This window comes from Mastigoproctus giganteus, chromosome 4, assembly GCF_048544385.1.
Source record: "Mastigoproctus giganteus isolate SK-2022 chromosome 4, ASM4854438v1, whole genome shotgun sequence".
Taxonomy (NCBI): domain Eukaryota; kingdom Metazoa; phylum Arthropoda; class Arachnida; order Uropygi; family Thelyphonidae; genus Mastigoproctus; species Mastigoproctus giganteus.
Window position 1 is genome coordinate 110,967,874 of NC_143578.1, and position 144,179 is coordinate 111,112,052.

At 38.0% G+C, this 144,179-nt stretch overlaps 2 protein-coding genes across 2 annotated transcripts; both read left to right on the forward strand.

The window, feature by feature from the left end:
• The first annotated feature begins 3,933 nt into the window (after positions 1-3,933).
• On the forward strand, positions 3,934-119,370 carry NaCP60E (Na channel protein 60E). The gene is made up of 27 exons (XM_090371729.1): positions 3,934-3,968; positions 11,207-11,334; positions 22,459-22,539; positions 22,629-22,757; positions 23,744-23,850; positions 39,758-39,864; positions 43,470-43,618; positions 43,996-44,140; positions 46,542-46,676; positions 51,682-52,059; positions 52,523-52,607; positions 56,529-56,734; positions 58,890-59,060; positions 66,704-66,897; positions 69,411-69,636; positions 71,837-71,845; positions 71,884-72,091; positions 74,632-74,732; positions 76,716-76,813; positions 78,742-78,874; positions 80,809-80,982; positions 85,690-85,809; positions 89,570-89,833; positions 93,481-93,672; positions 104,874-105,028; positions 114,711-114,937; positions 118,426-119,370. Exons 1-27 carry the CDS (start codon positions 3,948-3,950, stop codon positions 119,367-119,369), a joined length of 4,887 nt encoding a protein of 1,628 aa, XP_090227855.1. The 5' UTR covers positions 3,934-3,947; the 3' UTR covers position 119,370.
• An 18,222-nt stretch (positions 119,371-137,592) lies between these two features.
• Oseg2 (intraflagellar transport protein Oseg2) lies at positions 137,593-142,884 on the forward strand. Its single transcript, XM_090371730.1, has one exon. The coding sequence runs from the start codon at positions 137,641-137,643 to the stop codon at positions 142,882-142,884; it is 5,244 nt and encodes a 1,747-aa protein (XP_090227856.1). The 5' UTR covers positions 137,593-137,640.
• The last annotated feature ends 1,295 nt before the right edge of the window (positions 142,885-144,179 follow it).

The window sequence follows — 144,179 nt, forward strand, 5'->3', positions numbered from 1 at the left end:
AATACATTCAAAAGCTACATCTAACGGGGAAACCCACATAGGCGCGAGATAAAATGCCCGATCACCAAGCACAACGACCGGAATTCACGCCTACCAACCAAAAGTAAAAAAAATAATAATCTGAAAATTGAATTCTGAAATTAGAACTATTTCCATCTATTGAGAGAAAAACAAACTAACACCAGAAAAATATAAACCGGTTTTTTTCCACCTCGTCGCAAAGGATTCTGGGTCGATTTTTTGTTCAAACCGTATCCCGATACTACTGACTTCCATATTTTGTTGTGGAAGCTGATAGTCTAAATAAATTTAAGGCTGAGCTGAACAGTCATTTGGAACGAATTGGATGTTTTTTTTTTGGCTGATGCTGCATAAGCTTGCTTTTTTGCATCGTTCTACCACCTTACAGAGCTGCACATTATGCAAATTATTCACGCTTATTAAAACGGATTGCGACCACATCGTTTCAGTTTTTTGACTTGCTCAGTGGGACAGCCACATCTCCAGTACTGACGATGGCAATCCATGTTCGTTTATATGATTCTTTGAGATGGCAGGCCTTTGGACAACTTGAAGCCGGACATTTGCAGGCGGAAGTGGCACATTAGCCTAATGTGTCACATTAGCCTAATGTGTCACGCAATATCGTCTTGGCACTATGGAAGCAGTTTGAGGAGACAAAGAACCATTACAAAAAGTGCTAGCCAAGTTCATCCGTCGACTACATCAACCAGAACAGATGGCGCCTCCGTAGCCAGGAGCAGCAGTGCGTAGCACACGCTTCTTCATTAGACCGGGGTTCGAGCCCGTGACCACAAAATATGGAGGATGCGGAACGGTCAAAGAATGACCACCGCCTATCCCCGGAGCAATATGGCCTTAGTTGCTAATGCTCCTAAAAACCAAATAACAAACAAACAAACCAGAACAGACTGCTATCTGGCTAACAGCAAGATGGGAACCTATGATGTCCTGTCATCAACTGTTCTTGAAGTTTATGTGGCCGCAGGTGGAAACATTTCCAACTGGACTGTGTTAAGAAGGCTCAAGTCAAGTGGCCTCTATGTGAGGAAGCCAGTGGTTTGTATCCCATTAACCCCAAAATGCTGCAGAGCTCATCGAAGCTGTTGCCATGAAAGTGTCACTTGGAGCCCTGACAAATGGGATATAGTGCTGTCGCTGATGAGTTCCATTGTAGCCTACAAACAGATTCTAGACGTTCCATCTGGAAACAACTAAGAATGCGGTATCATCCCCACCCCCCAACATCAGAGAAAGCGACGAGGTGGAGGCAGTGTCCTCGTATGGAGCAGAATAATGATCAACGGCCGCACTCCTTCATATTTTTGATAAGGGGTATCGTAACTGTACAGAGGTACCGAGAACATATCCTCAAACCCTATGCGCGACTTTTTAGGGGTGCAGTTGATCCAAGTTTTCTTTTCATGCACGACAACTCCACTGCACATAGAGCTCAAGTGACATAGCAATATCTTGAAACTAAAGATATCCAATTTTCGGACGCCCTTGGGTGTCGCATTGCATGCCGACAGCCAACTCCTCGAGGAGTCACTTGATGAGCTAAGGTCGTTTTCTGTGTATTCTGTTAATTTTGAAGAGCAGTGCAGTTTGTCCAGTTCATTCTTGAATTTATTTAAAACCACTTTCACAACAGATAGAACTTTTTCCAGCAAATGACAAACAGTCTCACCTTAAATTATTTGTTCAGACGAATTGTTTATTATGCAGTACCTTGTATTTGTAAACGTTAAACTTCAACTGCCATTTCTCAGCTTACCTGCCTAAGTTTTCTAGATTTTATTTTTGCAGCAGCATACCTTCATTACTGTCATTAACCACATGCCAACCTTTGTATCATCTCGAACTTAAACATTAAGCCTGATATGCTTTCACCCATATCATTAATAAGTATAAAATGCAACAATGGACTCAGCACTGAACTCTGTAGAACTACACTAAAGACAGTAGTCTAAGAACAGCAGTGCCCATTGATAACCTCTCTCTCTCTCTCTCTCTCCCACTGAACCATTCCTTTATCCATAGCAGTAACTTTCCCTTAATGCCACACTGCCTTAATTTGTACAGCAGTCCTTTGCGTGGAATAATGTAAAAAAAAGCCTTTCTATAATCTAAGTATATGATGTCACAATCATTTTTTTGTCTCCTGTGCCTTTGTTGAATCATCAAGAAAACAAGGAGAAGAATGATGATATCCAGCTCAGGACCCTGGGTGTGCCAAGCCCATACTCACCAGATTTGAGCCCCTGGAGTAATGTCCATTCCGATTGGTCACACAAGGTCGCTACTTAACAAATCCATGCTCTGGCGGCAGTATAACTTCATTCTTCTCTAAACGTCTGCATTACGTCTGACTCCATTATTTTTTATTTTTTTTATTATTTTTTTTTTTTTAGTCAAGCCTGCAGGTCTGTAATTACTAATGTTATCACCCTCTGATTCTCCTTTATGAATTTAGTAATACATTCGCACATATCTAGTCCATAGGGACCGTCCCTGAATCCAAGGGTACTTACTCTCTTCATGGCTAAAGGTTTGCTTCTCTTTTGCTCAAACTTCATAAGATCTAGTCTGCTGTTCCTCCCTAATGTTTTCTAGTAGTGGCCTCTGGTTCTTTTCCCACTGAGCAGTGAGAATATTCCTCCCTCATCATTGGCGTATCCAGAAATTATGTCTGCAAGGGGGGGAGGGCTCCTACGTTCCACATTAGTAGCTTTTACAAGCGTCAAACACCATACAGCCTGAAAAATGTGTCAAAAGTTTAAAATAAATCGTCAATACAAATATTTGTCGTATTTAGTAGTCACAGGCTTTAACCCCGGTCAAGGAACGCGTGCTATGCATTCTCGCTCTTGGCCACTCAGCTACGTCAGGCCTTAAATTAATATTTTATGAGTTATTAGAAAAATGTGTGAAAGTGGTACGGAATTTAAAAAGATGGACTTTTGGAAATTAGATTAGTCATGGAACGAATAGACACTATAATTGCGTTATATGACAAATTTATTTCAAATTGTTGTGGTACAGAGAAAAACAAATCTTATAGTCAAATCATTATGCTCAAAACAGACTACAGAACACTTAAAAGATTTGCTAAGCAGTTTACGTAATCTGCTAAACATAATGTGTTACGAAATATGTTAATGTTATATTTTTTAAAATTTCAAACTCTCCTTTCAAAAAAAAAAAAAAATTATCAAGTCTTGGGACATGCCAATGTACGATCCCCTAACGAGCTGAAACAAAGCGTATGCCGCCATCGAGGGGCCAGGTACGAAATGTTTCGTGTATTACCAAGAAAGCAACCTGTTTGTGTCGTGATGACGGGGCGTTTTCAGTCTCGAAGTAGCAACAGTTTAAAAGGACGAAGCGAAATGGTGTATGGCCAGTATGCAGACATCTGTATGATCAAGTATGCGGGCCTCCTGCAATCTTCTCGGCAAGCAGTTACACTTTTAATGATTCACGTGACTTCCGCCAAAAGAGAGAACCGGCGCTTCTCTTACGACTGCACGTGCTCGTAGGATTTACTGTCGGGCTCTAAATTTAGTTCTCATCACTTGGCAGCGGTGTCATTTAGTTCACGTCGGAAACTCATCGCGGGGGGTCGTCGTTGTTTACAGCGTCTCTGACCTCGTAGAGAAGCACCGTAGCTGTCGGGCGTGAATCGACAGTACGCACTCATGGATCACAAAAGCAACGGGCAGAATGAAATCGTACAGTTGCCCTCCGGAGTTCGCCTTCAACCCTTTACTAAAGAATCGTTGATTCAGAGTCAAGACAATCGCGTGACGCATTCTGTCAAGGATTACGCTTTTCTGCGGAAACTTTCACTACCAGAATGCGAAGTTCTGGATGTTGTTTGTGGTGCCTTGCCGGATCGGCTTGTTGGCATTCCTCTGGAAGAAATGGGGATCGGTACGGATAAGGTAAGAGATGGGAGAATTGCAGATGCTATAACCTTATTTTAGAATAATTTTATACTGCAGTAGGTGATGCTCAGACGTAACATTACGTACAGCCATAAAATATATATATACTTAAAACATATTCGAGTTTATAAAATTCTTTGGTTTTTAAATAATGCAGAAACCATGCTTGGGTTTCTCCATTCTATAGGGGCTAACTTAGAAGAATAAATATACTCAGTATCAGAAAAGTCGCATACCCTGATGGTGTAGAATGATTTTTTGCTCTATGGTCTACAAAAAGATAAAGATAAAAATTTATCAGAACACCAGAACAAAAGATCTTTAGTTAATATGAAAACCGGCATTCATCAATACGCAAAACTGTCCTTCCCCCCTCCAACTCACCGCTGGCAAGCAACGATGCAAGTCGTTATGTGTCTTGGCACTGAGGCAAAAAAAGTGCTAGTATCCTCTTGAGGAATCTCACTCCATGTCTGGATTAACTATTCCCTTAGGACCACTATGGTTAAGGGATACCGTTCTTTTATATAAGATGCCGTCCCAGCTTTCTTGAATAACACACAAATCAAGACACCTATCAGTAGGGCCATTGCGACCTTATGTGCTACCAGGAAGCAAAATCAAATTTGCCGCCCCAAAATATTTCGATTAAAAAAGAAAATAAGGCGAAATAATTATTAATTTAATTTAGTGAAAAAGAAGAGAATTACAACGTATCTCACATATAATATAATAAACAACAAACAAAAATAAAATGATACTGAAATTCCAGAAACAAACTAAATTACTAAATCACAGTAATTGTATTCTTTCACAATAATAAAATAAAAGGAAAATTATAATGTTAAAAAAATATACAAATCTATGTTTCCTTGTTTTAAGAGATGATTATTTATTAATTATTTCGTTTACGTGTTTCAAAAGATCATTTTCCATTGAAATTATTGAAAATTAGAGAGTCGTTGTTGACACATTGTCGATCGTAAATAATTTCGATTAATTTTAATTTTGAAAAACGCTGTTCAAGTGAGGCAACGGAAAAGTTAAAAAAAAAAAATTAGCGCCAGCAGTGGCATATGATGCAAGAAGGCAAGCTTATACAGCGCCAGCTAGAAAAAGAAAAAAAGGAAAATTCACCCCTCCATTCGCTCCAAAGGTTTGTCCAGTTCTTCCTTGAATTTATTTATGCTATGAAGTCCACAATGGCAGATGAAAGTTTGTTCCGGCATTCAACCACTCGCTGGCTAAAGGAAAATTTCTGCACATCTGTTCTGCGACTATCTTTCCTCAATTTGAATTTATGCCCCTCAAGTGCGTAATCTGAGCAAGACCAAGAATCCCATCAGCATTCAGCGTTCTCAAACCATTTAAAGCCTTAAACACCTCAATCAGATCATCTTGCAGGAGCCTAGTCTCCAGACGCTGCAATTTGCAGAACTTAAGCCTTTCTTGGGCACACCACACCTCATTTGCATAACTTCTTAATGCTACATTTGCAAAAGTATCTGTAAAATCGTTTTTAAAAATATATTATTGTAACACTTCAAATGGAGTAATATTGTCTTCAATATAAATTTGAAGTACTGTAGTCTATAAGTTCTTCAAATAATGCTAAACCATCAATATCGTACTCATTACGATCAATGTCACATTATTTAATATGTAAATCTTTGCAATGATTTAATAAATCATCTGACCGTTCTTTAATTCAGAAATATTATAAAATATTTCTACATGTTCTTTCGTATTTCTAAACCTTTCAGTTAACGAGAAAATTGTTGTGTCCGTAATTTGAAAGAAAAAAATTAATTTTGAAAATTTTCCGTGGATTCTTAATAGCTTCCTCTCTACGTTCATAATCGAAATGACGTCTTTTCAATCTTTTCCTTGCAGTGCTTATTTCTGGAAACGAAATAATGGTGAAATAGGTGGACAGAGTGAGAATGAGATTTTGAGGAAAGAACGTTAGTAAAAGAACTAAGAAGAAGACAAAATAACTTTATAAGACGTATTGAAAAGAAACAGCATGTGGGGAAGAGAGCTGTTGGGAGAAGGAGAATTGGAATGATTTTCCCTTACCACCCAATTGGTAAGGGAAAAGTAGAGAAGCATGGCGTCAATGAAGCTCTGAACCTGCTCGAAGGCACAGAACTTAAAGAAAAAGATTTTGTAACTTCCAAATATAAATATGAAACACCGATCCAGATAATAAGCAAATTAACGTGTCTGCAATTTCATATACTGTATTTATTTCAAATGAATTATTTGCCTGTCGTGTTGAATACTGGTAAACTGTGGGAGATTTGTTTGTTTTGTAATTTTATTTTAACTTTTTCTATTTCTGTAACCTGTAAGAATGCCTATATTCTCTTTAAACCTTTACTCTGTTCTCGTTTCCTTACCCCACATTCCGCATTCTGACTCATGTACCTCCCAGAAGAATCGGGTTCGTATGTATATTTATTCTTTCCTGTCAAATTCTCGAGAATTGTTGTATTAAATAAAATTCCTCCTTCGGACTAGGCTTGTGTATTCAAATTGACTACAGTAGTTACAACTTCATTAAAGGCTATATACAATTCTTTATTACATATATATACATGAAATGAAGTTAAAGATAATTATGCACATTATATGGTAAGATAACATAACATATATGGTACATTAAATGAACTGTTCGGTTATATTAATTGATATTCATATACATCATTTAGTTAGAACAAGGATACCTAACACTTAACATGAATCTCCATTATTACAGCTTCTCTAATGTATAACCATTTAGTGATCACACTCAATTCCTTATTCGACTTTCTTATACAATTTATTTTATAGCTGCACTAAAAGCAAACTTCCTCTGGCTTAGTTACCATAATACAATTGGAACCATCTTATATGCTAGTATTCACCTTAATTATCTCTTTGATTTAATCCGTCTAATATAGCTACCTTCCATCCGTTAATTCATATTTAATTTGGCTATCTCCTTCTATTTCTCTATTCATTACTATGTTCTAATAACAATACTCAACTCATCTACGTATACATATCTTAGAGTATATTAATCATATGACCTTCCTCTTTAATTTTCTTATTATCTCCCTGTAGTCCTTCCAATAATCTATAGTGTGCTGATTCTAACTTGGCACTTACTTCTATATTCTGGTGGGATGTTTTCGTAAGGGTCTTCTACTTCTTCCTCATTCAGGGCTGCTATCTTCCGCCATCCAGAGCTATTTCTTACTGCATCAAAGGCTGCTACTCTCTGCTTCTCAGGACTGCTGCTTTCTGCTCCCAGGACTGCTACTTTTTGCTTCCAGGGCTATTTATAGGATATTATCGCCTTCCTCAGTGGACTTAATCATCTTTGTATATCTTCTTCTTTCATTCTTACTGTTTTAACGGACTCCTTTTAACTACCCCTTACATGTTCATCCCTTTTCCTCACACCCTTACATTTCCCTTTAACTCACTTCGACTGTATGGTCCCTTACTTCAGTCTTCACCCCCGTTATTTATTGCTTACTCGGTAACGCTCCCTGTATCGCGTGGGTTGTATTTCAACAAGTGGCTGTGCCAAACTCCTTTCTCAGGCCACCCCACCTACTCTTATACTATTACTACGAACCTGCCAAGTTTCGTCACATGTTACATTAAGATTTACCCTAAGATTTATTTATAAGATTGATTTTTTTTCAATCTTACAAAACGATGGAAGTCGTGCTGGTCATCTGATTGCTTTAAACCAATCAGATGATATTAAAACCAATCGGATAGGTATGAGGAACAGCTGGTTGGATAGGTTTTAAGAGTAACATTAAGTTGCAGAATGGTAATCCTTTTGGCTATTAATTCGTGCTTAGCAACAGCACTAATTGGCTCAATTGCCTGAAGGCAAGATGTGCGAACAATCCGTTCCCTGTATGGAGATTTTCTTCCTTCTACGGGAAAGTTTCCCATAGAATGAAGAAATGTAATTTTTAAATTACATTTCAAAATGTAAATGTAATTACCATGGGGAATTCAAACTCAAACTCAAACTACTATATTAGGACCATCCATTATTTCTAATATATACACATATAGCAGACTCTCGATTTACCGGGATCGGATTAACCGGAACACTTCGAGACTCCAAATTGAAAAAAAAAAAAAAAATAATAATAATAAAATCAACCAAAAATCATAAAATTCAAGTAATAACTAGAATAGGTACAAACAGGTGTTTTGCAAGTCGTAAATAAGCGACAAGCGGCATTATAAGTCGTCATTGGAAGATTAATGTATCTATTATCTTGCAACCCACGCTGTCTTCACATCCGCCGCTCAAAAAAAAAAAAAAAAAAAAAAAGAGAGACCAAATGTTTAGTTTGCTTTAGTACGTTGCGTCGATTGTTGTATTCCGTTGCACCGCAAAAAGACAAATTTTGTTTCGTTATTTGTCAGTGATGTCGAAATTTTTTTATAGTATTTTTTTTTTTTTTTTTTTTTGTTTAGAAATCGCGAAAATGATGGGTAAACGCAAAAGAGTTGCGCTTTCAGTTAAACAAAAACTTAAAATTATTGAAAAGTTTGAAAACGTTGCATCCGTTAAATCTTTAATGATGAATCATTATAATATTGGTGACCAAACCATACGCGACATTGTAAAAAAATAAAGGGAAGCATCGTATTGGACACGCGAGTAGTATGACGTAAGTTTTTTCGTTTTTTATCTATCGCCATATTTTTTACGTAGGTTGCTGAACATTTTTCGATACAGTAAGTCCCCGACTTACGTAACTACGGATTTACATAAATTTTTTTTCACTCGATTTTTTTTTTTTTTTTTTTAGGGTTGTAAAATTTAAAACAAAAATAAAATAAAATAAGCAACGTAACGAGCAAAAAAATAGGAACGAAGAGAAGATTCTAACAATTTATTTACGGTATTTTTTTATGACTGAAGATTTCAGTGAAGGGGACACACATTTCACCTTAATTAATTTCACCTTTCACCTTAAAAATCCACAGAATTCCAGTTATCGGTATTTTTGCAAATGCAATAAGATCGAGTGTATGAAAATGGTCAAACATTAACAAGTATCGCGCTGAATTCAGATTTGTCAGTAATAATAATACTGTATAGTAGCAATATGTTATTAGTCGAGTTACGTAAAACTCGACGAAGTAAGAAGTCCTGGAACGTATCTCTTACGTATGTCGGTGAATTCTGTATTTTTGGATTAACCGGGATTTGTTTTTTACCATCTGACCCAGAAAATCGAGAATCTAATGTACATGTATTTTGTCTGTAAATTGCGTGTGTTCTCTGGTCGATTTACTTGTTTTGCTGGACAAAAAAAATCCCAGTTTCTGGGGAAAAAAAAACAAACAAACAAACCTTGCTATCTACGCCTGAGACCGATTATCTCAGCCACGGAATGAAAAAAACGGGATTAGAACTCGGGCCTTTTCGGTGACGATACCACTGTGCTACTGCGCAGACGCAAGGGGAATTTAAAAAAAAAAAAAATCGTTACACAGAAAAGTTCTCTATAAAGAAGTTCGTTAAATAGAGGTCCAACTTGTATATAGGCCTGACTTAGCCGAGTGGTCAAGGGCGCGATGCAGTAGCACACGCTCTTTGAGTGAACCGGGGTTCAAGCCCGTGACTACTAAATATGATTAACATTTGTATTGATTGATTTATTGTAAACTCCACTGACCTGGTGGCCGTGCCGGAGTATAAACAAGAACATTTTTTATATGTCAAAAATTTTTTTGACGCCCTCCTGAACTGCCTCTCGTAAACGACGCTTACCTCGCCTACCCACTTGCGGCTTGATTAGACCGGAGTTCGAGCCCGTCACCACCAAATACGGAGGCGGAAAGGTCAGGGAATGACCACCGCATATCCCGGAGCAATATAGCCTTAGTTGCTAATGCTCCTAAAAACCAAATAACAACAACAACAACCCACTTGCGGCGGCCCTGCCTATCAGGGAAACGATCCGATAACATTATTATTATTGCTTTTATATTATTTCTCCCTGATTGGGGTTTCCACCTCGTGACGGGTGCTGCAACCAAATACACAGGGTGTGTTACTGATGGTCCAGGAACTCTCTGACTATCCTACAGGTGTTCAGGATTGCGACTTTCTGGAGTTCCTTGTAGGTGTTCGCTGGGATACCTCTTGCTGCTAGGCTGTTACGTTGTAGAATCTTTGGAACCATACCGGTAGTTGACACGATGATCGGGATGGTCGATACTTCTTGCATACGCCACATCTCTTTGATCTCCCGTCTTAGTTTCGTGTACTTCCTGATTTTTCCCCATGGGTTTTCTGCAGGTTGCCAGTGTTGGGTACCGCTATGTCAATCAGATAGGTAGCCTTTTCCTTCTTGTCCACAAGAGTTATATCCGGTCTGTTGTGCGGGATTGTTTTATCCGTTATTATGGTGCGGTCCCAGTACAGCTTGTGTGTTTTAGGGTCTCTAGTACTGCCTGTGGTTTGTACTTGTAGTATGGTACACTTTCTTTGGTCAACTGGTATTTCCTCGCTAGCTTCTGGTGTATTATCCTTGCTACCTGGTGGTGTCGATGAGTGTACTCAGTCTGGGTGATCACCTTGCACCCCGCGGTGATGTGGTGGATCGTTTCTGAGGCCAGGTGGCATCGTTGACAGGTATCATCGGACACTCCGCGCTCCTTGGCGATGTATTTTCTATAACTTCTGGTGTTGATTACCTGGTCTTGGATGCCGAGCATGAATCCTTCAGTCTCGGGGAAGAGCGTCCCGCTCGTGAGCCATGCATTGGAAGCAGTTTTATCTATACAATACATGTCTTGTAGGATCCCAACACTGTCTCTATCATAAAATTTACGTTGATCCAGATACCGTCACCTTCAGCAAGGAGACCAAGCTGAAGATGTGTTGGATCCAACACCTCTGTACCTGATAATTCAGTCCACTAGCGAAAACCTCGTAGGAAAAATATCACGCTTCATCCAAAAGAGTTTAGGACTGGCAGGCTCCTTAAATCTTGAGGTAAGCTATGTATATTTTACTTCTTAGATGTTTTCAGCTGAACCATTCCGGTTGTAAATAAAGGGGAGAAAATATCATTTTGCTCTGCTTTAAAATATTTCGGTATATTATTTAATATGAGAATTTTGTTTCAGTCGCTTTTGTTATGAAAATTTCATAGGTGATAAGCTATTTTATTTTGCTTTATGCTGTTTTGTCACAGACGTTTTGCGTCCTGGCCCGCAGATCCTCCAGCTATTATCTGTACAGGTTTTCCTCTGATAAAGCATTTTTCGTGCTCACACCGTGGTCTAAGATTAGAAAGTTTGCTATTAAAGTGTGCAGTCACAGGTAAGTTTCAAATATGTGTAGTTCTATAAATTTCTTATTACCGAACATGTTTAACTGCGTTACATTTATTAAATTTATTTCTCTTCACAATGGCGTAAGTAAACAATAAATAACACGCTATTTATTGTTTCCTTATATTTTTAGCCAGTGGTTTCTAATAAAAACACCACGAGTTAACGGAAGAACTACAGAAAGAAAAAATCGCCTGCATAAATAAATGGCATATGCTGATTGTAGTCGTTTATGCGGAATTCGCTGTAACCTTAGAAATAATAAACTCCTTTGGGAAATAATTTGTGTGTAAATAAGACGATGTAAATAAAATACAGCTGAAAAGAAGGGGGGAGGGAGCGAAATAGTCGTTTATAATAACACAAGATCTGACTTTATCAAATGCAGAGAAATTTAGCTGAAGTTTTTGCACTTTTTCATTGAACTATCTTTGTGACTGGACGACGGACAGATGGTTTCGAGAGAGAGGCCATCTACCTCCTCCACCCAAGAGAGAGAGAGAGGTGCGCGCTGATGTGATATTTGAATAACGTGTGCACTGAGTCATGAATCACTTCTGACGATAGTACTCTTTTATAATTACTTTGATGTCAAGCCAAAGCAAAAATTTGAAAGAATCAATGTTACTAAAAAGGCAAATTAAGAATAACTGTTCATTTAAATCCGTGTGTGCAAGAACTAGAGCATTACGACTTGGGGGAAGTAAAATGTGCGTCACTGAACAGCAAACCTGTTACTACGACGTACAATTTCTGTCACGGTTAGGCCTTTTGACAGCAAGGATAAGGGGGTGATTATCCCGATGTATAAGGTAATGGTTAGACCACATGTTGAGTACTGCATACTGGTCTGGAAGCTTCATTTGAGGAAGGACGTGGATCTTTTGGAACGGGTGAAGAGAAAAGTAACGAGATTAGTGAGAAGGAATAAAGGGTGCTCTTACCAACAAAGGCTCTAGTTCTGCAAGCAACGTTTGGAAAGTAGTCACCTGCGAGAAGATCTGATTAAGATGCTTAGGGCTTCGAATGGATTGAGTTAGCTTAGTGCTAAAGAATTCTCCCTCTTGCTCAGACCACACGCAATTAGGGGGCGTAAATTCAAATTTAGGATAGTTACAGTTAGATGCGCCGAAGTTTGCCAGAGGGTGGTTGAAGAAGGCGTCGAAGTGGCAGTGTGAATAATTTAAGGAAGAACTAGACAAAGTGTTAGAGGGGATGGACTGGTTGAAATTGGGAATGTTTCCTTTTTTTTTATTTGGCAGGTTCTGTATAATCTCCTTTACTTGCATAATTTGCCACTACTATTGCTAAGGGCACGCCGAAAACTACGCCTTTTCGACAATGATTAAGTTGCTGATATTTATTTCCATTTAAATTAATGGACTTTCAAGAGACTGTGTGCGCTTTTCTCCTCATGTTGAGGTAAGTAGGACACAGAAAGCAATGTGGTAAATGCAATACTTAGTCAAATCAAGCTTAGACTTTTAAGGGGACAATTTTATAAATTATGCAGTAAAAATTTTATTACTCTTAAGTCTAAAAGATAATACTTCAGAATATCATAATTACTTACATAAACTAAATATGAATACTTTCAGTAGCGGATCGAGGGGGATCCTCCCCCCAAAAACAGAGTAGATTAAAAGAAATACTGCGTATTTTATGATATTAAGTTGTTCTATGGTAGCTGTTCGTGTTGTAATGGCTAATTAAAATTCGATCTTAATTTTTAATGATATGGGAGTGGATAAAATAATAGAAACACCTGATATGAAAATAGCAGTTTTGTAACGGCTGTATTTATGAACATGCAGTGATGATGTTTTTGTTGTTGTTTTTTGCAGGTAGTATTGTGAAGGAAAGATGATAAAAGCTGATGTTTTGTGGGGGGGGGGGATTTATGTGCGTTTTTTATTATTTAAATTCTTTTTATTTTACTTCCTATTCCAATATCCATTTTCTTCAACAATTTTATTTTTATACATACTTCCAACTCCCTTATTCTGTAAGTCTGATTTAATTAATTTTTTTGAACCTTTTTATGTCCCCCTTTTTGCGCCCTCCCACTTTACACCTGACTTCTTAATCTCTCAGAAGATTCTAGACTCTAGGGGGGCTCAATAATATAAGTATTCCTCCTCTGGACTGGCTGAAGTTCAAAATGACTGACAAACTCATATGTGCTAAATATAACAATATTTATTGCCACTATTTGCATGGTAATCAAACAACAACAGATAACTGAATACTTTATTCAGTGGGACCTTGTTAGACTGCTAGCAATTAACTGTGTACATATTTTTGTAATCAAAACTACCAATTCTAATACACCATTATATTTCTTCATGTACCTCAACATTGGTTCCAACAGGTCCAGGTATTTATTACATCTCAATCCACAAATCAGTATCCCTACTGCTTAACTGTCCAAGTAGGTCAATAGGTAACAATTAGCATATGAATAGACAAATATAAGTCATTATGTGTCCCCTTTCCAAAATTATTAAGTGATACACATACTTCAGTCAGAAATCTCTCTTTCAACTACAGATCAATCAGTCAACAATGATCAACCAAAATTAATTAATAATCTTCCCGTTTAACTAATGCACAATTCATTAATTAATGCTTGACACTCAATTAATGGTCTACTTGTTTAAACAATTACAATCACAATAAATTATACTCTCAATAAATCAAAATTCACTATAATTCAAAATTCAACACTAGTTAGTAATCTACTATCCATTTGTTAAACATTCTACCTCCAATCCTTTGTTACTTAATTAATCATTTCTTCCTAATCTACTATTATGTCAGAACTCCCCTACCAACCACAGATTAACTTACACTTTAATGCAGTACTCTTATTTCCTCTACTAATTTGAATTATCTATCTGACTCTCTCTCTATGTATTACAACTATACGTACGTATATATATATTTATGTTTAGCATTCTCCCCTAGATTTATAACGTTCCTCTAGAGTCCTTTCAATTACTAATTTAGGATTTTTCTGTACTTAACTAGCACTTGCTCAGTTTGCTGAGCATTTCTCCCTGCTCGATCCTCTCTCTCTGCTCTGAGCTGCCCTAACCCCATCTGCATATGAGGCGTAGTCTGGAAGGCGAATGGTTGTTCTTCCGTGGAATACAGCAATCTATCTGAGGTTTACTCTTCCGTGGGTACTGCACTGCTGAATTTAATAAAGGATTCTATCTCGCATCATCGGTCTGCGCTGCGTCCGTGCACTGCTTTTGCACTGAGATACCTTCAGGGGCGGCCGGTCTCTCATCACTACTCAGTTGAGTAATTTGCCTCCAGAACTCTCCTTGGGCGTTTCTCCTTTCTTTCTCCACAAACTGCATTAGCTTCTCTGACTGTTCTGTATTCAATGACTACTGCAATACTTCCATTCTTCTCCAAGGGAACATTCTCTCCAAGTCTAGAATTCCACAAAGTTCTCACAACAAAATTTTCCCACTACAACTACCACCTCCCCAGAACTGCAACCACCACCCAAATTCGACAACGACTCTCTCAGAATACCCCAGAAAAACTTCTCTCTCTGCTCTCTTCAAAATTCCCCCCTTTTCTCACTGACCTGCACATCATCTTGCCCTGTATTCCCATTTGTTTCTTTATTCTACCATGGGCGTGTCCTCCATCCTTTGTTGCCTGAACTTCCGACATCCAGAATTTTCTCGAACCTACTAGAAGGATGACCGGAAGTTCTAGAAGTTTCCGGATCTTCTTTGTGACCTCACATGCTCTTAATCGCCCCATGAAATTTTTAAGTGCATACTCCCATTCTCGAATTTTCTCCTCTATCGTGTGCTGTCTCTTTCCCCAAATGGGTTTCGTAACGGTCTATTGTTTGATTAAGGGTGGGGTGCTGCCTTTGTTCAGTATACATCAACTACGAACTGCTCCAGATCGGCGCTCTTATTGTTTCACGTGTTCGAAACGCTCCCCCCACGTTCCTATGTTAATCCTAATCTTGCTTAAAGGTAATAGGCGAAAAAAAAAACACAATTAAAGCTGGGAATTGCCTGAACTACCATATTGAAATCTATTATTTAGTTTTGACCTGATATATTTCTAAAGACAGACTGTTTTAAAATTTCTAATAATATTTCCAATATCGGTAAAACCATTATTAATAACAGTTGTAAGGACAGGTCCTTACAGTTTATTTAAGGCGATATAAAAAGCTACATGAAGAAAATGACCCATCTATCTGAATTCCAAAGAGATGAAATTGTTGGTGGTGTACGTTTAACAGGGGCATCGGTAACTAAAGCTGCTGATTTGTTTAATGTCTCTGGAACAGTGCCATACCTAGGTATGAGCGGATCGTTCAGTCGCCCGGGGCCCAGGAGTGTAGGGGACCCAAATTCCAATGACAGGAAGATAAAATATAGTAGGTGGGATATTTTAAATACTGTGAACTCTCTACCATGAACAAGATGGAAAGGAAAGATAAAAGCTGTTATATCAGTTATGGGATATTACAGCTGCATTAAAGGAAATCAACGAACAGGCTAAAGACAAAATTGCAATCTGAAATACAAGGTTTGTTAACAGAAATTACATCTAATAAATTAAAAATTTATCATAAGTGTAGTTTGGTATGAAATATTGAGTATTATAAATAAAGTAAGTAAAGCCATGCGAAGTAGTGAAATTGATATGAACACTGCAATTATATTGATAGAAGGTGCTCTTAGTCAAATAAACGAATTTAGAACATCAGAATTAAATTGTGTATGGATAAAGCACACATTGAAAATGGTTGGAAGTGCCATCAATGTTACCAGAAGTGCGAGTTTCTAGAAAAGAAGCGCGAGTTTACCTAATGAAACTTCAGATGAACGCTCTATTGATCTACCCAAAAGGTTTTAAAGAGAATTTTTTAATATAATGATCGATGTAGCTATGGTTAGCTTACAACAAAGATTTCATCAGACGAATGAAATATCCTCGGCTTTTCATCTTCTTCTAAAATCAGAAAACTTCATGAATTTATTTCAAAGTGCAGTAGAAACTGAATGTCAACACCTTGAAGGGATTCTCACTAGCGAAGACGGGAGCCGCGACATAGATGCCAAAGAGTTACCTCAGTAAATCCAATATTTGCAGCATGTTTTAAAAGTAAACATTTTTGGTTGCTTAGAATTATTGACATTTATTCAAGAAAAAAAAAACTTAGTTGAATTATATTCCAAAATCACCATTTCTTTTCAGATATTAATAATGTCAATTATGGTTGCGTCTGGAGAGAAGTTTTTCAAGACACAAAATGATCAAAACATATGAGCAACAATTCACCAAGAAAGAATAAATGGATTGGCCATTATGTCAATAGAACAAGATGTACTAAAAGATATAAAAACATCAGTGAAATTTAACTTTTAAGTTTATATAAACAATGTAAACTATTCGTTAAAAATTTAAATAAATATTTATGATTTGAATAATTTTTGGATATTTCCTTTACTTTTCAATTTTACGAATTCCATCTTTAATTTTTGCGGGGGGCGAAAGGCAGATGAGTATTTCGCCCGGGGCCGGCAGAAGTCCTGGTACAGCACTGATCTGGAGCAACTATGTCGAAAGTGATATCTTATACTGGGCTTTTTCTGATCATCCGTGTTATACAGGTGGTGAGCCTTTAACTATCAGTGTTACCTAAGATGCTTTGTGCATTGCCTAGGTTACCGGGCGGGTTTGATTATTAATCCATGTTAATGGATAATGTTCCAGAAAACGCCTGTATACTTAGGTGACTGTCTAGTGGTTCTATGACTGGACATTGACTTCGTATGTCCTAAAATTGCTCTCGACGTTGTGATAAGGGGAACTTGCAACTTGGGTCATACGTTGTGACTAACTCGTTCCAAAATCCTCTTATATAGTCAGATCTCGGAATGCCGCTAATAAATATTACGCTTCCTTTACGCTAGATCTTTTACTAAGGATAACGCGTAGCAAGAGAATAGGTCAGAGGCAAAGATGCTTAAACAAAATATAATTTATTCACTACTAAATTAACAAACAGGCTAGTTTCTTCGTGTGGTCCTCCGTTGGAACTTCTCGTTCTCTGGGATCCAATTCTCATCTTACAAGAGTATAGGTGTATGTGTATATACAAGTACTGTAACAAATCAATGTATAAAAATCTGAGTTTGAGGAAATACCTTAATACTAATAGATTTACTTTATATGTTACACTCTAATGAGTAAGGTATTGTATCAGTAGTATTAAATCAGTAAATGTTCCTAACGAGGAGGGATGCTTCTGTACTATAAAATTAGATTAAGAATATGTAGAACTTACCAGTAAACTCACTATATTGGTCAAACCGTAACTGATTCAATGTCTGTACCTCTCTCCCTACCACGTTCTTCTGGAAACTTCAGCAAAGAAGTCTTTGTGTAAGCGATACTTCAGGGAAAACAGAAGAATCGACTTCTTTAGTCTGTAGGGAAGATTCTTGTCATGAGAATCTTGTCAAGAGAATTCTTGTCAAGATTCAAGTCGATTAAAGAAGCTCCGATCGGTCAGGAGAAAAAGGGTTCCCCTAAGTTTCTCTATTAGTCTCCAACCAGTCAACAGCCACTGTCCTTTGTCACTCACCTGAATATATAGTCCCCCTCCCTATACCATCGCCAAGCTTCTATTGGCCAGGAGCTCATTTTAATGGGGGACTAATTCCCAGGGACTGGTATTTGTGGACTAAATACAACCAAAAATTAACTTCATCGATGAGAAAATGAATCTCATAACTAGGCTGGGTGAAAGTACCAAATATCCCAGCGGATAACCATTGGGCTTGGAAGTCTAATTTCCTGTATAGTGAACTGCTTGATGCAATCGAATTGCAGTCATAACGCTCAGATTACACTTTGAAATCTATTTTGAATTTACATTACTTGATCTTCTCCGAAGAAGACTTGGTCAACAGCTGATCGAGTAACGGTAACTCGCTGTGCTGTGACCCACTTAACAAAGATGGGACAGGTTTACAGATCCTGTCCTTCACCTAGAGAGCTAAAGAACATCGTTAGTTACGGTGCTGAGTTTCTCACTACACGTATTCGCAGGCCGGCCGCTAGTTAGTACACTTGACCGAACCTATTGGTAACTATTTAGGAGGCTTCCGGATCAGCTAGGGTATAATCTTGCTACCTCTACCCTGCAAGATAGTGACTGGAGTGAGCCCGAGTAGTGTGTATGCGGGAAGCATTGTCGAGGCCACGTTATGTCAAGGATCTGAGTATATTTTTACCATGTGTACGCCATATCCAATAAATTTCATTACTTCATACAGCATGTCCCACTTTTTCTTACTATTGAATACACCATGAATTGTCAAACTAATAGAGTAAGCTTATAAACCTCCCAAACACTTCCTAGTTCATTTCATAAATATACGTGGTCTCAATGGACATCTCAACGATGTCCATTTCCACTTGAAGTCTGCCAAACCCCATGTACTTTTTCTGACAGAATCTCAGTTATCGGTTGATTCAACTACTGCTCATCTCTGTTGCCCAAACTCTTTGCTGTATGATTCCTTTCACCTCAAAGGTGGTGCTTGTGCATATGTCCGTTCCGATATTCCCTGTCAGAGACTTGGTAATTTGGAATCTCCTCTTTTCGATCTTCTCTGGCTTAAAATCTCTCAATCTCATTGTGTCAAATTCATCTGTTGTCTCTACCATTCTCCTAACTCCACTAATCACTTGGAGCTGTTTGACTTGCTCTCTTTGCAACTTGACTTTCTCCAGTCCAACTTTCCTAACAGTGAGGTAATTTTCCTTGGTGGTTTTAATGTTCACAACTCCAGGTGGCTTCCGTTTTCTAGTCACACCGACCCAGCTGGTCGAGATGCTGAGGCTTTTGCAATTACTAATGATCTTGCACAGATCGCTCATTTACCTACAAGAATACCGGACAATCCTAACCATACAGCCAACACGGTTGATCTTTTTCTCACAAACAACCCTTCTAAGTACACGGTCGAAGTGAGTGGTCCTTTATCTCATGGCTATTCCCAACCTCGTGTTGTTTGGCATTACAAGAATGCAAAATGGGATTGCCTGCGAGATTTCTTTTCTTCTTTTCCTTGGTCGGATTACTGTTTCAGATCTTCTGATGTCAACATTTGCTCAGATCGTGTCAATGAAATTATTCTTGTAGGAATGGAATCCTTTATTCCACACTCCACTTTAAAATCTCATTCTTTATCTAAACCTTGGTTTTTGAATAAATGTGCTAAGGCGGTTCGAGAGAAGAACGTTGCATATCGTAATTGGCTTGTTTCTAATTCTTCAGTTTCATTTTCTGCCTACACCAAAGCTCGCAACAATTGTAAAGCAGTTATTAATCAGTCCAAACTATATTTTGAACAGGCCAACTTGCTTTTTGCCCTAATGGTAGCCGAGAATTCTGGTCTCTTGCCAAAGCTATTGGCCGCAACTTTTGCTCATCTCTGCTCCCACCTCTGTCAAAACCAGATGGTTCTGTTTTTACTTCAGCCAAGGATAAAGCTGACCTGCTAGCATCCCATTTTTCTTCCAACTCATGTATTAATGATCTTGGTAAAACACCTCCCACCATTTCCAGCACGCTCCATTCAGTGCCTCCTGTAGTCTTCAGTCAAAAGGATATCAGAAGGATTTTGACGAATCTTGATGCTAAAAAAGCTCCTGGTCCTAATGGTATTTCTCCACTTGTTCTCAAAACCTGTGCTCCTGAACTTACTTCTGTTCTTTGCCGCCTTTTTTCAGTTTCTTATTCCAAAGGTGTTTTTCCTTCTGCTTGGAAATTTGTTCATATATAGCCAGTTCCTAAAAATGGTGACAAATCCCTCCCATCCAATTATCGTTCGTATCATTGCAATTACTTCTACTCTTTCTAAAGTAATGGAGAAATGAATTAACCGCCAACTCTTAGACTACCTAGAAACCTTCTGTTTGATCAACGATCGCCAGTATGGATACCGTCAGTGTCGATCCATTGGCTTATGTTACCTATTTATGGACAAATTCAATGGAAAAGTTCGGTGAAACACAAGTAGTTGCTCTTGACATCTCAAAGGCTTTCGATCGTGTTTGGCATGAAGGTCTTCTAAACAAGCTTCCATCTCATGGTTTGCCAACTGTTTTCAGTAATTGGTTATCCAGTTTTCTCTCTGATCGCTCACTGAGGGTGATGGTAGATGGCTCTCTGTCTTCTAACTTCTACACTAATGCCAGTGGCCCCCAAGGTTCGGTTCTTTCCCCCACTCTTTTCCTCTTGTATATTAATGACCTTCTTCCATTGCCTGGAAATCCTATCCATAGTTTTGCCGATGATAGCACATTGCGTTCTACTTTCCATTTTGAAAAAAGCTTGCCCTGCTCAATCAGCTTCAACTTCTCGATTATCCGCTACCAGTTCCTTAAATGCCGATCTCCAGTGGGGCAAAGACAACTTAGTTGATTTGAATCCTTCTAAGAAACTCAGTCTTGTCTTATATCTCGCAAAAAGGATTCTTCTGCTCCTATTCTTATCTTTGGTGACACTCTGATTTGTAAGCAAGATGATATATCTCTTTTGGGGATTACCCTGACTTCTAATCTCTCTTGGCACAAGCACATTACAAATATTGCTTCCTCTGCATCTAAAAAACTTGGTTTTCTCTTTCCCTCTCGGCGTTACTTTTCTTCCAAATAGCTGTTCACTCTGTATAAATTGCAAATCCGCCCTACTATGGAATTTTGTTCCCACATCTGGGGCGGTAAAGGCAGCCTGGCTACTTCCTAGCGATGTGTGCGAACAACGTGAGGTCTCACCAGGGGCCCCTGCCGCCAATTGCCAGAACACCCAACAGAACCTAACGCAATGTCATAGACAACACTTTCTGGCATTTACAGTAGTTCTGTATTTCTCCACAGCGTACATATGGCGCAGATGTGAGAAATCACAGGTGGCGCCTGACCCTAACACTATGCACACTATGCCCCCAAAATCTCTCTAAAGCTTCTAGTTCCATTCGGAAGAGGGCATTTAGTATAATTAATGATTCATCTCTAACACAGTCTCTCCACTCGCTGTCTCATAGACGTACTGTTTCTGCTGCATGCCTCTTCTACAGATACTTCCATGGGCACTGTTCTTCTGAATGGGCTTCTAAGAAATTCCCCGCTCTCTCTCTTTCAAAACAGGCCGAACACGTGCCGCCAACATCCATTTACTGTCCAACTTCAAACTCACAGAACCAACTTTTCATCTTCCCTGTTTATTCATTCAACTGCCGTTTCCTGGAACAACCTTCCTTCATACGTATTTCCTGAAAATTACAGTCTACAGAAGTTCAAGTCCAATGTCAACAAATATCTTCTTTCGTGTTCTCAACCTCCAACCCAAGCACGGTACTAAGTACTATAGGTTCTAATATCTCTCGTGTTTGGGGTTTTCATAAAAAAAAAAAAAAAACAGCAGTGACGACTTGGCTAAGGTGAAAATTCAGTAATTTTCACAGATATCTGCATTCATCAAGTATGGAAAAATAAAATCTGATAGGAAGAATTGGGGCAGAAAATCGAAGCTGACGGAAAGGATTGATAATCGAAGCTGACACGGGAAAGGATTGTAGCCTAAAACATAAAACTACTGCGTCAAAGCAGAAGGCAGTAGTTCTGGACCCTTGTTCATAGCCCGTCTACTAGCATAAAAACTGACTTACTATAAGCATTGTAGTCGAAGCGTGAAGAGGTATTTAAACAAGCAACCTTATATTGAGCGTTACAAGTCCAGTATATACACTACTCTTCCCCATTCCACTGGCCTTGTGCCTTTCTCAGACGTATCCGCTCTGGTAGCGCTGATTTAAGAATCAATTCTCACGTTAAAGAAGTAATTTTTGTAAATTAAGTTTTAGATCTTAAAATAGATTATTCTGCTAAACCTTTAATTACTGTTTCCCAAAAAATATTTCGTTTTCTTCTTGTAATGACCCTTAACGCCATAATATTTTCTTGCCTTCAGCATACCACTTTAACTTTTATGTTAATGGTTATACTTCTAAATAATTCTTTAATTAAGTTCTGTTTCCGTTAACAGATTCTGCCATTATTTTGTGATGACTACAATACTTCTGAACTGTGTGTTTTTAGCCCTCACGAACCCCATTGAGGAAACAGAGTAAGTGTTAATGTCAACAGGTAAGCCAAGAATGAATTCAAAAATAGTAATAATTAAGAATGTCCTTCTGAAGCTATTTTCCATTGCAGATTTGTATTTCTGTCCATCTACACCACCGAAATGGTTATTAAGTCCATAGCAAAGGGATTTATTCTCAATAAATATGCGTATCTCAGAAATCCGTGGAACTGGCTAGATTGTATTGTGGTAGTATTAGGGCAAGTATCCCAGTTTTCTCTTTAATCATTTATTAATGTTTAGTGCAGAATTCAATATTAGCGTTATCACAGCGATAAAGCACCCATTGCTCTAGAGCCACTAATCAGAATTTTTAGTTTATTAGCTTTTTTTTTGTTTTGTAAGGTATAACGGTTAACATGTGTGGGTTGCGTGGTTTTTTTTTTTTCGCCTACTCCATCGAACAACGCCTTTTACCACTGTTTCGCGTGAGTAACCTTAAGGATATGTACAGTATTAAGAGAGCAGGTCCCAAACTACTGAAATTTACGGACCCCTTCAAAAAAATTTTGTGGGCCCTTATATATATATATATATATGTGTGTGTGTGTGTGTATTCGAAAAGGAAAATTCAGTTTCAAAATTCAGAAAGCAAAATTCAAAGTTTTATGTGTGAAACAACTCAACTTTATTCTTATTTTTATACAGATATATAATAATAAATTTATTTATCATTTGCTATACATCGAACGAATAATTTGAAATATGTATACAATTATATATACTATTGAAAATGAGTAATGTTCTAAAACCAGAATTCCTCGTGGTTCTATCAGATGTTTTAAGAAAATAAACACATATTACTTGATACCTTCTGAACGTTTCGGGGACCCAATTTGGGAAACGCTGTGTTAAGGAACTGGTTATGATAAAGTCTGCCTGATACGTCATCTTGTGGAAATAAAAAGAATTATAAACTTTCTCACCCTATACAATGAAGTAATATTGTCTTAAATGCAGTGTGTAAGTTTTTAATGACATTTATTGATAACCTTTGGATTTATGGATAATCTTTCATAAATGTTTAAATATTAAAACTATAACTTTTGCAGGAAAACTTAAATTATATAATGAATTCCTTTAGTAAGCGATTCATAATGAAAGGGGGTTATAATATCATATATTTAATTATAGTTGCCATTTTGTTTTTATCCTGACTTAATATTATACTCACTTTTATTTGTAGGTACGTTACTTTAGGGCTGCAAGCAGTTGGAGTATCAATTGGCAGTTTGGCTGGCCTTCGAACTTTTCGAGTTTTGAGAGCCTTGAAGACAGTTTCTATAACTCCAGGTAAAGAACAATTTTTGAAATTTCTCAAGGTTTGTTATTAAATAGTTATTATTAAAAACGGCAAATAGCGATCTGACGAGATTCCACATTAATTTTGGAACTGGTCAAAATTACATCTACAAAGTCAAGATGTAATTTTTTTATTTTTATTTTATTTTATTCCCCAGTTAGCGGGTTTCTGTAGAAGCCAGCTGTTTGGGAGAACTAAACTGCTCCTACATTCCTTTGTGAAAAGGATGGTTTATTATTATTTTTTAATTAAAATCAGTTCTGGGTATAGCCTCAATGAAAAATTGCCTATAAGGCCAAAGAGGTTGTGAGACCTGAAGAATTACATTAAATTGCGGCTGCGGGATCTAAAAAATAAATAAATAAACTAAACAATAAATATATAGAGAATACACATAATCAAATAATAATTATTATTACAATTTTAAACACAACCGAATCTAATTGCAAAATTTGACTCGAAGTTAGGTTTAGAAAGTCTCTTTTTGGAATCACCTGCTGGACCACTTTGGATTTGTTGAGAATTAATTTTGGATGGAGTCTTGTTAGAGTCGGGAAGAATGGCCGACTGTCTGTAATTGCGTTCTTAGCACATGCAGAGAGCGTGTATTTAGAGTCCAGTCAGATGATACGCCTCATGAAATACGACTTCCCTCTACGCCTCACTGGGGCCATATAGTGAAGGTGCAAAAGTGTTTACTGTCTGTGGAAAGTTGATTAAAGTCCACTGATAGAATATCATTTGATGTTCTCAAGTCTCTGAGTTCGCGAGTCTCGTAAAATAGAAAGTAGGTTCCCAGAACTTTTGAATTATTTTTGAAAGATATTTAGAAGAACGGTTATTGATATCCTGTGTCATATATGTCAAGAAACACAATATTCAGTTCCTCTTTATTTTTAGGGCATTTTGGATTCTATAGGCGATGAAGTAAATTGGTAGTTGTGGATCTATTTTTTATTGTTTTCTGAAGATAAATAGATGTGCGGCTGAAGCAGTGATGCGATGCGGATCGCTTTCACAAAAATTTTCAATAGATTGCAACCTAGTGAAATGGGTCAATAGAATTTTTAGGTACGTTAGTATATATGCAGTGTTTTGGTAAGGCGCCACTGGTGATTTCCCACATCTGCGCCATAGCACTCTTGTGATGTATACAGAACCTCTGAAAAGCCGCCATTTTTTTTTTTTTTTTTTCATTTATTTACACACCCAAATATTATGTACAATTTCAAGAAACATAAACAATAATCTATATACAATTTTATGTACATTTTCATTCTCATATATATAATTACCCTAGCATATATATATATATATATATATATATATATATATATATATATATATATATATATATATATATATATATATATATATATATATATATATATATATATATATATATATATATATATATATATATATATCGCCGTAGCCTAGTGGTCAGGCGCGCGGGTGCATAAGTACACGTGCCTTGAGTGACCGGGGTTCAAGCCCGTGACTACTGAATACGGTGCTGTTTCTAGTATTCTGTCTGTCTTGTGAACTCCTCTGACCGTTTGGTCGTCCCGGAGTATAAACAGAAAATTTATTTATTTATTTTATTTATATATATTTTGTTCACAATACAGTTGAGGAAACAGTACAAAACACGTGTGTGTGTGTGTCCTGGTATCAAGGGTGGCCCCTAGGCATAGCCCATCTCCACCTAGTGGATCTGTATTGGATGTAGAACCTCTGCAAAGGAGCAGCCAATACCTGTGCAGCTGCTGTCTGGTGCCTATCCCCAGGCGCGAGTAGCCAGGCCTGGGTTTTTTTTTTTTTCTTTTTTTTTTTTTTTTTAAACTTTTACATGCCAAAATGCACGAAATCCCGCACCAACCTCAGCAGTCCAAAACAATATGGCTTTAAACAGGGTTCTTCAACCACAGATGCAATTCTGGATCTTCTCAACAAAGCCACACAATGCACCAACAAGTATTTTTTAGTGATTGCAGTGGACTTTGCTGGGGCGTTCGACACCCTCTGGTGGCCGAGCGTCCTGGCAAGGCTCCGTGCTGCATCTTTGCCACAAAATCTTTATGACAGCCTAAAATCCTATCTCACGAACAGGGAAGTGCAGATCCTCACACCTTATGCTAGCCTCACCCGTCTTGTCCGCAGGGGCTGCCCCCAGGGATCGGTCTTGGGGCCACTCCTGTGAAACATTGTTCTAGATGACTTTCTCTGCAAGGACCTGGGCGATGTGGAGGCACAGGCCTTTGCTGATGATTTGGTCTTATCCACAGCAGCGGACTCACGAGCAAATCTGGAAAAGCAAGCAAACAAAGCACTGCAAACCCTACAGGAGGTATGAGGTATTGAGGGTCTAGCGGCTCCTGGGATTTCTCCCATCTCCGCGAATGTTCTATGTATCGGTGACAGTACCCTGTCAAAGCCAGAGATTTAGAAGTGTGTGGGTCATGAGTAGTGTTATATGTTGTGCCCATTGTTTCTCCGGCTTATTGGCCGCCAGGCCCCTAATGGGACCAGACGTTGCCCATACCTCGCCACGTGGAGGCTAGCCGGGTGTTACCATTGAGTCAATTGTACTCTGGCAGGTCCTGCCACTTACTTTCCTGGGATTTTAGTGGTTAGGACCTAAAATAAAATTGGAACGACCGCGGTTGATTTTAAATCACTTACATTAAAGCACTAATATGGGGTTTGACGCTGAAAGCCTGTTTCTAAAGTGCCTAAAAGGTTGGGCGAAAATTTTTGGTGTATTTTAAATTTGGACGTGTAGGGCTATACGCTGTGCAAGAAAAGTGCTGGGAGGGGAGAGTGAAGGCTGGGGGGTGAAATAGGAAGAAGAGGGTCGATAGGGTAGGTGACCCCCAATTTTTCAGTGAGGCATGCCCATGCCCCACCAGAGGGAAGAAATGGTGTGGCAGGGAAGAGAGGCGACAGCAAGCCGTCACCTCCCTCCCCTGCCGGGAGTGGGAGTAAAAGAATTGCACTGCACAAGAGAGTGCAGAGCATAGAGCCAATATGGCTCCGTTGAGGCAGCAACTTGGAGTTTCTCTATCTTCGTTGGTCTTCTCTGTCATTGATAGCCATATTTTTCCTCAGCTAGGAACACTGGTCAGGTCCATTGTTGGTCTGTTAGCTATGGCGTGGGCCAAAATAAACAATCTAAAAATAGCACCGGAAAAGACCAGTTCCGTTCTTCTTAGAGGAAAGCTTAAATTAAACCGGCCGCCACAAATCAAAATAGAAGGTACCACTGTCAGACTAACCAACCAGATAAAGTATCTAGGGATAATTATAGATAGCAATCTCTCATTTAAACCCCATCTAAATTACCTCAGGAAGAAAATACGCAAATATACAGGACTCATAATAAAAATAACGCGAAAGGACTGGGGACTAAACAAGAGGACCCTCTCCTTATATTATAAAGCCTTATTTATACCAGCAATTATCTACGGCTCACCTATATGGATGACGAAGACTAACACAGTAACAAATAGGAAAATATTAGAAACAATACAAAGGAACATACTACTCACCATCACCAGGGCAAGCAATACAACTAGTACGGCAGCGCTTCAGGTCATTGCTGGTGCACTGCCCTTTGACTTAGAGGTAGTACGAACTGGATTAATGTATTATTACAAAAAGGCAATACCAATCACAACTAACGGCTTAACCCTCAATGTTACCAATGATTGGAAGCAGGAGCAAAAAAGAATTGATGCACACCTAACTCACATTTGGCAGACAAGGTGGAATGAAACCACCAAAGGAGCCATAACCCACAAATTTCTTCCCCTTGTAACAAAAATGTACCCAAAAGCACCAGCATGGATATACCCGGGCCTCAACGCTACCTACTTATTAACAGGCCACGGCCCGTTCAGAGATAAACTAAACACAATGGGCATAATAGAAGACAGGAACTGTCCATGTGGAGAACCAGAGACTTGGAGTCACGTCATGCATGACTGCGACCACTATGAAGATATAAGAGCAAGACTTATTGTAAGAATTCAGTATAACCCAATCCACCAAGAGTCTCGACTATTGGACACTCAGGAAGAGTACACAGCACCAACTAACTTCGCAATACAATTATTCACAAGAAGGAAAACAATTATTTCAATGCAACCTGATCCTCGGGAGGATAATAACACCCAATAGATATATCAAAAACCAAATGTCATGGATGAAGTAAAAATAAAGGAGAGACACAGAAGAGTCAAAGCAAGAGCAAAAGAATAAAATCTCAGCATGAAGAAATAGACACGCCATTTGAAACTCAAGAGACCTGCGCAGGGCTACTCCTCCTGGGAGAGACCAAAGCAAGAATCCTGCGGCCAACCATCTCTGACTTGATACAAGCGCGCCACACCGAAGTTCCTGAAAATGATGAAAAATGGAATGACATCAGAACTAGAGTGCCATCTGGCTATCAAATCTCGCACCTGCGAGATTTCTTTAAAACCCTAATCCCTGGTGGGGGGGAGAGACACACGCTCCCTTCCCCCTCGCCAACCCTATTTCCCTCTGGTGAGGCATGGGCATGCCCACTGAAAAACGGGGGGTCACCTTCCCTGTCGACCCCTCTGCTTCCTATTTCACCCCCCAGCCTTTTGTCTCCCCACCCAAATCTGTCATCTCACACAGCGATTAGCCCTACATCAAAATTCTAAGCACACTAAAATTCTTGCCCGACCCAATTAGGCTTTATCAAGACCTTCAGCGTAAAACCCCAAACAGTGCTCCTAAAGCAAAACCCCAAACAGTGCTCCTAAAGCAAAACCCCAAATACGCAATAAAACATCCTCGCGACTATTTATTTTTCTAATTTTTATTTTATTTATTTTGGTCCTAGCCACTGAAATCCCAGGAAAGTAGGTGGCAGGACCTGCCAGAGTACTGTTTCAATCACTGGTAACACCCGGCTGGCCTCCTCGTGGCTGGTATTGGTAACGTCGGGCCCCACTAGGGGCCCGGCGGCTAACAGGCCGGATGAACAATGGGCACTACATAGTACATATCCCACACACTTTTAAATCTCTGGCTTGACCGATACAGAGAACATACGCGGAGATGGGAGAAATCCCAGGAACCGTTAGACCCTCAACATACCTAATACCCACTGGAGGTAGTGCAATACCAGTGGGAGCCCGCTATCCCGCTCACAGGCTGCCCAGGCCTGGGAGCCCGCAAAAAAAAAAAAAAAAAAAAAAAAAAAAGGCTGGAGCTTCAAAAACCCATTGAAGTCACACAGCCAAGACAAACATTTTTAAAGAGACCTGCAGTTATCAGGAGAATTATGTTATGTCAGTTATCCTATTAAGTTTAGCATTAACAAGGAAATAAACTGTTAACATTGATCACTATTTACATTACAGTGAGATTACCAGTCTCTCTGTTTGACAGTTCTAGCAACAGAATTTGAGAATTATTTCGTTTTTACAGCAACATAAGTCGTTACTTACCAATAGTTACATGTATTTCTGTTTTATACAATTGTAAAGACTGACCAGTAGTCTAACTGTTCAGGAAATATAGTCTCATTTAATTTCTTCCCCGGTAGAACCTGAGCTTTAGGCAGGAGAGGAAGTTCCCACCATGCATTAAAGCACTAGGGTTCTTGCAGAAGGTTTTTCTATACGTGTAGCATTACATCAGTCAGGGGTTTTTGTGTTCAATTGGCTTGATGGCATTTCAGATTATTGCAGGATTCATCCTATGGGGAGAAGATCTTATTTTATTTATTTATTTTTATTATTATTTTTTTTTTTCTTTTTTAAATAAGATTTCATGAGAGAGAAGCGTGTTGGGGTGCGCAGAAGTATGGGTATTCTTAACTGTACGTTAAGCAATTATTTACAATTCTTCGAGGTTGGCTTCCTAATAATTTAGGCCCGTTTATACACAAAGCTTCTTGGAATCCCATCCAGCATCACTTAGAGGAGAAAGGGGTCCACCTGTTATTTCCTGTTGCGTTGATGGCTATCTTCCGATATGTTCTTCCCAAAGTGAGTTAATCTGGATCATTATGACACCGCAGTAGAGTTTCTAGCCGCGAGTCTTTTCTTGAAAACTGCCGCAGAGAACTGTTGAAATGTAGTGAAGACATCAGAATTTTCGACGAGCAAATGTACATTATTTTCTGAGAGATTATTTATTTTACTCAGCAGTACCTGTCTTTCATTCGAATAATCGTTACATTCAAAGAGAACGTGCTGCCATGTCTCAGATGCTCCGCAGTGACAGAAAGGATCAGGCTCAAGGCTCCTTTCGAAGAGTTTAGCCCTGAGCGATCCGTGGCCAGTCATTAAATATGATGTAGTCATGCTAGGCACAAACCATTTTGAGACTGTGGGTAATGATGCGAATTCAACATTTGAAATGTATCTTCGTGTGACCTCACCGTGTTCACTTTCAGCCCATCTTTGCTGCCAAACAGCGGTGAGTTCCTTCCAGAGTCTTCGTTTTTCCTCTTTTATTCTGTTCGTAGGGTCTGTTACAATGTTAAAAATATTTACAGAAATTCCTTTTTTGAGATTGTAGATCATACCCCTGTAGGAGATATAAAGGTCCAGAGGCAGGGTTCCTGCTAGAACTTGTAGGGCATTATTCGACACCGTCCGAGGAGCTTGTAGAAGTGTGAGCAACACCGAACGCTGTAATGAAAGAAGTTTAGTCCTGGTCTTAGTTTTTGAGACCCTCCAGAACCAAACACCTGCTGCGTACGCAGCAATTGGTAGGAAGATAGTCTTATAGTATAAAGACAACGTCTTTTTGCTGAGGCCCCATTCTTTTCTGGAAATCCTTGCAATTCCAGCCGTGAAGTTTTTAATTTTCTCAGAAATTTTGGATACGTGAGTATGAAAGTTTAGTTTGTCATCGATTGTAAGTCCCAAGTACTTGGTGCTGGATACGTAGGGGATTTGTGAGCCATTTAAGATAACTCTGGGAGGTCTGCCATAATTGAATTGCTTTCGAAAAACCATGAAATTTGTTTTTGTAGGGGAAATTTTGAGCTTATTTAGATTGGCCCAGTTGGATAAATCATCCAATATTGTTTGGATCTTTTGTTCTAAGATTGTTCTTGACATTCCAGTAACGCCAACCGCAAAGTCGTCTGCATATGCAATTTTTTTGCAATCTCCATTTTTCTTTGTCAGCCATTGGTCTAAGACTGCATTCCAGAGGAGAGGCCCCAGGACTGAACCCTGCGGGCACCCTCGGGAAGCAGTCGTGCTGTAAGTCAGGTGTTTGGCACAAACCTTGATCTGTCTATCTTGAAAGTATGATCTCATAATTTGGTAGATATGATTATCACACATGGCTGTACGTAGCGACCCGAGGGCGCTCTCCCACCAGAGGGAGTCGAATGCGCCCTCGAAGTCCACGAACACCACCAAGACATACTTGCTGTGAGAATCCTGGATGTATTTCAGAAGAGAAATTATAGCATCTTCGGTCGAGTGACCCTTTTTGAATCCGTGTTGATGATCTGAGCATAATTGCTGGTCCGATAACATGCTTGCAATTCTGGGAGAAATTAATCTCTCAAAAAGTTTCCCTAAGTTAGCTAGGAGGGATATTGGTCTGTACGCCCTTGGGTTTGTTTTGACTTTTCCAGGTTTATATAAAATTTTCAGTAGAGCTAGTTTCCAGGGTTTGGGAAAAAGTCCTTCGAGGAAGCATTTATTGTACATATTCAGTAGTATATTGGGAAACAGTTTAAAAAATTTCACAATTACCAAATTCTCTATCAAGTCAATGCCAGGGCATTTTTTCTTATTGAGTTTAGCAGTAGCAGCTCCTAGTTCCACGAGAGTGAAAAGGCAAACATCGGTAGATCCAACATAATTCTGGTTTTTCCTCCTGATCTCTGCCTGTTCTGGAGTATCACAGTGAGGTAGATCCTTTGGAAACAAATTATCAACGATCGTTCCGACAGTAGAGTGCCAGTCTGTTGTTTCTAGGTTATTACTAATTACAGTCTGATAGATATCTCCACTTATCAGTTTATTCCTCATTATTTTATATATGATCCCCCAGGGGTTGGTATTCCCAACATCTTTGACCAAGTTTTGCCAGCAGGTCCTCTTACTTTCAGATATGGCTCGATGGAATAATTTTCTTTTCTCTCTATAACTGTTTTTCAGCCTTTCAACGTCCTCGTTAGAAAGATGTCTACTACGCTGATATAAGCGTCTGGCTTGTTGAGTTTGAAGCCTCAAAGCAGAAAGCTGAGCGTTCCACCATGGCACTGAAGGCTTTCTTATATGTTTCCTTTTACTTGAGTTTGACATAGCTATATATAGATGTTGCTGAACAGTGTCTACATATTCTGAAGCCGATAGTTGGTTTAATGCTTCTGCATCCTCCCCATTAAATACTGTACGCAGATAATCCTCGAATTTTTTCCAGTTGACTTTATCCGTACGGTATCTTCTTAAGTCATGGACAGTCAAGTCATTGTGTTGGGAGTTCTTTGATATGTTGAACGTGATAGCCCTGTGATCGCTGTTCACCAAGGAGGGTTTCATGTCCCAGTTTCCAATTTTGTCATCCATCCTTATGGAAGTAAGTGTGACGTCAATGTTTGATTCTCCGTTGGTAGTGGAGAAAGTAAATGGTTTATTTTGTACATTTTTAATACAAAGGCTGTGAGCCATAATTAAATTTTCAAATTGGGCTCCCCGAGGATCAGTGAAGCCACTGTTCCAGAACGTTGATTTGGCGTTCAGGTCCGCCGCCACCACCAAGTTATTATTTGCGAATTTATCACAGATCTTGTCCAGTAGGTGCAATGCTATATGCACATCTTCTGAGGGGGGACAGTATAGTGAAGTTAGGTAGAAAGAGATGGAACTAGAGGATACGAGGATACAGGTAGCATTCGCTGAGCATTCTCCTGTAATCGCAGTAATAACTAGTTCGTTATTAAACACAACAATTGCGGTTTTGGGTGGAGGATCACAAGTTGCTATGATTCTAGTGGAATTGGGGTAGCCCATGATTTTATGCGCCGTTCCACCTACTTGTGATGAATAATATGGTTCCTGTAGACAGACAATGTCATAATTATGTTCTATGGCTACGTTTCTGATCTCATCAGCTGCGGCTCGAGAGCGCTGTGCGTTTATCTGTAAAATTCTAATTGTGTCTGTATTTTGAGAGTAGCCAAAGTTATTTCTGCTTGTAGTTGTATTATCCATCAACGATACGCTTATTTGCTAGTTCCATCGCTTTTAAAAACTCGGGGCACTTTCCGTCCCTGACTGAGTGATTGGAGTCCTTGTTCTTGCGTTTACAGTTTATGCATTTTGGTGATTCTTCTCTGTTGGGGCACTCTGCGAAGATGTGACCCCCATTGGCACAGTGACTACATGACACAGTTTTATGAGAGCAATTTTGTGCAGAGTGCCCGTAGGCCAGGCACCTGAAACATTTGTTAACTACGGTGAATTTTCTGAATTTATGCGATGTAAAGCCTAAATATATTCGATTGTTTTGAAGTAAACAGTGGAGAAGTTGAGGATTGAATCCAATCACCCAGTTAGTAATACTGTTTCCAGAACCTGAGCTGAACCTAAATGTTGTACCCTCGTTTACCTCCTGTTGTGAGAAGGAATAATCTTTTAAATTTTTATGATACAGGTCGTCCAAGATATCTGCCTTACTATAATCTTTTGGAACTCCATAGATTAGAATTGTTGGGTTTGACATTTTTGGCTTTTCTATTGAAAGTCCTGCATTCTTGAGTGCAGGCAAGGTACAGATTTTGGTGGCATCATATGAGTTTGTAGTCTCTACTAACAAACCCTTGTTCCGGAGGAGTCTGATGTTCTTAACTTTCATTTCTTTATACTCGGTTTTGAGTGTGTTTGTCACCGCATTCCTAATGTCTTGACTGGACTGTATCACTGAGTTAGCAGTGGGTCTTAGGATTAGTATATTGCGTGGATCACCAGGTCGAGAAATCCAGGGGGTTTTGGCAGGCTCTGAATGGGCCACCATCTGTGGTTCATTTGACATTTCTGTTGATAGTTGTCTAGGCTTTTCGCCCCGTCTTCCGGAATTAACTTTCTCCAATGGATGGGATCGCTCAGGATCAAGTCGGCCCCAATTTGATTTTGCAGCCTCTGCAAAAGTCTTTTTCATCAACGATTGATTTCCTCCATGGGAACCTCCTGGGGAGAGTATATGTTGATCAAAAATATCTGCCCGACATTCTGTGCTGGTCGTCTTGGCCTTCAGCCTCTCATTATCTATTATTAGAGACATTGTTAGTGCCTCCATGTCAGCCCAAAGGCTGTGAATGAAGTTTGATGCAATTTTCGTAACCATACTGGTATCTGCTGACATAAAATCTCCGAGCGCCTTCTTTATTTTTATAACTGTGGCGTGTACAATAGTTGGATCCAAAGAAGCTCCAAGATCCAAGGTATCGGTGAAAGACGTGCTTTGAACCCCTGTTGTCTGGGAGGGGCTAATATTTTCAGTATTTTCTGGATTTGTTGGTTCAGTTTTGTCACCAACTGTGCCAGTATCTTTCTGTACTGTATTTTTAGACTTTGAATCTTCCGGATTAGTGTGTGCGTTTTGGTGTGAACTTCCATTTTCGTGGTCTGTTCGCTCTCCTTGAACAGAAACAGCTCCAGCGCGGCCGTGTTGATCAAGTTGGGTGAAATACACCTGGCTGTCACTGGCGTGCCGCCTTCTACTATGCTGCAGTGGGCTGGGCGACGCCAGGTGGGAGTCGAGCAGCAATTTCGGGGGGGGGGGAATACGGTACTGATTGGAAAGGGCTTACTTGTCCATTCGTCGGCTTTTTCCGACAGCAGTAAGCAGTGAATTTCGCGCGTGCTGCGCTTGATAATTTTTTCAGGCTTATCTGGGACAGACCTGAGCAGCTTTGGCAAATTTGGCATTTGCACTTCGAACATTTGATGTAGACTCCTTTGCAGTCTTTATTAACCTCTTTTTTGCATAATTTGCAGTTGTCTGTAATTTTCGGTCGAGTCTCCCCTTCCATAGAGAACGGTATGAATGAGAGTGGGAACTACGTACAGTATATCACCCGCGCACTCAACCTAATCCCGTTAGTCACTGCTGCAAAAACGAGGCTCTCCCCAAATGTGAAAGGGACCTCCTGCTGTACAGTGATTGCCGCAGGCAGGGAGGTGACACGGAGAGCGCGAGAGCGAGGGAAAACACTATTGGTCAGTTGTGCTGGTGTCCACTAACTGCCATCGTGCTATATAAGAAATGACAAGATATCGTCCATCTTGGAAAAATTCATTGTCGCAGGCCAAAAAAGGGAAAATTATAAAATACTTATCTTTGGCTGGAGCAACGCAGCTGAAATTTCATGCACCAGTAGACAGGCACTCACTGATGACCTCTGTATCACTTGAACGGTCGAGCATTCACTGTAATTCACATAAATCACCTTTAATTAGGAGCACGAAATGCACAAGCTATATAACTAGACGCCACCTTCTGAAAAGCCGCCAGAAAAAGCGTAGTGTGTTGTGTCGGTTCTGTCGTTATATTCTGGCTACTTGGCCGCAGAACCCCTAGTGGGACTTCATGTTGCCCGCCACCACCACTGACCGATGAGTCAAGCTGTCCTCAGTACTCTGGCTGCTCTTCGTCAAGGGACAGCCTGAGCCTCCAAAACGAAAAAAAAAAAAAAATAGTACGAAGAATGAAATTAAAGTGGGAACAAGTAGGAGGATGAGTAAAGAGATCGGAGGGGAGAAGTGAGAATCAACTCTGGAATTGAAAGCTCACCCATTTCCAGGGAAAGGAAGACAGTTTTCAGAACAAGCGTGATGATGCTAAAAAAGAAAAGAAATAGATTCGAAGTAGATTAATAGAGATGTGGCAAAATCGTTGGGAGCATAGTTAAAGGGAATTCTTTACACTCAGGGAAGTGGAAAGTGAAAAGAGTCAGGGAGTCTTGTCAATGATATATAGGAATTTTGCTAGCAGGGACAAGGAGGTGATTATCCCGTTATACAAGGCAATGGTCAGGTCACACCTAGAGTACTGTTTACAGGTCTGGAGGCCTCATTTTAGGAAGGATGTAGAGTTGTCAGAACGAGTACAAAGAAGGGCAACAAGATTAGTGAGGAGAACAAAGGGCTGCTCTTACCAAGAAAGGCTTAAATTCTGCAAATTGCAGCACCTGGAGAGCAGGCACCTGCGAGATGATCTGATTGAGGTGTATAAGGCCTTGAATGGGTTGAGCAAGCTGAATGCTGATAGGATTCTTCCTCTTGCTCAGACTAAGAACCTGAGAGGGCACAGTTTCAAATTGAGGAAAGACAGTTGTAGAATAGATGTGCCTTTAGCCAGCGGGTAGTTGAATCGTGGAACAGACTTCCATCTTTTGTTGTGGAAGTTGATAGCCTAAATAAATTTAAGGCTGAGCTGGGCAGGCATTTGGAACGAATAGAGGAGTGAAATGGGAGGGGATTTTTTGGCTGATGCTGCATAAGCTTGCTTTCTTGCATCGTATGCCTCTACTAATGTTAATTATAGATAATGTTAATTATAGTAGTGATTTATGGAATTTTCACGATAGTGAAGATGTAGGTATTTAACAGTGATGCAGCAGAATGCTCAAAGGTCTTTTTCTGTAATGGATAAATTGATGTTAATGAGAAGTTTTGTGATTTAGTTTGTATTCAGGAGCCGTATATACTTCAGTTTAACAATGTATATAAGGTAGTTGGACTATCAATAACTATAAAATTAGTATATGTTACTGAAATTAGACCTAGGGTGACTATTACTGTGTTAAACAATAACATTAAATTAACACTTGTAAGTAGTATGTGGACTCAAGACATAGTTTTGTGTACATGTGGAAATATTACAAGTTGCATTTTATTTCTTATCTGTTTACTGTGCCCCAACTGTAGAAATTGATTTTATTTTGAATGCTTTGGAATTAATATTGGAAAGAATTGATAATTGTAATGTACTTATTGCAATGGACTCTAATGCTAGGTCAGACTTTTGGTTCAGTGGAAGTACAAATGCTAAAAGCACGAGTCTTCAGGGCTTTATATTGGCGAAACATTTGAATGTACTTAATTTGTAAATCAGCCTGCTATCTTTGACAACATACATGGTGCATCAAATATTGATGTAACATTGGCTTCTGCTGATTTAGTAAGAGGATTTGGCACGTTAATGTGAATGTAACCAACAGTGACCACAGAGCAATTTTTCTTCATGTTAATACAGGTGTTAAAATTAGACACAGTGATTGTAGAATGAAAGAACAGACAAGATTTCAATATAAAACAGTGAATTGGAATAAATATAATAAATTTTTGCAAAAGAATCTTAAAGATTGATAAATTAAATAGTTTAAATGCCCTGGAGTATTCCTTGTATATTCAAAACCTGCTTTATAGAGCCTTGTTAAGCTCGACTAAGGAAAGGAAGGATAGAAGAAGAATTGTTCCTTGGTGGTCACAGGAATTGAACATAGTAAGACGTGAAGTTTATGCAGGCAGAAAGAAGCTGCCGAGGCATAAGGATTGTGGTACTAATGAAGTTGTATATTATAGTCAAATATATAAATGTAAAAGGAAATATTACAATAAATTGAAATAAATATAAATTAGAGGCTTGGAAGAATTTAGTTACTACGGTAGGTAACAATGAATCGTGGGGGTTATTGTTTAAATTAACTATAAATAAAGTAACTAGTTATGAAATAAAGAATTCAGTAATAGTTGGGGAAGATGAAACATGAGTTCGAATGAGACTATAAGAGTTATTGTACAACAATTATTTCCAGAGGATAATCAACTAAATACTTTTGAGCAGATGCAAATTAGAAATTGAACTAATCAGTATAATTCCAGTGAGAATTGTTTACTTTGGAAGAATTAAAATCTGAAGCTGCTAAAATTAATATAATTAAGACACCGGGCTTGATATGGTGGAAAATAGTGCAATCTTAAAATTTCTAGAATTATATTCCACACTATTATTAAATTTATTTAATAAATGTTTTTTTTTTTTCAGGGGATATTCCCCGAATTTTGGAAAAATGCTTTGATAAAACTGTTAAGAAAGCCGGGAAAAAAACCCCATCAAATCCAAGTAGTTATACGCCAACGTCTTTATTACCCAATTTTGATAATAAAGAGATTTTTTTTTTTTTTTTGTGATAAAGCTTATGTGATCACTGGAATTAATGATTACCTAAGATGGTTACCGAGGGATGAAGGGTCGCAATATACGTTGGAGGACAGCATACACGAAGGGCAGATAAAAAGAAAAAAGTCCAATGCACAAACTGTGGCCAAAAGCCCGAGGCTGATATCCAGAAAGAGCTGAGGATTGCCAGAATCTGACAGTGCAACAGATATAGCACAGTTCAAAGTGTTAGGGTCTAACGTCACCAGGGGTTCCCCCCCATCTCTGCGCTGTATACTCAGTTTGTGTAACACAGAACTCTGTGAAGGCCAGAGATTTACTAAAGAGTGTAAGCGTGTTGTTGTTGTGTCGTGTAATGTAATGTAGTGTTGTGTCGTTCGGCTGACCTTTTAGCAGATGAGCCCATAGTGGGACCCCCCACGTTGTCTACACTTCGCCCCTAGGAGGCAGGTTAGGCTAGAGGGATCGCAGTAGAAGTTTTTATCTGGCAATCCCTAGTTTATACCTAGTTTCATAAGATTTCAGTGGCTATGGCCTATATATATATAGGCCCAAAACTGATATTTATGGTAAAAGGAAATAAATGTCAATTGTGGTGAAAGAGAGAGTGACCGAGCATGAGGGAAAGAGAGAGGAATGAACTTTATGGTGAATGGGAATGAGTGAAAAAGCAAATGTAATTGGCCGAAAGAATACAAAGTTAATAATAATAACTTGCATTACTTTATATATACTAACAACACAAACGCTAACACTGCATCATTCTCCCCTGGCCTGCAAAAACTTGCGGCTAGGCCTGCACCACAACTGAAGAATAACAGTAATTTGAGGTGTAACTTTGAGGGAACATGGTGGCAGGTATCCATTCATTTGTTTGGCCAAGCATTGCTCCGTCTAGGCTACAGTAGTTGACAACCATGCCGTCAACATTCCTTTCTGCACACAACAGGAAAAAATGCCTACATCGGGCTACTGAGTATCAGAACTGGACGCTATCAGACCACAAAAAGAGTCTACTGGATTCAAAGAATCCAGTTTCTAAGTGCATCATGCTAATAGCGTGGTTACGGTACGGCAGTGACAACGTGAAACCGTGGACCTGTCTTAAATGAACACAGTACTGCAGTCTGGTAAGAGAAGTGACAGTGCGAGCTTGTTTTGCTGTGAGTTCGTGGCTCTTTAGTGTCCTGTGTACCGGCTCCAGAACTTATTTAAGCATCGTTACGGATGAGGACCACTCACTTCTCCAGTAGCCCCGGACTCCAGTCACAAAGAACCCTTGTGGAACGACATAGAAAGGGTCATCAGAAACCACTGCCATCCCCTCCACAAGAACTACAAGGCCGTGTCCATGGTGCCTTAGCTAAGTTACCAAAAGAACGATACTGGAAGTTAATGGGATTCATGCAAGGCGAATCACTGACGTATTGCAGTCCAGAAGGTGCTCGACACCATATCAAATGGTTGTACGCAATTCAGTGGGCACTGAGTGTTATGTATATACATTTTAGTTATTAAAAGAAGTTGTAATAGTTGTAGACACTGTAAGGAATCGTGTTTCGTACTTCAGTTATTTGAATTATTTTAAAAACTTATTATATTTATTTAAAAATTTTCTTTTAAAATAAGTTTTAAAAATTTATTATACAATTTACTTTTACCGCATTATTGAACAGATAATTTATGTGAATCCTGCAGGGCTGAAAACCATTGTGAATGCTATGCTTCACTCTATCAGAATGCTAGCAGAAGTCATGGCGCTTACACTTTTCTGTCTCATGGTATTTGCTCTTCTTGCTCTCCAAGTAAGTCACAGTTATGAGAATCGCTTATAAAGCGAGCTTTATTTTTTTAAAAAAAATGTGTGTTTATATAAAATCTGTGTGTTACATGTATACATTGCACAATTGCATTTTTTACAATATTATTTCAAATTAGTTGATCATATGAATAGGATGGTTTGACGTTTAACATGATACCGTGTTGTGTAATTATAGTGAATTGGGGGGGGGGGGAACTAGATAACAGCAAGTTGCTGTTATCTAGCTTTATTTCATATTATTCTGAAGAAACATTTTTTTTAATTGTTCATTCATTAGTTTAGTTTATTGTAAAATTGAACGACAATAATGTTTTGTAATAGAGTCCCATGAATATTATTTTAAATAAAGCTCAGATGAGCAAAGAGTAATATTGCTAGCGTAGATTTTATATCCTAGCAATATATATAAATATATAAATTCTACACTAGCAATAAAGATTGGACCTGTTAGTTACAGAAACTACTATAGTTACTTTATTAAAGTATAATGAGCAACCAAAGTTGCTAAATTATTGGTAGATTTAGTTCAATTTTTAGGGTACTTTAAAGAACGGAAAGCTTGCTTATCAGCGATCACTGTCTACATTTGACTGAGTCCACCCACCAACTTTTGAATATACAGCCCGATTCAAACCAAAACTTACAATACGTGTGATGAGGGTGAGAGGAGGATAGGAGCGTGTTATCCAAAGGTGAAGTAGATGCGGATACACTTCACTTTCCCCGACGAAGTACAAGAAACTTTACTTGATGGCCTCTATTCATCTTTTTTACCTGGCTCGATCCATTATTTTGAAACACGATGGCGGCCACTCAAGTTATGAGCGCCACCGATTTATAACTCTAGTTCATAGTTTTATATAAACAGATTCGTGGAACATGCGAAGCGATTTTAAGTAACTCTTAACAAGGAGAGGATGCTTCCACTTCGAAGTCAAATCTTGTTTCAAGTCTTGAATTCGTAACTTTTCGAACCTAAATTGTTTAGAAACGCTTTTGTTCGCATTTCGATACAAGCCAAATTTGCAATAGGCGACAAAGTCCTAAATCATCCTGGCTGGAGTATTTTTATTTGTATTCGACATCTTGACCCATTGAAATCGATTCCATTATTTATCGCGTTGAACACGAGGAAAGTGTGCTATTTATATTTCTGTTATATAGTTTAAAGCATGCGTTGCATTTTCTGAAAGTGATTCGGCATAAGGCGGGCATTCCTTAATGTCTCATTTTGTTCATAACCCCCTTAAAATTTACTGTCTTAGGAAATACCAATATAATTTAAAGTTTATAGCAAGTTGTTTTCAGCTTCAGGAAAGATGTTAAAGGACTACTTACTCGTGTCACTATTAACATGGTACTTAGATACTTTCACTATTATTATGGTACTTTTATGGGCCTTCTCCACAAGGTGGCAAAGGCTCAAAAAAGTTCTTCCCGTTAAGCCTTGGTTTTAACCCAATACAGTGTAGGAGGACAGCAATGATAACCACTGAGCTAGCGGCGAGGGCGTACATTATAATGAGAATTACTACATATTTTACAAATCGGTATTAAGCAGTGTTATTTTTGACATAAATATGTTGTTTGTTTCTGTATCTGAAGAAGTTTGCATATCGCATTCCTTGGTCAAAAACGAAATCGCCTACTTTATCATACCTGTTTTTTAGGGGAAATTTAGTTTCGACTTAGGGCACCTTTTTATAAACCTACTATAAGTCAGTTATACGAAGTTCCATCTTTTGAAATGAATGCTAGGCATTTATATAGGGTAAGGCGCTTTTCATAAAGCCACTATTACGATAAATGGAAATTTTATTCAGAAGAAGTTGCCTAAAGCTATTAAACTTAGGCTAATTATGCGAGCATCATTAGACTCTGGGGAGATTCCCTTGGATTGGAAAAGTGCAAATGTATCTCCCATACATAAGGGTGGCTCTAAAAGTGAAGTTGGAAATTATCGACCTGTCAGTCTGACTTCAGTAGTAGGGAAAATCGTGGAGGCAATGATCAAGGGTGGAATTCAGGATCATTTGGATCGAATTGAAATTCTCAAGGATACTCAGCATGGTTTCGTAAAGGGAAAATCATGTTTAACAAATCTGGTTCGCTATTTCGAAAGGGTCACTCACGAGCTGGATTTAGGGAATAATTTCGACATTGTTTATTTAGATTTCAGCAAAGCTTTTGACTCAGTCCCACATGAGCGGTTGCTTTATAAGCTGGAACAGGTTGGAATCACTGGGAAAATCCTTAGATGGATAGAAGGATGGCTTCAGGGCAGGAGGCAGAGGGTTGTGATAAATGGCTATTCCTCAGATTGGGTTGAGGTAAGAAGTGGGGTTCCCCAAGGATCAGTATTAGGACCACTGTTGTTTTTAATTTTCATAAACGACATTGATGAAGGGATAGAGGGCGTGATGTCTAAATTTGCAGATGACGTTAAAATTGGAAGAGTAGTTAATGATCACTGTCAAGCTGAGCTTCTTCAGAGAGACCTAGATAGACTTCAGGAATGGTCAGAAAAATGGCAGCTGTGCTTTAATCCAACAAAGTGTAAGGTATTACACCTGGGAAACAGTAATCCCAAAAAAACTTATTCACTTGGTGGAGTTCAACTAAACCCAGTACTGGAGGAAAGGGACTTGGGTGTTACGATACGGTCAGACATGAAATTCTCTGAGCATTGTAAACAGGTTGCAAGGAAGGCCCATGGTGTCCTATCGATGATCTATCGAACTTTTGCAAGTAGAGATAGGGACGTGATAATCCCATTATATAAGGCTTATGTTAGACCACACTTGGAATACTGTGTTCAAGTATGGAGACCGCACCTGAAGAAAGACATCGAGCTTCTTGAAAGGGTGCAAAGAAGGGTAACTCGCCTGGTGAGATCGGCAAAAGGGCGTCCTTATGAAGAAAGACTTCGAATATGTGGGTTGCAGAGTTTGGAAACTAGACACCTTAGAGGAGATTTGATTGAGGTGTTTAAGGCTCTGAGAGGCATCAGTAAAATGAATGAGGACGAAATTTTCAAGATTATAAATGATGCTAGAACTAGGGGACATAAATTCAAGTTACGGGGGGAAATGTTTAGATTGGACTGCAGGAAGTTCTATTTTAGCCAGCGAGTTATAAATTACTGGAATAAGTTGCCTTCATGGGTGGTAGAGGCCGACAGTTTGGGGAAATTCAAAGGTCATCTGGATAGTACTTTCGGGTAAGGGAAGCGCATAGGATGATAGGTTTAATTTCCTTTTTATTTATTTTTTATTTTATTATTATTTTTTTTATTTATTAATTATTATTATTTAGTTATTTATTTATTTATTTATTTTTTTTTTTTTTGTTTTTATCATTGTTTTGTTCGGATTTTTTTTTTTTTTTGGCTGGTGCAGCATAAGCCATAGGCTTTCTTGCACCATGCGGCCGTTACTAATACTAATACTAACTTCGCTATGTGATCACTATCTGACTCAATTTCAGATTTACTCTAATAATCCCCCACTCCCCATGTTCTCCCTATTCTTTATTCATTAAATAATTACAAAAACGATTAAAATATAAATAGTTTTTAATATTCTGCAGCTGTACATGGGTCTGCTTAAACAGAAGTGTGTGCTTAATGTTGCGTTTCTAAATGCTACAAAAGATTTGGCGCTTCCGAGCAACTCTTCTTCGTGGCTAGTAGATATAGATGGCCAACCAGCAGTGTGTGGAAATCGTACCGGAAGCAGGTAATTATTTTCTTGCTTAGATTTGTGGCTTAAAGTTCACCTTCTCTTGTTGATGAGAGGTTTGACGTCGATTATAGCATGTTTAAATAATCTCTTGTGATAATTTTGGTACGTGTTGATTTAAACTAATATTTGTCTTGAAATAATCGTTCTGTGTCATTTTATTTAAAAAATAATATGTTATGTAGTTATATTTTATAATATTTCAAGATTCTACAACATATCTTGCAATATTTTATATTTATTGCAAATCAAATTATAGAAATAATCTACATTACAAATAGGGGCTATTTGCACCGTTCTGTTCATGTTGAATTATTCTACATTTCTTCATTGCAATCTGTTTCATCTTGTATTTTAACTGCTTTGTATTTTAGGACTTGTCCTGCCAATTACACTTGTTTATCAGATGTAGGAGATAATCCCAACTTTGGCTATACAAATTTTGACTCTTATGGCTGGGCTATCCTTTCCACTTTCCAACTTATCACATTGGACTATTGGGAAGACGTTTACAACAAGGTAGAGTATTCAATAGTTTACAGTATTAAGATAATAATAATAATAAAATTCTTTAATAAATTAACTGGTATACATTTTTGATTCCCTGCACAGATAACCAGAGGAATCTTAAAAAACGTTCGTTATACAAGTGACCAATCACAAAAATGCAAAGTTCAGGGTACAAAGTAACCATTAAAGACAAAATATCTGAACAGGGAATTAATCTTAATAAAAAAAACAAGACTACAAATTAAGCGTAATATAAAATGACATCGGCATACTAGGACCGCCACTTGTACACCTGTCCTTTACATACAATAAGAAAGCACAAGATGTCATCTCGATATGACTTGTCAATCGACCATAGGCGCAAGTCGATGTTGAGCGAGTTGAGTGTGTCCAAAGTTACATTTGGGACGTGTCTATTGAAACTCTGGAGTCTTGAGCATAAAGAGGGGATACTGCGGAGTTGTCTTCCTGGAAAACGCCAACCAACCGTGTTCCAGGTGTTCATGTGATCATGCTTAGATGAACATAGATGAACGAATGCCTTTATTTTCCGCACATGGGCTCTGGATTGCGGGCGTGTATTGCAAGTTGGAGCGTAGTACAGATTTGGATGTCGTGTAGATCTGGTGAGACCACTCGTTGGCCCACTTCAGCACCCAGAATTCCATACTCCATAGTTTCTTGAGGCTGGTGGGAGGTGTGACAGACCCAATTTCCATGGGAGAAAAGAGAGCCCGCTAGAGAAGTACGTTTAGTTATTTCGAGATTAGGATGACCACTTTTTAACAGCATGAACATAGCATATATTCATGCTGTTAAAATGTAAGTCTTTCGCTTGGACTCTTGGCTTCTAACATGATTTTTGTAAATCTCTCAACGAAGCGATTTGCGTGATGAAGTTTTAACCTGTACCACTAGGTAGTTTTACCCATATGAGACACGACACTAATTTCGCTTAAAGGGATAAACGATCGCGTCATAAAAACCCGAAAGTTCAGGTTTATCTGCACGTAATTTGGAACTAGATATTAATCACATTTGGCCTGATTAGGATCCTGAAGGCAATAATTAAAATTAACTAAAATTGTACGCTCCTGCTAATAGGAGACCAGAATAAAAAGAAAACTTTCATATTAGGGCCAACGAGAACAACCTCATCTATCCATATGTACATACAAGTGGATGAAGTATTATGTCCGTAGATTGCATGTGTTTCCTGGTTGGTTTGCCTGTTTTGCTGGACAAAAAACTCGACTTTCTGAGAGGAAAACTTGCTATCCTTGCACAAAACCGACTAACTCAGCCAAGGTGGGAAATTATTTTCTCGCATCATTGACAAGATTCGAACTTAAACCTTTACCACACGGTGTGGGGATAACCACTGTGCTACCAGTGAGGAGGCAATATAAAAACTCTTACAGAATAACGTAAGTCTGAATCTTCTGGGCTTACTGTAGATCATTGAAATAAATTTTCCCGCAAGCTGAGTTGGCAGAATTCAAAGCGGAATTGGGTGGGCCACTTCCAGCTGAACGTTTGGTGCATTTCTTTTCTTTTCTTTCCTTTCAAACCAGCCTTGAAGTAGAATAATTTATATATGCCCCGGAAATTCAGAGTATTGTCAGTTTGAGAGTGAGTGAATGCTAATGTACCTTTTCTTAGAATCTTGTTTCTAATTGGATTGAGTTAAACGTTAAGGATGATTGCGTATCGGCCTATATTTTATAGCTTATTTTTGTTGACTCAAAGTGCCCTAGTAATACAAATATCACAGTGCATACGACAATAGTGATCCTATTTACATAATCAATTTATAGCGAAAGCTTAATTCGTCCAGTACTCACCTCTTAATCCATATTTATAACTTTTTGAAGTCCATAAGAAAGTAAAAGTTCTAAAAATTACATTAATAATTAAGATATGCTCGTCATCGTGGGAGCTAGAATTACTATATAGATCTTACCTTCACTTGCACTACTTAGCCAACTGATGATGAACATATTGAAAGTCTTTCGGTTGGACTCTTGGCTTTTAACTCAACGGTTCTAGTTTCTTCTCGTTTACACAGTGATTTATGGATGACAACCGGAGGATAAAAGGGGTGCACTTCTTCCTCTGAGCATATCTTAATTATTAATGGAATTTTTAAAACTTTTACTTTTATCTTCTTATGGACTTCAAAAAGTTATAAATGCGGATTAAGAGGTGAGCACTGGACGAATTAAACTTTCGCTATAAAATTAATTATGAGGAAATAGAGAGCACTTTAAGACCTAACTATAAAAAGCTTCTAATTGTGATCCTATTTACTTAACTACAGCAACAAACTAATTTTTGTTTATACAATATATAATAAACAAATAATATGCTGCTGTAGTTTTCTCAGTTCTTGTTTTTTTTTTTATTTCAGGTAATCGCCGTTACAGGACCAGCAAGCATTCTCTACTTTATACTTGTCGTGTTTTTTGGTTCATTCTATTTAGTGAACCTAACTTTGGCAGTTGTTGCTATCGCCTACCAGGAAGAAGCTGAAAGCACTTTAAAAGTAAGTTTGCGATTAATTTGTTTTAAAACATTCATAACTTCCCAATTCGCATTTATCTTGAATAAATTCAGTCGTAATTAATTTAATCATGCATGGACTTAATGTCTTGTCTAGTTAGTATTTTCCACAGTATATGAGATCGATATTCTGCTTCATTTTATGTCAAGCATTACAAAATATATCTGGTATTCGGAGCACTGTCACACGGCAACAAGATGAGAAAAAATTGATTTAATTTTCTCCAACCTATGAGAGTTTTCAGGATACGAAATTGTTTACTACCGTTTAAAAAAATATATTTTTTTTGAATAACAGTGTGTAAGTAATCGTAAAGAAACTGGAATTTCCTACTGGCACGAAATCAAGATCCAGTTTACTAAGAACTTCGAAAAACAAGGTAAACTCTATCTTTATCTCGGTCTTTACTTTTTCAACAAAAATTCCTTGTAATACTTAAAAAAAAAAATCGTATCGCTTACCGGGTATTCCCCGTTGTTACCCTCAAAGTAGTTCCCTTGGAACCAGAGCCGTCTTTCGCAGCTCCTGTACACAATGGGACCTCATTTTTGGGACACAACTAAAGCTATTCTTTTTGCCATTTTCACACTGCCCTGTATCGGCCTGGGATCTCGGGAAAGTGCCAATTCTTAGTGTCCTGCACTAGACAATATAGGATGTCCGCTGCTTCTGCTTAAAGCACTTCCAGTCCTCTTGTTTTGTGATATACGTCAGTGCGCCCAGCGTTGTGTCCTATATCTCTGAAATGTCAATCTCTACTCTTTGCGTGCAGAAGTTTGTCTAGTTTTGGGAACGGGAAGAAGTTTTATAGGGAGCCAAATGTAAATAGTACAGTGTATGCAGATGATGAGGAGACAGCCATATTACTACCGACCAGAAATTGTAACTCGTTCCGACTTGCGTGACTAGTATTCAACTTGTAGCACCCATTTTCCAGACATTTTTATCCCATCTTCTAGTGCCTGTTGTATTACTCCTGCGCAGAAATACTAATTGACAGTGACAGTTTGGCTCAATGGAAAAAAAATATCTTCACGCACTACCATCAGTGTCAAAAAAACAAAACAATATCAATCTACTCTTAGGATCCAACTGGGCTTAATCAAGAAAACCAAATCATTCTACTATTCTACAGATTCAGCTTCCATTATTTCATATGTTATTGAAACTAACTTTGCACTAAAGGATGGAGATTAATGAAAAAGTCGCAGGATGTGCTCAAGGAGATCAAAAAATATATATAGGATCTCCGGAAAGAATCCACCAGGTATGTGATTAAATCACTTGACTACTACGGGTAAAAATCTTGGAATTCCTAGTAAAGTATTAATGTTTTATTTTTAATTCAACCCTTTAACTTTTTAATCGCCACTCGGTGACGTCCTAAATGCAGAAAATTTTTAATGGAGATTTGGTGTTGGTTTCCTGTTAATGGTATGTGGTAAACCGTGAAGACACTTTTACAGGGGTCTGAAATATACAGTACTTCTATTCGGTGAAGAGAAGGGTCCTGCCTAAGATATTGACCCAACTATGAAATTCAAACTGTCTGGTCCCATAAAAGGTTAATATAATTTTATCCGTTTAAGACATTCCTGTTTGATTTACCACCTGAATCCAGTTTACTGATCTTATTATGTATATTTTCCTGAAATAGTGTTGTTGGGCCCAGAGTATCTTTTTTAGCGTTTTATTGATCCAAACATCAGTCACTGCCATGCATTCTAAGACTGGCTAACAGATCGTGTGATACAGAGTAATATCTTATTGGACATATTCTACTTACCTGCGAATAATAGCTAGAAATGTCACCTTTCTTAACTTAAAAACAGAGATTTACATTGGAAAAGAAAGAACAAAAGTTGGTTTTTTTTTTTATGGCATACAGCTTTTATACAGGGCGCCATTTCTCCTCGCGAGTTGCCTTGATATTCCGCCATGATAATAAACATCACTTTCTTAGTGAGATTAAGAAGTGCTATTAATTTTACTGAGGATCATTCAGTGTCTTCACAATGAATTGTGTGGTATTTCTCTACTTCCGGCCTTGCATTTATACAACGAATAAGCACGATTATTAATAATAACATAATAATTATTAATCTAGAAAGAGAATTACAATAAAAACTTGCTAAGCTATTTCTCAGAAAATTAAGGGTAGCCTAAAAAAAAATAATTTGAGAAGGTTAAATCCTCCTTGAAAGAAAGAAGGGAGAGAAAATAAAGTCAAAAGTCCATATCTGTATGTAATTAATAAGAATGATCTCAAAAAAAAAAACTTTTACTGTTTTAATGATGCAATTTTCACCAAGTTGAAAATAAAGCATATTAAGTAGTAAATAAATAACATAATATTTATTTAATAATGCAGGATGATCCAAAAGTTTCATATTGATGGTGAAGCTTATGCAAAGGAGCGTTGGCTGAATTTATTTAATGACAAGTTGAACTTAGTTTTTATGCACAAATAGAATCTTGTATTTCTGGAATTAAGCTTCATCCTTATTCTTTTTCCAAATGCCACTTTTTGATGTCCTTTTTAATAAATTCATTATTAGACTTATGTGAGTGTGATTAGTCTTTACCCATATATTTAGCATTCGCTTTGGTAAGGTGGTGTATTTAGTGTCAGATGGCCAGGGGTTTCCCCCATCTCCGCGTAATTTTCATTGTGAGTACCAGTTTGCTGGAAATGCCAGAGGTTTAAAAGTGTATGGATATTGTATATGTGTAGTGTCACGTACCGTTGTTCATCTGGTCATTTAGCCGCTGGACCCCTGCTAAGGCCAAACGTTGCCCCACCTTCGCCCCGTGGAGGCAGATCAGGAACCCAGTAGTTTTAGTTTCACTCTGGCAGGTCTTTTATATCCACGTACGTATAGACAGATCCATATATATGCGATACATATATCCATCATCGTCGGTTTTGATGATCGTAACGTGAGGGGGATAACGCTTGCATAATAAAGGCAGAAAAAATGGGCGAACGGTAATTTTGACATAATTAAGTTTTTGTGTGTGGAGCATTCGCTGGCATAAAGATAGTAGGTGGGAGACTGAAGGCTGGGGGGGGGGGGTTAAGGTAGAAATATGGGGATGATAGTGTAGGCAACCCCAGAAGTCAGTGAGGCAGGCCCATGCCTCACCAGAAGAAAGTAGGGGGCGCCGGGGAGACTGTCCCACCACCGGCGCAGGGGGAGGGGGTGGACAGGCACCAGGCAAGGGAGCCCGGTGCGATCGCCAACAGGCGTCTGCAGGAAAACTATACAATGACCCTGTTTGTGGTGTCCAATCTGGTATCATGTCCGAGATGTCATCCGTGTGACCTGGGTCCCGTCCATATTAGTCCTTTACCTTAGTGTGGTTTATTTCCTAAGCCTTCCAGTTCTCAGGAATGTGTCTTGTTCACATAGCCCCAGCTGGTGGCGTGTCTAAGTTTGGTAGTCCCCTCCATTTGTCATTCATGGGACATGGGTCCCGTTCATGTTAGTCTATTTTGGTATAGTTTGGTTCCTGAATTTTCTAATTCTTGGGGGTAGGTCATTTCTGGTGTCCCAGTCCAAGTGAGCTGAAGAACAGATGTTCTTTGATTATAATGATAGTGGGTTGTGGGCTGCGGCCATTTGATTTCTCCTCCTCGCGAACAGTGCCTGTGCGTAATCCGAGAAGGCTTCATACTCCTCCTTCGTGTCTAGGAGGTGATGTTCTTGTCCCTGTGGTAAGTAGTGGATTCTGGTGAGTAAAACACCACGTGGATCTTCATAGAGCCGGCAGTCATACATGAGGTGCTGCCAGCTCTCCAAACCCCCCCCCCCCGCAAATGCAAGTTGGATCATCCTGGATCCCAAGTAGAGACAATTTGGCTTTAATCGCTCCATGTCCAGTTAAGAGGTAAGTTACTTATAGACCTGGCGAGAACCAGTTGGGTGAGGTTGGGTAGTTTTGTTCAATATTGGGTAGAAACTTCTTTGTGATCTCTCCCTTTTGAGAGTTGCTCCACCTTTCCTGCCATGCCTGCTGCAGGTGAGGTTGTATCCTCTTCTTTTCCACATTTCTGTAGCTAGTTAGGTCAATAGTGAACCCCAGAAAAGTCTGCGGGGTACCTTTATCTAGGTAGTATAGTAGGCCGCGTCGTATGACTTCTAAGTCAAGCGGGAGAGTGCAGGCGAGCACCTGCAGAGCACATGGGTGCTCACCGTACGGCAAGCGCGAGTGATGGTTAGGAGGATGGTTCTGTGAATTTGGTCTGTGATACGTCCGTTTAGTGCTGTTGTAGTTTTTTGAAACCATGCGCCGGATGCGTAGGTGATGATCGGAGTGAAGATAGTTTTGTAGAACAGTTGGAAGACTCGCTTTTTCAAGCCCCATTCCTTACGCATGATTCGCTTTGCTAGTGATAAATGATCCAAATGATTCTTTCCTATTTTTTGCTTATTTAATGATACGAACAGAACAACTTAAAGAAACATATATCCGTGCGCCTAAAATATAGTTTTGGGCATTGTTTTGCATTATGGTGTTATGTTAGAGCACCATAAAATCAGACTCTCATAAAAGATATATTTCATGCATTTTAATGAAAGGAATCGTGTTAAAAGTTAATAAATCTAATTCACATTGCAGTTTTACTTTCACTAATAGAAAAGAAATAACCATCTTTTAATGCTTGTGAAATCGGATTGTATGTCATTAATCATTTGATGAAGATTCTCCAAGTTGTGTACACTGTCCATATCACACAAGTTCATAACCATGTTAAGTTACACGCACTATTAATATTTAAAGTTATCCTTCGATGATCTAGGTAATTTATAATAATAACATAATACTACAGCGTATTTCATTTTCATATTTTTGAAAAAATACATACAGTAGTACTGTACTAGTAGCATTTAGGGTCAGGCACATCTCCACGTCTGTACTAATAGTTGACAAGGCAAGGTATGTATACTACAAACTATGTATCTGTACTTTTCTTTTCTCTCAGGAAAAGGATAAAGTAAAGAAAATAAATGGAGGATTTTTCAAGTTATCGAAGGCAGTGACCAAAATGAAGGCTAAGATGAGAGCGCTGACCCCACAGTTCCGCCGGGTGAGACCTTGCAAATTAAGCTCATCACCTACCGATGTGATGTCGCCGAGTACAGTCCCGTCTGCCGTATCGCTTCGTTGCCAGGAGGGACGCAACAAAGAACTTGGTGGCCGAGCAAGTGAAGACAGAGAGATCACTCCTCATCCGTTGTGTATGGCTCCGGATATTGTTATTAGCACCGTCGAGAGACTTCCTCTGACACACAAATGTATCACACAAACAGCCGGTGGACAAACCTCAGACACATCACGTGCAGGAACATCCAGATCTCTTGTAAGTTCAAATACTTTTCTTTTTTTTTGGCAAAATAAAGTTTATAAAAAACATAATGGTGTTTCATGAACTAGAAATATTAAGAAAACTGCTGATGGACCTTTTAGCAGTATTTTGGTTTATTATTTGAGAACAGTTAGTAGGGTGGTTCCTTACCTTTACCAATGCCTTTATGAAATGAAATGCTAACACAAATCGAGATAAATTTATTTAAAAAAAATCAACAGTTTTTCAAACTTAAATATCATATACTGTAATTGAATTTTAGATAAAAAAAAAAACTGTTAATGTAATAAAAGAGCTCTTTATTATATACAGAAGGCACATTGCTGTATTCAACTCCCTTCACGGCTACAAGCCAGGGGTTATTAAGGCTTACTCGATTTTCTAAATATAGAGCACTTGAAGTTCCATTCGATAGCCTAACAGTTTCTTCGTCTCATTTTCTTCTTTATTGCTGCAGGTTCCATTAGAGGACGATGCTGAAATAGGAATGGAGTCAAATGGCCTTCGATGGTTTCAGTGCTGCAGTCAAGATGCACCCTGTCGTAAGCATTTTAATTTGTATTCCGAAAGGTAATTTAAGTTGCGCTTCAGATTTAAATTCGTTTTTAATGTTATCATTTTCTTAGCCAAACTTGTTTGCATAAAAAACCGTCGTATCTGAAGAAATTTCTTATTAAGTAACTGCCTTTGCCTAAAGGGGAACTGGGGCGAAGTGAGAATAGTTATTTTCGTGTTCGCAACTTTGATATTATACTGTAAGGCTTTTGATACAGTTTCCCATGAGAGATCATTGTATAAATTAGGGCAGTTTGCAAGAATGACGATGATCTGTTAGGAATTAAAGGGCGACTGAAGGATAGGAGACAAGAAGGTCATAAATAGGTATTGTTTAGAGTGGACTGGAGTAGCAAATTGGTCTGTCAGGGATGATCAATACTCGTGCTTCTCTGCTGTGTCTTATCTTCCTCAATAATACTGTTGAACTAATACAGTAGAAGCTGTTCAGGGTTTGCCTAACACCTGAAGGTTAGAAGGGTGGGTAATGATCATAATTAGGCTATGCTGGTAGAAAAGGATTTGGACCAACTACAAATATATCTGCAAAATGGCAGACGATGGTGCGACCACACTTGGAATATTGTATTCCAGTCTGGAGACTGCATATAAAAAAAGATACACAACGAAGATGGGAAACTAGATTGGTGAAGAACGCTAAGCACACTATCCCTATGAGGCGCTCTGCAGAGCTAAGGGGAACTGATTTTATTGAAGTGAACAAGGTTTCGGGGCCTCTCCCAGTCGCTTTTGTGTTGGTCACACCCCTCCCTGGACTATCCTGGCTTGATGACGTTATTCATTTGCGTTACTAAACGTAGTCTTGTTAAGTGCCTGTGTTTTGCTGGTTCTCTTGTAACCCTAATAAACGTTCTTAACATTTGCATGTGGTTTAACAGCCTTTCTTTGTATTATCATTTGCTGAGAGCAACTAAATCATGTAACTCATATTCCTTCTTTATATACTGGCCTGAGTCGCTTGTTTATCCGTGAAGATCCAGTAGTAGACTATGAAAACAGGGTTGTCCAGATAATTTTTGGAGGGTGGTGTACAAGAGTGGGAAGGAACCAGAACATAAATTTGCATTCATCATGAATTCTGTCACATTGCAGGTCTGACAGCCACAAAGCAGATTTACATAAGGCGGAATAAAAAAGAAAGAAAAGCAGAAGGAATACTTTACAACCATCGGCTTTCATAATAGCTTAGGTAGAATCCGAAAAGTATAAAGTGATGAAAAGAGAATAAAAGTGTATTACTCAGAACTCCGGAATTCACCTTGTTCCTACTAGTGGGATCAGAAAAAATAAAAGTACTGTTTCATTGTAAAATATCGTCTTTCAACTCGTTAATAATAAAGGAGTATAAACCAAAATTAAATTATTAAGTTTAACTACAGAAATGAATTGATAGAATTTGGTGAACTAATTCAATCGATTAATTCATCTTCTTTAATCCGATCAATCATCTACTCAAAGTCAATTTCCCCACTTCCCATGTTCAAATCATTGCGATGTTTTTGTATGTTGTCATCGTGTTCGGTGGCGGCTAAAAACCATTATAGTCAAATACAAATTAAAAAAGCTCCAAAAAAGCTCCAAAAAAGTTTCCTGCCCATCAGTGGCAAAATTATCACACCACCAGGTTCGTTACTGCGTGGGGTACCCACGCAGAGCGAGGGTACTCGATGGATGCTAAAGACCACGGATTGGCTTGTTCGAAAATCGTGTGGAGAAGAACAAAACATGTAGCTGTGTTTCTACTGCCCATTAAAGGATATTTATCAAAATAAGTGTTCTCTTCTTATTACACTAGGATTGGTAAAACCTGTTCTGGTTCACCGTTTTCAGTTCAATGGTACGATAACAGCTGCTGTACAGTCGGCGCTAGGGAAAGAATTCCTGCTGCAGGAGATTTACTGTATTAGGACTTGACTCGTCCAAGCTTAAGTTCAGAGGGCGAAGCTTTGGAAGGATTCGGTGAAATGCATCTGACCTCTTAATATAGGGAAGTTTAGGAATTAAGAGCTAAATTGCTTCAGAGAGAGAGAGAGAGAGAACAGTAGAATTAAATCTGCAGGAGAAAGAGCAAATGCTTGACCTATATAATGCTGATAGTTTTACTTCAAGAGGAAAAATATCAGATAAATGGAAGAATATAAACACCAAATTGGTTGGACAGTAGTAAGACTAACGTTACTTACGTAACATTAGTCTTACTACTGTAAACGATATTACACGGAAATGAATCCAGTTGATCTAGAAAATGAATGGAAACAAGAAGCTGTAGGGTTTTTTTTTTTCTGCCTACTTATTAGGAAAGAATGAGCTATAATTATACTCACCATCACCTCCCGCTGGACATAAAGATTCCCCTATGTACTATAAATTTAATTTTGATTGAATTATAAACATACGAATTCAAAATAGAGAGTTTGCGAGTGATCAAGGCCCCGGTACAAGTGCTGTAACGTATTGCTGAATAATAAATGATTTTATTGTGACGGTGGAGAGTTGGGCAATTTGTATCAATCTTTATTAAAAATGGGTCGTGTTCAAGATGCTTATAATTTGTAACGACTATTTTGTTTCAAGATGGCAGATAAATCAAACTTACTAGAAATTTACCAAAACAAAATTATAAGTAATTATTTGAATATGTGCAGTGTGAGGTATGTTAGTGGCGTATGTGAAGGAAACTCATTTAAACACAATTAACAAAGTAAAAAAATAAAATTCTCTTTACACTCCAGGAGGGCCACATAGGGTTAGAAGAGTTTATCTGATAAAGAGAATACAAGAATATCATCGTATTTAGCAGTCACATTAGCTAGAGCACTGACAGTTCAGACACGTGTGTGGTGCTGTACCGTTGTTTGACTACTCAGCTACAGCAGTCTTAAAAATCAATTGAAATACGTATAAAATAGCATCCTCTTCTGAGGCCCTGTAACTTGTCTGATGCAGCACTTCCGCCGTTTAGAAAAGAATCAAGCTCCAATAACTCGTAAGTTATTGGCGCTTGAGACTTAATTTCCAGATAAGTTAACTGAAAGAAGAAAATCATCGCATTCTAAATCAGAACCAACAGAAGTATGTGATATTAAGAAAAAAGTTATATTTATACTCCAACACGGCCAATAGGTACAGAGCATTTTACAACCAGTTATTTGAAAAGAATATTATCTTGTTAAATAACTAGTTGTGACGTAATGTACCAGTCACGTAAAATCAAACTACGATCAACTCAAATGCGTATACTGCTGTATTTTAATTAACTACTCGGCTATGTCAGGTCTAACTGAAGTGGACATAAAGGTGTACCTTAAGGCGTCTCTAAAAGTATGTTGGTCAATTAAACATCTCGCTTAATTCGTATTAAAATGCGAATTAATCATTTAAGAATTATATTTTATGAAATTATGATGATTTAGATTTGAACAAATACTTGTATCTGGTTTTATCGTTAATTATTGTATTTCAATATTTATTATAGTTATTTATTGCTGTATTTCAATTTACAGAGCTTTATCATGTATTTATTATATTTCCAATATTTGAAACATGTCCTTATTTCCTGCCGTTTTTAAATTTTAATACCAATTAGTGCAATACAATATTGTTTGATTAAAAAAAAGTATCTGCCTGTTGGATGAATTTTTTTAGGCATTCATTTAGCTTATATATTATGCTCTTATTCCCTATATTTTTGTTCTTTTATTTTCCTATTTTTGAATACCGTATCCAGTTTTTTATTACAAAAATTTGTGTTATTTTTTAATCCTAAGACTGTTAGAATCATATAAGTTTACAAACTTTTTGTAAAGTGGTTTGCAAAGTTTAAAAGTTGATTTATATTTTATAAATCGTGATTAAATTGACAGGCTTTAATTTCATTAAATTTGCAGGTCGGTGTTTCAGTGCCTGTTATTCTTGTGGGGTCATTCTGTTGAATACTACTCGGCATTTCCGAAATCTCCTCAGAAAAGCGGTGAAGGATCCTCTGTTTGATCTTGGTATTACTATCTGCATAGTCATGAATACGGCATTTTTAGCCTTAGAACATCATCTCATGTCACACGAAATAGAAAGAGCATTACGACTTGGAAACTTGGTAAGCATATTTTCATGTTAACAATTAACCTTCTATAAGTTCTTGTCATGTCACCTGTGCTGTATGGCACGAGTAGTTTGTAAAACATAGTAGCGTCGGTTTTTAGAGTTGCCATCTTTACCATCGAGTTGCCGATAAATTAAATGAACAAGCTGGAAAACCCCTCGGATTCCAAAATTTATAAGAGGATATACAGGGACCAAACTAAATGAGCCAGACAAAAAAATTTAAAGGGAAACTGGCAATGTTACAGAGTCAAAACAAAACTGATTAATGTACTCGCTGCAAATTTAGTACCACCATTTCTGATGTCTCTCACATTTTATACTATCAAAATGCGAATACACAAGGAAGGCCTTTCAATCTATTCTAGAAGAATTATCAGTGGCAAAAAAATCGCCCTAGAAAAAAGTTTCCTGATGGTTAGTATTCTATCACATTTGCACTTCCTAGGGACCCTCAAAAACAGTCAGGAGGATCTCATTAACTTCCTATAAATCGAGATCTGTCTAATTTTATCAAAAGTGGATTCAGCGTTTCCAATTGAACCGCTCATACTATTTGGATTATCTGCACCTTTCAACGTAGATGACATCTCTGACTTGATGGACTTGTCAGATTTTTGTTTTTCTCATTTAAAAAGCAAATATACATACAAAAATCGGGATAAAGCATGGGCAATCTCCTGCCCCTTCCCATTGGCTGTGTTTATAGGCAGCTTGGAAACCTAAATGGTCGTTACAATACAAAACCCAAACAATGAGCGCACTATTTGGGGTCACGGTAAGGATCACTTAAGTTCCACCAACAACCGCTCTCGTGCGTAGCACAGTTAGTATAATCACCGGGTAGAAACCCGAGTTCGAATCACGTCAATGACACGAGGAATTTTTATGGGTCTCTTTTCACAAGGTAGCCAAGTTTGTCGGTCTCAGACGAGAGTAACATGTTTCTCTCCTCCCCCAATTCGGTTTTTCGTCCAGTAAACAGCAAATCGACCAACGAAAACGCGTAATGTTACAGACATATACAAATATACGGCGTAATATGACCTAAGTTGTTGATGCACCTAACACGGAATCATGAGGTTACAATAGAAAGTGACCTTCCCCTCATGGATATTTTAATCAAGAGGAACGCCTTCTCTATTTGCTGAAGTATTTCGTAAGACCGCAGATGAGGAAAAATTCTAGCAGATATGCCCAACCATGCAAGAAACACTGCATGTCCTTCCAGACATGCAGGGGCCTTGCTTTCCAGAAAGAACTTACAATATTGAGTGGGATCGTTTTCAAAATACTGGCAGAATAGAGAACAGCCATCTCCAAAAGAAAACTCTCTTTATCAGCAAAGTAAAACCCCCATCAACATCACAACACTTCATATACTGGCGGTCAACGATCAGATGTCCCAGAATTGCTAGCAAGTCAAAAGTCCAAAGAGTTCCTTTTTTTGCAAAAGGATTAACATACAACCCGTTCTATTTCTCCCATCCCTTCCTTCTCAGTTTGTATCAAAATTCCCAGTATACGAAATATCTTATGGGGGATGCAATAGCAAAACTTCAAGTAATAATGACTGAAAAAGACTTAGTTCACGGAAAAGTGTCCACATGGGACGCAGGACCCGTGTGCTATTGTCTAAGGCAACTGAGACCGGTAAATCCTGGAATTCCACCACCTTCCCACCTCTTTCTAGAAACAGGCATAAACGTAGACGTCTCTGTGAAAAGCTTTTCTCTCTTTCCAACTCAGTCATCGGAACATAGGTCTACCTATCGATCCCAAAGACATTCGCACGTTCAGAGGGAGTCTTGGCATTATCCCCAGGGATATATTCATAATTTTCAAAGTAAACAAATAAATTTTCTGTTTATACTCCGGGACGACCACACAGTCAGAAGAGTTCACAAGGTATAGAGAATACAAGAAACAGCACCGTATTCAGCAGTCACGGGCTTGAACCCGGATCACTCAAGGCACGTGTACTTATGCACCCGCGCACTGACCTACGGCGGCCTAATTATAATCGTAATTGTGTATCATACTAAAGTGAAACATTTTTAAAAAAAAAATTCAATTCAGTAATATTATGTGTTTCTACCGCCCGTGTGATACTTCCTGGATTTAACTGTAATATGAAATTCTTTCTTTAGGTCTTTACATCCATCTTCGCCCTTGAAGCCATTATAAAGTTAATAGCGTTAGGCAAAGGTTATTTTCATAGTCGTTGGAATATCTTTGACCTGGTGGTTGTAGCAGTGAGTGTTATGGACCTCAGCTTTGAGACTGCTGCTGGTCTTTCGGTGCTCAGGACATTCCGACTGGTGAGCAGAGATTTTTTTTTTTTATGAATTGAATTTTATTTTTATCTCTAGTTTTATATTATTAGTATTAGTGGCCTTCATAAAGACGAAAAGGAAACTATTATTGAAATAACCAACGTTTTTAAACATGCAGAACCTTGGAAAAAATGTGCTTTTATCCGTTTCAGGCCTTTCTGTAATGGTATTGTTTTATTTTAAAGTTTTACATCCCGTTCAGTTGGAGTCAGTAAAAAGACTACAACTACGAATAGGATGTTCGTACAAAATCAGTACGAATTATTTGGTTATATGATATAAATAAAATTCATTAGAATCACAAAATGTATTAAAAAATGGTGCGTGTGTCGAGCACGCGTAGTAGATGGTTTTATGTGAAAATCCTTGGCTTGGAAGAGGTTAGCGAAATCCAAGCCAATAGCCTAATTACCCATTGTAGCCATTTGAATGGCTACAATCAAATGGCAGCTGCAGAATGTATGATTGTAGCAATACAAGTTACATTAATTCACCTCTGGCCGAAGTTGTAGATGACGTCACTTCCGCATCGCATTTTTCCAGACAGACCAGATTTACTCTGCTCCAGTGTCCCAAGGATGTATATTATTTGTGTAATAAAATACACTTACAAGTAGACTGGACGTGAATGTAAAAAACATGTATTTGAAGTACCCTGGAGGCACATCGGTATGGGATGAGACAAACTTCTACATCTAAAAGTCCACATTTTTATTGAATTTTGTCGTACCAGCTTGTATTCGACTCCATTTAGATCAGATATTTAGATTTTATTTCTGGGGCGTGTGAAGAGATATTTACACGTGCTATGGTCTCCATTCTCGTGGGTAGCACAGTTGATAGAATCGCCGGCCTCCCGATATTATCCGTTTATCAGCCTCTACCACCCATGTGGTAGAGGGTGACAATTTGGAGAAATTCAAAGGTCAGCTGGATAGTTACCATATGGGAGGTAGACAAAAAAGAAAAAAATACTGACAATACGGAAATCAATGAAAAAGGGCAAGAAGATGAACCAGTCCTGGAACTTTATGCAACTGATGACAGTAGGTGCCGACCAAGCTTCCCTAAAAAAGAAAAAAATCAAAACAGATCGATTCAAACAGGCAACCAATCGTAAGTCACCTGAATCAGTTTCTAAACCCAAATAATGCGTACACTTCTTCAGTGGAATTGTCGTGGCATTCGAAGTAACCTAAACGATATCAAAGATCTTATTTCCGTCTATGCTCCTGCAAATGTCTGTTTACAAGAAACAAACCTAACTCCACAAATAAGTATTTCAATCAAGTACTACAATATGTATAGGCAAGATCGTAAAACCACAACAGCTCATGGAGGAGTTGCCGTTTTGGGCGACTCTAATATTCCATCCAAGCTTATTCAGCTGCAAACACCACTTGAAGGTCGCGGTACGCATCGTGACCGGAATTACATTGACCATAGTTTCTCTCTACCTTTCACCTAATCGTACGTATTGACTGCAAGATTTGGAGGACTTAATTGAACAATTATCATCTCTATTCTGTTTGATGGGAGACCTAAATGGGCATCATATCGTTTAGGGATCACCTCATACAGACAAAAGAGGACAGATGATCGAAAAACTTCTAGACAGCAGGAACTTAACACTCTTAAACACAGGTATGCCCACCCATGTCCATTTACCAACAGGGATTACCTCCGCAATTGATCTCACCATCTGTACCCCAGCTCTCTTTCCTCTTCCCGACTGGTCTGTTTCTGATGATCCCTACAACAGTGATCATTATCCAGTTGTGTGCCACATACTAGCAAATGACGTACCACAATCTGTAAGAGGTACAAAATGGAAATTTTGCAAAGCAAACTGGGAAAAATACCAATGTGCTGCTTCTTTAGATAAGAAAACTATAAGACATTCTGATATCAATAGTGCTGTTACTTATGTCACAAATCAAATAATCTCTGCAGCAAATATTGCAATACCAAAGACAGCTAACAAGTTCCATAAACACTACAAGCAGTGGTGGAATGAAGAATGCTTGGAAGCAAAGAAAGAAAAAAATAAGACTTGGAATCAATTCAGAAAGTTCCCCACCACCACTAATCTCATAAAATATAAGAATGCCAGAGCAAAAGCACGTTATATACGCTGGAAATCTCAGAAAGAGTTCTGGATATCTTTTGCAAGCAAAATTAATATAAATATGGACACCAGAATTATCTGGAATAAAATTAGACAAATATCAGGCAAATATTCAACCGTCCCTAAACCGATCATAAGCTGGAAAGATCATGACATAACTGAACCAGAAAAAATTGCAAATCTAATAGGAGAAACATTTGAGGAATTTTCAGCAACAACATCATACAGACCAATCTTTCAAACATATAAAGCTGAAATCGAAAAATACAAAATTAATTTCCATGCAGCTCATGAGATTTCATACAACCAACCCTTCACTATAAATGAATTGCATAAAGCCCTAGCCAAATCTAAGCAAAGTGCAGCAGGTCCGGATGGAATCCACTATCAAATGATTAAACATCTCAATAAAAATTCTTTATGCATGCTCTTACTGTTATATAATAGGATATACCTTGAGGATACATATCCAGACTCTTGGCGACATTCGTTTGTACTGGCCTTTCCAAAACCTGGTAAAGACCATTCAAACCTATATAATTATCGCCACATTGCCCTCACTAGCTGTCTAGGTAAAACTTTAGAAAAAATGGTGAATAATCGATTAACACGGTTTCATGACCTCCTTAGTCCTAGCCAATACGGTTTTCGGAAAAACAGATCAACAATAGACATAATGACAAAAGCCGAATCAAATATACGCAATGCCTTTCTTCGAAACGAACACCTTGATATTGAAAAGGCGTTCGATACTACCTGGAGATATGGTATCCTTGAATTGCACAAATTAGGACTTCGAGGCCATCTACCGAAGTTCCTTCAGAATTGCATGTCTAAAAGAACTTTTCAAGTTCGCTACCATCATATTCTGTCTCTAATATACAATCAAGAACAGGGGGTCCCCCCCAAAGCTCAGTCCTCAGTGCAACCCTTTTCGCTATCAAAATCAACCCTATAACAGAAGTTATTCCAGCAACAGTAGACACCTACCTATATGCCGACGACCTAACAATATCATGTCACTCACAGAATATGCGGACAATCGAGAGGCAGCTTCAATGTGCTGTTAACAAAATGGAGTCCTGGTCCATCTATAATGGATATCTAATCTGAGTGGCAATACATTTCTGCAGAAAACGAAAGATGCATCCTGATCCAGAACTAAGAATAAGCAATCAACAAATCCCACTCAAACAAAGTATCCGACTACTAGGACTAATCATGGATCAAAAATTAAATTTCCTAGAACACATAAAATATCTACGCACAATGTGCTTAAAGAAATTAAACATTCTACGAGTTGTATCAGCCATGACATGGGAAGCTAATCGGTATTCACTTTTGCACGTTTATCGTGCAATGATAAGATCTAGATTAGATTATGGTGCTCCCACTTACTCCTCAGCTAGGAAAAGTGTGTTGAACTGGTTAGATCCAATTCATCACAGTGCATTACGTGTTGTTTCCGGAGCCTTTCGTACCTCACCTGTGTATAGTCTATACACAGAGATCCATGAACTCCCACAATCTTTGTAGGCAAGTCCTTCTTCTGAACTATGCTGCGAAAATTCAAAGCCTTCCTGGACATCCAACAAGCAATATCTATATAATCCGAAATGGGAAACCTTATATGCGAACAAACCTAACACATGCAAACCTGCAGGCATCCGACTAAAAGAAATACTCTCACAATTGAACTTGAGTATGGATAAAATCTACCAAGATACCCCCACATCCCTTGCACCGTGGGAAATCAGCTCAGTTGGCTGTGACATGGTCCTCATAAAATGGAAACAGAACAATATCCCAAATCAACATATAAAACAGCTACATTCCTCTCATGTAACACAATTCTCTGACTAATTTCATCTATACACTGATGGATCCAAGACGGATGCACACGTTGATGCTGCAGTCGTATTGCCAAACAGCATAATTTCATAGTCTCTTCTAATAGAGTGCAGTATCTTTAGTGCTGGATTGTTTGCAATAAGTCTCGTTTGCAATAGATCACATTGCCAAAACTTCTCTCGTAAAAAGTATCATCTTCACAGACTCATTAAGTGCAATATATGCTTTACAGACAGAAGATCATCCATCTCATCCGTATGCAAGAAAAATTCTTTCCTTCTTATCACATCTTAGGAAAAAAAAACAGAGTCAGATTCACTTGGATTCCTGGACATTCTGCAATACTGGGCAATGAACGTGCGGATGATGCTGCAAAACATTCTAACGAAAATTCTCACTTGCATAAAATACCGCTCAATGACTTTAAACACGTCAATCGAAAAGCCTCTGAAAATATGTGGACGCAGATCTGGAAATCTCAAACAAACAATAAATTATACCAAATCAAACAACAGCAGAAATCCTGGAAGTCAAGTTTTCAGTCAAACAGACACGAAGTGGTTATCTTCGCCCGGCTTCGCATCGGCCACAGACAATTAACGCATTCTTACCTCCTAATGAAAGACGATCCTCCACAAGGCACTCAGTGTCTGACCACACTAACAGTGAAGCACATCATCATAGTAAGGTCTACGATACCAAATTTCCCGGCAATCAGCTTTCAAATCGCATTCAAATGAGCCATTAAACTTTGAACTCATTATGGGAAAAAAATCAAACGTCAGTGAACTCTTTTCATACCTCACTGTAGCTTAAACACAGAGCGTACAGATAAAGCAGAAATATATGAGCTTTCGGCTATATGGTAGCCTTCATCAGAATTAAAATTCTGATGTAGGCCTGTTTCGTTATTTTCATACCTCAGTTTAATAAATCTAACCAATCATACTAATATGTCAAATCAGTAACAGCATAACAGGAAATAACAAAACTTGAACAGGCGCCATATAGTCGAAGTTTTTCTTGCGCCATTAAACCCCAAACAACAACGACAAAAAGCCAACCACGCGATAGGAATTTTGCAAAACTGGGCTACAATACATTTCCTGCGGATTTCGCCAAATAAGACCTGCTCAGTAGTCTTAAAGGGCAGACTCTACCTTGCCAGACTACCGCAAGTGAAAATCCAAGACACCACAATAAAACTTGCTACAGAAATCAAATATCTCGGAATCATCATTTGGCTTTCCAGTCCCATCTAAAGTACATTAAACAAAAGATACGGAACTATTCTGCATTGGTCGCAAGAGTGACCAAGAGGGACTGGGGGCTAAACAAGCGAAGCCTATCCCTCTACTACAAATCTACCTTCATCCCGGTCATCACATATGCTTCACCAGTTTGGTACAAAAAGGTAACCACAGTGGTAAATAGAAGAACCCTGGACAGTATCCAGCGGTCAATAATTCTGACAATCACACGAGCTGTCTCGACGGTCAGCACGCACGCACTCCTGGTTCTGGCGGGAGTCCTCCCGCTGGACTTGGAAATCATTAGATGCACCCTGACATATAATATGGCAAAAGAAATACCGTGTACTATCCTGAACTATACGTTGGATCTCGTCAACAACAAGAAGCTTGAAAAAACCAAACTGCTCAACCACCTCTAACAGGAATGGCAGGATCGGTGAACAGAGTCCACTAAAGGGGAAATCACCAAGAAGTTCCTCCGGAGCGTAAACAGTCTTTCCAAAATCCCCCGAATTGGTTCCAACCGGGGCTCCACGTCACCTTTCTGGTCACCGGACATGGGCCATTTAATGCAAAACTGTCTAGCTTCCGAATCACTGAGGGTCCCCGTTGCCTCTGTGGCCGCGAGGAGACAAGACAACATCTCATCTATGACTGCGACCGCTACGAGGACCTGCGATCTATGCTCGCCACTGCTATCACCTACTTCCCGCAGAACATGGAATCTTCTCGACTCGGAACATGAATACAAAGTAGTAGAGGTCCAGCGGCTAAACGGCAGATGAACAACGATACACAACACTATCTTCTTATTCAAGAGGAGTGTTTCCATTTACAATGGGGCTTCCTCAGCCTAAAAGTTATTTTTTGGTAGGAATTTTTTCTCGCCATAAAGTGCGGGGAAAAATCCACACAGTTTTAAATCTCTAGCCTTCCCAGCAAACGGGTACACCTACAATGAAAGCAACGCGGAGATGGGGGGAACCCTGGTGCCATTTGACATCAATACACTTACATGGAAGCGGCGGCCGCCGTAGCCGAGTGGTCAAGCGCGCATGTGCATAAGTACACGTGCCTTGAGTGACCGGGGTTCAAGCCCGTGACTGCTAAATACGGGGCTGTTTCTTGTATTCTGTCTATCTTGTGTGAACTCCTCTGACCGTTTGGTCGTCCCGGAGTATAAACAGCATATTTATTTCTTATATTGCACAGTCGTTATTCGTGAAATTAGCGTACCAATAAATGTAAGCCAGCGTCTATGGAAGCTTACATTTATTGGTTGAAGATATTCATATTTTATGGTAATATTACAAGGGTTACTCAAAAAATATTGTGTTCTGTTATACCTCACAGCTTTTTTTTGCAAAAGTATATTTATTCTATGGCATTGTTATTTAGATTCCAAAAAGATGCATCCTTCGTGCTTCTTATGCGATATTGGTGTCATCAAATATTGCCACTCCACGAACGTAAGTGAGGCGTGTTGTTATTGAATTCTTGGTCTACTGGAAATGTCCATAAGCGACTGCAACACAGGTGGTTGTTGGATCAAGCGGATAACGCTCGTAGAACACAGACACTCCAATCAGCGCAACTTCCCTCTCATTCGACCAATGTCTGGATTATATACAACCAGTTCCTGCCAACGTCCGAACTGCATAGCAATCGTTGCAAGGAAAAACGTCCTCTTGGGCTAAGATTCGCTTGGTCTAACGATCAAATGGCCTGCAGTTGGCAGCATGTCCTCGTACTCTTCGCTGCTGCTTAACCTCATCACACCCAAGAAATCAATAACAGCACGATGTTTCTGACAGGTATTAATGGAGGCAGTTAATACCACTATGTCAGTATCACAATAAGCGGTAGTGTGTACCTTTTAGTGAATTTATACAAGTAACAGTGCTGTGGAACCAAATAGTCTTGTTAAAAATTGTAGTGCTTGCCTTCGTATTTATTTATTTATATCAGTCAGTGAAAAGTATTGGATTCCAAAAAAAAAATCCCATATTACTTGAGACTAGCAGCATACTAATGGGCCCAGAAACCCATTCAAAACCTAATAATAAACTCGCTAAAACCAATTAGAGCCCACATCAAATCCTTTCCCCAGTTTGTATTTCTTACTCGAAATAAAGAACGTATCTTCGTCATCATTCTTTCAAAATATCGCTTCCTTATTGGAATTTTCTAAAACTCAAACGCAAACAGAATGTCATTTATGCTGTACTTTTGGTGGCATTAACAAATACATATAGAATATTTTAATTCTTCAGTTATAGACTATATACATTGTAGCGATATTCAAATGATTACTACTAAAAATGTTCTCTCTTCGTTAAATTATTTCATTTCGAAGAGGCAGAATGTTGATTTTCAGACATTTTGTTGTTCTCTAGCTTAGAGTGATGAAGTTAGCACAGGCCTGGCCTACTATGAGGTTACTATTGACTATTATCGCTAGTGCAGTAGGAGCTTTAGGAAACATGACAATCGTGTTGGCAGTCATTGTGTATATCTTTGCCGTGTTGGGCATGCAGCTTTTCAGTGATATTTACACCCCTCAGAACTTCGGCCCACTTCCTGTTCCCCGGTAAGTATACTTGAAAATGTTTGTTTCAGTCTCTTGGGAAAGGTATTTTAAACATACTTTTCCTTCCTCTAATTTTTGAACCCTCAGCCAAGCTTCCCTCAATTATCATTTCTTAAAGACTGTCCTCTTGTTTTTCCCCCCTCCATTAATTAGAACAATGATAAGAATAGATCAGCACTGATATTTCAAGACTTAGTGAAGCGAAGGATTCAAAGTACCGTCACCAATCATGAAACTCCTAGACAATGAATCAGTGGATCGCAAAGAGTCGGAGCTTCTCTCCTTTGTCTCAGTCCTCCTTTGTGATACGAAGATAAGATTCAGCAAGGATCCAGAAATGTCACCAGTCTGCAAATTTTGCGTGTTGGTACTTGTAGTAGGTTTTCGCTAAAAGTTAACTAAACCTATAAAACAACATTCACGTAATCGGCTTTTGTCCTTCCTGAAGTACAAAAGCCAATTAAAATAACGAAGAAAGTTGATTAATCAAACTCTTTGGGAGTTTAATTACAAAACTTTATTGGTGATTAATGTTTTATGGTATGAATGGATGTACAATTTAAATTGTATGTATCCATTCATACTACAAGCCATGTTTTTAATGGTGATCTCAAACACGAAAGGCATTGGCACCTATAGCATTTGTGTCTTCTGTCTTGAAGACAGAAGCTGTTTTTTTTACGGAATTTTCAGGAAATGGATACGATCAAAGGTCGTTAAGAGTAGAGGAAGAGAAAAACGTGATTCGGTGAGTTTGTGATGAATGTTAACTAATTGTAGTTTATATGAACCAATCGAATATTAACTAATTCATGTCAAGTCGTGATCGGACTAGCTTGGAAGAAAGAGGTGGAATTATTAAGTGCTGACTCAGAATGGTGCCCACAGAAATAAGTATAAAATGGCACGCAGCAGAAGCAAACAGTTAGCGTGATGCATTGAGTTTGTAAGGAACCATTAATCAACCCGACTATCTTCTTTTATGTAGAGTAGAAAAGTTTAAGAGAAGTTTCGGAGGCAACACCTCCCCCTCAATTGAAATATTAATCCAATATACTATTGGACTACTATCCCCACATGTAAAAACAATATTTCAATGGTGGAGTAGATTTATACAGATCACTCATATAACAGAGTCAACCGTTGTTTAGAAGAAAAGTAACTCCTTGAACGAAAGAGAAAACTTAGTTTTTCCCTCTGAAGACGCAACAATATTTGTGGTTTGATTATGCCAAGTAAGGTTTTATAAATGAGGGTCATCCTCAGTAAGGTATGTGAGGTTATCTCGAAATGTGAGTGTTACCGAATATGGGGATAGGCGCAGTTTTTTTTATATAGAAATAAAACAGAACTGGGTTTTAGAACGATTGTGGTTAAGTTTTCTTTCTCCGACTTGAGAATTACTTGGATTTCAGCAGTTAAGAAACTGGTGGTGGATAATCTATAAAATTTCTATATGTTTGCGCAGAGTAGGAGTTGCTGAACTGGAAAATGCAATGTCATGTGCTATTATCAGCAGAACAATGAATACGATTCGATGTACAGTGAACGAAGATCATTACTACAAAGGAGGAAATGAGTGGATGAAAAAACAGAATCTTTGGAGAACTCTAGCATTAGTTGAAAAGTTAAACGGTACAGGTCCATTTACATCACCCGCTGAGAATGGGCAGAGAGAAAACTGGCTGCCCAGTTACAAAAGAAAGATCGGAAGGTAAACCATAAGCCAGACAGAAGCAGTTCGTTCAGAAGATTGTTATGCCAAACATGATACAGTAGTGTCGCGAGCAAGTTTGTCTGAACGTTTCTAAGAAATTTTCCAAAGATGAGTAACGTACGTTGAGGTATAATCAATGGAAGAATCATTGAAAGAATCCATATTGGCGACCATTGATCAAATGGAAGGTTTCGAGATAGCGCAACAGATAGATATTGATGGTTTTATTGGATAAAACCATCAATATCTATTGGGAAATTTTGAAGTGCAGTAGGACGATAACTTGAAGTAAGAGATTTTTCCCGCTTTTAAGGATTGTGAAAATAACTTAAGTTAATTTTAACATCACTCAAAATAAAGTTTGTACGTCAATACTCAAAAAGTCAGAAATAATGTAGTTAAGGTTAGATAAATGGAATTAATCTTGTAACATTTTACAGATAGCTTAATTTTTGAGCGTATGTGGCGTCAATTATAGACATGGCTTTAGTTATACATGAGACAGCTGCCTCAGGCTCAACTGAGTGGATACATTTTTCACGAAAATGTCAGATTTTGAGATTCTCTAATTTAAGATCTGCCTCAGGCACCTGAATCAGTACCTTTTTTATATCTTATTGCCTCGCATATAGATGATTTGTATTTCATGTTAAATGACCAAAGAAAGGAAATGAACCACTTTCAGTTTTTTTTGGTTTTTTTTACGCTTCATTTTAATGACAATCCCAAATAAGAAAAATCGTATTACTCATTTGATGTTAAATTACGTATTAAATAGAATTTAATATCGTTACAGATGGAACTTTACCGATTTCTGGCATTCTGTACTTATGATATTCCGCATTCTTTGTGGAGAATGGGTTCAGCCACTATGGGAGTGCATGCAAGCAGCTGGTGATAAGAATCAGCTCTGCCTGGTCCTCTTCCTCTCAACACTTATCGTCGGTAACTTTATGGTGCTTAATCTCTTTCTCGCAATGCTGCTCAACTCCTTCAACACAAAGAAACTAAAAGAAAGAAAGGTAAATAGAACTTGCAGAGCTAGCTTTTTTCATACTCGTAGATTCTGAATTAATTAATATTTTATCCAAATATCGCAAGTGAATATAGAAAACAACTGCTCTCTCTGAAATTATAATAAATATATAATCTGAATTGTGAAATGCTTCACAAAGAGTTTCATACCCTTCAACTTCGAATAAATAACGATTCCCAAAAGTGAATACTATTGAATAAATATTCTCGGTTGAGTGCCATCATCCAATACGAGATGTAGTAATAATGATGCTTTGCAACTGGTTTGCTTCCTTTTTGAATTTTCTCTGTATATAAACGATGTTTTTATGAGCTACCTCCTTACTACTTAATAAATATATATTAATAGTTCGTACTGAAACCATTGAATACGACAGCGGCAGACCGTGGTCAAAAGGCTGTGCTAAGCGATCGTGATTGACGACGAATATCGCATCTAGTAAATGAAAAACGATTTCAAACAAGAACTGCTACAAACAGTTAACCAAAGCGGATTTCTGAGAGAATATTGCGAAAAGAACTGCAAATATGGATATCAAGGGTATGGTCTCCCGATAAAGCCCAGCTGATATGAGCTTTAAAGGCATAAAAACTGGACTTTGATAACTGGAAAGTTGTGATTTAGTGTGATCAATCCATATGCTCTAATAATGCCAAGCACTGAGTTCATGGGAGACGTAATGAAACATTTCAGGCAGATTGTGTACAAGCTAGTGGTAGGTCAGTGATAGTTTGGGGATGCTTTGATTATTATGAAATGCCAACCAGAATGAATGAGGCTGGCTATACAAATATTCTTGATGATCAGGTTGTGCCTCTTGCTGAACATTTGAAGAACATTCATGATTTTGTTACTCCTGGATTCCACGACATTTAAAATGGCCAGCCAAGTCACCAGATCTCAGTCCTATAGAGAAAATATGACGCCATCTTGAATGGAAAATGAAAACACAACAGCATCCATGAGACCTCAATGAGTTTTGTGCTCAAATATTTTGAGAATGGCAAATATTAAATGTTTAAGAAGTTTCATTGAATCTCTACCGACGAGAATTCATGAAGTGATTCGTGTTAAAGAAGAGGTTACACATTATTAAATGCAAAATTACACGGGTGACTATTTTTTCGGTGTGTTTATGCAGTATCGAACATATCTTCAAGAAAGAATTATCACTGCAGGCACTGATATTCCATCCCAAACAATTCGTGCTGTTTGCGTGGAATGGAAAAGAGTATTTATTGTTAAGTTTGTGTGAATGGTGCGCATAATGAACATCAGGAAGCCATAATTCGTGTTTAGAACCACGAACTATCAGTTGATTATCTTCAGAAATTAATCTTGTCAATGCCTCGACGGTGTGCTGCTGTCATCAGGGCCAGAGGCGGTTCAACTAAATATTAGTTTGCACCTAGTGAACTTTTCATTTTGTTTTCCATTTAAAATGATAAACTGAAGCAAATTGAGGGCTTCTGATAACATTTCAGCCATAATGGAAGTGGGAAAAGCATTTGTGTTCGTGCTTTTGTTCCACGAAACAAAATCAGATACAATCTCCAACGTCATATCATATAATTTCTAACTATAATAGATAACGATATTATCATACTTTGTATAATTGTAGAGAGCCTCCATACATTATTTCTTATATATCAGTAACAGTGGGTAGTGTTAAAACTCATAAATAATCTCGCTATACTAGCGATTGAACACAAAATAGCCACCAAAATGGGCCTTAGAGAACTAATTAGTGATTCTGCAAGCATAAAGGCAAGGAAGAGAATTTTTACACAAGAACTGTGTAAAACGTCATAGATTATTAAATTGCTTATTTTGATCTACCAGCTTTTAAGTTTCTTTTATAGTTCAGATTTGTTGAATATTACTTCAAGTATTCGTTATAAATAATGTTTTTACGAGTAAGCCACTGGTGTTTCACGTTTAATAAAAATAGCGAGAGGGTTCTTCTGTAATCTTTGCATAAGGGCCGAAAAAATTCTAGCTATGCCACCACTTCTTCGTGATACTTATCGTTCATCCCCTCTGCAGGAATGAAATAATTCCAACATCATGTATATTGGGATTAATTACCTCATTCCTGATAATATACTGTACTTATTCTTTTTTTTTTTTTTTATCTACAGCTGAAGTTGTAACTGTTCCACGCTGTTTCATGTAAATTTTCCAAGCAAGAAGTGGTATGGAAGCAGGAAATAATTGTTTCTTTTAGCAACAGGGCGAAGATTCCAAACTGATAGAAGGACTTCGACGGCTGCAGTTCGTTATCCGTCGTCGTCACACCACAACCATTAACGAAAGTGAATGCGATCGTTCCATGGGAGATCGGTGCGCAAAACGACGGTGGTCCGAACCAATGAAGATGATAAAGATTCACAGGTCGGACGAGGGGTTGCCCGTAACTAAATTTGCAAGTCGTCGGAGTCGTAAGTAAAAGTTTGTATTTTGAGGTACAAATAATAAACCTTTTTTGTTACATTTGTTTATTTCTTGATAGCAATGGACACTCATTTAAAGATGCGAGTAAAGAAAGTCCCCGTACCATCGTCGCCTTTCTTGATGTCAACTAAATTAAGTAACAGCAAATTCTGGAAATGGCCTTCGTGACTTTTGTCATGCCTTGGCTCTTCCAATTCTAGCAATGTTTGCGGTTAACTCCGACACAAGTAAGTAATCTCTTGAAATGGTTTTACTTTTAGAAAAACATGTGTCTTTGGTGGAACAGGTGTTTGTTAGCGTGAATTAAAGTATTCCAAGGAGAGCAGTGGTGATTATCAGAGGCCATTTGCTACACTCCTCTACCAACTAGCATGCCAGTTAATTGCCAGACTTCGTGATAAATTGTGGACGTGTAGTAACCTGGAATGTCACCAAAGCTAACAAACAGGAAAATACTGGTGCTGCAAATGGTGTGCCTTAAATTTTGTCACAGCGGACAGGGTATTCATGTGAGAGCGTATACAATATGCTTTGCAAGAGATTGCACCTGTTTCCGGCGCCGTGGGCAGGAGCAGCAGTACGTAGCACACGCTTCTTGATTAGACCGGGAGTCGAGCCCGTGACCACCAAATACGGAGCAAACATACACTACCACTGTGTGCGTTTGGTTACCAACCTTGCCACGTAGAGGCGGTCAGAGATTTAAATTTAAGTAGGACATCATTTGCTATAGCAGTGCATTTATATAGCAGTGGCAGTGCATTTTTCTTTTTCTTTTTTTTTTGGATTATTAAATTAAAATTTGCGATATCAATTAGTTATCAGTGTTTAATTCAACCTTCAACTCCTGTTTACGTTGGTTCATACCTACCTTCAATCATGCAATAAGGTGTTTGGATGCGACTCCAACCGAAAAGAATTGCGAAACTTTCGAGGACCTAGGCTCTCCACCGCCTTTCTTCAGCATCTGCCTTATCAATTGTAGTCTTGTGAGACCTACCTAACACAAGACAACAAAAACTTTTAAGTTCTCATTAAAGTTTACACAAGCACATATATAAGTAAAAATACACATACTAGAAATAAACAAACAAACACCGAAAAAGGAGAGAATCTTTCCTCGAGAGCTCTTTAAAAACGTTTTAAGTTCTTTAATATCCGGAAATGTGGATGTTTAGCATAAAATCTCCTAAAATAACAAAGCAAGGTAAAATTAAAGTACCAAATTGGAAAATTTAAACAACCAAACACAAACGCAAAAAAAAAAAAAAAAAAAAAAAAAAGGAAGTTGCAGTATTTTTCGGATCATACGACGCACTGAAATGTTAGAAGGCGAATTTTGGTAAAAATATTTTATTGCGTTATCAGAAATTCACAATTAAAATTGTGTACTAAACAAATATCAATATAAAACGGGTTTACTCTTCATAGAACCCTAAAAAATTCGTTACTTTCATACTTTTCATTACTTATACTATCATTTGAACTTTTTCTTTCTTCAAAGAGGGCGCCATATTTAGTACTATTTTATTTATTTATTTATTTATTCAATTGATTGCTAGTTACAATCGCCCCTTGTGCAGCTTGCAAGCCAAGAGAGGATAAAAAAAAATTACAACACAGAGAATAAATTTACATAAATATTGACAGTTCGTGCTGGGTGTCTCCAAAGAGGAATATCCACATCGTCATCGTGAAGGGTATTTTGCTGATTTTACATATCTTGAAAGACTCCGGGTTTTTAGAAGAAGTTTTGCTTTATTGACCTTTTCTTTGGAATAAAGGAAGAGTTCTTGTGAGACACGCAAAGTTCATTCGCATATGCTAGGAAAGAACAAAAACATGATCTAAGAAAAAAAAAAATTCTCTGCATGCACCTACTATGCCATCGAACCATATAATGAAAAGGGTGAAGTGGAGGAGAGAATGAATTTAAGGAATTGATTTAATGAATTGGTTAATTATTAAATAATTAATTTAATGAATTGGAGGAGTCTACTTCTAAACCTATTTCTCTCTCTCCTTAGGATTATAACACAATGTTGTTAACTGCAGGTGCATCCATCCGTTGAGAAATCAGTTGCTGCAATATGTTTTTGTTCCTCGAGACTACTATGTATTTCCAAGGTGAAATAGCAAGTGTGGCATAGAACACTGATTTTGATATCGTGGAAGGATTGTTCAAACTTCTCATCATCCAGTACTGCAATTCATAAACACGCTTTTGATATGAAAAGCGTATTTTGAAACGAGAGCTAACCAAGAATTTTTTGGAATCATAATGGGATCTGAAACCATGGCCCACTATATCGATTAGACAAAAAACGTCAAAGGCTCATATTCATTAAAGACAATTTTTGTGCAATATAGTTATTGTAAACATAAGAAGCGTAATTTGAATGAGAAATATTCAACTGTTCCACTATGAAATTTTTGTTCATTTGGTATACGTATTTGTGTTAAATTGTGGAAGAAATATAAACCATTTCGAGTAATATTTCCTCCGTTTTATGTATTTTTTATTTAGTGTCCTCAGTTGTATCTCCTAAATCCATCATGAAACGAAAATCTAGTACGGAAGACTGCTCGCCTTACGTGCAGCAAGTCATACAATTTCAAGAACAGCAGGTTAGTGAAAAACGCCAAAATTAAAATACTACACCTTTCCAGGAATTAGCTTAACTGGGTATGCATATATTTGTATTATTATGTTCGAGTCTGTCAAAAAGTTCAGTGGCCTTAGATGGCATTATTTTATATTTTTACATTTAATCCCGAAGATTGTTTCCCGAAACAAAAAAAATGAATAAGTTCAGTGAAATTAAAATAATTTTGTATATATAAGTTTAAGTAATTTAATATAAATTAAGTTTATTCAACTGCTCTTTCACCTGTTCAGTAGATTCGCCTTCGTAGATTTGCAATTTCAGTTCAAGCTATTGCATATCAATCACAGTGACAGAGTGTAACACGTATGCGTTTTAATATTGCAGAAAATGAAAGATGCAAGTTTTCTTTAGCCTTTGGAAGAGTATTATTGTCCAATTACGTTAGAGTATGAAACATAGAATGTGAAACATGGTCAATGACAGCAACAGGCTGGAGGAGAATTGAAGCATTTCAGATGTTTCGCTGGAGATCATTGATGAAAATCAACTGGAGAGACAAAAATACGAATGAAGAAGTCCTCAATTAGTCGAGGAACAAAGAACCATCAAGAAAACCATAATAAAGAGTAAGGTGCAGTTCCTGGAACATCTCTGGAAACACATTGATTGGATAGTAAACATACTGGAAGGACAGCTTGAAGGGAGAAGAAGCAGAGGACGACCAAGAATCACACCACTTGATGACGTGCTCAGACCCTCAAGAATGAACTACAGGGAAGCAAAACAAAAAGCCCAAATTCGGGTTGAGTGGAGAAAAACGATCTCTAATGGGGACAGAGAACGATTTCAAACACTATTTTTGAAATTATTCTAATTAACTAATTCTTTATTGTGCTGTTTAAATTGAGAGTGCTATTAAGCAATGGTTCTTTAATATTTTAAAGATGAGTATTTTATTTTAAAAAATATATTTAATGGCGTATCCTTATCTTATGTCTTGGGCAGGGACAAAGCATATTGTCTACCTAAAAGCATCGTGGGTCTCTCTGGTGGAAAGAGTTTAACTTTTAATTTTTTTTATTTCGGCTTCTTTCCAACAAATGGAGAATTTTTCGCAGCCACCTTAATGTTTCAATATAATTTAATAAGATATTATATTTAAAAAAATAATTTAATTCTTGCAATTTGTTTCTGTTATTAGAGGTAATCACGTTAGATTGCTACAGCAGTATCACCTGTGCGCAAAACCATTCCATTAGCATAATAAGAGGCAGGAAGGATGTCTATGTAGGTTCATCCTTCCTGCCTCTTACATTAATAATGCTTCTTACTGGTGATGTTGCTATTGGAGTGACCCTCGTAGCACCAAGTTGCTCTACATTTAGCTAGGACCGGATCTTGCAGCCATTTAAGCTTGGTATCTATCTCAGCGGTGCTTAGATAATTGCATGTTTTGTGATAATTACGTGTTTTGCTTGACTCATGTGGGCCCCTCGCATTAGAGCTAATACGAGTAAGTTACTTGGAGTAGAAACCGTATCTCCTGGAGGCATTCTCGGTGGAAGCTTTAGTAATTTTTTATTGAATACGTTTATATAAGCACACTGGTATTAAGAAAACCTGGAATCGATACTATCGCTAGAAATCGAACTTATAAGTGACGTATATGAAGAGTGTCCTCTCCCAGCAAAGTCGAATTGATGCTCTTCATTCTAATCCTCCACGAAAACTTCAAGTAATCCTGGATTTTTCTGTTATCTATTGCAAGTTTGAATATATCTAAAACTTCTATGGATATAGAAGCGTATCCTAGTCATATTCCAATATACAGGTATATAACCTGTAAACGTATATTCCATTTATATTCCGATTAGACAACTTTTTATAACATTTCCATCGTTAACATATTTTAAATTTAAGCTAGGAATATATTTAGCCAAACTTTTACGCAAAGTTTGACACATTATATTACGGAAATATTTATTACTGTTTTGCTTTGCAGGCAGATCATATTGAAAGTATAAAACGAATAAAGTCTCTAAAAGAAGTCGCAGAAAACGAGGAGCCGGTGAACTGTTTTCCAGCCTCATGCTATGACAGGTAATTGCATCTTGAAATACTGAACAGTATTAATTGCACAAATTGATATAGAGTGGCCTAGGGCCATCCTTGAACATCGTGCGTTTCGGTTCGGGCTGGGAAAGTGTGACATTTTCTGAAGGGAGGGTATCAACAGCGATCTAATGTGACAAAGAATTCAAAGTACGTGTTTTCTTAGAAAAAAATTGAACTAACACGACATACGACTGAAAAATATTCATTTCAGTAATAAAAAAATGAAAATTGGTTCTACAAGAACAATAAGGGAGGGTAAAATTTACAAGCAGGTGCCCTAGATAATTTCCAGCTCGAGTTATACTGCATTCATTAGATCTTTTGCAATTAGGCGCGTGTTCATTTTTTTTATTTTTTTATTTTTATATTATTTTGTTTCTTTAAATAAAACACAGATTAGCGTTCCGATTCTTCTGTATTAACATACACATCAATGTATCATACTGGATTCAAATATGTATTTTATTAACATAAATTTATTGACAATGCAGTTGCGAAACCACTTGCGCCAGGTCCGCCACTGCTGGTACACTACGATAAATCAACTAGTTTATTCCGCATTTCAATTTACAAAACAAGCATTTCGTTACAGAATCTTTGCATTTTCTAGATTCGGTGGCATAGTGGAAAATATGGGCTCCCCACAAAATTGATCGGGGAACCACCCTTTCAAAAAAATATGTTCTTATTCATAAGCGGAACCTGCGATATTTATGAAACTATACAGATGTCAGGTAGTGTGGGTTCTGGGGGTCCTTCCTCTACATCACTGCCCTGATCATGTGCTTGTGATCAGAGCTGATACAATAGCCTAAAACCTAAACTAAATCCAAATATTACCTTTATCTTATGGCCGAATAAATCTCTTCAGATACCTTATTCTTTCCCATTATTTCTATTAACTGTATGAGTACTATATTTCCTGATGTGCTTCATTTCTCTTTTTTCTGATAAAGTTTTTTTGTTCTGTATATTTTTGAAGTCATCTTTACTGAAAGGCTTCTTACACACACGTACGCTCCGCTATTTCTGATTTTCTCCCTTTTTCTATGTTTTTGGCTTCCATTTATATTCTGGTTTCAAGTTTTTGCTCTGTTTCTTCTAAATGCAACTGTCAACACAGCTGTAAGAAATATATCATCCTACCTGCAGCAGTATGATCTCAGACTAAATCAGAATCTATGGTATATTCACTCAAGAGAAATCCATCGTCGATTCGGCACCCTCCACTGACGGTGCTCCAATATCGGTTGCCAGACAACATCGAGACCTACCGGGTATGATCGTTGAACTTAAACTCAGATTTAATCTACACGTGCAAATGCTCCTGAACATGACAGCTTGCCAGCGTTGGACCAACGAACAGCACCTACAGTTCGTCATGGATGAAAATTATCGTCCGGTGCAACCAGACCATTGTATCCTCACCGATACTCTGTCTCTGAAGTTCGAGCGTCAACAACTTAAACCACCATTAAACCTATATATAACATGTAGTAATGGTTGCTAAAGGCGATCACCCACAAACTTAAATTACCACAAAACATTATAACCATGGACGCGGTCCAGGCTCTTGGGATATATTAGTTATCCCGTTATGTCTGTGACGTCTATTAATGTTATATCTATTAATTTACATCTCGATTTAATTACGATGTATTCTGACGTAATATAAAGCAAACCTGGACGCACAATTACATCAATGTTCTGTAGGTGCATTACATAAAAATGGAGTTAAATTAATTCGCATTGATTTGTAATGTTTTAACGAAGCACTATATTCTCACTAAACAAATTTTGCTTGTTTCGCCAGATATAACACATTTTTGTCGCCTGTAAAATAGTGACTTTTCAATATTTTTTATGTTTATTGCGTTTTCTTTGGATTCATTTGTAAATATTGGTTTTTATAGGTTTCCAGGATGGTGGAATGCTCCCCTTGTTAAAAAATTTTCGTGGTGGAGACGTTTGACTTGTCGTGTGGTGAAGCATTCAGCTTTTGAGTGGATCATATTACTGCTCATATTTGCGAGCAGTATCGTATTGGTAAGCATATTCTGAATAATCAGTTCCTATCATATGCTTTTGAATTTTTCGAAAAATGTAAACACCAATTAAACATGTCCTCAAGTTAGAATTTACATCCTTCTCTAGTTCCTGCCGATCTGTTAGCTGAAAGGTGGATAACACAGTTAGTAGAAGAGCCGTCCTCCCCTACACCAAGTGGAAAATACGCTGGTTCGAGTCCCGTCGATGACGTGGGGAATTTTTATGGGCCTTTTTCACAACGTGCCTGAATTAGTCGGTCTCAGGCGAGGGTAGCGTGGTTTTTTATTTCGAAAACGGTTTTTCGTCCATCAAACAGAAAATCGACCACAGAACACACGCAATTTACAGACTGTATACACGGAACAATATGGCCTTAGTCACTAATGTTCCTAAAACCCTAATACAACAAAAACAAGTGGGCCCAGAAGCGAACCCCCCCCCCCATGGAAATGGAAGGGCAAGTAGACTTTGGTTGTTGTACCTCCCGATTTTAATTATGAAAAAGATGTAACAGAAATGCATCTGGGGGTTGGGAATGTTCTTGAAAGCTTGCTTTATGTTAATTCTTAAGTCACAGCCAAAATATTTTCTTGGTGTTAATAAAGTTTGCTTGGTGAATTTCATATACTGCAATGTTCAAATAATGCTGTGATGGATTCTACACCTTGAACTTGAACTTGATTTACACATGCTTTCCTCAAAGTCACTTCAATTAAAACGAGGGATTACTGCACTCATTTGAGAAACTTCTCTAACTAGCGCAGTTTATTCTATTAACAGAACTTATTGACAATTCCCAAGTACGAGATGTCAGAATACGTAACACTTGAACAGCGGTCAACTGCAATGCGTGTGTTATTGCACTCGCTCAGTGACCAACGAGGCAACGCTATACCAACTTGTCCTAATTGGTCTGATGTAATTGAGTGGCCATCGAGGGCATCGAAAGCTTGCTAACTGATAGTGGTATGGTAATATAACTTTAATGGCTTGCGCAAAGGTTTGCTTCAATATAGACGGATTCTGTAAAGTGTGTTTTACTTCTGAAATGTGCTGTTGATTAATTGCGAAAGTATTACTGGTTTGTTCGAGAAAACAAGCAGGCAATACTTTACCTTATCAATTAAATATTGTAGTTTGCAGATAACATATTTTAGAACTTTATTTAAGAGCATTATGCATTTGTATGCATAATACCGATTTTTGTATAAGAATGGTGAGAATAATAATGAAGAATACCTGCGTGAGTTCGCTTCCTGTAAATAAGCCTTTAATGAATTAAGAAATTAACATTCTTAAGCTAAGAAGGTGTACTCATATTTTAATGTATTATAAAAGAAATAAATTTTTGATTAGAATTATTAACAGTTTGCTGGCGACTGATATTTAACACATTCGCTTCGTAGCGGATATAAAAGATGAACATAAAAGATGAGATGCACCTCTGATGAAGATTTATAAGACTATGAGAGGGGTTAGTAAAATGAATGAAGGCGGATTTTTATAGAACTAGGGACCATAAATTCAAATTACATGAGAAGAGGTTTAGACAATATTATAGAATTTTTTCTTTTAACCAGAGAATTGTATTGCTGGAACAACAAGCCTTCGCGGATAGTTGAGACTGGCAGTTTGAAGAAATTCAGTGGTCAACTGGATAGTTATCTGCGTGTGGAGGGAAGCGCATAATTTGTGTATATATATATATATATATATATATATATATATATATATATATATATATATATTTTTGTCGGTGCAGCAAAAATCTGCGGCTTCCTTGCACTGTATGACTGATACTATTAGGCCAAATAAACCACTGCTAGAAGAGGTGGTGTATTGAAACGCCCAAACTGTACGAGCAGAGATTGATTACAAAATTTCCTAATGCTTTGTAAAATGGTAATTACAATAGTGATTTCTGTTTTTAGTGTTTTGAAGACATCTACCTGCAAGAACGTCCTTATCTACAGTTAGTGTTAGGCTTCCTTAATCTTATATTCACCTCTCTATTTGTTCTGGAGATGATTCTGAAGTGGATGGCTAACGGCTTCGTCGTATATTTCACTAACTTTTGGACGATAATGGATTTCATCATTGTATGTGTAGGTACATAAAGAAATTTGTTTTTTTTCTTGCATGCTTGTGCATTTGAGAAATTATAGTTTATTGTAATTACAAGAAAATTTATTTACACAATTTAGATGTAATACCATTTATAAACAAATAATTTATGCTGCGCTGGACTTGATAGAGATAATTAGACGTTTCCAATTTTACTTTCAAAATATGGAGTTTTTTGTGGACGTAAATCGTCCACAAAATACTGTAATTCATACAGTATCATAAATCGAACATGCTAGTTGAGATATGCAACGTCTTGGCATTTGAAATAACCTTGGCAAGTAAAATAATGGCTGCGGTCGATGTCTTTCCATATCGTGTGGAAAGGCTTGAGTTTGAATTTTGTCGAAGCAGAAGTTTTATTTATTTGACTTTTTTCACATCATAGCCATGCTAGTGGGTCTCCTACAAACCCTCCAGAATTTTCTTTCCCCAGCAAAAAAAAAAAAAAAACTACTAAATCAAGATACGCTAATTTACCTTAAATTACTGCCCCTCAATCTTCCACTCCTGAAAAGTGAAAATGGAGTGGCAAGTCAAATCTCTGTACTCGTGTATCACACTGAGCATGTCTTAGATGCTTTAGAAAAAAAAAATTAAATTATTTCGAGCCGATTAAGTTGCCACGGAGAACGATTTCTTAGCAGACATTCCGCATTTCTGTGCAGCAAAAAATGAACACGTTCACCTGTGCCGTCGAGTTCTGCTGGTATTTAGCTACCCCTCTCGTAGCTCATGATCAACATAACTCAATAGATAATTTAAACACAGAATTCCTCTTATTTTTTTTGTTTCTTACATCGACAAGTTTAAATGGTGAGAATGTTATTAGCTGTTTTATCGACTACTAGTTTTAATGTAATTTACAACTAATGTAATTAATCCAGATGATTAATTGCATTAGTTGTGCAAAATACAGAACTAGTTTAGAAGTTATGTGGTGATACTAGTACATAACAGCAAACACTCTTGCATTGGAATATACGTTAGCTGTCTAGAAATAGAATTTTTTAAATCAGATTCTTGAATTAAGAAATTAAATCGATTTTTTAAATCGGAAAATACCGAATCTTCAAAAAATTCAGAGACACATTTTGGAATTGGAGAGCGGACTTTAAGTTGTCACAATATTTATGAAGACCTGCTTGAATTCTTATGTTAGCTCTGTCCTTTTCCGTTGAACAAGATCATGTATTATCACCCTAAAAATTCTCTATACGTTTATGTTCGGTCGGTCATCTTCGCACAGTACTCTAAATATATTGTGTTTATGGTGAATTTCCTCACAGATGGTCAAAGAGGTAGCCTTGAGGGGGGCAAGTCTGATTTGTAGGAAGATTCAGGCACGTCGCAGTCTATTCAAATTTTGCAATGACTTCAGTTATTGCACACAAATATTTTGAATTTGGAATTATGGAGGATGAGCACGTAAAACAATCTCTTGTGGGATGAATTCGTCTGTTGCACATTTTCAGTTTTTGTAATGTTTGTCCACTAGCAATTTGAGTCCCCATAGCCTTCCAAGGAAAGAAGCCCATAAGAAACCCGCCTTCTCATCCCAAAAAACTATGGCCATGACTTTTCTGTTGCGGTGCCCTATTGAATTTCTTTGGCCTTGATAAACTCATGTTTATGGCCTTGCAGAGATATCCTCTTGTGATGTGGACAAAAATAATGTACTCTGGTTTTAATTCCATGTGATGCGCAACCATACACTTCTGCAATCGATCGTGTGTAAGAGCCGATCCCTCACTTTACTTTACACTATTGGATATGAGAAGGACCTTTTCAACTTCAGGCTTCACAGACAGATTCTCTTATGGAATCACCCGTATTTCTAACCTCCTATCGCACGGCTCTCTCTCCTTTCTCAGAGATGTAACAAAGGGTAAATGTAACCTCCCTAGATCAACCCTTGAATTCAATAAGTATTAATATATTTTTTTTCCAGTTGACCCAGCCCATTTCCAGAGACAAAATCTTTGATTATTAACTGCAATATAGGTCTCAAATGTAAAAACCGCTTTTCATTTCTTCATTTTCGCAATTTAACTTTAGATTTTTTTTACAATTATTTTTATAAAGTTTGATCGTTAATAACTTTATTTAGTGATCATTCCCTGATGTTCACCGATATGATATTTTTCTAATTCAGTCATTTTGTTCCTGTACATGCTAAATAGGGTCTCGCCTGTTGCGTATCTATTTAAAAAGAAAAGGAAATTAAAAATACATACGCGAAGGACTAAAATTACTTAAAACGCAGTTTTTTAATCTAGATACATTTCATATCATTTACATAAGTTGTATATTAAAATTTGTATTATTAATGAATATGAGTTGGGTTGTTTACTAGTAGTCGTGGAAGCAAGACGTCCACGAGACGTCCTTATATAGTATATGGTGACTTTTCCTATTTTTAGGAATTAAAAAAAGTATTTAAAAGTATTTAATAAATATTCTTACAATCCATTTTCGACAGAAATACTTCATAATAAGAATAAATATTCTTACAGTTTTGACGAGAATACTTTGAACAGCGATGGGAATCGAGCTCAACTCTACCGATTTTTTGAACTTTTTAAACTTGGACTCTGCCTTCAGCGCGGTCAAATAAATTTATTCTAATTTCGTTTATCTAATTTATATGGTTGCCTCAATCAAATGGAAACTGAACAAAGTTAAGTAGTAATAGATTGATTGATTAAATTACATAAATAATTATGCCTTTAATTATTAATATTAAAAATATTCAAATAATTGCTTAGGAATGTTACAGCATTTTTTTTTTGTTTGTTTGTTTGTTTTTTTTAATAAAATTAATATTGTGACTATTCCATTCATTCAGGTGCCAAAAATAATTTCTTTTAGTATTTAAAAGAATAAACTGTATTTATAATAATAATAAGATTCTTTATTAACATAAATTGTATACAATAGTGATTCCTTACACAGAAAGCCAGAGGAATCTTACAATTCGTTTTTTATACAAGCAATTTTGTTTTATAAAAAAAATGAAATAAAATAATAATAATAATTAATAGATAAAAACAAAAAGATGATAATCAAAATGTAAAAATGAAGTAGTAATTATTGCGAGAAAGGACTACAAGTTGAGCAGAACATGAAATGACATCGGCTAAGATCGGCACACATAAATGTTCTTTACAAACAGCAAGATAGGACAAGATGCCATCGCGATATGCCTTGTCTATAGTCCATAGGTCGATGTTGAGCGAGTTGTGTCCAGAGTCACATTAGGGAAGTGTCTCTTGAAATGAAATTCTGTAACCGCTGCAGCCTTGGGAACAAGGAGGAGGGTACTAAGGAGATGTCTACCTGGCAAACGCCAACCACCCGTGTTCCAGATGTTGATGTGATCCTGCTTAGCTGATCACAAATGAAGGAATGACTTTATTTTTAGCACATGGGCTCTGTGGACTATGGGCGTATATTGCAGGTTGCAGCAGAGAGTAGATTTAGATGTTGTGTAGATCAGTTGGCCCACTTCAGCACCAGAATTCGAGGCCCCATAGTTTCCTGAGCTAGTGGGTGGTGCCGCCGACCCAACTTCCACGGCATAGGAGAGTACACTACAGAAGTAAGTTGCGAGGTATTTCTTGATTATTTGCTTATTGTGCATTTTGCACAGATCAATTTTCATTCCCCAGAACTCTCTCAGGGCTTTGGAATACTGAGCTTGTATTTGTTTTTTATAGGTGAGGTTGACATCAAGGATTACTCTTAGGAATTTGACACTGTCTGTGGGAGTCAGAACACTTCCTGCCAATTCTGGAAGTAGAGAAGATGCAGTAACAGTAGAAGTCATCCGACTTGGCATAAAGATGAGATAGTTTGACTTCTCTGGCTTGACTGACAGGCCAAAAAATTTGGCATACTTACAGAATGTATTTAGGTAGCTGTTTACAGATTCGGAGGAGGTTTGTCTTTCTTGTGAATCACCAACATGGCGTTTGCATGGCAAGTAGCATACAATATCATCAGCATACGATAGGAAAGCTGGAATTTGATCCATTAGTGGAACGAATATTGCTGCAAATAGCAAGGCTGAGAGAAAGAGAGAGAGAACCACCTTGTGGGATCCCTACTTCGACGCTTTTAGTGCCTGTAATTTCATTGAACTTTCTGCCTTTTTATTAATGAAATCCTAATAATGGGTGAGTTTTAATTTTTAGGGTCCGTAGTCTAAAGAAGGACCCTTATGATGTCACTCGGTTGTCTGTCTGTCCGTCGGTCACAGCATTGTATCTCTGGAACCACTCAACCTATTGATTTCAAATTTTGCATGGGTTTGAACATGTGGGCCAACATGCCATATTTATCATTCTTGATAATTCTGAGTGCCCGGCACTCAGTAGTTGACCGATTTATTATTATTAAAGACAATGATTACAACACCAGGGTACCTGTCCACCCGCCCACCGAGGATAGGCCAATAAGCCTTGAAACGGTGCTGTCTGGGTGGTGATGATACAATTAAATCAATGCCTTTACACTACTTACGTAGTTTTTCATTATGAATTCACTATGGTTTATTTACACCGATATGTTATAATTATTTAGAAAAGAGTTTTTTTTCTTTCGTATATTTTTCAGCTTGTGAACATGCAGTGTTTATTTAATTATTGTTCTTGGAGCCTTTAAATTTTCTAAACCTTATTTTCCAGGTGTCAGTACTGAGTATCATTCTGGAAAGTGCCGGCAGCAGCCTCTATGCTCTCAGGGCAGTCCGCACGCTGAGGGCTCTACGTCCATTGAGAGCTATTTCGAGGTGGCAAGGAATGAGGGTAAGTGGTGGAAACTGCGCGAAATTTTATTTTTATGACGGAAACTTCGAGTGGAAATGAAGCTTTGTATGCCATAACCTAAGAAAAATAATAATTTAAGGAAAATAATACTCTTACGGGAATAATACAAACACTATTCTTAACGAAATTAAAATACAGAAGATTGCTTCTTTTGGTTTGTTTTGCACCCGTTAATCAGACAGCAATATGTTGAATTAATCGCGTAGCTCCTGGTGTTTATTATTTTTCTAAACCGCGAGTCGATTCCTTCACCACTTCAATGAAACGTTGGTTCGTGAATTAAAATGAGGTTTATACCTTTCAAACACTATTCTCCATGCTTCTGAATCGCCACTGTGTTAGAACTCCTTCTCCCCCACCTTGTTGTAAACTGCTTAAAAATCAAGGCTACCTGCAGACCGTTATTTTAATCGGAGTGGGTTTGACTTAACAGTTTCCTAAAGCAGGTTTCTCTAGACCAGTTTCCCAAAGATAAATATCTGTATAACATAGGGTGTTTCAAAATTGTATAAAACAAATGCAAGAGCATATCAACAGCGAAAAATAAGGGGGAAAAAATTCTATAAACATTTCTTAGAAGCTTATTTCCGAGATGATAAAACAATAATCATAAATTACAAAACAAAAACTGAAATAAACCTCTAAAAGGAAAACATCAAAACCAGCTGTTCAATGCAGCAAATCCACAATTTCCTGGTATGTTTTGTCGCTTTATGACTATCTTCAGGAGAGCTTCTAGCGACTTCCAAAATGCGATTTCTCAGTTCGTCTTCGAACTAAGAAACAACTTCATTTTGCAGCAGGATGGACTCTGCCATATTTCCATAGGGAAGTGCAGAAGTTTTTGAATAGCAATTATCCCCGTAGCTGTATTGGCCGTGCTTCCCGTTATGACAAACCTTTATTAATTGGCCACCGAGATCACCGGACCTCACTCCCTTAGATTTTTATCTGTGGAGTTTTGTGAAAGATTTGTTGTTTGTTTCCCCCCCCCCCCACCTGTCACTTGACAAGAGTTGCGAGGACAAGAGTTGCAGAAAGTGTGGCATGGATTTGATTACCGCATTGATGTAGGACCCATATCAAAGGACTGTAAAGCAATTGTTAAACACTAAGATATTAACCTTTCATTTGATAGTTTTTTTACAGAAAAATATATAGTTACTTTCAAGTAAGCTGTCAAAGTTGTCGACAACGTTTTGACTAACTCTGTATTGTGAATTTTAGTCGCAATATCCTTTATTGAAAACCAGTACTTCGCACGTTGCTGCTGATATATTGTTTCTATTTTTCTAATTTGATAACTATACAGTCGGACTTCTATATAACGAAATCGATCTTTCACGTAAAAACATTCATTAAATAGAAATTTCGTTATAAAGAATTATGACCTATTCGACAATGAAAAATATTGTAATTCAACATTAAGAAACATAAGTAAAAGATGAGAAATAAATCAGAAATAAGTAGGAATGAATAAATTCTATAATATTTTAAAACAATCAATTTTATTAATACATACACATTAAAATATTTGGTTATTTTTTGTTGTACACTGGATTTTACTGTACATCGTTCATAAAAATGTTCACTTTGTTTAAACACTCAAATATATTTTCTTCACTGAACGCCTCGACGCAACGTTTCGAATGCTGTCAACATTTCATGTTTGGAAGGTTTTAATATTGCCTTCGTTACCCTCATTTTCATCCAACTCATCGTCGATATTGTCACTAGTTCATTGAATACTCTCCAAAATGTTGGAGTCACTCGGATATTCAGCTACTATGACATCACTATCAACTCCTAAAAATTCGTCAAGAACAATTTATCCACTGATCAAACCTTTCGCTTGGAGTTGTTCCAAAGATTGCTCAATGTCTTGTAATAGTTCATCTCTCTCATCGCTGTTAATTGGCGTTGTAGCAAAACCTGCTTTTGCGAAACAATTCTTAATCGTTATTTCCGTCACACCTTGACTCCATACTTCCGCGAACTCTGATATGCACATCCACAAATTTAAAACAGAATCTATAGGTTGGTTGATTTCTATTCTCGGTATAATTTTTTTCAGTATGCGCCTTCGGCAGTGGATTTTGAAATTCTTGATAATGCCTTGGTCCATTGGCTGCAGTTTAGACGAGGTATCCGGGGGAAGAAAACAAGCTTCACACTTGTAAGTTTCGAAATTACCGAATGAAAGTTAGCGAGGCAATTGTCGACCATCAGTGCGATTTTTTTTTTTTTTGCTTTCTTTCATCATCTTTCTATCGAAATTTAATATCCACTGTTCAAAAATTTCACTTATTATCCAAGATTTTTTGTTGTAGTTCAACTCTAAGGACTTTACTCCTTTGAAACATCGGGATAGTTTACTTTTGCTATTACCAAAAGCTTCAGTATTTCATTACCAGCCACATTTGCACCAACCAAGACTAATTCTCTCCTTACTATTTTTACCACCTAAATATTTATCACCTTTAAAAGTCGGTGTCTTGTTCGGCAAACATTTAAAAAATAGACTTATTTCATCAACGTTAAGTATGTCTTTGGGCATAATTTTTTTTTCAAAACTGTTTCTTTCCAATGGGTATAGTCTTCTTCGATTACAACTCCACTTTCAGCAGAAATAAATTTTTCGAGTAAGCCACGGCGCTTTTTTAAATTTATCCAGCCAACCAGAACTGGCTTGTAATGTTTTATACCCCAGAAAAAGATGCATACTACACGGCCTTTTCTTTTATTAATGGCCCTGATATCGGCATCTTTCTGGCATCGAATCAACTTCCACTTCATGCGAAACAACAGATAAATTTCCTGGGTAAAGGAAAATTACTCTCACCTAATTCTTTAATAGAGTGCTTACAGAAGAAAACAGGTTGACCAGAGCCAATGTCCACGTCGGGAATATCCCTTAATCTTTGCTAATGGCTGTGGACATATAGCAGTTGATCAGTACGACTTCTCGGTGCAGTAGAGGCAATTTACGGGCACCACTAAATTGTGAAATGTTGTAGCTCTTACTTCTTAACCCTTGTAGCTTTTATTCGTGCTTTCTACACCATCAGCTCTATTGCCTAAAAGCCAGAGGGACTAACAATGCGTACCCAGGTCTCTCGAAATCCCTTATAGGGAAATTTTCTTCGTTTTGCGGAATTTTGTGTGTATGTATCTATATAAGTTAGTTCATTTTATTGAGAGGACCAAAATAATAAATGATCTGCCAAATGGGAATTGAAACTAAAGATTTAGGGAAAATAATAATAAAAAAAGTACTTAATGCTGAAAAACTTATTTCAATTGATTTCCGTAGCTCCAATTCCCGTTTGGTAACTCATTTCCTATTCCGGTCCTCTCAATCAACTATAACTTATATATCCATTATGGTCGTTGGGTTCCTTCTGGCGAAATACAAAATCGATATTACTATATTTTAATATTCCTCTTCAACCTTATATGTGTGTGTATGATTGTATGTATGTGTGTTGGTATATATATCATTGCTCAGCAGTCAAGTGAGCGCAAACCACTGTCAATTCAAACGCGTGTACTATTTCAATTACAGATTGACTACTTAGCTGTGTATAAGCTTACATAAAAACAGTTTTTCTGTTTTCAACAAATAGGTTTTTGTATTCCTGCTTAGCTACATTTTTTTATTAAAATTTTATCTAATTCTTTTTTTTTTATTATTATTATTTTACAATGTCATCTTTATATAGAATTTGTTTACTTTCAGATCGTGGTAAACGCATTGATGTCTGCCATCCCATCCATTTTCAATGTGCTCCTTGTATGCATGGTGTTCTGGCTGATCTTCAGCATAATGGGAGTCCAGTTTTTTGGTGGGCGTTTCTTCAAATGTGTAGACGACCACGGATATCGTCTTCCGAAAGAGGTTATAGGCGATATTAGTCAGTGCCGTTCAGCAAATTACTCGTGGGTTAACTCTGAAATCAACTTTGACAACGTTGGAAATGCGTACTTGGCACTGTTTCAAGTGGTAAGATGTTAATTTTAATTATAAATGCCCTTCCTAAATACTTCTGGAATGTCTTTATAAAATATGAATACATTAAGCGGCTTTAGGCCATTTTTCGGAAGGTTGTGACCTTCTTTGGAATTAAGGATGTCTTTGCATTTTGAAAAGTTTGGCGGGGAACAAAGGGTACGGGGGAGGGGGGAAAGAGACCCAGAGCTGGTAGCGTATAGTTTTTAAAGAGCACGGTGGACTGTGCGTAAGATTTCGGGGAACCCGGTATTTGTAATTTCTCTCTCACCAGAACTGTCATACATCCTCATGGCAGACGTTCATTTTGGGACAGGCCCCATCCAACTCGTATACAAAGCACGAAGGTTATCTTGTGCTTTATTTCTGTTCAGATAATTTCGATTGTGTGAAATTTTCACTAGTAGAAATACTCCGTTACTGTAAAAATTTACCATCTTTCGCTTTTAACTGCCCATATATAGACTGAAATCAAAACTCTATATCCTGTCCACTGTTAACATATTTCCTAATAATACATTTGATACATTTTATTCCCCCACATAGATCCAACTAAATTCATCCCGGAATATCAAGCAGGACTCACCTACAGATAAAAGTGATCTTGATTCCCGCAGCAATAAGAGTCATGGACAATCTATTTTTGTGACCATTACTGAACTAGTTAATGAACCAACTGACTGGATTGAATAACTTTTTGAGCAACCATTTATTGCTAAATACGGATTTATTGTTGTTATATATATATATAATTATGCAACAACGTGCTATGAAATTACGTTTAAATGCCTTATAATCTAAGTACAGTAATTTCGTATACTTGTAATCCTGAGCTGGATATCATCATTCTTCTCTTTCTTGGTGATTCCCTTCTACTTTTGACTCTCTCTCTCTCTCTCTCTTCCCCAGGGTAACTCGGGGATTTTTTTTTTTTTTTTTTTTTTTTTTTTGGCTGCTGCAGCATAAGCCTCAGGCTTCCTTGAACCATGTAGCTAATAACAATAATAATAAAGCCCACCCTAGCCAGACAGCTGTATTAGATGCGCACCTTTCAGATAATAAACGGGCACATTTTTAATACATTGTGTGGGCGCCTCCGTAGCCAGGTGGGAAGGAGCAGCAATGCGTAGCACACGCTTCTTGATTAGACCGGGGTTCGAGCCCGTCACCACCAAATACGAAGGATGCGGAAAGGTCAGGGAATGACCACCGCATATCCCCGGAGCAATATGGCCTTAGTTGCTAATGCTGCTAAAAACCAAATAACAAACAAACAAACTTCCACAATACCGAGTGGAACTTAATTCAACAATCAGGAGTTGAAGGAAAATTTTTGCAATTCAAGTTTGTTTCTTTGCGCTTGTGTTGTTCGAGAAAGAGTAAGTTATTTTACTCAGCCCATTTGGTTCAAGGACTTCACTCAAGTCTACTCTCGAATGCCTAATTTCCAGAACTTTAGTATTTCCTAGTAAAAGTACGATTTTATGTCCCAAACTAATCTTGTTGCTTTTCTTCGCACCTATTCCAACGGATATACGCACTACTAAAAATTTGGGCGAACTTCATGCTGGACAATTAGCCTTATGTCTTTTTTATTTTCCTGTATCTTGAGTGCGGTACCTCCAAATATTATGCTACTTTGGGGTTTCTGCTTTCCATATGCCATACCTTGCATTTTTCAATGTTAAAATACAATTGCCATTTTTTAGTCCCACCTAAGTTATACAGGTGTACTTGAAGTTGCATATCCTGATTAACTGTCATTAACCACCTTTCTATGAGAAAATTCAAACATTAACCTTGTTATGCTTCATATGTTAATAAATAATAAACGTAATACGAGATTGAACACAGTACATTGCCAGACCCCCTCATAACAGTAGCCCGAGGTTTAACTGTCAGAAGTGTAGTTTCAAGCTTCGTCGCCTGTCACGAGTTTCATTTGGGGCTAGATTTTAATTACAAATATCTAGTAGATACCAAAAATAACCTACTCTCCCAGATTAAATAAATGTTATATTAATAATTTGAATACGACTGAAAATTATTATACAAATATGACCTGTACATAAAGCAGTTTGGAATTCCAGTTTTATTGAGGTAAAACATGTTCAAGACTTGAAACACGTTTATCAACTTTATGAAGGAAGAGCGTTCCTTAATGAGCCAAGTAGAATAGATGGGGGAAGGAAAAATATCAATATATATATATATATACACTATTCAGTTGTGTGTTCGGGTGATCAATTGAATAAATCGAAAGAAGAAACGAATCGCGATGAATATGGGTAGAAGTAACCCCAGATAAATATACCAACCGTGCGGTATTACACTCAGGATGGTAGAGAATGAAAAGGACCTGGGGGTAATTGTGCAGGCAGATATGAATTTTTCTGAGCAATGCAGACAGTCTGCCAGAGTAGGTAGGTAATGGGGATCTTGTCAAAGATATACAGGAATTTTGCTAGTAAGGATAAGGAGGTGATTATCCTTTTGTATATGGCAATGGTCAGGTCACGTCTTGAGTACTGCGTACAGGTCTGGGGACATCATTTTAGGAAGGATGTAGATTTGCTTGAGCGTGTACAGCGAAGGACGACAAGATTGGTGAGGGGTCCTCTTACCAAGAAAGGCTTAAGTTCCGCAAATTTGCGGCATCTGGGGACTAAGCACCTGCGAGATGATATGTTGAGGTATATAAGGCCTTGAATGGTTTGAGCAGGCTCAATGTTGATGGGATTCTTCCTTTTGCTCAGATTACAAACCTGAGGGACATAGATTCAAACTGAGGAAAGACAGTTGTAGAGTAGATGCGCAGAAATTTGCATTTAACCAGCGGGTGGTTAATTGCTGGAACAAACTTCCAACTGTCGTTGTGGAGGTTGATAGCTTAAATAAATTCAAGGAAGAACTGATCGAACTTTTAGATTTTAGGATGTGTGAAATGGGATATATATTTTTTTTTTTTTTTCTGATGCTGTCTTGCTTTCTTGCATCTTATGCTAATGCAAAACTGAGAGTGTAACACAAAATTGTATATTTTATAAATAGGCAATGGGGAAGAAGTAATAAAGGCAAACCTGAAATTTTTTCATATTAACTATAGATGTTTTCCAGATTACTTTGCAATCTAAAAACTTAGATTTTAATGTTATTTATTAAGAAAAAAATTATTACAAAGTGATAACTTTGAGATAATTATTTACTAAGGCCATTTCTAATTTATTACCTTATCAACGTTTAAAACATTGTGGTAATTTATTACCATAGTTTAAAACATTGTGGTACGTGATACAAGAATTAAACGGATTGTAAATTTACATACATTCTAAAAAAAAAAAAAAAAAAACATAATATAAATCGCCTGAAAATGGAACATAATGTCATTTTTTTAATCTATGACGCGGAGAAATGGCAACAAAACTCTGTTATTAGGCTGTAAACCCGGTAAGGTGGCAACCCTACTCACTAGAAATTTTTACAAAGCAACACAGTTCACTGCGATATAATTTCTTAGTGATATGATTGACGAACACCTAATGCGTGTTAGTATAATTCTCTTTATGCACCTAATAATGAGCTTTTATTGTGCTTGTATTACATAACTACTTCGATTTAATATAATGCGAATTTCGTTTCAGGCCACCTTTGAAGGCTGGATGGAAATAATGGCGGATGCGACGGACATTACATCCGTGGATCGCCAACCAGATTCTGAATCAAATTTCGCTGCCTCTCTGTACTTCGTAGTATTCATTATCTGTGGTTCATTCTTTACTCTCAACCTATTCATTGGCGTCATCATTGACAACTTTAACATGCTTAAAAAGAAGGTAATAAAATTTACTAATATTCTAATTCTAAGAGTTATCCTAACGTTCGTACAAGTGTGAAGTGCTACATGCAAAACAGCCATTCCAGATTAAAATAATTCCGAACTGTTTCAAACACAAAAGAGACTTTGGTTGAGTAGAATTAGTCATGCAAAATTTGGATATGTATACGACAGAGGAAACAGAGGGAGTAGATGACTGAGTATTTGATATGTTTTATTGTGTTTCAGAAGTTGTAGACAAAAGAGGGTATAACATTAACAGAACTGGCAAGCTTCTTTCCGAGCATTTAGATAAACTGTAAACTAGGGCTTGCATAAAACCGAGAAATTTCAAAACCGAGTTTAACCGAAGTTTATTCATAAAACCGGTTTTAAAACCGATTTTCTCAGACTTAGAGAAAATAATTAAAAGCTTATAACACAGGTATTTATTTTATCTTGGGTAGATTTTACAAATCATAATCAAATCTTTTAAACAAAATCTATCACCTCATAAAGTAAAAAAAAATAAAAATAAATTAAAATGCTCCAAAAAAGTAACTAGCTTGAGATTAAACAAAATTACAAATTGTATTCAAATCCTTTGAATAAAAACTATCTTTTCGTATAGTAAACAAAAAAATAATAAGCCCTATAATAATAAATAAATAAAAATAATGTGAAAAAAACAGCTTAAAGTATTTGTAAAATACTTTACAAATAGTAAAGTATTTAAAAATAAATACTTTACTATTTATTGCTCACCTTTTTTCTGAAAATGATCCTTAAAAAAAACAGTATATTAATCATTTTTCCTGATAGACTTGACCTTATTTTTGTGTTAAAGAGACCAGTGATCGAAAACACGCTCTCAGATTGGACACTTGTTGGTTTAATGGTCAGCAGTGCTCTATAAACTTTCTCCAGCTTTTCACTTCTACTGCTAGTTGCCTTCAAAATTTTAAATTCTTTGCTGATTTCCAATTCACTCGGATATTTTGAAGGCTCTTCAGTTAATCTCTTTATTACACTATCATACTCTCGCATGAGTGTATCTCCAACATCGGAACTAGATGAGTCTGTTTTCTTCTAAAAGAACAGTTCGTTTATTTTTCAGTTTCTTCATTCAACGCTAAGACTCCTTCGGAATGTTTTGCAAATAATCTCTGATAAATCTCTTCAGCATGCTTTTTTCAAAACTTGCTTACTTGGAAAATCAAAAGTTCTTGAACCTGAATCTTCTTTCCTAAACTTTTTGGGGTTGTGTAGATAGCTCAGCAAAGCCACAGTTGGGCAATTTCGTCTTGCATTGTAACGCTGCAAAAGGCTTTGGTGAAACTTTAAAGCAAATGGGTTTTCTGCTGTATCAAGCTTAGCCAGCAGAAATTCTATTGAAGACTCTGCTTTAAGTAAGTCTGTATCTTCTGAGGTTATAGCCTTCAGAATCATTTCAACTGGTCGCAAAGTTTCACATAGCAATTCAAGTGTTTTACAGTCATCGTCAGACAGCTTCAGTTGATAGTACTGCACATAGAGCATTTGGAATGCAATTTTTCAATTTCAAAAATCTCTCAATCATATAGAATGTGCTATCCCATCTAGTCTAGTCTTGCAATCTAATATAAGTTTATATTCTTTCCCATTAAATTTTGCTTTTAACAAAATTTTGTAATATGTCATTTTTGGTAGGCGATTTTCGAAAAAGCTTGCAACTTTTTCCGACTTTGTTAATAGTTTGTGCAATATTGGCCATTGGATTGAATAAATAAATGAGCTCATCGGTAAAGTCGGTTTGATAAAGCATGCCTTGCTGTCTTTCTTCAAATTCTTCACCATCACTACTTTTTTCATTATTTTCATTTTCTTCATTGTCTTTGGGAGACTCAGAGACTGTGGCACCACAATTGATTGCTTTTTCATAAAATACATCTATAACTGACAGATGTATACAATGGGCTATACATTGTTGATGATTAGGCGTAATTTACTTGCCAAACTTAATCATCATTGCTGCTCCATCGGTGGTGCAGGCAACAATATCCTCATCCAAATTCAAACCAAATTCCTTCAAGTGTCCATTCACAATTTGCTCAGTTCTTCTGCTATCAAGTGAACCATTAATCTCAATAAGACCTAACGACCAATGATTGTCTTTTGAATGCACATTTATATTCATATACCTTTTATTTTGTATAGACGTATATTCGTCTAGAGTCAATGAATACCGTGCACCCAAAACCAATGAATTTTTGAAATGCTGAATGAGTTCTTCTTTCTTAGTTTTATAATAATTCAGAACCATATTTTTAATGCCATTCACTGAGACTGGTGGTAATTTATCATATTTATTTCTCTGAAGGTGAAGGCTTGATTGTATAAACTCACTCTTGGCAATTGAATTAAAAGAAAATCCATCTAAAGCAACTAATTTTGAAATCACTTCTTCCATAGATTTTTTAACGATAAAGTTTTTTTAATGTTCTTACCATTTTTACGGGAGGTTCACTGTTATCTTGTTTAATGTCAATCTGATGCATTTTCTTTAAATGCAACATCAAAGATGATGTAGATCCTCCAGACGACTTCATTATCTTCTAACATTTCGAACATTGTGCTTCATCTTTGCTTTTTCGAGCAAAATAATTCCATACATTTGATTTCATCTTAGACATATTAAGAGTAATAAATATTAATTAGTAGGAATTTATATCACCGACAATTTTAAATAAAAATATTGAAGATAACACAATACTATGAGTCACTCCCGCAAGCACTGAATGAAGGTCTAAACGAGGCCAGTTTCAAAATTTTCACGAGAGAAATTTTTTTTTATTTATTTACTCGCAATTTTTTTTCCCCAATTAAATCTATTGTATTTTCAAAATTACATAAAAGCTAAATTTGGTGAAGCTGCTTTTTGGAGAACATTTGATCGCAAATTTAATAGGAATAAAGAAGAAAAAAAACTTTCTACGATTGAAATTTGATGCAATATTCAGCGAATCTGTTTCTAGTGGGTAACCATCAATAAGGCGCGTTCCATAACTTGCCTGGCGAACAAGATAGATGGAACGGAGAAATGTTGAGCATTTTCTTTTACGCTATCGGTCCGACTCAGTCGTAAATGAGTACACCTGCATCGTGCCATGATACAGGTGGGAAGATAAAAGGTACCGCTCCTAGATTTGGGCCACTTGCCCATGAGATTCGTACCTTAAAATAAAATAAAAAACATGTTTAAAACATAAAGCAGTTGAACGATCCAGACAAACGAACAAACAAAAGAAAATGTGCGTAACAAAAAACTATTCGAGGGCTAACTAAAAAAATATTCGAATCCGGTTTTAGAAGCTCGGTTTCGGTTTTAACAACTCAATATGAAAACCGGGTTTAACCGGTTTATAAAACCGGTTTGCAAGCCCTACTGTAAACTCATTTCAATAAGTATTTTCCGTCTCAAGACGATCCTAGAATTGGTTGTTCGTGGGGTACTAGATGCATTCATTCATTCTGAATGCGAAACAAATAAGCTGTCACTTTCAGTTTCAGAACAGGATAACCTCTTTGAATTATCAGGTGATTCAGCGTTTTTTTTATGTGAACCCCAAACACGAGAGGTATTAGAACCTATAGTACTTAGTACCGTGCTTGGGTTGGAGGTTGAGAAGACGAAAGAAGATATTTGTTGACATTGGACTTGAACTTCTGTAGACTGTAATTTTCAGGAAATACGTACGAAAGAAGATTGTTCCAGAAAACGGCAGTTGAATGAATAAATGAGGAAGATGAAAAGTTGGTTCTGTGGGTTTGAAGTTGGACAGTAAATGGATGTTGGCTGGTGGTGGCACATGTTTGGACTGTTTTGAAAGAGAGAGCGGGAATTATAGAAGCCAATTCAGAAGAACAGTGCCCATGGAAGTATCTGTAGAAGAGGCATGCAGCAGAAACAGTACGTCTATGAGAAAGCGAGTGCAGAGACTCTGTTGGAGATGAATCATTAATTAACCTAACTGCCCTCTTCTGAATGGAATCAAGAAGCCTGAGAGAGGTTTTGGGGGCACCACCCCAGATGTGGGAACAATATTCCATGGCAGGGCGGATTTGCGATTTATACAGAGTGAGCAGCTGTTTGGAAGAAAAGTAACGCCGAGAGCAAAAGAGAAAACCAAGTTTTTTAGATGCAGAGGAAGCAATATTTGTAATGTGCTTGTGCCAAGAGAGATTAGAAGTCAGGGTAATCCCCAAAAGAGATATATCATTTTGCCTAGAAATCGGAGTGTCACTAAAGATAAGCATATGAGCAGAAGAGTCCTTTTTGCGAGATATAAGACAAGACTGAGTTTTAGAAGGGTTGAAATCAACTAAGTTGTCTTTGCCCCACTGGAGAATTACCTGAAGATCGGCATTTAAGGAATTGGTAGCAGATTTTCGAGACGTTGAAGCTGATTGAGCAGGACAAGGTTTCTCAAAATGGAAAGTTGAATGCAATGTGCTATCATCGGCAAAACTATGGATAGGATTTCCAGTCAATGGAAGGAGGTCATTGATATACAAAAGGAAAAGAGTGGGGGAAAGAACTGAACCTTGGGGGACACCGGCTTTAGTGGAGATGTTAGAAGACAGAGAGCCATCTACCATCACCCTCAGTGAGCGATCAGAGAGAGAACTGGATAACCAATTACTAAAAACAGTTGGCAAACCATAAGATGGAAACTTGTTTAGAAGACCATTATGCCAAACACGATCGAAAGCCTTTGAGATGTCTAGAGCAACTACTTGGGTTTCACCGAACCTTTCCATTGAATTAGTCCATAAATGGATAACATAAGCCAGAATATCACCAGTGGATCGATTCTGACGGAATCCATACTGGCGATCGTTGATCAGACGGAAGGTTTCTAGGTAGTTTAAGAGTTGGCGGTTAATTGATTTCTCCATTACTTTAGAAAGAGTAGAAGTAATTGCAATGGGACGATAATTGGATGGGAGGAATTTGTCACCCTTTTTAGGAACTGGCTGGATATGAGCAAATTTCCAAGCAGAAGGAAAAACACCTTTGGAATAAGAAAGTGAAAAAAGGCGGCAAAGAATAGGAGTAAGTTCAGGAGCACAGGTTTTGAGAACAAGTGGAGAAATACCATCAGGACCTGGAGCTTTCTTAGCATCAAGATTCATCAAAATCCTTCTGATATCCTTTTGACGGATGACCACAGGAGGCATTGAATGGAGCGTGTTGGGAATGGTGGGAGGTGTTTTACCAAGATCATTAATACATGAGCTGGAAGAAAAATGGGATGCTAGCAGGTCAGCTTTATCCTTGGCTGAAGTGACAACAGAACCATCTGGTTTGGACAGAGGTGGGAGCAGAGATGGGCAAAAGTTGCGGCCAATAGCTTTGGCAAGAGACCAGAATGCTCGGCTACCATTAGGGCAAGAAGCAAGTTTTCTACTCTTAGTCTGTTCAAATTCTAGTTTGGACTGATTAATAACTGCTTTACAATTGTTGCGAGCTTTGGTGTAGGCAGAAAATGAAACAGCCGACCGGGCTAGCCGAGTGGGTAAAGTACCTGCCCGGCAACCCAAAGGTCGCGGGTTCGATTCCCGCCTCGGGCTTGGATCAAAGTACTGCAAAAACCTTGGGAGGTGCAATATGGCCACAGAAGCCGATGCGCCAACAACTACCAAATCAAATAAATAAATAAATAAAGAAAATGAAACTGGAGAATTAGTAACAAGCCAATTACGATATGCAACATTCTTCTCTTGAACAGCCTTAGCACATTTATTGGAAAACCAAGGTTTAGATAAGGGACGAGATTTTAAAGTGGAGTGTGGGATAAAGGATTCCATTCCTGCAAGAATAATTTCACTGACACGGTCTGAGCAAACGTTGACATCAGAAGTTTTGAAACAGTAATCAGACCAAGGAAAAGAAGAAAAGAAATCTCGCAAGTCATCCCATTTTGCATTCTTGTAATGCCAAACAACACGAGGTTGGGAATAGCAATGAGATAAAGGTTCCATTGGAGAAGAGACAATCACCAAGTTGTGATCTGAAGTGCCTAAAGGACCTCTCACTTCGACCGTGTACTTAGAAGGGTTGTTTGTGAGAAAAGGATCAAGCGTATTGGCTGTATGATTAGGATTGTCCGGTATTCTTGTAGGTAAATGAATAATCTGTGCTAGGTCATTAGTAATTGCAAAAGCCTCAGCATTTCGACCTGATGGGTCGGTGTGACTAGAAAACGGAAGCCAGCTGGAGTTGTGAACATTAAAATCACCAAGGAAAATTACCTCACTGTTAGGAAAGTTGGACTGGAGAAAGTCAAGTTGCAAAGAGAGGAAGTCAAAGAGCTCCAAGTGATTAGTGGAGTTGGGAGAACGGTAGAGACAACATATGAATTTGACACAATGAGGTAGAGAGATTTTAAGCCAGAGAAGATCAAAGAGAGGAGATTCCAAATTGCCAAGTCTCTGACAGGGAATATCAGAACGGACATATGCACAAGTACCACCTTTGAGCGAAAGGAATCATACAGTGAATAATTTGGGCATCTGAGATGAGCAGTAGTTGAATCAACTGATAACTGAGATTCTGTCAGAAAAAGTACATGGGGTTTGGCAGACTGCAAGTGGAAATGGACATCGTTGAGATTAGAACTGAGACCACGTATATTTGCGAAATGAATTAGGAAGTCCTTGGGAGGTTTAGATCTTTTCGCAGATAAGCTTGCTTTATTAGTTTCACAATTCACGGTGTATTCAATAGTAAGAAAAAGTGGGTGGGACATGCTGTATGAAGTAATGAAATATTTGGATATGGCATACACGTGGTAAGAATATACCCAGATCCTTGACATAACGTGGCCTCGACAATGCTCCCCGCATACACACTACTCGGACTTCCTCCAGACACTATCTGGCAGAGTAGAGGTAGCAAGGTTATACACTAGCTGATCCGGAAGCCTCCTAGAGAGTTACCAATAGGTTCGGTCCGGTGTACTAACTAGCGGCCGGCCTGCGAACACCGTTTTAGAGCTGTACCCTCGAAATGTAAGGTTGATGAGAGTTCACCGGTTGATGCGTCACCTACCACCTAGTACTGCCTGGTAACATAGAGGGGCGGCATTCCTCCATGTGGTGTGGGCGCCACACCTCGACCCCTGCTTACGTTGGTTCACACCTGGGTGGTCACCCACTATGTACTTGTGCATGGAGGTTATACCCAGGATTACTAACAGTCCCACCATCGTGAAGGTGCAAGCAGAGGATTTGGCTGTCACATACCGTCCGGACTTTGCCGAAATTGGGTCCACTTGACTTGAGTGTCACCCAAATATCAGTTTCATCAGCGTTTTAGACTCCCAGTTAGCAAGTACAGCTTGTCTGGCATATCTGAGAGAATGTCTGTGACAACCTCAAGGACCAAAGCGTTGAAAGCGTTTTACAAGAGTTTGCCTTTGGAAACATTCTGGCTTGAAATTAAACAAAAATATGGAAAACTTAGTGAGAAAACTATTAAGAAACTTGTACCGTTTCCTTCAATATATCTTTGTGAGACGGGTTTCTTGTCATGAAAACTGTAAAAAGTAAGGAAGGAAACAGTCTCCAAGTTAAACCTACACTTCGACTAGCCGTTTCTTCCATTACTCAAAGAATTAATATTCTTGTCAATGTGGCACAGCCCCAGGTTTCTCATTAATAAAGAAATCATAATTTGTCATTTGTTTTTCATTAATAATTTATGCAACAACATTATTTTGAGTTATTATTACAATTATTAAATTCTTAAAGATATCTACCAATAGTTATAGTACTACTTTCATGCTTATAAATGTAGAAATACATCGATTAAAAAAAGTGAAGTTTTTCTTTTTATTATGGTAGGACCAACGGTTATTGGAGGGAGATGGGAGGCGGCAAAAGATTGAGAACCACTGCCTTAGAGGGAAACTGATCTATATACGGCTCCATAGAATAGTAAAATGAATGAAAGTGAAATTTTTACGGTTATTAATGATGCCACTAAGGGCTAAAAATTCAAATTAAGGGCGAAGAGTTACTAAAGGAAATGTAAGCAGTTTTCGTTTATCCAGCAATTAAATTGCCTTCATGTATAGTTGAGCGACAACTTAGGGAAATTGTGAAAGCCCGTTTGGATTAGTACCACTGTGAGGAGTGACTTTTTTTTTCTTGCAGCAAAGGCTTGGGGTTTCTTTGCATTGTACGGATAATACTATTGAGGCAAATTAATGGACTGGACCCAAAGAAGTTTGTGTATGGTCAATGTGTTGTTGAGCACTGGAATAAATTATCTGTATGGGTGCTCGATCTAGCTGTCGAGGGCGACGACTGGATCGTTGTTTCTGTCAGTGGGGAAAATATCAAGTGGGTGAGTAGAGATAGGTAGTGAAAAGATTTTTTTTAACTGATACTGTATTTATAGCCTAGATAATTAATAAGATTCAGTAAAGTTCCTAACGGAAATACCACCATCAGCCGACAGAGGAGTGATCACATCGGAAATCTGTAATAAGATCACAGCTTTCTGTAGTTATCTCAATCATTTCAGTCTTAAAATGAACCCCCCAAAAATCCGTTATTATGATTTTTTCTCTCAAGAAGTGTCCCACATTCATACAGCCCTCACTGGAGGGTGCAGTTATTCCAAGTGTAAATAAACACAAAGATATCGGTGTAACCTTCGACCCAAACCTTAGGTTCAACTGTCACATCGAATGTGTTCTACACAAGATCAGCCGAATGCGCTGGATTGCCCGTCAACATCTTCTTCATAACACAGAAGCAAGAACCACAATCAGATATCTGGAAACCGTTGTGAATCCTACCTTTCTGTATGCCTCTGAAATATGGGCCTCCGCAGTACCTTCTCTCATGAAGCCCATCCTCGCCAGTGAATAAGGTGTAAGGTGTATTTAGTGTCAGACGGCACCAGGGGTTTCCCCCATCTCCGTGTTGCTTTCATTGTGGGTGTACCAGTTCACTGGGAAATGCCAGAGATTTAAAAGTGTGTGGGCTTCGTATCTGTATGATTTCGTGTACCGTTGTTCATCTGGTTGTTTAGCCGCTGGACCCCTGCTGAGGCCCAACGTTGCCCCGCCTTCGCCCCGTGGAGGCAGATCAGGAACCCAGTAAGTTTAGTTTCACTCTGGCAGGTCCTGCCACCTAATTTCCTGAGATTTCAGAGGCTAGGACCTAAAAAAAAAAAAAAAAAAAAAAAAAAAAACGCGTGCGCTCTTTTATATGCACGTACGTACAGACAGATACATATATCCATCATCGTCGGTTTGATGATCGTTAGGTGAGGGGGATAATAATGTTTGCATAATAAAGGCCGAAAGAATGGGCCAACGGGAATTTTGACATAATTAAGTTTTTGTGTGTGGGACATTCGCTAGCATAAAGATAGAGTGGGTGGGAGACTGAAGGCTGGGGGGTTAAGGCAGAAATATGGGGATGATAGAGTAGGCAACCCCAGAAGTCAGTGAGGCATGCCCATGCCTCACGCCTCACCAGGAGAAAGTAGGGTTAGCCGGGGGGAACCGTCCCCCCACCGGCGCAGGGGAGGGGGTGGAAAGGCACCAGGCAAGGGAGCCCGGTGCGATCGCTAACAAGCGTCTGCAGGAAAACTATACAATGACCCTGTTGGTGGTGTCCAATCTGGTGTCATGTCCGAGTTGTCATCCTTGGGACCTGGGTCCCGTCCATGTTAGTCCTTTACCTTAGTGTGGTTTATTTCCTAAGCTTTCCAGTTCTCAGGAGTGTGTCTTGTTTACATAGACCCAGCTGGTGGGATGTCTAAGTTTGGTAGTCATCTCGATTTGTCTTTCATGGGACATGGGTCCCGTCCATGTTAGTCTATTTTGATATAGTTTGTTTCCTGAGTTTTCTAATTCTTGGGGGTGGGTCATTTCTGGTGTCCCAGTCCTAGCGAGCTGAAGAACAGATGTTCTTTGGTTATAATGGCAGTGGGCTGCGGCCATTTGGTTTCTCCTCGTCCTCCTCCTCCTCGTGAACAGTGCCTGTGCGTAATCCGAGAAGGCTTGATATACTGGATACTGAAGTGGGCAACCCGCAAACATCGACTCCCCCCCCCCAACAGAGGACCACCAGCATGACCGACCAACTTCAAATCCCGCGGCTGCCTCAAATAATCGGCATGAGGAGAACTGTGACCACAGTCAAAATGCTGGTTGGCAAAATCAACCCCTCAACGGCACGTTTTTAAGTTACTTTAATGTTATGTTATCTTTTTGTTATACTGTACATATTTTTATATTACCCTATATCATTGTCAAGCTCCTGGCTGTGGCGGGCACATTATTGTATCTTTAGTGTACAATAAAGATTTTCTCTATATGGGTTCACGCATGCTCTATCGCGGGGATAGGTTTCTATCCATCCCAGCCATAATCTGTCCCAACAGCGAATTCAGAAATACTGGCGTCCTTAGGTAGGTATTGAAAAACACCTACAATACAAAATAAAAGTATCTATGTTGGCATCACGCCCTCCGCAGTTCCTTTCCAGTATAAGAAGGACTATTTTCGTTTTATTCTGATCATTTTAATAAAAACAATTTGCATGTCTTTTGTTTAATGTGAGTAATAATATATAAATCTATTTTCTTACTATTCAGTTAAAAAATAAATAAAATAAATTTGCACACCTATTTTCTTCGAAGATGATTGTATTATTACTAATAACATTGAATCTAACTGAAATAATCAAATGTATTTCTGCATAAGCTAAGCTAGATGCAGATTCCTCCAAGAATGAAGAATTTTTTCACCTATTTTGTTCAAAGAGAACTGTGACCACAGTCAAAATGCTGGTTGGCAAGATCAACTCCTCTGACTTCTGGGATATTCTGATGCGTTCTTAATCATTCTGCTTCGTATTTTATTCTATTGCTTATGTAAGTTTTTAATCATTTTCACGTAGCGTTTATGTTGCTCATTTACTGCGTTTGGATAGTGTTATTATAGTGTTTTTTTACGTGTATATCAAGCAAAAAATACCTTTCATTTAAAGAAGTCGTCTAAACCGAAGCAGAAGTTAAAGGAATTTTCACTTAGTGTAATTAAACATATTTTCGAAATGTTACTGTTAATATAATTAATTACACTAATTAAACACAAAAATTAATAAAATCTGATCAGCCGAATAAATGTATTAAAACTGCTTTTATTTATGTAGTACGAGGGCGGCATTTTGGAGATGTTCTTGACGGACAGCCAGAGGACCTATTATACAGCTATGCAGAAACTCGGGAAAAAGAAACCTCAAAGAATTATCCCTCGGCCAAAGAACAAATATCTGATGATTTGCTACGACGTAACCATCAGTAGAAAGTATTTATACTTTTTTACATAAAGATGCATGGTTGTTTTCGGATATAATTTTAAAATTTTCACCATATCCAAACGTTTTACAGTGAAACCATTAAATACCACTGTGGTGTAGCTTAAATGCCTTCACTGAAAACGTTATGGTGTTGAAAGATCAGTATTCTGAAAAAAAAATTAATTATTTTACTTTGTCCCATACTTGTAAAAGAAAGATAGTAGCGAATATAATTCAAAGCACAATTAGATGTAGAATAAAACCCGCGTTAAAAACCAGCTGAATGCAACAGCAAAAGTATTTAAAACAGGTTGGTGCATGATGTAGAGGTATAATCATAATTATAATACAAGGTGTGTCACATCTGATGAGTTTTAAAATGGACGAAAATGGCAGACAACAAAAGAAAAGGTGAGTGGCTGGAGAAATAGCGTTGATGAAAGTTGCCATGCCAGAAGTATGATTGAATGGGAAACTCAAGAATATATTAGTGCTCAAGAATATATTAATAAATATAGAAGGTACCATGAGATAAGGTACCTCGGATCACAACGTGGTAATGACCTTTTTTTGTACCATGACGATTACTTAGCCTTGTGTTTTTGGCATTACAAGAGCGCGAAATTAGATGATATACGTGATTGCTGTATCTCTTTATTTAAATCTTGTGATCCTAATGTTTGCTTAGAACATGTCGCTGAAATGAGATAGTTGAAAACAAAGGTACAATGCGAGTAGGAGTAATCTATAGACCAGGTGATTGTGAAGACTATGACAAAAGCCTCTACATGCAAATGGAATGGGCAAGTAAGCGTCAATGTCCTATTATGGGTGATTTCAATTTGCCTCTAATTGATTGGAGTAAATGGGAAGGAAACTCGACATGGGGAACAAAATTTTTAAATCAACTAGATGACTGTTATTTGTATCAACATGTCAGGGAAAGTACTAGAGAAAAGAATATCCTAGACCTCATCATCACACATGAATCAGATGACATAACAGGGCTGACAGTAGAGGAACCAGTAGCAGGAAGTGATCATGGAGTTCTACGGTGGATGATGACGAGAGAGGTAGCAGAAGTAAAAGGCAAAGGAATGGGTTTTAATTTCAGAAAAGGAAATTATGATGCCTTAAAGTACTACATGGCCTCTATTAACTGGGTAGATATCGCGCAGAGAATGAATACAATTGAACTGTGGTACGCTTTTAAAACATTAATCACAGATGCCTTGAATGCGTATATACCATTAAAAAAATACTCCACGAGAAGGGTTCCAAGTTGGATGAATAGTGAAGTTGCCACATTACTTGAGCAGAAAAAGGTGGCATGGAAAAGTTACAGAGCAATAAAAAGTACTGAAGCCTATAACATCTACAAGGTGATGTGTAATAGAGCCACAGAAAAGGTTCGACAGGCAAAGGCAGTTTATGAGAAATCACTAGCAAACAGAGCAAAGAGGGGGGATAAAGAATTCTTCACATATATAAATGCCAAGAAGAGCAGGACAAACCAGATCGGACCTTTACGTAAGGGAAAGGGGACAGTAATAAATACACCAGCTGCCGTTGCAGATGAACTGAACAGTTATTTTGCATCGATATTTACAAATGAAAAGCCTTTTGTGGCAATGGGAAATTGTGGGAGCGAAGTTAAAAAATATGTAATTAATGATATTGAAATTTCGCAATATTATTTAATGAAAAAACTTTCAAGCCTACAGACCAGTAAGGCTCCTGGAGTTGATGGAATATACCCTATAATCTTGAGAGAGGCGGCAAGCGAGTGCATTGAACCACTGAGGCTGGTTATGCGAGCATCACTAGACTCTGGGGAGATTCCCTTGGATTGGAAAAGTGCAAATGTATCACCCATACATAAGGGTGGCTCTAAAAGTGAAGTGGGAAATTATCGACCTGTCAGTCTGACTTCAGTAGTAGGGAAAATCATGGAGGCAATGATCAAGGGTGGAATTCAGGATCATTTGGATCGAATTGAAATTCTCAAGGATACTCAGCATGGTTTTGTAAAGGGAAAATCATGTTTAACAAATCTGGTTCACTATTTCGAAAGGGTCACTCACGAGCTGGATTTAGGGAATAATTTCGACATTGTTTATTTAGATTTCAGCAAAGCTTTTGACTCAGTCCCACATGAGCGGTTGCTTTATAAGCTAGAACAGGTTGGAATCACTGGGAAAATCCTTAGATGGATAGAAGGATGGCTTCAGGGTAGGAGGCAGAGGGTTGTGATAAATGGCTATTCCTCAGATTGGGTTGATGTAAGAAGTGGGGTTCCCCAAGGATCAGTATTAGGACCACTGTTGTTTTTAATTTTCATAAACGACATTGATGAAGGGATAGAGGGCGTGATGTCTAAATTTGCAGATGATGTTAAAATTGGTAGAGTAGTTAATGATCACTGTCAAGCTGAGCTTCTTCAGAGAGACCTAGATAGACTTCAAGAATGGTCAGAAAAATGGCAGCTGTGCTTTAATCCAACAAAGTGTAAGGTATTACACCTGGGAAACAGTAATCCCAAAATAACTTATTCACTTGGTGGAGTTCAACTAAACCCAGTACTGGAGGAAAGGGACTTGGGTGTTACGATACGGTCAGACATGAAATTCTCTGAGCATTGTAAATAGGTTGCAAGGAAGGCCCATGGTGTCCTATCGATGATCTATCGAACTTTTGCAAGTAGAGATAGGGACGTGATAATCCCATTATATAAGGCTTATGTTAGACCACACTTGGAATACTGTGTTCAAGTATGGAGACCGCACCTAAAGAAAGACATCGAGCTTCTTGAAAGGGTGCAAAGAAGGGTAACTCGCCTGGTGAGATCGGCAAAAGGGCGTCCTTATGAAGAAAGACTTCGAATATGTGGGTTGCAGAGTTTGGAAACTAGACACCTTAGAGGAGATTTGATTGAGGTGTTTAAGGCTCTGAGAGGCATCAGTAAAATGAATGAGGACAAAATTTTCAAGATTATAAATGATGCTAGAACTAGGGGACATAAATTCAAGTTACGGGGGGAAATGTTTAGATTGGACTGCAGGAAGTTTTATTTTAGCCAGCGAGTTATAAATTATTGGAATAAGTTGCCTTCATGGGTGGTAGAGGCCGACAGTTTGGGGAAATTCAAAGGTCATCTGGATAGTACTTTCGGGTAAGGGAAGCGCATAGGATGATAGGATTAATTTCCTTTTTATTTATTTTTTATTTCATTTTATTATTTTTATTTATTTGTTAATTATTATTATTTATTTATTTATTTAATTTTTGTTTATATCATTGTTTTGTTCGGATTTTTTTTTTTTTTTTGGCTGGTGCAGCATAAGCCATAGGCTTTCTTGCACCATACGGCCGTTACTAATACTAATACTAATACTAAATTATTCTTACAGAAATTATATCTTCTTCCTAAATTCTCGTCATTTATCTAACCCATAGTTTTCCAATGAATGTGCTGAGACAATTCCCGAAAAGAATATCCAATGAATGTGCTGAGACAATTCCCGAAAAGAATATCCAATGAATGTGCTGAGACAATTCCAGAAAAGAATATAACATATTACGTTTAGCTTGTATCGAAATCTCCAGCTTCACCTTTCTCTACATTAAGGTTCACAAACGTTGTAAATAAGTTATTAATAAATCAATATGGATTGTAAAATTTTAGTATTAATAGTGGCGAATGATGCAAGAAAGCAAGCTTATACAGCATTAACCGAAAAAAAAAAAAAAATTCCCATTTTTACCTATCCATCCCATCCAGTAGTTTGTCTAGTTCTTCCTTGAATTTATACAAACCATCCATTTCACAACAACGGATGAAAGATTGTTCTAGCAATCAACCACCCACTGCCTTAAAGAAAACTCCCGCATATGTATTCTGCAACCATCCTTTCTAAATTTGAATTTATGCCCCTTCACTTGCATAATGTGAGCAAGAGGAGGAATCCCATCAGCATTGAGCTTGCTCAAGCCATTCAAAGCTTAAACACCTCAATCAGATCTCCCCGCAGGTGCCTAGTCTCCAGATGCTGCAATATACAGAACTGAAGCTTTTCTTGGTAAGAGCAACCCTACGTTACATTCACTAATCTTGTTGCCCTTCTCTGTACTCATTCCAACAGTTCTACATCCTTCCTAAAATGAAGCCTCCAGACCTTACGCAATACTCAAGGTGTGGCCTGACCATAGCCTTATACAAGGGGATAATCACTTCCTTATCCCTACTAGCAAAATTCATTCCTGTATATCATTGACAAAACCCCATGAGCTGGCCTGGCAGTCTGTCTGCACCGCTCAGAAAATGTCATGTCTGACTGCACAATTACCCCCAAGTCTTTCTGCACTGCCTTGAGTGTAGTACCACGCAGATGGTACGTTACTCTGGGGTTACTGCTACCCATATGAAGTACTTTGCATTTGTCAATGTTAAACTTCAATTACCATTTCTCAGCCCATCTGCCTAATTTTCTAGATGATCTTGCATAAGAAAAGACTAAGGGTAGGAAACTCGTTTCTTTTACAGATAGTAGTTTAGCCTACCACTTTCACTATCTGTTACATCCAGATGGTTACAACCTCTGTTGCTTTTTCGTAATTTTTCTGTTATTCATCTTCCTTCGTTAGATTTTGATATAAAAGAAATGTATTTTATTGGTTCTACAATATTAATTATTACTTGTCATAAACCTGAAAATAATTATTTGATTATTAATGCCTTAGGGGACTAATTAATAGCTAAATACTTATTAATGTCTTTATATCTTAAAAATGGTTTTGGGATGCGAAGTGATGTGCTGTTCGTACAAACTGTTCCTTTTTAAAAACTTTCAAAAACAAAGTGTTTTTTTTTTTTTTGTACTAGTTGTTATGTTTCTATTTTAGAAATTGTTATTTATTATGAATAATTTTTTTTATTTACGTGCGTACATATACATATTCCTTACTGGTCTATTGTAATGTTTTTTTTTTTTTTTTAGTTTTTTTTTTTATGTGGGCGCCTTGGTCTGGATAGCCAATTGCATGGGATTTTCTTTTCCTAGCACCAACTAGCATAGCACGCTTACCAGTGTGTGCGGATTTTGCTCTGTTCTCTGGGACATTACTGCCAGAGAATAAGGCAAAGAGTTCAACCAATTTTCTAGAGCCGCCGTACATAAGATACATAATAATGTCTGCATGTTCCTTTCTCATATGAAGATAACATTGACTTATTAGCATCTTACTTTTCCTTTAATTGTTGCATCGATGATCTTTGTAAGTCTCCTCGTACCCTACCGATCTTATTCCACCCATTACCTCTCTTAGTCTTCCAACAGAAAGACATTTGTATAAACCATGAAAAATTTTGATACCAAGACGCCATCAGTCCCTAATGGTATTTCTCTTTTTATTCTTAAAACTTGTGTTCCGTTGTTTGTTATATTTTTAATTTTCTTATTCCACTATTGTTTTTCCTTCTACAAGGAAATTTGCCTTTATCCAGTCAGTTCCTAAAATGGTGGCAAATCCCTCCCTTCCAATTATCGTCCCATCTACTTACTTCAACTCTTTCCAAAATAATAGACAAATCCATCAAACATCATTTCTTATTAATATCTTCAAACTTCTATCTGATTACGATGGGTAATACGGATTCCGTCATTGCTGATCCACTAGCAATATTTTGACGTGTGTTATTCCCTTCGAACAACGTGAATGTAAAAGTTTGGAGGAATCCAACAGTTTTCGAAAACTTTTAATCATTTTTAGCATAAAGGTCTCGTTAAGCTTTTAACTTATGGTCTGCTTCTTATTTTGTATTTAATAGTAGGTTTTTCTCTGACTTCTGATTCATTTCACTCCATAAGTTTGGTAAATAATCTCGGCAGGACTTTTCTTTTTTTTTTTTCTTCCTTATTTTTGGAATTCCCTAAGAATACGAATTTTCAAATTATAAAGAACACATATTCCGTCATACAATCAAGCTCCAAGGTCAGATTAAAATTCATAAGACCAGTATTTCATATGAACATCAATTTTACTTATGATCTGAGTTACTAACAACAGTGTGTCTCTACTTACAAATTATCGTTTTCCTTATCCAGCAAAGAACCATACACCCCCCCCCCCACTTAATAAAATTTCGCCACCGTAGGTTCAGCTCCTTCAGATTTGTATCCAATTCATTGTCCACGTCAGGATAATGCTCATTATCCTTGGATGTCTTACTGGTTGGTCAAGCACAGATGGTGGGATCGCCGTCCTTCCCATACCTGGTGAAAAAGACCTGAGTTCCAACCCGTCGATGATGGGAAGAATTTTTATGGATCTTTTTCACAACGTGGCTGAGTTAATCGGTCTCAGGCGAGGGTAGCATGTTTTTTTTTTTCTCCCGGAAACTCTTGTTTTAAGTCCAGCAAACACAAAATGACCTCAGCATACACGTAGTTTACAGATAATATACACGGAACAACATGGCCTTAGTCACCGATGCTCCTAAAATTCAACAATCGCCCTGCTCACGAGGGATTTCTTTTCCCATATTTTATAAAGTGGGTTGTTCTCTGTTAATTGTATTTACCATCTAGTCATTAAATCATCACTTCGACACAACTTACAGGCTTCCTCACCAGATTTTTAACTTCCTCGTAAGAATGTGTTGGGGCAGCCTTCTTTGTACTAATTGAATCCTGATCACAACAAGTTACTGGAACTACGTGAATTAATTATATTATGATCAATCACTGGAACTGTCTTAACATCCATTTGAACTTGTGATAACATAAAATTTTAACTTTTAATAACTTACATCCAAGGTGTAGAGAGCGTTTATTTTTTGTAAAATTAGCAGTCCAATAATAAAAACCAGGAGGCGCAATAATGTTTCCTTACCCACAATAGCGTATCTGCAGTAAAGAAGAAATAACTCAGTTCAATCAAAATGGCTGTCATAATGATTTTTGGTAGAAGAATTCGTAATCACTTTACACAATGAAGTCATATTCTCCAGTCAACCCTAGGCGCCTCCGTAGCCAGGTGGGCAGGAGCAGCAGTGCGTAGCACACGCTTCTTGATTAGATCGGGGTTCGAGCCCGTCACCACCAAATACGGAAAGGTCAGGGAATGACCACCGCATATCCGCGGAGCAATATGGCCTCAGTTGCTAATGCTCCTAAAAACCAAACAACAAACAAACCAGTCAGCCCTTTGGCCTAGATAAAGATATCCATTTTCCTAAACTATCAACTGATATACCCATAAGTACACATTTTTATTATTAAGTTATTAACCTTTGTTTAGTCCTTATCTCAGCATCAGGCATTTTCAATCAACAGCAGGATGAATGCCTCTCCAGCAACTTTCCAGTTCCTTCTGTTTTGTACTATGGCCTTCCATTTACTGCCCACGAACTCTTGAATTTCATCTGTCCATCTCTGTTGTTATTTTCCTGGTTTTCTTTTATCTCCTCTTGGGTACCATTCCGTTATTATCTTAGTCCATCTGTCATCATGTCTTCGAGCTATGTAGCCTGCACAAGTCCATTTCAGTTCTTGAGTTTTGATAAGAATGTCCTTTTCTTGAGTTTTCTGCCTAATCCATGTGTTGTCCTTATCTCAGCTACCTTTCAACTTAAGGTTTTGGGAGAGGACCAAGGTATTATAATACCGAGCTCCAAGCGCTTACCATAAAATTCACTTATATATATTTTAGTTCTCGATCCAATACAAAAAAATTGCAGAGGGTACCTAGAATTTATTATAGTTTTATCAGCAATAACAGATCACTAAGATGGCAGCACTATCCAGTTTTCATCAGTGTCTAAATCAAAGTCAGAATGGAGATTAAATAGAATTTAATTCTGATTAATTCAATGTGCTTTAAAAATTAAAGCACCTGAGATTACCAAAGACATAATAACTTATACGAATAACCTTACGAATAACTTATAGCCAAATACTTACGAGCAGAACGCTCTAAAGAGAAAAATTTCCTCTCGGGCTAAGAAATAACTACTGTCCTTGAATTTTCCCCAAGGATCTCACTCATTGGCTGCCAATGAAATGCGTTGTCCAATATTTTCAAAGGAACTTGTATTCTTTCGCTAATGTCCCCCAAAACTAGATTGGTGGAAGGAACAAAAAGGGTGGTCTTACCAAGAAAGGCTTCATTCTGCAAATTTCATCGTCTGGAGACCAAGCACCCGCGCGGAGATCTGATTATGGTGTTTAAGGCTTTGAATGGCTTGAGTAAACTCAACGCTGATGGCCTTCTTCCTCTTGCTGAAACTAACACACATGAGGGGCATAAATTCAAGTTGAGGAAGGATGGTTGTAGGATATATGTGCGGAAATTTGCCTTCACCCAGCAGGTGGTTGATTCTTGGAACAAACTTCCATCTGTTGTTGTGAAAGTAGATGGTTTGAATAAATTCAAGGAAGAACTTTTCTTCTTCTTTTTTTTTTTTTTTTTTGGCTGATGGCTTTATAATCTTGCTTTCTTGCATTATAATCTTGCTTTGGCTTTATAATCTTGCTTTCTTGCATTATAATCTTGCTTTGGCTTTATAATCTTGTTTTCTTGCATTATTTGCACTACTAACCCTTTTTACTTATTTTCACAGAAACTATTAAATTATTACTAATAACGAAACTGTCCTGTCGCTTTTCAGATAAAATATCCCCTGAAAACTATTTAATTTTATTTCTTCACAATTCAAGGGTTCAAAACAATGCAGCCTTCACAGCAAGACGCCATTAAATTTGGCACCGATTCCGTAAATGACTCCAGGTCAAAGGCTAAACTAGAATTTCTGCCCCCCCCCCCGTTCTCTTTAACAACTAACCACACCATACTAACCGTCGAAACCCCAGGCCTTCTAGCGGTGGAAACCCTGCAATATGTAATTTCCCCATTATTCCAGAGGTACAAGAAAACTTAGTTAACTTGAGTCCGCCTAATCAATCCTCCTAAAATCCAGTCCAGTCTTTTTCTCACAGAAGAGTCTGCCGTTCCAGTACTCACCTTCAGCAACAATCAGGTTTCTAAACAAAAATCACGTCTTTCTAGTGGATAATTTCTTAAGTTTCTTGCCATAATCGTGTGGCTAAGATTGTCTCGAATCGTCGTAGGTAAATAAATAAGTTGTGTAATTGATAATAGCAGAAGACTCTTATCTTGCTACTTGGTTGCGTGCAACTAAGAAATTAAAGCCACTGGAGTTATGAACATACAAATCACGGAAAATAACTTCGCTGCTAGAAAAGTGAAATTTCAGATGTCGAGTTTCAAAGAAAGTGAATACGATGAGTCATTATTTCTGTGAGTATTAGAGTTTCAATTGAGACAACGGCCTTTTTTATTAATTTTGGTAAAGAAAAACATGAATCTGAGATTTCGGATGAGAGTGCAATAATAGCATTAATATGTAATTGATTTCGGAAAGTAATAATTTGATAAATAGAGTTGCGAGTCCATTAAAGTGAGTATAGAAAGGATACTGCTTTTGGTTTTTACCATTTGGCTTAATTATATTTTCCTGTTGTATATCATAGCGAAACTCTGTATGTCATTTTACTATTTAGATGCTTATTATTTGTTTAGATTGACAGATATATTTTAAAATCCTCCTGTCCTTGAACATTGACTGATATTGCTTCTTTTTTTTTTTTTTTTTTTTTTGTTTACATATAGATTTGAAATGCTCGTGTTCGTCCTGATTGTTGCTAATATGGTAGTGATGATGTTTGAACATTACCATCAACCTGAAGAAGTCAGTTTTATTCTGGAAATACTGAATATGATGTTTACCGCACTTTTCGCACTCGAGGCCCTGATAAAAATAACAGGACTACGCTATTTCTATTTCACGATTCCTTGGAACGTATTTGACTTCAGCGTGTTGATACCATCAATAGCAGGTAAGCAGCTAATACAAAATGAAACTGCAATATATATTTTAAGTATATTTACTTTCAAGTAAATCTCGAAACAGCTACCACGACAATTAGATGTGTTTTAAATAAGCGGAGGATTCATCTTTATGGCGATATGATTTATATTAAAACGACATTTGTCAATTTAGGTTGACGCCTGGGTGACAGTGACATCTGTAATTCCAGCATTATAAGCCCAAGCATTGTAGGGCAAAAGTCGGTCTGCCAGCGGAACGATCAGTTTCTTCAAGACCGAAACTGAATCCAAAAATGTGTGCAATTTTGAAATTATTTCCATGTCTTAAAATATAACTTCAACTGGGAGGAGAAGAAACAATATATATATATATTTTTATGCATCTTTGGCTACTACTAAATTTCGGACTGAAGTAAAACCAATTTGTCACGATTTTGCGACGCGGAAATGACTTTTTTGACGTCATTTCCGGTTTGTCGATGTGATGGCGTTTCTTCGATCGGGAGGAAGTCGATCGCCTCGATATTTCCCAAAAAAGTCTGCTGCTCCTCACTGACTTAAGTGAAACATCTGTGGCGACACCTATTAAATTTAGGACTGAAGTAAAACTAATTTGTCACGATTTTGCGACTACGGAAACGACGTTCACAAAATCGTAACAGAATAGCGAATTCCAAGGGGACGAATGAAGTGTCAAGTAGAAGAGGTGTCAATGATGGGATTACGTCATTTGAAGTAATTTCCGGTTTGTCGATTTGATCGACAAATTCAATATGCTTGAAAACGTTGACCGAGTAAAATTGACCAAACAGGCTCTAACGTTTCGACTGCAATATGTTAATAATTACATCCGCAATCTTCTTGAAGTATATCGCACAAGTTACAGCGTCTTCGTTCACTAGCGTCGCCTTCTTCATGAAGTCAATGTCGCTCGCATCGTCCTCGCTAATATCGCGCCCCTTATTCTGTAACTTGCACAATAGCTGTAGCAAGCGCAGCCAACCAATGTCATTGGCACTCGGAGGCAAGAACATTGTAGGTTTACCGAGCTGTCTAATCCTGGCGAATAGATCGCGCTTAAGTTGAGCCCAGTAGAGTGTTTAGTGTCAAACGGCACCAGGGGTTCCCTCATCTCCGCGTAGTATACATTGTAGGTGTGAAACAGAACACTGTCAATGCCAGAGGTTTAAAAGTGTGTGGATTTTGTACATGTGTAGTGTCGTGTACCGTTGTTCCTCTGGTCATTTAGCCGTGGGCCCCTAATGGGACCCAACGTTGTCCACACTCTTCCCCGTGGATGCAGACCAGGTACACCAGTATTATAGTTATTTACTCTGGCAGGTCCTGCCACCTAATTTCCTGAGAGCCCAGTAAAGTGTAAAGTGTATTTAGGATCAGACGGCACCAGTGGTTTCCCCCCATCTCCGTAACACAGTAAGATGACTGTGTCCTATACGGAGGCGAGCTAGAACAACTTCCTCTCTGCGGTTCCTGCGCAGACCAGACTGCCAGTGTCGGATCACAAGCTTTATCTGATAGAGCTTGTTTGCGACTTGCTCATGCCAAGATTATTGCCATTGGGAGAATAGTTTAGCATGTATAAGCTGCATGTAGTCTGTATAGGAGATTAACAGGCAATAAGCGTTGTGGGGTTCTAGTGATCTGGCCGCAGCATCTGCCAATAAGCTACTAAATCTGTAGCTAATCTGCCAGTTCATTTCTCCTGATCCCGATGTGGCTTGGAATCCAACAGAAACGAATGAACACTCAGAGAGAGAGAGAGAGAGAGAGAATGTAGCGTCTGCTGAATCCGGGTCACAAATGGTTGAGGATGATTATACTTCATCCCCGATAAAGCTTACAGTGTACTTAGAGAGTCGGTGTACACCATACGCCTTTGATACTTGTGGGTTTTAATGTGGTCCAAGTTATATAGCTCAGCTATATATATGCTGCATTCTTGGGGAATCTTCCCAGATATAGTACGACCTGGAAAGATAGCAGCAGATCCGACAGACAACTCCGACTTCGAACCATCAGTGAAGACAGGCAAGAAGTCGGAATGTTCGGTGGGCAGCATAGAGTTGTTAGTAGACAGAAGATGGAGTTATGCCCTTACCCCAATTTTTAATGGAGAAGTCGCATGATGGTAAGCGAGCATGCCAGGGTGGAAGTGGTTGCCCTGATGACTGAGCAACATTGTCTACCATGATGTCGAGCACTCTGAGCAGCTCTTGGACACGGATAGCAAAGGGACGGTTGGCAGTCTGACGAATGTTGTATAGATTTTCCCATCGAGGCTCGAAAACGGATGTCCACGTAGTATTATCTGGCAGGGATTTTAGATCTGGGCAGTGAAATGAACGATTTCTAAATATACGTTAAACAAATAGCAATATACTTCTCTATTGGAGCAGTGTTTTTTATTTAGAATAGTACAATACCAAGCCAACTCGTAACGAAGTATCTCTACAATATGAAATCGCTGTACTAAGTAACAAACCCGATTTGTTCATTGCCACGTACAGAATGAGGTTATGTCCTATTTGTACAATAATAAAAATACACACACACTCACACAAGGGTCAAAAAGCGTTGGCTCAATACACCACTCGGACAGATTTTACTCCACAGACAAGTCCTCCACAAAAAAACCGCGCATGCTCACGTCCCTGTAATTGATTTACACACATCTTCTACCAGACAACATAAAAGATCGAAGCCGGCGCATGTGCGACCGTTGTCATAAACATTGCAACTTCACCGGTTCTTATTGGGCTTTGCAGAACAAAATTTATAATTTATATGCATTTATTTTGCATGTTTTTTTTTTTTTTTTTAGTTCGACTGCTGTATTTTTTATCATTTTTACTATCTTTAAGACATCCTGTAAAGAAAAAAGTTTGCCATATCTCATTCATCAATTGGAAGAGGGTAGAAGAGGGTAGAGCCCTCTTAAAACAGCCTCACAGCGCATCATACCAGCAGAGTACAAAACATAAAAGCTTTCCGTTATGTAGCGGAAGAGAATATTAACAGTTTAAAAAAAAAATTTAAAAAAAAAGGCATTTGCCTATGCGTAAAACGCCTGTTTTCTTCACCCTGTCTGTCTTTTCGGACTCAAATAACAAGACTCCCAGCGAAACCCAAAGACTCCCTAAAATGGATGTCCACGTAGGATTATCTGGCGTAGGAAAATTTTTATATTTAGTACTTTAGAAGGATCTATTTTGAACACTGCTGTGTTGTTATTATCATATAACTTGGATATTCAAATACAATGTTGTTATTATATTCTCTCTCTCTCTCCCTCCCTCCACCCCTATGTAAACAAATGTCACAAATGTAAACAAAAAATGTATTTATATGTGAGATTTTATCTAGAATTATAATTCTTGTGCAAATATTCAAGTCTAAGTGGTGTATTTTGGTATTTTAATCAGTTTTTACTTCAAATGTAAAGTTCATTTTTTATTTTTTTTTTATTCCTCTACAGGAATTATTTTCGAGGAAGCGCTGGAAAAGCTTGTAATCAGTCCCACCTTATTACGGGTCATTCGTTTAGTAAGAATTGGAAGGGTGCTCCGCTTGATCAAAGCCGCCAAAGGAATTCGAAAGCTTCTGTTTGCTCTTGTAATCTCTCTTCCAGCACTGTTCAACATCGGCGCTCTGCTGTTTCTAGTGATGTTTGTGTACTCTATTATCGGCATGTCTCTCTTTGGAAATGTTATTCACAACGGAAGTATTAATGAGGTTGTTAACTTTGAGACGTTCTCACATAGTATGGTGTTGCTATTTAGATTGAGCACTTCTGCTGGATGGAATGATGTTTTGGATTCTTTGATGGTGCAGCCTCCCCGCTGTGATCCAGACTATCAGGGTTTACCCAACGGAAACTGTGGCCAGTCGTCCGTAGCCATTCTCTTCTTCGTGAGTTTCATAATTATCAACTTCATGGTAATAATCAACATGTACATAGCAGTTATTTTGGAAAATTTAAATCAGGCTAATAAAGAAGAAGAGACTGGAATTTCTGAAGAAGATATCGAGATGTTCTACGTAGTGTGGTCACGTTACGACCCACATGCAACCCAGTTTATAACTTTTACTCAACTTTCTGATTTTATCGCCAGCTTGGACCCTCCTCTGGGCATTCCGAAACCAAACATTCCAGCGACAGTTGCAATGAATCTTCCTATCTCTAAAGGTGATCGCATTCATTGCCTAGACATTCTTCATGCCCTTGTCAATTTAGTACTCGGAGATGTTGAAGATACAGAAGAATTTCGAACTCTGCAAGAGCAGATGGACCAGCGCTTTCGAAAAACCTTCCCCAATAGAAGTCAGGCAGAAATAGTTTCTACCACTTTGGAGAGGAAACAGAGAGAAAATGCTGCTAAAATCATCCAGAGGAGGTTTAGAAAATATCGAGAACATTAAAGCAACAGAACTATAAAAATGAAATCGATAAATCAGTAACACTTCCAAAGACAAATACAATGAAATGGAAACAATGTTTCTTGAAGTTTTACAGGGCGTTTTTGTGAATAAGTCTTCATAAGGGGCTCCGTCCAATATTAATTTGAATATATCTATCTTTTTTTAATGAGAGTTCCTGTCCTTGTACAAGGTAACTTCAGACAGTGGTGAAACTACCAATTTTGTCCCTCTTGTGCTCTTTACTAATCGTGTTACCGGTGTCATATTTATTCAGCAAGGATGATAAATCTTTCCCCCCTGCCCTTCGAAATATTTTCTATCATCTGTTTACCAATTTCTCTCCAACCTGAATCTGTCAGTAAGGCTGTAACAAAATTCTTAAGGTTGTAACACCATTTCTTATACTACATATAAGAATTGTTGCAAACGGCAACAACAACAAGAGAGGTATTAACTCAGTGGTTTTCAACCTTTTTTTAATAACGGGACCCCTCAGTCATTTATTTTATTTTGCGGCACCCCTACTCAATTTTCTGCCTGTTAGATCCGATTCTCTCTCTCTCTCTCTCTCTCTCTCTCTCTCTCTCTCTCTCTCTCTCTCATTATAAAAATTACGGCGCCTCCGTAGCCAGGTGGGAAGGAGCAGCAGTGCGTAGCATACACTTCTTGATTAGACCGGGGTTCGAGCCCGTCACCACCAAATATGGAAAATGCGGAAAGGTCATGGAATGACCACCGTATAACCCGGAGCAATATGGCCTTATAATATTGCTAATGCTCCTAAAAACCAAATAACAAAATTATAAAAATTACATTTCATAATACAAATTATATATATAGTATATAATAATTTTATTCTTTATATAGCGGTACTAAGTAAACGTCAATTATTGATCACCACAAAATTAAAAAGATACTGTACACCTTTTATAATGAAATAAACATAAATGTAAAAAAAAAAAATAATAATTTTAAGTAACTTAAACCCAAATTACGTGGCACTTCTGGAATGTTGTTGCGGCACCCCGGTTGAAAACCACTGTATTAACTGCTCCTGTATACAAGCACAAAAGAACTCGAATCATACTACATAATGAAATAAAATAAAAATACCAAAACTGACAAGCAAGAACCTGTTGCACTCACCCAGGAAAACGCAGAGGAGCAGAATCCTACGCAACTGCTTCTTGAAATCACTCAAGGAATCCCCCCCCCCGATCCCTATTCTATTTGGATAGTAGAGATTAGAAAAACAACACAAAGTGTATGGAACCACAGTGATCGCTTCATCAGAGAGACACCAGCCACTGAAAATTCACAAATCATGGCTTCGATTGACCATGGATACCTCTATGCGAGCGTTAAAGGGATTGAACGTACATTATATTAAACACGATTAACCGTTTTATCTGGAAACAAGCTGTAAAACGCACTTTCCATGTCGATCAGAATCAGGTGGCCAAACGAAAATGCAAATATGTAACGTAAAAAAGCTATCTAGTTCATTTTTGTAAATACATACTAGGTTTTACAGAGTAATAGGAAGAACAGAGGTATAACCGCTTTATAGAATGTCCATTAATTCGAAAAGTTTTTTTTTTTTTAGACCATTTTTATCCCACAAAATTGACACCTTAAAACTGTTACAGTGTGCGTGTATGTGTAAATATATATATATATATATATATATATGCGTTATAATCACCAAAATAAAGTTAAAAAAAAACAAGTTTTTATTTACCTTAATTATTATTTGATACATAGTACATAATCAGTAGAAGTTAATTCTCTTGTGACTGTACAGTGATGCGTTGGAAAATCGTATTCAGGATCACTGCGCTAAACTCACTTCAGCATTACGTCCACATTGCCAGTGTGCTGGCGTGGAAATCGCTTTTAACTGCACCTTCGAGGTTAATACTGGTTTTGTAATTTCCAACGCTCGCATTTCTATAAACGCGAGCGTTGGAAATTTTCACAATGGCTAATACGACCCCGATAAAAGTGGCTAATTTTTTTCCCTAGAAAAAAAATGAACCACTTTATTATTAATGTGTCTGTATTCGTCCAACAGGTTGATGCAAGAGTTTCCTTGCATGATTTCATACAACAGTCGCGCCATTTACCGCAGGATTCCGTGTCTCACTGCACTTCCCTGAATAAGTGGAGAGAGAGAGATACTTGGTTGTCAACTTTAGTATTTTTATTTTATATCATTATGTTGTGTTTTTTTGTTTTTTTTTTTGTATGTGTGCTTGTATATTATCTGTTTCTGTTTGCAGTAATTGTTATACCTGGCATAAGTCTTTTTTTTAATTTTGTTGGATCGTTCATCGATTACATCATGTTTAATTTAAATTTTTAGTAAATTTTGTCACTAAGGAATTATTAGTTGGCATTTGTTTCTTCGTGACACATGCTGTTCTTTCCTCTGTGTGTTTATTATTCTCGTCCCCAAAAGGCTGTTTATGCCCTTGTTAAATATGTATATACTAGTATACACTATCAAAATGAGGCTTATTGAAAGCTCAGAATCAGTAAAATATAAAGCCTGGAAGTCTAAATTTGACTCCTTTTTTATATTATTATTATTACTGTATTTCATTTATCTATTTATATATTTGTGTTTACTTATTTACATCTTCTTATTTGTGTTTTGATTTACGCTAAACCCCAATAATATTGTTTGAGAAATTTAACGTTTGCATGTATCGTGTACGCAAACTGGCCCTAAAAATTCACCACTAAATGCTAAACAATGAATTCCCAAACTTCTTAGGATGAAAGCAACTGGTTTAATAATAAATTTTTTCTGATTTAAAAATACTGTATAAAAAGCAGATAATTATAAGTAAATTAAACGAGGGTAATTCAAAAAATAAATAACACTTGACCATTGTAGCCCAAGAGACATTTATTGAGATAATGTAACATTATGCAATAGAAAGCACATACTTTGCACTACTTTTCCACATAGTCACCGAGTTGGTGTAAACACTTCTTGGAACGTGTGACCAATGCTGCAATTTATAAATTCAAACATCAGGTGCTGACTGGAATTAACCAATGACCAAACGTTTAAGTAGGCAGATAGGCAAAAGATTAATAGCACAACGGACAGACCTATATGGCGTTGCCATTACGAACGAGCGGAGAATAAAGACAACAGCAACAGTGAAAATTAGAATCGTTCATAACATGAGAACGTCTTAGAAATTTGCCAAATGGATCCACTTTAATTGAATCTAAAACTTTAAATTTCACTTTGAAAAAAAAAAACACACTTTGAAGAGCACTATTTGACACAGCCGCTTCACGTGTGGCCCTAGGCTATCCCTCAACGAAAAGTCTAAGAATAAATGGCCTGAAGAAATACACTGCTCGATAAAATTAACAGAAATAATGTTTTTCAAGAATATTTTATTGTGAACGGTGTCGCCGAAGGTGAATACTTTATTTGATATAATAGGTATCCTGGCATGCTAATTCCGAGTATCCAATAGAAATCTATCTACCACCTTACAGAGTAACACATTATGCAAATTATCGTGCCTATCACGGGTTGCGACCACATTACTTCGATCCCGTTTTTTGGTTTGCTAATTGAAACAGCCACATCTTCAGTACTTAGGATGGCAATTCATCATCGTTTAGATGATTCATTAAGATGGCCGGCTGTTGGATGACGAAGTCTGACAGTCGCAGATGGCATGTTTGCTTAATGTATCACGCCATGTCGTCTCGGCATTATGGAAGCAGTTTCAGGAGACAGAAACCATTACAAGAAGAGCTGGCCAATGTTGCCCAACGACTACGTCAACCAGAACAGACTACTATCTGGCTCAAACAGCAAGACGGAACCCTACGATGTCCTATCATCAACTGTCTCTTGAGGTTACTACGGCCACAGGTGAATACATTTCCAACCGGACTGTGTTACGAAGGCTCAGCTCAAGTTGATGCTACTTCATAGCTAAGGTATAACGTAAAACTATACAGCGGAATACGTATTACTGCATTGACTTAGTATAGTAAATTTAAATTTATTAACCTTATTAATTTTCATTGTTAATTGATTAAATCGAATTTAAACAGAAATCATTCCCCAGACTAGAGCGGCAAAGTATCATGCACAAAGTAGCGGGAGTGCTGTGGCTCCGGGCAAAACCGAAGGGGACGATTCTTCAAAGCAACGCGTCATAATGAAATGTGCAACTTGTGAAATATTTGCAGATCTCTCCGGGATGGGACATGATGTCAAGGGGGATGTCTTTGTGTGTGCTCGATGTAACCAGGGTGAAGAAGTTAGGCGCTAACTCAGCGTTGTTATGGGCCTTTATGAGAGCTTGAAGAATAGGGTAGATGTCCTCGAAGGACTTACCTTCAGGGACCCATCAAGCTCTCAGATGCTCACATCAATGCCAGAGCTTGCATTTGATCATCAGGCAACACAGTGACAATCTTCAGGGCAGAATAAGCTGGTCCCACAGGAGCTAGTTATTGTCGGCGGCTCTATTGCCAGGGAGACGCGAAATGTAATGTGCAAAAAGGATAGGTCGAATAGGACCAGGTATGTCTGCCAGGGGCAAACGTTGATGACCTTGTACAGCAGCAGATATCTTCTTTTAAGGGCAGAAAGGGTGATATTGTTGTACATGTTGGCTCTAATGACATTAAGAGTAGCAGATCTGTGGACTTAACAAGTACAGGTCAATGTTGTAAAAAAGTCGCGAGTTAAGGTTAAAATTGAAAGTGTCGGCAATTCTGCCCAGACACGATAGGAGGGAGTATATGATAAGAGCCTTGTCAATCAATTCAGCCCTAGAGAGATTGTGCAGGACTCATGGGGTAGAATTTTTTTTCAGTGTGGTCTGTGCTCTCCGCGAATGTTCTATGTATCGGTGACAATACCCTGTCAAAGCCAGAGATATAGAAGTGTGTGGGTCATGAGTAGTGTTATATGTTGTGCCCATTGTTTATCCGGCTTATTGGCCGCCAGGCCCCTAATGGGACCAGACGTTGCCCATACCCCGCCACGTGGAAGCTAGCCGGGTGTTACCATTGAGTCAATTGTACTCTGGCAGGTCCTGCCACTTACTTTCCTGGGATTTTAGTGGCTAGGACCTAAAATAAAATTGGAACGACCGCGGTTGATTTTAAATCACTTACATTAAAGCACTAATATGGGGTTTGACGCTGAAAGCCTGTTTCTAAAGTGCCTAAAAGGTTGGGCGAAATTTTTTGGTGTATTTTAAATTTGGACGTGTAGGGCTATACGCTGTGCAAGAAAAAGTGCTGGGAGGGGAGAGTGAAGGCTGGGGGGTGAAATAGGAAGAAGAGGGTCGATAGGGTAGGTGACCCCCAATTTTTCAGTGAGGCATGCCCATGCCCCACCAGAGGGAAGAAATGGTGTGGCAGGGAAGAGAGGCGACAGCAAGCCGTCAGCAAGTGGCTGCAGGCAGTGGTGAATGTGATTCTTGCACTGCTTCTATTGGAATGAGTAGCAGCCTGGAAAGCGAGGTACTGGAGATTTCAAGAGCTGTCGCGAGTCATTACGGAACAAGTAAATACATGGTTATGTTAGGGTAACTAAGAGTAAGAATATGTGTATGTATACTTGCATGTACACCAATGCTAAGAGTATAGTAAATAAATTTGATGAATTTGAAGTGCTGGTCAAGACATCAAAAGTGGATATTGTTGGAATATCAGAGACGTGGTGTCACATGGATATTAGCATTGCAGAATTGGAATTTGGAGAGTACAATGTGTACAGGAAGGATAGACAGAGTAGCAGGGAAAGAGGTGTGAAGCTGTTAGTTAAGAAACACAAAATCTAAGGAAGCTCGTCCAGTTGACATGGGTAGACAGTGCAGTGTTGAATCGGTTTGATGTAACATAACGCTGGGAAAACCAAGTTGAGAGTAGGAGTGTGTTGTGGGCCTAATGACTCTGAGTACAATGAACAACTGTACAGGAAAATAGTGGACCAGTAAATCAGATTCTTATAATGGGGGATTTCAACTTCCCAGATATAGACTGGAACTTGTGGTTGGTCACTCGCACACCAGCGTATGTTGTGGATTTATTGGATGATTGTTTTCTACAGCAACATGATCGAGAGACAACCAGAGGGAGTAATATTCTTGATATAATTATCAGCAGTGATTCTTCATGCATTAAGAATCTGCAAAAAAAGGAACCACTAGGTGGCAGTGATCACAGTGTGTACTGATATGGGATTTACTACTAGATGTAACTATCATCAGGGTTAAGGGAAGGGTTTTTGCTTTCGTAAAGTTGACTGTAGTGGTCTCAGAGAGTTTTTAAATTCTATACAGTGAGACCAACTGATGATGTTACCAACAGCAAATTCTAAATGGGAAGCATTCAAGGAATCAATCTTGGAAATTGCTACGTTTTTCAAACCAACTAAGAAATATTGTTCAAGGTTTAGGCCTAAATAGATGTCAGATGACCTAATAAGACTCGTGGCAGGAAGAAAAATAAATGAGACGCATATAAGTTATCAGGAGGCACCGATACCTATGGTAGATAAAAGATAGTATGTAATCAAGATACAAAGGACATTAGGCAAGCAATGGCAGATTACGAGAAATCTTTGGCAAAAAATGCAAAGAAAAACAGTAAAGACTTCTTTACTTATGTAAACTCTAAAAGGAAGGTGAAGAATCAGATTGGTCCACTTGACATTGACGGTTCGATTGTTGATGAACCTGCTGAGGTAGCTGACAAACTGAATGAGTATTTTGCAAATGCGTCCCTAATTCACAAAAGGGATCGAAAGGTGACACGGGTAATTACAGACCTGTTAGTCTAACTTCTGTTCCAGGGAAAATGATGGAGTAACTAGTTAAGGAAGCGAGCAGGATCATCTAGACCAGATTGCAGTTATAGTTCAGACACAGCTTGGCTTTGTTAAGGGGAAGTCTTGTCTGACAAATTTGATTGGATACTGTGATGTGGTCACAAAGAAACTGGATGCAGGGAATAATTTTGTTATTGTATATTTGGATCTTAGAAAGGCTTTTGTTACTGTTGCACATGAAAGACTGCTGCACAAATTGGAGCAGTGCAGCATTGGAGGCAAATTGCTGCTATGGATAAAGGGATGGTTGAGTGGTAGAAGACAGAGAGTGGTTATCAATGGATACTGCTCTTCATGGACTAATGTTATTAGTGGAGTCTCCAGGGTTTGGTGTTGGGTACATTGTTGTTTTCGGTATTTATGAATGATATTGATGAAGGTAAATATCAGCCTTGATGTCGAAGTTTGCAGATGATACAATGATTGGTAGAGTTGTTAATGACAGTAATGATAGTACGCTACTGCAACAGGATCAACAGGAAAAGTTGAGCAGATGGGCTGAGAGGTGGCAACTAAAGTTTAACATCGACAAATGTAAAATACTGTATATGAGTAGCAGTAACTGCAGTGTGGTATAGAGCTGCTGGAACGAGTATAGAAGAGGACAACGAGATTAGTGAGTGGAACAAAGGGTTGGTGTTTCTCAGAAAGGCTTGGGAAGTCTGCAAATTGCAGCTTCTGGAGACTAGGCACCTGCTAGGTGATCTAATTGAGGTGTATAAGGCCTTGAATGGATTGAGCAAACTCAATGCTAATGAGATTCTTCCTCTTGCTCAGATTACTCACCTGAGTGGACATAAATTTAAATTGAGGAAAGACAATTGTAGAATAGATGTGCGGAAATTCTCCTTTAGCCAGCGGAGAGTTGTTAGTTGGAACAAACTTCCATCTGTTGTATTGGAGGTCAGCAACGTAAATAAGTTCATGGCAGAACATTTGTGAACACATCCATTCAGAACATGAATGGATGTGTGAAATGGGAGGGGTGTTTTTTTTTTTTTTTTGGTTGATGCTATATAAGCTTCGTTCTTGCGTCATGTGCCTCTACTAATGCTAATACTAAAATTATTCATCCAAGAGCTTCTGTTGGTTACCTTTCCCTTGAACTTGAGCATATTTATCTTTCTAGCTATAATAATAAATAAATAAATAAACATAATAATTAACACGTTCAAAGTGTCAGCCGCTACCAATTCCAATGCTCCTAACACAAAGTAGTGAAACGTAAAAATTACTAAGGCGGTTAATACGAAGCATCAGAAATGGTGAAATTGCGTTTTGAAAAAGATGTTATGCACACTATAAGTAATTTCACTTACCAGATTTTATGTATATAGCTTAAGTTTTACTTGTATCTTCAAAGCGGGACTGAAAAATAAAAAATTAAAATGACAATTTCACAAGTAAGTGTTAAACAAAGTTTCTTTAAGGCAGATGTGCAAAGGCAGATATTGTTGGGATATCAGAGACGTGGTGTCACACAGAAATAAGGAATGCAGAACTGGAATTTGGGGAGAACAATGTCTACAGAAAGGATAGACAGGACAGGAAGGGAGGAGGGGATTATGCTATTAGTTAAGAAACACATAAAATTCAAGGAAGTGAAGCCAGTCGACATCGCTCGACAGTGCAATGTCGAGTCAGTTTGGTGTGACATAAGCAGTGGGAGATCAAAATTGAGAGTAGGAGTGTGCTATAGGCCTAATGACTCTGATGAGTATAATAATAAACTGTACAGGGAAATAGAGTGGGCCAGTAAATCAGATTGTCTTATAATGGGGGATTTCAACTTCCCAGATATAGACTGGAACTTGTAGTTGGTCACTCGCACACCAGCGTATATTGTGGATTTATTGGATGATTGTTTTCTACAGCAACATGATCGAGAGACAACCAGAGGGAGTAATACTCTTGATATAATTATCAGCAGTGATTCTTCATGCATTAAGAATCTGCAGATAAAGGAACCACTAGATGGCAGTGATCACAGTATGCTGAAGTAGAATTTACTCAAAGAGGTAACTACCAACAGGGGTAAAGGGAAGGGTTTTTGCTTTCGTAAAGGCGACAATGATGGTCTGAGACAGTATTTAAATTCTATATAGTGGGACCAACTGATGATTAAACCAACAGCAAATTCAAAATGGGAAGCATTCAAAGAACTTATCTTGGAAGCTACTAGGCTTTACATACCAACTAAGAAATATTGTTCAAGGTTTAGGCCTAAATGGATGTCAGATGAACTAATGAGACATATGGCAGATAAGAAAAAGGCACGAGATACATATAAATTAATGGGTAACACAGAAGCCTATGATAGATATAAGTTGATCTGTAACCAAGTCACAAAGCAGATTAGGCAGGCAAAGGCAGATTATGAGAAATCCTTGGCAAAGGATGCAAAGAAAAACAGAAAAGAGTTCTTTACCTATGTAAACTCTAGAAGGAAAGGGATGATTCAGATTAGTCCACTGGATATTGATGGTTCAACAGTTGCGGATCCTTCTCAGGTGGCTAACAAACTAAACGAGTATTTTGCATCTACATTCACGCATGAGGAGTTATTCAGGAAGGGGGAATACCAGAGGTGAAGTAAACTCTGGCAGTGAGGTAGACGATTTTGTAATAACTGAGAGCAAAGTGGAGGAGAAATTGTTGAGGATAAACATAAAAAAGGAATCCGGGGTGGATGGGATCTATCCAGTTATATTAAAGGAAGTAAGCCAACTCTTAGCCATAATTATGAGAGCTTCTTTGGAATCAGGGGAGGTAGCCATAGACTGGAGATGTGCAAATATGACCCCAATTCACAAAGGAGGATCAAAGGCTGACACAAGTGATTATAGACCTGTGAGTTTAACTTCTGTTCCGGGAAAATTAATGGAGGCACTTGTTAAAGAAGCACTGCAGGATCATCTACATAAGACTTCAGTTATTGCTCGGACACAGCATGGTTTTGTTAAGGGAAAGTCTTGCCTGACCAATTTGATTGGATACTACGATGCAGTCACAAAAGAACTGGATGCAGGGAATAAACTTTGATATTATATATTTGGATCTTAGAAAGGCTTTTGATACTGTTGCACATGTAAGACTGCTGCACAAATTGGGGCAGTGTGGCATTGGAGGCAAATTGCTGCTATGGATAAAGGGATGGTTGAGAGGGAGAAGACAGAGAGTGGTAATCGATGGACACTGTTCATCGTGGACTAATGTTATTAGTGAAGTCCCTCAGGGTTCAGTGTTTGGTCCATTATTGTTTTCTGTATTTATAAATGATATTATGACATGGGTAGCTTGATGGTATATCAAGCTTAATGTCCAAGTTTGCAGAGGATACGAAGGTTGGCAGGGTTGTTGAGGACACTACTGACGCTATGCTGCTGCAACAGGATCTGGAGAGGTTGAGCTGATGGGCTGAGAGATGGCAAATAAAGTTTAAAATTGACAAATGTATAGTACTACATATGGGAAACAGTAACCCCAGAGCAACGTATCAACTCTGTGGTACTACAGTGACAGTGGTAGAGAATGAAAAGGATCTGGGGGTAATTGTTCAGGCAGATAGGAAGTTCTCTGGGCAGTGCAGACGGGCTGCAAGAGTAGCTCATGGTGTCTTGTCAATGATATACAGGAATTTTTCTAGCAGGGATAAGGAGGTGATTATCCCCTTGTATAAGGCAATGGTCAGACCACACCTTCAGTACTCTATACAGGTCTGGAGGCCTCATTTCAAGAAGGATGTAGAGCTGCTGGAACGAGTACAGAGAACGGCAACAAAATTAGTAAATGGAACAAAGGGTTGCTCTTACGAAGAAAGGCTTAAGGTTTGCAAATTACAGTGTCTGGAGACTAGGCACCGGGGAGGCGATCTGATGGAGGTGTATAAAGCCTTGAATGGTTTGAGCATGCTCAATGCTGTGGGGATTCTTCCTCTTTCTCAGAATAATCACCTGAGAGGGCATAAATTCAGATTGAGGAAACACAGATGTAGGATAGATGTGCGGAAATTTGCCTTTAGCCAGCGGGGTAGTTGGTTGGTGGAACAGAATTCCATCCCTTGTTGTGGAAGTTGATAGCCTAAATAAATTTAAGGCTCAGGATCTATAAAATTTTGGCTGATCGGCTGATAAGTGACAACTGAAGTTTAACATTGATAAATGCAAAGTACTGCATATGGGTAGAAGTAACCCCAGTAGAAGTAACCTACTACACTTAGGGTGGTAGAAAATGAAAAAGACTTGGAGTAATTGTGCAGTCAGATGTGATATTTTCTGAGCAGTGCAGACAGGTGCCAACGCAGGTTATGATGTATTGTCAATGATATACAGGAATTTTGTTAGTAGGGAAAAGGATGCGATTATCCCTTTGTATAAGCCAATGCGCAGGCCACGCTTTGAGTACTGCGTACAAAACTGGAGGCATGATATTAGGAAGGATGTAGAGTCGCTTGAGCGAGTACAGAGAAGGGCAACAAGATTGGTGAAGGGAACGAAAACGTGGTCTTACCAAGCGAGGCTTAAGTTCTGAAAATTGCAGCGTCTGGAGAGTAGGCACCTGCGATGTGATCTGATTGAGGTGTATAAGTTCTTGAATGGGTTGAACAAACTCAATTCTGATGGGATTCTTCCTCTTGCTCAGATTACGAACCCGATGGGGCATAAATTCAAATTGAGAAAAGACAGTTATAGAATAGATGTGCGGAAGTTTGCCTTTAGTCAGTGGGTAGTTGATTGATGGAGCAAACTTCCATCTGTCATACTTGCTTTTAGGGAATGGTGAATTAAATCATAAATTATACTATTTTAGGTTAAAACCAGAACCCATTTTGTCTGTGTAAGTCAGAGCAAAACATGGAAACATGTTTTGTACAGTTGTACTCTATATGAAAGTTGCTAGCTAAAATTAATTCTGTGAGCAATTGTACATTTAGAGGGAATGGATGAGTGAAATGTTTTTTTCTTAATTTATTTTATTTTTTATTTATTTATTATTATTATTTTTTTTGAGCTGATGCTACATAAGCTTACTTTCTTTCATCACATGCTCGGCTACCACATACATACATGCAAATCATGATGATTTCTCTCCGTGGTAGAACAATGGTATTGACACCATCCCACCCATACCGGCTAGAAAAGGACTGGGTTCGAATCCCGTCGATGATGCTAGGAACTTTAATTGGCTTTTTTTTCACTACCTGGCTGAGTTAGTCGGACTGTGGCGTAGATTGCAAGGTTTTTTCCCCCGGACACCTGGGTTTTCCATCTAGCAAAGCAGACAAATCGACCAGAAAACACACGTAATTTACAGACACAATACACATAAGCAACTGAAGTTTAACATTGACAAATGCAAAGTACTGCATATGGGTAGAAGTAATCCAGAAAAACATACCAACTGGGTGGTACTACACTTAGTGTTTTAGAAAATAAGACCTAGGCGCAATTGTTCAGTCATATATACTGGTGTGCAAAACTTAAGGACCAACACTTTTCTAAAGGTTACAACCATAAATTCTTTACTTAAAGTACTCTTTACTGATAAGAGTAGATTCAGTCTCAGCAGCGATTCTGGACATCAGATAATCTGGCAAGAGGTTGGCACACGGTATCACCCCGCAAACATCACTGAAAGTGATCGATATGGCTGTCGAGGTGTTCTCGTCTGGGGAGGCGTTATCTTGGATGGACGTACACAACTCCAGATACTGGAAGACGGTACTGTAACCGGTGCATGCTAGTGTACCGAGATAATCCTTCCCCATGTGTCTGTTACAAGGTGCCATTGGCCCCGAGTTCGTGTTTATGGATGATAACGCCACACCCCATCGCACTGCAGCTGTGATATACTTTTGGAAAATAAGGACATTGTTCGTATAGATTGGCCTGTCCGTTTTGTCGATCTAAATCCCATTGAACACATATGAGACGCTCTGGGGAGACGCCTAGCGGCACGTCCACACTCACCAGAAAATGTTCACATGCTTCCATTACTACTACATGGGTTGATGACATAACTTTCTTGGTGACCTTAATAAAGAGCTTGTTTTTTTTTTAAATCAGGATGTATTGTCTGCGCGGATATCATAGTGGTATCGTAGCCGTACTTTCCACATTGGGTGGCGCTGACAGAGGAATGGACGATGTTACCGCAAAAACTTATTAACAACATTGTTCTAAATATGAACAAGCGGCGCAAAGCCTGCATTGCCATAACTCCTACTGAGGACCACCTCTTCCCTTTGTTCCCTCTTTGGCAATGATGCATCTGTATCATGGCAGCAAGTGTTATGTTGCCATTTTTGAATAAAGTCCCTCTGTACTGTTTTGTTTCCGTGTTGTGTCGGTGTTTTTACCTTCATCATTTCTGTACCTCACGAGATTCCTTTGGTATGCTTTTCCCAGATCCAGGCCACTCCTATGAGAAGCTAGAGGTGAAAACCCAACTGGTCCTTAAGTTTTGCACAAAAGTGTATAACGTTTTCTGAGAAATGCAGACAGGCTGGCAGAACAGGTCATGGGGTATTAACAATGATATTCAGAAATTTTGCTAGTAGAGAAAAGGAGGTGATTATCCCTTTGTATAAGGCTATGGTCAGGCCACGGCTTGAGCACTGCGTACAGGTCTGGAGCCTTCATTTTAGGAAGGATGTTGAGTTGCTTGAGTATGAACAGGGAAGGGTAACAAGATTGGTGAGGGGAACGAAGAAAGGCTTAAGTTCTGGAAATTGCAGCGGCTGGAGACTAGGCACCTGCGAGGTGATCTGATTGAGGTGTATAAGACCTTGAATGGGTTGAGCATGCTGAATTCTGATGGGATTCTTCCTCTTGCTCAGATTACAGACCTGAGGGGGCATAAATTCAAATTAAGGAAAGTGTGTTTTAGAATAGATTTGCGGAAATGTGTCTTTAGCCAGCAGGTGGTCAATTGCCGGAACAAACTTCCATCTGTCGTTGTGGAAGTTGATAGCTGATATACATCAAGGAGGAACTGGGCAAACTTTAGACGGAATGGATGTGTGAAACTGTTTTTTGGCTGATGCTACATAAGCTCATATACTTGCTTTCTTGCTTCACATGCTTCCATTACTACTACATGGGTTGATGACATAACTTTCCTGGTGACCTTAATAAATAGCTTTTTTTTTTTTTTAAATCAGGATGTTTTGTCTGCGCGGATATCATAGTGGTATCGTAGCCGTACTTTCCACATTGGGTGGAAAAGGCCCAGTTCGAATCCTTTTAGTGAGCGAGGAGATTTTATGAGCGTTTTGCACACCGTGGCTCAGTTAGTAAACCTCAGGTATGGTAAAAAGGTATATTCCGCCGGAAACTACGTTTTTTCGTAGTTTTTCGTCCAGCAAAACAGGCAAATCGACCATATAGAACACATGCAATTCACGAACATAATACTCTTGGACAGATACCTTAGTGTGACAGGTATTATTCAAATCATGCTTTTCCTCCCTCAATCGCTTATGACGCCAGGGATAGAGCGACCCATTGACCTAGAAGTTTCTCAGTGAGCACTAAGCTGTAAAATCTGTTGTATACGCATAATCGCACAAATTTTAAACGTCATATCTTATATTATTCTTAAATGTATGAGAAAATATTGGTGGAAACATTTAGTACCGTTATTATTATTTTGACGATTTTTGGGACACTGGCTTTTTTGGTCAAAGGGGGAGATGGGAATGGATGAGAGATCTAAGGCTACTGTATAAAGGAATTGCAAAGATAAACAGCTTGCAATTACAATTTTTGAAGACGGATTTACCAAGGTGCAGTGGCTCATTTGTTCCAGGGACCCCAGGATGGAGGGAAGAACAAATAGGATTGCTGTTGCTCCAAGGCTCCCTCGCGACCTTATTTTATGGTCTCTAAAATACGTGCACCATGGCCCCCAGACTATTTGAATTTGGCACTGATCAATCTAAATTACAACGATCTCCTCTGCATCTAGCTCTTTTATGACCAAATTACAGCCCTCGTGGGTAGTACAATTCTTAGAATCGCCATCCTCCACACATCGGATGTAACCAACCTGAGGTCGAGTCACGGCGATGATGCGAGGAATTTTTATGGGCGTTTTTCACAACGTGGATGAGCTCTTTGGTCTCAGGCGAGGGCAGAATGGTTAACTCGGGTTTTTAGTCCAGCAAACATTAAATCGACCACAGAACACATGCAATTTATAATCTGGAATTAGTTACTGATGCTTCTAAAACCTTACAACAACAACCAAATCACCCCTGTTATCTCGTAGTGTGTCAAGCCTTGTAAATGGTCTTTAAGAGTAATTATACTCACCGTTCTCTCCATACCATGTGGAAAAAGCCTCGGTTCTAATCCCTCCTATGATGAGAGGAACTGGGTTTGGCACACTCAGGGTCCTGACCTGGATATCATCATTCTTCTCTTTCTTGATGATTACCTTCCTTCTTCTTTTGACTCTCTCTCTCTCTCTCTCTCTCTCTCTCTCTCAGGGTAAATCGGGGATTTTTTTTTTTTTTTTTTTTTTTGGCTGGTGCAGCATAAGCCTCAGGCTTCCTTGCACCATGCAGCTAATAATAATAATAACTTTTATGATTTTCTCACTCCGTGGCTGAGCTAGTCGGTCTCAGGCGAGGACAGGAAACCTATTATCTCCGGAAACTCGGATCTTTCGTCTAGCAAAACAGGCAGAATGATCAGAGAACAGACGCAATTTACAGACTTAATACACGTGGGTAGATGAGCTAACTCTCGGGTGACCCTAATATGATAGGGTTTTTAATGTCCCATTCTAATTAGTATTTAATGGCGAAGGTATTTTCCTCACCGAAATGTAATAATCTGATTCGTTAGGGGAGAAAAAAGAAATAAATAATAAAAAAAAAAACCTACAGGTTTTACTTTGAGTATGCAATTCATACTTTGTTTTTGGTCTGTGAATTACTGTTAAAATATCCAGTGAATTTATTACAGTTATTGAACTGTACAGAGAAAAGACCTGTTTATGGAAACTTAAATCGAAGAAATATACAAATAAATATTCAAAAAAAAGGCGAATGCTGTACATAAAACAAAGAACAACATCATAAGTTCGACATGTTAGTGATAAAAGCCAAGTAGGCTGACTGGGTTGTACAGTTTTACTCATACTAACCATTTGGAGGATCAATAATATCAAGCGAAATCATCAATTAGTTGCAACCCCCAGGATGTATGCATGGAAGGCTGCTGCTATGTTTCAACTTTTCCCAAAGAAACTCCATTACAATGACAAAAAAAAAAAAAGCAATTTTCTGTAGATGAAAGAAGTGGTTCGCAATCCTCCTCTCACTTACCTCAAGCTAATAGCAGTAGAATAATTACCATGCGGCTAGGTCTGCCACATTCAATGTGTAATGGGGTTCTTAATTATTGGCCAGGTCCTTTTGTTATGCCGTCGGGCCAAGAACCCTGATTTCATAGTTCGCTGAGATGACAGTTGCTCTAAGCTGGTCTAGTGCTCTCCCTAATCCATCCATCCGAACGCGAAGAAAAACAGAAATAAAAGGATTTACAGTCATAAAGGCAAAACACTCATAACTGTTTATGTGTGTGGTTTCTGTACTATTTTATTATTATTTTTTATATGTATTCTCTTCACCTTTGAATTACAGTATTTCATTATACAGTATGTTGAAGACCAAATGCACAAGGCATAATATGTTATGGGTTGAAATTAACTATGTAATATCGGTGTAAATATTATATAGTTACGTGTCTGGGTGGTGGTGCCCACTGAGATAAATAACAGTAGTCTTCTCTAGTAGAGAACCGTTATTTATTCAAAGTTGTACAATACCTGATATCTCGTTGCGAAGGTAGCCACAATATGAGCTAAAATCAAACGATGCCGTTACACTACAGTACTTAAAACTTATGGGTAAACTGTGGTGAATGTACACTGATATTATATAGTTCATTATACAATATTGGTGTTTAGATACACCATAGACACTCTTAAAAAAACTACAAAGTAGTTGTTGTGGGCATCATTTGCTCTTTCTCATATTGTGCTCTGCCTTCACGACGAGTTGCCATAATGCTGCACTACCTCAAATAAGTAACGCTTCACTAATAGAGAAGACTATTGTTACTTATTCTCAGTGAGTACCACCACCCAGACATGTTTCAAGGCTATTTGTATATGTGTGGGATAATAGCTCTACTATCCACTTGTCCCTATTAGACTTAGAAAGCAAAAAAGGTAGAGGGAAAGTAATAGTAGGAGTGGAAGAGAAAAAAAACATGTCGAAGAATGAAAGGGACAGTAACTCTTTAACTCATACCACTCAAAAACTCAAATTCCTCCAATACGTAACGCTTCCCAGGTAGAGAAGACTGTTATTACCCATTCTCGGAAACTCCGTGAATATCAGGCTCCCCAGACATGTTTCAAGGCTATTGGCCTATCATCATGGGTGGGCAGGTACCCTAGTATTGCAGACATGACGACCCAGTTGTGAAGTTAATCGCACAATATGAGAGATGCCAAAAGGTGTATAAGATAATATTTAAAATAATTAAATGCACATGGCATAATACTTTAAGAGTTTAATATCTATATAATATCGGTGTTTAGATACACCATAGACACTCTTAAAAAAACTACAAAGTAGTTGTTGTGGGCATCATTTGCTCTTTCTCATATTGTGCTCTGCCTTCACGACGAGTTGCCATGATGCCATGATCTTTTAAGAGTGTCTATGGTGTATCTAAACACCGATATTATATAGATATTAAACTCTTAAAGTATTATGCCATGTGCATTTAATTATTTTAAATATTATCTTATACACCTTTTGGCATCTCTCATATTGTGCGATTAACTTCACAACTGGGTCGTCATGTCTGCAATACTAGGGTACCTGCCCACCCACTGATGATAGGCCAATAGCCTTGAAACATGTCTGGGTGGTGGTACTCACTGAGAATAAGTAACAATAGTCTTCTCTATTAGTGAAGCGTTACTTATTTGAGGTAGTGCAGCATCCTGGCAACTCGTCGTGAAGGCAGAGCACAATATGAGAAAGAGCAAATGATGCCCACAACAACTACTTTGTAGTTTTTTTAAGAGTGTCTATGGTGTATCTAAACACCGATATTATATAGATATTAAACTCTTAAAGTATTATGCCATGTGCATTTAATTATTTTAAATAGTTCATTATGCAGTATAAACAAGAAATACAGATGGCAGTGCTGTAGTTGTATACAAACAAATTCCTCATGACTTTTGTAAGTTGTTTGCTATTATGTTTCAAAAATGGTATTGTTCTCTAGTCAGTGAATTAATTGTACAATTTACGATTTTATCTGTTTTCATTCTAAGCAATTAAATAGCAAAATGCATTTAAAACACATGAAGTCCTTACTGCCGCCCCAGGACGGTGCTTCAAAAATAATGTCTATGGCATGGGCTCCCAATAATAAGAAGCTAGGTGTGTGTACAGCTGATAGAGTTATTGTCCTTTTTGATGAAAGCGGAGAAAGAAGAGATAAATTTTCCACAAAACCTTCTGATCCAAAATATGGGAAGAAGAGTTATATCGTCAAAGCAATAGCATTTTCGCCAGACTCATCGAAAATTGCAGTAGCGCAAACTGATAACATTATATATGTTTACAAAATTGGCGAAGAATGGGGTGAAAAAAAAGTTATTTGTAACAAATTTGTGCAGCAGAGCGCTGTTACCTGTTTAATCTGGCCTTCAGAAGGCCCAATTGTGTATGGTCTGGCAGACGGAAAAATTCGTATGGCAGCCATGAAAACCAACAAATCATCAACTCTTTATGGCACAGAATCTTATGCAGTTTCACTTACAAGTAACATTCAAGGTAAAGGGATCTTGTCAGGACATGCAGATGGTTCAGTGGTTAGGTATTTTTTTGATGATGAAGGTTCTGGAGATATGCAGGGTAAACTGTTTATTCACACATCCCCACCATATGCATTGGCGTGGGCTGCACAAACAATTGTAGCTGCTGGATGTGACCGAAAGATTATATTCTATACACGTGATGGTAACATCAGTCAACAGTTTGACTATAGTAGAGACAATACAGAGCATGAATTTACAACAGCAGTATGCAGTCCTAGTGGTCAATCAGTAGTCATAGGAAGTTATGATAGACTTCGTGTGTTTAATTGGAGTCCAGGAAAACGATCATGGGATGAAGCAAAACCAAAAGAGATTAAAAATCTCTATACCATCTCTTGTTTATCCTGGAAGAAGGATGGATCAAAGTTGGTAGCTGGAACATTGTGTGGAGCTGTAGAATTGTTTGACTGTAGTCTAAAGAAGTGCATATATAATAACAAATTTGAAATTACATATGTTGGACCTAGTCAAGCAATTGTCAAAAATTTGTCATCTGGAAGTCAAGTTGTATTAAAGTCAAATTATGCCTATGAAATTGTTGATATTAAGATCTTAGGTAAAGATCGTTATATTGTAGCTCCTACAGTAGCAACATTACTACTTGCAGATCAGGTATTAAATAAGATAAGTGAAGTACCTTGGCAGGGTATGGGAGGCAATGAAAAATTTTATTTTGATAATGAAAATGTTTGTATGATATTCAATGCAGGAGAGCTATCACTTGTTGAATATGGAATAAATGAAATTTTGGGATCTGTAAGAACTGAATTCACAAATCCACATTTAATAAGTGTTAGATTAAATGAGAGAAAACAGAAAGGGGTGGAAGATAATAAAAAATTAGCATATTTGGTTGATCTCAAGACCGTGTGTGTTGTTAATCTTGTAACTGGAATTACACTAACACAGATAAGCCATGAATCTAAAATTGACTGGCTAGAATTAAATGAAACTGGGTATAAGCTTCTCTTTAGAGATAAGAGACAACGGCTTAATTTAGTAGATGTTGAGAAACATGAAAAATCAGCAATGTTAAATTATTGTACTTTTGTTCAGTGGGTACCAGGGAGTGATGTAGTTGTAGCTCAGAACAGAGGAAACCTTTGTGTTTGGTACAATATTGATTCCCCTGAAAGAGTTACAATGTTTCCCATAAAAGGAGAGGTTACTGATCTCATAAGGGATGGTGGAAAAACTGATGTCATTGTAAATGAAGGCATAAATACAGTAACATACACTTTAGATGAAGGCCTTATAGAATTTGGCACTGCCATTGATGATGGTGATTTTAATAGGGCTGTATCCTATTTAGAATCTCTGGAACTGGCGGAAGAAACAGAATTAATGTGGAGAACATTAGGGCAGTTAGCTTTGGGGTCTCAACAATTGCCAATTGCAGAACGATGCTTTGCTGCTTTAGGTGATGTAGCTAAGGCTCGCTATCTGAGGGATACTATTGCGATTGCTGAAGAGGCCGCCAGAACTGTAGGAGATGGATATGAAAACTATCAGGTAAGAGCTAGGATGGCTGTTCTTGATAAACAATACAAATTAGCTGAAAGTATTTATTTAGAACAAAATAAGGTAGAAGATGTTATGAAGATGTATCAAGAACTTCATAAATGGGATGAGGCCCTTGAGTTGGCTGAAGCTAGAGGTCATCCTGAATTAGATCTTCTGAAGAAAAATTATCTTCAGTGGTTGTGGGAAACTAATCAAGAAGAAAAAGCTGCAGATATGAAAGAGAAAGAAGGAGATTATAATAATGCTATAGATCTCTATCTGAAAGCTGGTCTTCCTGCAAAAGCTGCGAAAATAGTTATTAATATTCCTTCATTGTCTAGTAATGATCAGTTGGTTAATAAAATTGGGACAGCTTTAATGAAAGGAGAATTTTATGAACATGCTGGTGATCTTTATGAAAAAATAAATAATTATCAAAAGGCATTAGAGTGTTATAGAGCAGGTAATGCATATAGTCGGGGAGTTGAGTTAGCTAGAGGAGCTTTTCCCCGTGAAGTTGTTAATTTAGAAGAAGAGTGGGGAGATTATCTTGTATCTGTTAAGCAGTTAGATGCTGCAATTAATCATTATATTGAAGCTGGAAAAACTGTCAAAGCATTAGATGCAGCCATCAGTGCACGGCAGTGGAAAAAAGCTGTTCAGATTATTGAGGTTATTGATGACCCAGTTTCAGTTTCAAAGTATTATCAAAAATTAGCCCAACATTTTTCTTCTGTTGGAGAATATGAGATGGCTGAGCACTTTTATGTTGAAGGTTCCATGCCAAAAGAAGCAGTTGAAATGTACAACAATGCTGGAAAATGGGAAAAAGCTCACAGACTTGCCAGTCAGTTTTTACAACCAGATGAAGTCACACACATGTATGTGTCTCAAGCTAGAATTTTAGAACAACAGGGTAAATATAGAGAAGCTGAGAAACTTTATGTTTCGGTTGATGAGCCAGACTTAGCTATTACTATGTATAAGAAAATTAAACAGTATGATCACATGGTAAGATTGGTAAAGCAATATCACCCTAACTTGTTAGAAGAGACACATCAGCATCTTGCTAAGGAATTAGAAGCAGAAGAGAATTATCAGCAAGCAGAGCAATATCACATAGCTGCAGGTGATTGGAAAGCTGTTGTTAACATGTATCGTAATGTTGATATGTGGGAAGAGGCCTACCGTGTTGCCAAACAACATGGTGGTGCAATTGCTGCAAAACAAGTTGCATATTTATGGGCAAAAAGCCTTGGTGGTGATTCTGCTGTCAAGTTGTTAACAAAATTTGGTTTACTGGAGAGTGCAATTGATTATGCTGCAGAAAATTGTGCATTTGAATTTGCCTTTGATTTAGCTCGTATTGCAATGAAACATAAATTACCAGATATCCATTTAAAATATGCAATGTTTCTTGAAGATGAAGGCAAATTTCGTGAGGCTGAAGTAGAATTTATTAAAGCTGCAAAACCAAAGGAAGCAGTTCTTATGTATGTACACAATCAAGACTGGGAAAGTGCTCAGAGGGTGGCAGAAGCTCATGACAAAGATTCTGTAGCAGATGTGTTGGTTGGACAAGCACGTTTTGCCTTTGAAAGTCAAGATTATCCTAGAGCAGAGTCACTTTTATTAAGAGCACAGCGAGCTGATTTGTGTGTGAAGTTTTACAGAGAAGCAGGTATGTGGAATGAGGCTTTAAAAGTATGTAAAGATTATATTCCCAATAAGTTGACTCAGTTGCAAGAAGAATACGAAAGAGAAATTTCTTCTTCTGGAACCAAAGATATTGAAGTCATTCTTTCACAAGCTCAAGAATGGGAAGAAGTTGGTCAATATCAAAAAGCTATAGAATGTTACCTGCAGATGTCAGTAACTCATACAGCTAATAGTGATCTTTTAGAGAAATGTTGGGTTAAAGCAGCGGAGCTTTCTTGGAAATTTTTAGGTCGACAGCAGACGGACAAGGTCATTCAACAAGTTGCTCCAAGGCTATTGGAAATTAAAAAATATAATGCAGCTGCACAGCTGTATTTAAAAGTAGATATGATTAAAGAAGCTATTGATGCTCTCATAATGGGAGAAGAATGGAGTAAGGCAAAAAGAGTAGCCAGAGAACTGGAACCAAAATTTGAGGAGTATGTAGACAAAAGTTATAAAGAGAATCTTCGTTCCCAAGGCAAAACTGATCAGCTGGCCAACATAGATGTAATTGCAGCACTTGATATGTATGCTGAGCAGCGACAGTGGAGAAGATGCTTAGAGACTGCTGAGAAACAAGGATCAAAGGTTTTGCATAAATATATTGCTCTTTATTCTACTGAGTTAATTAGAGATGGCCAAGCGGTTGCTGCTTTAAAGCTGTACATTCAGTATGGTGCTCCAGCATTTCCACAGAATTTTAATATTTACAAACACATTGTATCAGCAATTTTAAACATGAAGAATATCAATAATGCTGAATCTTATTCTGTATGGGCAGACTTACGTAACATGCTTTTTGATCTGTGCCAGAATATGGAAAAAATGGAACAAACCCAAAAGGATATATTTGAAGTGTTACTTACAATAGCACATAACTATGCTACATGCTCAGCTTGTTTAGGACAGTCTACTTTGGATAAACAAGCTGCAAAAGTGTCCATCTCACTGTTGAGACACACAGATATAATTCCAGCTGATAAGGCATTTTTTGAAGCTGGTCTTGCAGCAAAAAAGATTGGGTGGGAGAATATGGCTTTTGTCTTTTGGAATCACTATTTAGATTTGTGTGAGGCAATAGAAGAAGGTTCTGTTGACACCCTTGATTACTCTGATTTTCAGGATACTGATATTCCAACTGAAATACCCCTTCCCGAGAAGATGTACCTTTCAGAAGGAGAACATGAAGAAGTTAAAGAATGGGTGCTAGCAGTATCCATGGATCAACGAGTTGAGCAGGTTTTGCCTTTAGATGAACGCATGAGTTATGAAGCATCTCTTGTAGCAGTCAATGGTACTCGTTCTTTGCCTTGCGTTATTACTGGATATCCAGTCTTGAGAAACAAAGTGGAATTTAAAAAACCTGATAAAGTGAGCAACAAAGAGGATTGGAACAAATTTTTGATGACTGCAAAGGTGTCCCACAGTGTTGAATGTCAGGATGTGCTGAAATTCCTTTCACAGTGGTGTGGAGGAATTCCTAGTCTTGGGTATTCCTTTCAGTAAGTTACAATAGTATCTTTCATAAATGCAAACACCAGACTCCATGATTATGTAAAACCCATGCAGTTAATAGAATTTCTGCATTTTGTAAGAAATGTGTAAATCTTGTGCACCTCAAAAAGAGGAAGTCAATTGGTGGGATTGGTAAATTGTAAAAAAGCTTAAAAATTTTAAAGTTTCAAAGAATTTGAGAGGTTTTTTTTTTTTTTTTTTTTTTGTTTGTTTACAGCAAGCCACAGCATTGATTGATGCAAAGTATAGCACCTAGAATATTTCTCTTTTATTAAGAAGAAATATATATTATAATCCTGGTAAATGTTATATTTGCATTTCATATCAGTTTCATTACCAGGTTCTCATAATTAAATATTATTTACCTATTTATTGAAATTACTGCTATATAGTATATGTATAACTGCTCAGAAATTTTAGGTGCAGATTTAAGAATTGATGTTATTTTTTCTTTTTTTGTATTGTTGATGTAAAATATTTAAATGTTTTTTATTGTATTATCTAGTCATTACTCAATCATAGCTGATTCATAAACTGTGATAAAAGATTAGTGATATTTGCCACGCACACTAATAAATAAGACTTGTGTTAAATCCTGCAAGTCTAAGAAATCTGATAATGTAACTCTATATCTTAGCATAGGACTACCAGATTTTTGCACAGCAAGATCTACTTCCATTTTTGTTGGAACTCCGTCCACTTATTTATTTTCATTTAATTTAGGTGTAGATCACAATAGCTAGATTTCAGAATTACTTTTACAGGTTTTTTAACTTGGTATTAGTATGAACTCTTGAAAGTTTCTGTAGTATGTTGTTAAGAACAAAAAAGATAACAATAAACAAACAAAACAAAACAAAGAACTTCAAAATACAGTTTACTGCATTTTTTTACTGTCTGCATAATTCAGTGCAGACAGAATACACCTACTGCAGTGCATATGCATTGATTAGTTACCATTAATTTGAAGAAAAGTCTGGAAAGCCATACAGACTGTTCTGGATAAAGTTGAATCCATAAAAAAAGTATATGTTTTTCGATTTCCAAAATTTTGAAAGCACACCACTATAACAGCAGTCAGTTACAAGACTTATTGATCCCTCATGAGTTAGTGTGCAATTTTCTGTCCAATGAGAGACTGTTAATCTGGAAATGTGCTGTCCCGTATATTAATACATTAACCACTGTGAAACCCAACAGTTGGGACTCGCCCTTTACAATTTGGCATGCCCACCCCAATTCACACACACCATTTATCATTCAAGCTCAGTGAAATAGCAGATGCT

Excerpts from the sequence above, each read along its gene's own strand:
- Oseg2 (XM_090371730.1), top strand. The coding sequence starts at position 137,641 with ATGCATTTAAAACACATGAAGTCCTTACTGCCGCCCCAGGACGGTGCT.
- NaCP60E (XM_090371729.1), top strand. The coding sequence starts at position 3,948 with ATGGGGATCGGTACGGATAAG. Across the intron at positions 85,810-89,569 it reads CGAGGTGGCAAGGAATGAGG|ATCGTGGTAAACGCATTGAT; the intron begins GTAAGTGGTGGA and ends GTTTACTTTCAG. Across the intron at positions 89,834-93,480 it reads ACTTGGCACTGTTTCAAGTG|GCCACCTTTGAAGGCTGGAT; the intron begins GTAAGATGTTAA and ends ATTTCGTTTCAG.